The sequence below is a fragment of the Onychomys torridus genome, chromosome 16, assembly GCF_903995425.1.
Source record: "Onychomys torridus chromosome 16, mOncTor1.1, whole genome shotgun sequence".
NCBI lineage: Eukaryota > Metazoa > Chordata > Mammalia > Rodentia > Cricetidae > Onychomys > Onychomys torridus.
Genome location: NC_050458.1, coordinates 34,979,129 through 35,123,307, shown reverse-complemented (window position 1 = coordinate 35,123,307; position 144,179 = coordinate 34,979,129). Strand labels below are relative to the sequence as shown.

General features: G+C 39.0%; 1 pseudogene; it reads right to left on the bottom strand.

Annotated features, from left to right (window-relative positions):
* Positions 1-50,845: 50,845 nt before the first annotated feature.
* On the bottom strand, positions 50,846-51,583 carry LOC118596667 (annotated as a pseudogene).
* Positions 51,584-144,179: the final 92,596 nt, after the last annotated feature.

The following is a 144,179-nucleotide window of genomic DNA, read 5'->3' as shown; positions in this document are numbered from 1 at the left end:
GGAGGAGGTGGAGAATGGGGAGGAGGAGGAGAAGGGGAAGAGGTAGAGAAGGGGGAGGAGGTGGAGAAAGAGGAAAAGATGGCAGTGGTGGTGGTGGAGGAAGAAGAGGAGAAGGAGGAGGAGGGGGAGGTGGTGGTGAAGGGGAATGCAAACAGAATATAGTTAGCTGCTAAGTGAAACTGCCTCACACAGTGTTCCTCAAACACCCAGCTTCTCTTCTCTTTCTTACTTTGAGTTCTTGGTAAACTGCTTGAAAGATCTGCTGCCCTCACTTTCTTACTCCTTAAGTCCTGATCACACCTGTGCATTTCCATTCAGGTCCACAGTACCAACATCTTATTAGGAAATCCCTGTCAATAGCAGTAATGACTTGTGCTTGCAAGATCCAGTGGCTGTGTCTTTATTTCTTTTGATATGGCAGACCAACAGATCTAGACATAACTGGTTCCTCTGTTCTTTGGAACATTTTCAGCCCTGATTTTTGGTACAGCAAAATCTCTGGTTGTCTGCTGACTTCTGTGTGCACTCATTTTTTTTAAAGTACCATTTTCCTCTTCCTGACCTCCAAATATTGCAGAGCTCCAGAGCATATCTTTAGACCTATTATCTCTCCTGGCATTCACTCTCTGCATGACCATCTGAATCATGTGCCCTGAAATATACACCAGCTGAAGGTCAGCTCTTCTCTAATTTACTACTCTCCCATATCCCCATCTCTGCATGGGGTGATCTTTCATCCAGGCATTCAAGGGTAAAGGAAAAAAGCTTAAGAACTATCTTTTGTTCTACTTATTAACATCCTCTGCACAGTCTTTCATGTTATACCTTGAAATTTCTAGCAAAGAAAAAACCCACAAACAAACAAACAAACAAACAAAACCAGAAAAGCCTCTCATCAGTTTCTCTGGCTCAACCTGTTACCACCATCACCTGCGTCAATTCCAGGTACTGAACTCAATCCTTTCTGGCACTCCTGCCTTCACATTGCCAAGTTCAAAGTGTTCTTTGATGTGGTTAATCCATCCCTGTCATTTTCTACTCAAAACACTTATCAAATAGAAATAAAGTCTTTCTCAAGTGTTACATGGCTTCTGACACTCCACATTATCATGCTCAACTCTCCTTTTCCTGTTCACCCCTACTGTCCTACCTTGCAGTGACTACCCTTCAGCCATATTCATCTTCTAAAACCATGCCAAGTGTGTCTGTAGCAGAGCTTTCTTCTTGTTATTCATCTTTCTTTTGTATGGGTAGCCCTTTCCATTCACAGATTTCTAGGCAACTCTTTGCTCTTACTGATGCCCACACTAGACACTGTATCTGCTTCCTACTCTGATTTTCCTGCTTCTTCAAATGAGCTTCCTCCAAGCTGATGTTTGGCTTTTCTTAGATTCATCTTTATTTTGCTATCTGAAATTACTGATTTGTTTAGCTGTGGATTATTGATTTTGAGGATTGATCTAGAGTCATACATGCTAGAAAACTGATAAAGCTCATTAAAGTTCATTAAGTTCTCCAGGCTGGAATTACACATCTCTCATAGCCAAGGCAGGCCTTTAACAAAAGATCTCTAGTCTTAGCTTCCGGAGTTGCTGGAATTAAAAGCATGTGCCATCAAGTGTGGATGTTATTATTTATTGATCAACTAGTATAATACTTTATGACAGTTTGTTTATTATCATCATGCACACAATAACATATGTTCCAAGAATGCAGGGGCTTTTGCTTTGCTTGTTTTTATTCTACATTATCATATCTTCATTTCTTATAACAGTTTGGGTGAAGTATATAGGATAGATAGATAGATAGATAGATAGATAGATAGATGATAGATAGATAGATAGATACTGTATTTAAATTAAGGATCCATGTTCACATTAAGTTAATAAATAACTGAGTAACAATAGAACATATATAAACAGCATGTATACGTGCCCAGTAGAGCTATATCCTATGGCTGCCTTCCCTGGCCAGTTCAGGTAATTGGAACAGCTCCAGAATGCCAATCAAGAACTCTCTGGACTGCGGCTAACAAGAAGTAGACCTCTAACCAACAACAAGACCTTTTGGAATCAGGTCTCAGTGGGCCTTTCGGAAATAACACAGACACAGTACAGTAAAAACAGCCTGCAGAAATGGTGTTTATAACTCTCTTTACAACTGAAGTCTATCACAGGAAATGCCGAGCAAACACATATAAATAAAAATGAATTCTCAGATTTATCTGCTGAGACTGTAACAACCTAATAAGTTTTCCCTAGCAAAAGCATGGCAGGGATAAAAATACTCTCAATTTCCTCTCTTTCATTCACAAAGAGAGGCAATTTCTCTTTGTTTCTAGCTAAGCCTTCTCCAGCCACATCTCACTGGTTCTATTGTTTGACTGGAGGTTGGAGGGAAAAGCCACATCCTTACACTGTTCAGTTGTGCATTCTACATTGTCACCAGGTCCACTGAGTCCCCAGGCTTTATAATCTGTTCAGGTAAATGGTATTTGGATATCAAAAGTAAAACAAAATTGTGAGTATAGACAAACACACACATGGACACTGCTTTGAAAGGAGCACACGCCTTTAACCCAGCACTTGGGAGGCAGAAGCAGTTTGAAACCAGCAGGTCTACAGAGCAAGCTCAAGGACAGTCAAGGCTACACAGAGGAACTCTGTCTTGGCAAAACAAAACAAAGCAAAAATAACAGAAAAAAAATCAAATAAATTTTAATACTTATGGTTGGGAGCTGAGACGATACCTTGGCAAATGAATGTGTGAACTGTTCTTGCAGAAGACTCGAGATCAGTTCCCAACTCTCATATAGGGCAGCTCAAAACCTCCTGTAACTTTATCTTCAAAGGGCCTGATGTTTGCTTCTAGACTATGGTGGTGCTGCACTCACATACACAAACCTATACACAGCAACACTGACAGAAATTAAAAACAAAATCTTTTAAAAATAAAACATATCTTGTCCCTCAGTTCTCAAACAATTTTCTATTACAGGAGTCTTAACTTTGAGTCTTAATGGTTAATAACTAGACTGTAGCCTCCTTGTCTGTATTCATGCCCTCAAATCCCCACTGCCTCCAAAATATAAATAATGCCTCATTCTCAGAATTTGTATCATAGAAGATGTCGTTACCAGGAGCCACTATCTGGACTCACATTTTGCTTTTATATTACTATCCTATTTGGCATAGAAGCCACACACCTGCTAACTCTAGAATCTAGTTCCTTTGATTCATACAAGTACCAGGTGTGGGATCACAACACCACAAAACATAACATTGCAAATTTATCAAACCTGGGGCTGTTCTAAAAAACAACAAAAGTTAGAGAACATAAAAAAAATCCAAAAAAGCTTCAAAGATGGGAGTGCAGCAGAAGGTGGAATTTTTAAAATTATCTTTCAGGAAAAATGACAAAAATTAATTAAAAATGCAATATCCCTTGGGAAATCTTCCCAAGACTATCTGAGTTGGAGAAGTGGCAGTGGGTGACTAAAGATATCAAAAAGTCAGGGAAATATGAATGAAACTAAAGGGATGAATGTCCATGAGTTGAGCTGCAAGTGTTTCTGGTGACCTATGTCATGTGGAGGAGAGAGCTAGGATCCTGTGATGTAACAAGACCTTAGCAATCACAAGATAAAATGGACTTGAGGCACCAACTCATCACAAACTTACAATTTTAATATCTGCATCCACATCAAAGCTTGTTCTTTATGATAGTGCTTAGGCATTCCGTTCAGCTCCAAGATCAAAATATTCCCTCTCCAAGATCAAAAAATAAAATGATAATCAAACACACAGAAGGCAAAACTCCACCAAATTGTATTACTTTTCCATATATAAAGTAAATCCAATAAAAGATAAAGAACAAGCACAATGGAAACAAACTGATAAAAACTAGAGAATTATGGGGATTTGGAACCAAATATGAAATTCTGTGCCTGATGGATGGCTCTTCATTATTAGTTTGGGGAGTACAGGTCATGGCACTTTTGGACAATAGAGCATAAATGTCTGACAAAAGCATAAATGTCTGAGCTTTATGTGAATGGAGGAACCAAAGCTCCATCCACTGACCTGAGAGAATAACAAGGAAGTTGGCATTCATGTCTGATGTGACAGAAACCCAGGCCTGTCCTATGGCAGTATGGGAGACATAAATCCAGATTGTTATATGTTAAATAATCTGTGCACCCAGACGTTAATATTTAAACACTCTATGCTAGGATTAGTGAAATCCACACTTTCTGGATCCCATCAAAGTAAGAACAAGCACTTATCACCCTAAATAGGTGCCACACAAAGGAAGGTAAGGCCATTCACCAAGATGCTTCCTATCCTTGAAGTTGGGCTCACCATTGCAAAATATACAAGTACCAGGAAGGACTGTTAGCTTGAGCTGCAGACAGAAACGTATGCACCCAAGCATTAGAGACAGCACAGTAAACATGTTAACAACTATATGCAACTAAATGTCAACTATACATGCAACTATAAATCAACTCCCCATCAATCACTACTTAATGTATGGAGTATGGCAGTATACCTGGCAGACAAAAATCCCTGCTTCGTGCAATTTATATTGCCATCCTCTGAAATATCCTGGAAGATAAGAATCTCACTCACATGTGAACTTAGAGCTAATGAATTATCTGTAAATGATATTACCCTTCCAAAACACCCATTCTCCTTCAACTGAAAAATCTTCAAATGTACCAATTCTTCAGCATCTTTATTCTATTTGGAATGTGAAAAACATTCAGAATAATAAAATGCATCACTCAATTGAGGTTCAGTTCTGATTAAGTAGCCCAGCCACTCTGATTTACTTCGTTTCTCTGCTTCCTTAAGCAAACATCTCTTGTTGTAGGGCAAAATAATACACACAGGAATTATGTACAAACTAGAGAGGAAGACAATACAGATTTAGAACTTGATTTTTCACTTAAATAGGTGCATTATTCTCACAGGTTAAAATGAGGAGTTGCTAGGATGCTACTCCTGTAGTTCCTATGATATGCTGTGTGGTACAGTGATTTAACCTATATAAGATGCTTGTCCTATAGTAAGTAGAGATCAATAACTACTAAACATTACTATCAATCCATGTTAAAGTTAAAATTAATTCATTAAAGTATGGCTGCATCCTGGACTACTCTGCAAAGGATGAGACATTTGTAAACGTAAGCAAGGGTTGACATTTTTCAAGATCTAAACCTTTACCTCTCTAGTCAAAGGAGCCTCTCCCCTTCAGAGACAACCTACAAAGACAGGGATGCATTCATTAAACATATGAGGACTGGCGAGGATTATTCTCAAACCAGAGTAAGTAAAAAGCATTCAATAAATTCTGACCAACAAGTTAGCTGCAGGAGGGAAGAAAATTGTTCAGACACCCAATCTGGAATGATTTAGGGATAAAGCGCCTTTGAAATGCACATCCATTCTGTCCTCTAATACCTACCGAAGGTTGATTAACTCACTAAGCTGGGTTTTATGAGAAATCCCCTGTGATATCTGTGGGTGAAGTCATGCTGAAAATGACAGAGTGTGGCATTCAGGGTAGTTAATCTTTCCTGGGGCTGTTTGATGTCAGTAGAATCTGATATGCTAAGATGTGTTACCAGTGGCAGCGAAGTCATCAGAGGCAAGCAAGCACACATGCCTGTCCCACAGAGACGAAGATACCATCCTTTTTTATACTGTGATCACCAAGACAGTTATTCTCCTGACAAGGGAAGTGTCTGTTTCCATTCCTGGGTATCAGGATGGCTTAATTAATGGATGTTCATACTCTAATTTTATCTATAAAATATTTTAAATGTAATTGACATTGCCTTTTGTTTGCAACGTGAGAAATGAAGACTTGTATAGTTCAGTTAACAACTAACAATGGTAAAATCAGCATTTCTTCTAGATTCTGCAGTTTCTAGTTTCACTGTGGAACCTGCTGCAGTTTCTACAGGAAAATTTGAAAATGGATTCTCCCCATGTCATTCTTCTTATGCTGAAAAATGGGAAGGTCTTCAGTGATATAGCCACTGATTGGTTACCTTTCCATCAGTAATAACATCCCACCCAGGGTCAGGAAAGAAACTATTCACTCTATGGGCCAAATAGAAAGAAGACATAAACCTTTTGACTTCTGAATTTTGAGCTCTTTGTAAATAAATCTGTCACACAATAAAAACCCATATTACGAATAGTTGGACCAGTTTGCAATCCCATCAACACTGAATGAGGGTCCCCTTTTCTCCATATCCTCTTCAGCATTTCTTGTCCTCCATTTTATGGATTCTGAATGGGTAAGATGAAATCTTAAAGTTGTTTTGATTTGCACTTCCCTGGTTGTTATGTATGATGAACATTTTTTTTACGTATTTTCTAGTCACTTTTCTTCAGAGAACTCTCTGTCATTTCCCAGACTCATTATTTGAATGAGTTGTTCTTGGTGTTTGTTAGTTAGTTACCTTATTTGTTTATTTTGATCATCTGTTTGTTTTGACTCTTTGTTTTGGAGTTCTTTATATAGTCTGGATATTAATTCTCTGTCAGATATATAGCTGGAAAACATTCACCCCCCCCCCCATTCTGTCTGCTTCCTCTTTGTTTCTTTAGCTTTGCAAAAGTTTAGTAGTTTTATGAACTCCACTTATCAACTGTTGGCCTTAAGTTTGAATCAGGAAGTCCTTTCCTATACCTATATCACGGCAAGTACTGCTTCTTCCAGCTATTTCAGTGATTCTGGTCTTGGCTCCACTTGAAGTTAGTGCTTATGCAAGGTAATAAATACACATGAGTCTAATTCCATCCTTCTGCGTGTGGGCATGCAGTATTCTCATCATCATTTAATGAAGATGCTTTCTATTTCTCCAGCAATAAAAATAAAGATCTGTGAAACCCAGTTCCAACCAACACACTGTCAATACAACTCCTTCACCTAAGATGCTCAGGGATCATTACACAATACTGGGGGAGAAAGATTTTAAGAGCTAGAGGAACAGAGTGTTTTTCATGAGACTGTTCACTAGAAATGCCACAACTTATATCCATGAAATCTCACCAATATGACTACCTAAACATGAGCTGTATAAGTAGACATGGGTATATGAATAAAGAAAAGTTCATGAGGCTTCAACTATAGACAAAGAACTACAGAAAATTCAGAAATGCTGAGAGTGGGAGAAATAATCTTCCCCAGGGTAGAAGGACTTAGCAGGTTGTATTTGTGTATGTAGGTACACACATGTGTGTAACAATTGAAGAAAAAGATTTCTTGTATTTGAATTAGAGAGGGTTGTGGGGTACAAGAGAGGGTTCAGAGGTAGGAAAGGGAATGAGGGAAATGATGTAACTATATTATAGTATCAGAAAACAAAGGAATATTTAAAATAATACTAAGAGAAAAATATCTCAGCTCTCCAATTGTGTTGGCCATTTATTTGGACATTTGACAGTGACATTTAATTCTGGAGAACATGTGGGGATTGTAGTTCATAGATCCTAGCAGGCTGTCTCTCCCCATTGCTGCTATGTGTTTCCTTATTATGTGGAAAGATACCAAGGGGAAGAAATAATGTGGCTCCATCCCATCTAGATGCTCTCAGACAAAATGGAGTCTCTGTATGTCAGAGCGATGTGAAAAGCATGGGCTAGTTTAGTTCAACTACATCTTTTTTCAAGTTAATAAATTGCATCTAAGAGACAGTGCATTCTACTCAAGACCACCTTAGAAGTCATGGTAGGCAACAACATGTTACAGGGTAAAGTAACCTCATGTTTCACCTCTTTGTGTGTGGGGTGTGCATGTGCATGTATGTGTGTGCAGTTGCACTTGTGTGGAACTCTGGAGCTTACATCAATTATCATCCCTTTGGCACAATTTGTATTCTTTTTATTTTAAATGATTGTCATCTGTGTGTGCAAAACATGTTAAAAAAATTTATGTGAGAGGCAAGTGGTTTAGAAGCAAAAATAATGAACTCGAGATTCAAGTGATTTGATCAAGACATTCACAAATTCTTAATTTTAGAATTTTTTTTTAATTTTTTGACGATTTCCTCCATGTGTATAAGGTATCTTGATCATATCAATCCAAATCCCCCCCCCCATATTTTCCCCAGACTTCCCTATACTTCCCCTCCCACAACCTTCATTTCCTACTAAATTTTTTGGGGAAACCACTGAGATCAATGCTGTCTACCTTCACTAGAAATGAGTGCTTACCAGGAACTATACTACCAAAGAAAAATGACAGCCCCTCTCTCAGCAGTCATATACTGTCAATAGATCATCGTCAGCTAGAGGTGAAGTATTAGGAACTCCTCCCAAATTCATGCTGGGATACTGAGTCACAAATGTGTAATAGCTTGATTTTGTGCCATTCTTGTGCATGTAACCACAGCTGCTATGCATTTGTGGGCCCAATGGCCACACGTTGCATCTAGATGACAACATTTCATAATATTTCTCCCTATCTTCTGGTTCTTACATTTCCCCTACACTCATCCACAATGTTCTCTATACCTCTTTGAGACTGAGCACCTTTCCCATTTTGAGCAGTTATAAATCTCTGCACTGATTGTTGCCCACTGCTGGAAAATATTTCTCTGAGCAAGGTTGAGAGCAACAATGATAAATGATTAGAAGTTTAAATTTTCACAAGGTAGTTTGATAACATTTCTACTTACTGAAACAACAGAAGTAGGTTCCACTCTAGGTTCTATATGACCTCTCAAGTCATGGACTTTTGACCAGGTTTACAGCACAAGGCATGAGTTTTCTTCCTCTAAGCAGGCCTATTAAAGTAATTACTCATCCCTATGAAAATCAGTCTATTAAATGTCACAAGATCCTATTTCTTGATTATTGGTCTTATTTCCCTACTCTAAAAAATTCTTACTTATGCCTATATCTTGAAGGTGGTCTCTACAGTTTTGAATTTTCACATTTTTGTTTGAGATCATTGATCCATTAGAGTTAGTTGAGTTTTGTGTAGGGTGACAGACAGATAAAACCACTGTTTCCAGCTTCAATATGTAGATATCCAATTTTCTGAGCACCATTTCTTGAGTGGCTATCTTTTTCTTCAATGTGTTTTATGGCATCCTTGTTAATAACCAGCTGGTCTTATAGTATAGGTTCATATCTAGGCTCTCTATTCTGTTCTGTTGATCTATGTGTCTGTTTTTTTGCCAGTACCACACTGTTTATATTACTATGTCTCTGTATTATAACTTCAAATCAGGCATAGAAATACCCTGAGCAGTGATCTTATTGTTCATTGAAGGCACATTCAAAATCCATTATACATAAATGTAGACAGGCTTTTCTTTTTGGGCTACCAGCTCACACACAAAAAAGAAGACATAGAGATTTACTATAAATTTAAAAGCTTGGCCTTAGCTTAAACTTGTTTTTTTAACTATCTCTTATAACTTAAATTAACCCATATTTTTTCATCTATGTTCTTCTATGTGCTTGTTACCTCATCTCCATTATGCCCATCCTGTTTATTCCACATTTTGCTGGCTACTCTCCCTTTATTTAGAGCTTTCTGTATGCACAAGTCCTACCTATACCTCTTGCCTAGCTATTGGCCACTTAGCTTTTATTAAACCAATCACAGTAACATATCTTCATACAGTGTAAAAGAATATTTCAAAGCATGTAATTCTCACAGGAATCAAGCAACTTACATACTCTAACCCATTTTAACAATAAGCAATGAGAGATGCATTACTCATGGCTGACTACAGCAAGGTTTAGAGAACCAGAATTTGCCAGTGGTCCAAGAAGTAGCTGCATTGTCACTCATGGCCTAAGGAGCAGAGTCAGAAAGAAGATTTCAAGTAAGTGTTCAGAACTTCAGGCAAACCATTTTCTGTGGGACCTTAGATAGAAGTACATAAATGCTACTCAAATTCTGGGCCCATCTGTTAGAGATGGGACAGTTAGAGTAAATGTGATGGCATCTGTCTTTCACATCAGCCTTTAACTGATACCTCTTACCCACAACCAGAAACCAGAAAGGCAAGTGAAGAAGTGTACAGAGACGAGCCTCTGCGTGTGCCAAACATGTTAAAAAATTGATTGAGAGGCAAGTGGTTTAGAAGCAAAAATAATGAACTTGAGATTCAAGTGATTTGATCAAGATCATAAAACTAGTCAGAACTACACCCCAGCGTTTCACAACAGAAGATCTCTGAGGTGTGCTCCTCCCTGGCAGGAGCTCATTAACTCTAATCACTCACTTGGCAGGCATAGAATCTAAGAGGAAAGATGTTGATGATCAGATCCAAGAATCACAGGACTAAGCTGAGGTCCAGGCTTTCTCAGGCCCAGTGCTTACCCTTAGCATGCAACCTCATTTAATCACCATTATACTCCATCTATTGCAAATGACCATTAATGATCTAATCAATGTGTGGTCTACAAACAAGATGCAACAGCTTCACTAGGGGTTTTAGAAATACAGCCTCTGGTTCCACATCTCAATCAAAATTAGCCAAGATCCTCCCACAGTGGAATATTGTTCAGCCACAAAAAGAAAGGAATCCCTGTGACACATGACAACAGGGACAGATCTAGAGGTTGTTATGTTAAGTGAAATGGTCCAGAAACAGAAATATATGATGTTTATGAGTTCATCATTATGTCTAATCTAACATTATCCCATAGAAGCAAGATAGAATGGTGGTTCTCAATGGCTGGGAAGAAAAGCAAGGTGTGAGGGATGGGGAAAATTAGAGTAATGGTTTCTAATTTATAGATACATGGAAGTTCTGTTGCACTACTGCACAGTGGTGTAACAATAGATGATAAGACAAAATTTCAGAAAGCTGGAAGAAGGAATTTGAATGTCTCAAATTTAAGGAGTGAAGTGCTTCAGAAGTTATATTGCACAAAATATACTTACTTACATCAAAGTATCACATGACTTCCCGTAAATCTGTGTAGACCTTCTCTGCTGTGTATCATTTGAAATAAGTTCAGATCTCATAAAGATGTATTGTATGCAAATATAAAATGTTTCATAACACTGCCCTAACTTCAGACTTGCACTCACTCCAAGACTGAGAATTTATGTGTGATATAATACAATCCTTAACTTTGATAACTGAGCATGCATAAAAATTGCTCTTAATTTTTTCAGAGCTTTTTTTACTTTTTTATTAATCAATTTTGTTTGATGATTTTACACTTGTTTATAAAGTATTTTGAATTCTCTGTCCCTACACAATCTCTTACCTCCTTATCATCCCACCCAATCTCTACCTGTTCCTTCCCCAAGTTCATGAATGGTTATGACTTGTGATGCATTTAATTTAAACAGTGCCTATTTGGGCCTACTAGTGTCATTGGTGGGTTCACAGATAGAGAAAATGATCTCCCTGCTCCCTAAGTATATCACAAGCTAATAATTCAATAGTGAAGGACAGAGGCCCCCAAGTCCTTCTTCCATCCACATGTTGAGGAACCCATTCTTTTATAGACCCATGGCAGGTATCTCTATCTTCATCAGATTACCCAAGAGATATTTGATGGCCTTTCTCTTCTGTAATATCCCTTAACCCTCAGAGGGGATGGTATAGCTATCTTATTCAGAGCTGAGTACACACCAGTCACTTAATCCCAGCACTTTGGGAAGCCACAAGTCTCTGCATTCCCTATTGTTCACTAGAAGGAGAGGCTTCTGTGATTAAAGCTAAGATTATTTGTCTGTGCGTATAAACTGGATCTTTAGAGGCCAATTTGACATTGCCTTGAATCTGCTAATGCAGAAATTCTCATTGCATGGCCAGTTTCCTTTAGTTTATGGGAGTCGGGTGCTTCTGGCCATCATGGATGCAAAAATGTCAGGGTGCAGAAATGTCATGGGGAACATAGATGCATGAGCAACAAGCAAAGATGGTTATTCCTTCTGGGTGATGGGTCATGCAGAGTAGTTATTAGGATGTAAACTATACAAAGCTAGAGCTATTTTGGGGTCTTTCCTAAATTTAACAAAAAAAATGTGAACATGAAAAAGAGGTGTGAAAGCAAGAACATTGATGATGTTTTTCAACTCTAGAACCTGGTTGCCTCTTAAAGACCTCATTTGTAACAGACAACAAACAATAAAAAGAAAGAGAGAGAGAGAAGCAAACAAACAAAAACAAATAAAGAAACAAAAAGTACCTTAAGCTTATCTTTTCTTGTATTTTCGTCTAGCAGCTAAGTAACATCCAACAAATTCTCCTTGGTAGTCTATATTTATATTCACTCTTGGACAGCAGTTAAGTCCAAGTCACTTTCTCTAAACAAACTTTCATGGTATAACTCATTGTAACATGGATTGATAAATGGTCTTATTAATTAAAAAAAAAAAAAAACAGAGCCAGATATTGGGGTTAAAGTTGAAAGATCAGAGAAACAGAACAAGTCACAGCCAACCTCACCTTACCAACTCCTCAGCCGCTAGAGCATGAGTTCCTGTTTCCTCATGCCTTATATACCTTTCTGTGTCCTGCCGTATTACTTCCTAGGATTAAAGGGGTATGTCTTTTCCAAGTAAAGACATAAGATCTCAAGTGTTAGGATTAAAGGTGTGTGCCACCCTTCCTGGCTCTGTTCCCAGTATGGCCTTGAACTCCCAGAGATCCAGACAGATCTCTGCCTCCCGAGTGATAGGATTAAAGGTGTGTATGCCACCATTGTCTGTTTAATTTAGTGGCAGGCTCTGTTCTCTGATCCCCCAATAAGTTTATTAGGGTACACAATATATTGGGGTATACAATATATCCAAGCAAACAACTCATCCAAGCAAAGACAAATGTCTCAGATTATAGACAACATGATATGAGTTTCTCTGGAAGGGCACTGAGCACACCACAGTGTCACATGGATTTCCCATGGTACTTTCCCACCCCACAATAAGTCAAGGTCCACAGGGAGAAGCAAAACTGAAATAGCAGAATGCCATGAGTCTCTAGTATCCATAGACAGCATTTTGACAAAAATATATCAAAGATTGCTCCCCCAGGTGGGGAGGGATAGTGGAGTGGATAAAGGGCTTACTGTGAAAGCATGAGGACATGAGTATGGATCCCGGTATCCATGTAAAACTTGAGTGTGGCATTGAGCATTACTTGCATTGAACAGGTGGATCCTCAGGACTCAAAAATGATCCATTCTAGCTGCAAAAGTGAGCTTCTGCTGCAGTGACACACTTCAAAAAATACAGGCACACACACACACACACACACACACACACACCCCACAGAAAGGAAGAAAGGAAGAAAGGAAGAGAGAGAAAGGGAGGGAAGAAGGAAGGAAGGGAGAGAGGGAGAGAGACAGAGAGAAAGGAAGGAAGGAAGAAAAGGAGAAAGAAAGAAAGAAAGAAAGAAAGAAAGAGAGAGAGAGAGAGAAAGAAAGAAAGAAAGAAAGAAAGAAAGAAAGAAAGAAAGAAAGAAAGAAAGAAAGAAAAAGAAAATGGGGGAGGAAGGAAAAGAAACAGCCATCTCAAATCCTGCACATACACGGAACATGTTCTAAAGCCTTGCGAAAATGTCAAATTAGTAGTATTTCAGCAGAATTGGACCAATTCTCTTGGGCCTGTCCAATAAAAACAAAGGAACAATATAATCACCCACTCTTTTCAGCTTCATTAAGTAGAGAATTGGAGGTAAAACCAGAAGCCAGATAGCACTTGGGAATTTGATACATGTCTTTTAAAGGACTTTAAAAGAACAATTATGAAGACAGGGTTCTGCAGTTAAAATGAATCTTAATTGAATCAGTCTGGAAAGAGAAGCTTGAATTCGATTTAAAGGGAAAGTTTAAGGGATTCTTCATAATCAACTGAGTTAATTCAAAACATTCACAGTCTAATGGTTTCGTCCACTCCAGGGGCTGAATTGAGAAGACATCAGTAAGATGTCCCTCTGTTACAGAACCTGTGCCACATAGTCAGCTCTTCTTTCCTGGATGGGCAGCAGTCAGGAAGAAAAGGAAACGTGGGAATGAGTCTGAAAATCGAAACATGTAAAATCAGTGAATTCCACATAGGTTGTCCAATCCCATGCAGTCAGCTTTGGACACATGCACATGAGCATATGAACAAAGCTAAATGGATTCAGTAGGCTACATGTGTGTGCCTGCACATACACACAACAGTAATTAAAGAAGACATATCATGAATTTGGGAGGAGTTGGAGAGAGGGAAAGAGGGGAGGGAGAGAGGGGAGAGAGTGATATAGCTGCAGTGATAGTGTGTGGAATTTTCAAAACATATGAAACTATTTAAAAAAAAAACAACAACAAATTAACAAATAGTTGCATTCCCAAACACAGACTAAAGCATTCATAGTTATGTTCACAAGCCTAATTAGAACTGTAATGATGACGCAAATGTAAGGGCCTCTCCTGGAGGACATCAGGCAGTACGTTTCATTCATTCCTAGGTATCCTGTGAAGAAGTGCATGCTAGGATTAGAGAATCGGAGCTCTAGGCCAAGTGAAGAACTGAGCATTAATGAGGAGCGTCTATAAGGATTCCACGGAGTAGAAACCATCTTGGCTATTACCATGTTTACAACATTCAACAGCAACAAAAATGGCTACAGGGCTAATTGTAAGCACTATTTTGTTAGACCATAGCAAATTAGTCAGAAGTGTTGGTTTAATCCCTACCATTGCACAAGGAGGTTCTACTCTCTACCACTATATGAATTACTTTCTTGTTTCTGTAGCTAGATACCTGACAAGTAGTGACTGAATGGAAGATGGGTTAATTTTGGCTCACAGTGTGACATAGTACAATTTGAGGTGAATAACCATGGCAGACAAGGCACAGTGGGAAGAGAAGGAAGCAGCCACTTATATTGTGTGCACAGTCAGAAAGCAGGGAGCAGTGAATGAGGTTTTCTGCTCAGTTACTTCCTCAGATTTGGTCCAGTACTCCAGCCCATTGGAAGATACTATTTTCATTGAGAGTGAGTAGTTCCTCTATAGTTAAACCTTTCTGGAAACCTTCATAGACATACCCAAAGGTGTGTTTCTATGGCGATTCTAAATCCAGTCAAGTTTACAATGGAGATTAGCCTTCACAACCTCCAAGATAACTGAAATAAGTTAGGTGGTAACTGAATGATGAGAGATTTTGACTACACTGTCAGGAGGGGAAACTGTCTCTCAATTGTGGATGTACACACGTATATAGGAAATAAAACCCATTAGGAACAAATGAGAAGTCTGTACAAAGTCAAGGCTGTAAAAAAAAAAAAAAAAAAAAAAAAAAAAACAATTCTAATCTCAGAGTTTAGTAAGTAGTTGAGTGGATCACTTCATGCATCGATAGACCCACTATTTAAAATCCAACATTTCCCAGGAAGCAAAATGGGTATACCTCTGTACAAAGGAACTATCACAAAACTACTGAGTGTACATGTTTAGACATTTCAGGAGTCAGTATACTTCTAGGTCATGTATTTGAGAAAGGGTGCTAAGGGTAGAAACAAAGGCCAAGTGCCAGGCAAATGTTCTACCACTGAGATGGATTTCCTCTGAGCATCATATTTGACTCATTCACTGAAAAAGCCTCTGCCTGACACAACACAAAATACTGTCAGTTAATTTATCTTATGTTATCATCTTTAAATCCAAAGAAATACAAACATAATAGGGTTCTATCGCCCATCGACAAGAAATAATTTGAAGTTTAGGTCAATGAGTCAAAAATGGCATGGCCAAAACTGAAAGTTTTCCAAATCCTGATACCTTCTACTCTCCTACACAGTAGCCATGTCTGACAATAATGAAGGGAAGATTACAAGAAAAAATGAACTGCGTCCTTAAACACTGGTGACTTGTGTTTAAAGAGTCTAGAAGCCAGAGGACAAATGCTCAATAGCTGCTTTCTCATTACAGCTTTGCTATTTAGAACCAGGACATAGGCATGAGACCTGTTGCAGTTTTGTTTCTGAGGAAATAATGTGGATTCACCACCATTTGTTTTACAAATATTTCAAATATTTGTTGTTTCACACACCAGTCTCTAGAGGAGGCTGTAGGAATTCTCTGCTCTTGCACTCTCTTCCTTTGCATGACAACAGGGGGTCTTGGGAAATGCTCTTGTGGGATTGCAGAGGCACCACAGCAATTTTGTGTTTACAACCTGCTTAAAGTCCCCACTTGGACTGTAACTGGGATTAGTGATTTATTTGATTGTGCTCTAAAAAGGCTTCACCCTCCATCCTACATACTTATCACCGAGGCAGATCTCACTCTCTAGGGAAAATTGGGGAGAACTCAGATGCCAAGGTGTGGGAATCCCAAGAAACAGTCCATGTGGTCAGGAGCCAAACTCTACAAGTAGCCTCAGAGGTGAATGAACTTGGAAGCACATGTTCTCTTTCAGCACAGGGCTTCAATGAAACTGCTCTCCTACTTGACAGGTTGAATAAGCCTCAAGAGAGACTTTGAACCACAAGCAATTAACCCATGACCACAGCTTTTACTCACTCTTAATGTGAGAAAATAAATGTTTTTCATTTGAAGCTGAACTGTTTTAGAACAACTTGTTGCACAGTGTTAGATAACTAACACAATTTGAAATACTGAAAAGGTCTTCAGGAATATAGTCAATACTGGAATTTTTAATGGCTACTATTTTTGTTTGATTGATGGTTTTGTGAAAAAAAAAACTTGAAATTTGTTGGTTGAACAAAAATGCTGTATTCACAGACCATGATAAATGAAGACCACATGAGAACAGGAATAGGCAGAGTGCTGGAGAGGTCCCTTAAATCCACAATAATACATCCTCTGTAGACTGCTGGCAATGGTCGAGAGAAAGCCTGATCTGACCTAGTCTGGTGATCAGATGGCCAAACACCCTACCAGTCGAGCTGGAACTCTCATCTAATAACTGATGGAAGGGGATGCAGAGATCCTCAGCCAGGCCCCAGGTGGAGCTCCAGGTGTCCAATTGTCGAGAAAGAGGAGGGACTGTAAGAGTGTGAATTGTTGAGACCAAGATTGGAAAAGCACAGGGACAAATAGCCAAACGAATGGAAGCACATGGATTACGAACCAAAGGCTGTGGAGCCCCCAGCTGGATCATGCCCTCTGGATAAGTGAGACAATTGAATAGCTTGAACTGTTTGGGAGGCATCCAGGCTGTGGGACTGGGACCTGTCCTTAGTGCATGAGCTGGCTGTTTGGAACCTTGCGCTTACACAGGAACACTTTGCTCAGCCTGGAAGGAGAGGACTGGACCTACCTGTACTGAATCCACCAGGTTTAAATGAATCCCCAGGGGAGTCTTGGCCCTGGAGGAGATGGGAATAGAGGTGAGGGGATGGGGGGGGAAGGTGGGGGCAGGGGCAGGAGCAGGGAGGACAGGGGAACCCATGGCTGATGTGTAAAATTAAAACACAAATATAATAATAATAATAATAATGATGATGATGATGATGATGTATTCATGACAGTGAGAAGCCAAAATCTGGGGCAGCTTCCTTACAGGTATGAGGAAATCCTGTTCTCAAGCTGCATGAACCTGGTTCCCCAAATGAGTAGGTGGAAAGGCAGGGAGGGAGGATTCTGCCACACTCTCAAAGTTAGTGGAAGTCTGGTTGAGAAGATAGAAGTTGAAGAACAGGTACACGGCATCATCTCAAATCTCTTCTTCCCCTGCCTGGCTGAGTTTTCCTCCCTCCCCAAGTACAAACTACACTAATAGGTTACCAGAACAAAAAGCCTGGAGGGATATGAACTTACATTTTCTCCCTCAAGAAGTACAAAAAGCTAGACTCATTTTTCTTTCTTTTAGATCAAGAATGGTGTAGTTGGAAAAAGAAAGTTGTTTTAAAAGTCAGAATGGCCACCTAGAACCTCATACCATCTCAGAGAGAGTGCTGTCACAGTGGGAGAGCACTTCCTTTTCAGCTGGAGAGATGTACACAAAAAAATTTATACATATTTGTGTATATGAACAAATACGCACATTATGAACATGTTCTCATATCTATATGTACACACACACACACACAGACACACACACAGACACACACACACACACACACACACACACACACCTCCCTTCTTTCCAAACCAGAGAATAAAGGGTTGCACTGCCTAAGCCTGTGTTCTTTTCCCTTTAAGCACACAGAAGCCACCCGCCCAGTGAGCTGTCCGCCTGCATTTATCACCCTGGAAGCAGGGCACCAACAGGTTCTAACAGACGCTGTGGAATTATAGGCAAACAAAGACATATGTCACCCAATAGCAAGTACACACATTGCACAATGCACTCACAGGAAAAAGGCTTTGTCCTTGTATCTCACGCTTGGCAGCCCCTGCTTCCCCCTCAGCTCTCAGGGACTCTTCCTGACAGCACACTGCCCTAACTTGTCCAAACCTCTTCCAGGGTTTTCTTCTCCCTTGTTACTGCTAATGAATTCTACTCAGATGCCATGTGACCTTTGGTTTTCCTCCACTTGGGGGCATGCAAGTAACAACAGTGACTATTAAAGAACAAAGATGCCAGCCTGCTTGAAAGGGCAAGAACTTGGCTAAATCCCAAGCCCGCTTTTGAACCAGCTGGAGGACTTGTCTAGATTCTTACCTGGCCTCTAATTCCTACTCCTGAACTTCAAAGAGACTCCATATTCATGAAGTTATGCAGATGACTAAGACCATATATAAAACAGTGGATGTGGTAGGAAATGTTTAAATATTAAGTTTTAGTATTTCTTAGGCAAGAGCATTGCACTTTATTTTTGCAGGTAAATTGAAATGCGTGATCCTGAGTTACTGAGTTAAATAGACAAACAAGGCAGCCTATATAATGTACCTCCAAGAGGACAGACATGCTGTAGTTACTCAATACAAATTATACCAATTTACTTACCCTCTCTTTCCTTTTCTTCAGAAAATGTCAACAAACTATAAGGTTCTTCCCTTACTACAAAAAGATGTGCTAGCTGGGTGGTGGTGGTGCACGCCTTAAATTCCAGCTCTTGGGAGGCAGAGACAGGTGGATCTCTGTGAGTTTGAGGCCAGCCTGGTCTACAGAGCGAGATCCAGGAAAGGCACAAAGTGACACAGAGAAACCCTGTCTGAAAAAAACCAAAAAAAATAAAAAAAATTAAAAATAAATAAATAGATAGATAGATAGATAGATAAATAAATAAATAAATAAATAAATAGATAAATAAATAAATAAATAAATAAAAAAGATGTGCTAGTCCAAAGAGCCATTATAGGACTCCTTCATATCATACATCCCACAAATACTCATGGCCACTCTGTCTTCCTTAAGATAGTCTTCAAAAGAATCCAGATTATTTATTTTCTAGGAATTCTATTGACTCTAGATTCAAGAATATTATCTGACTCTTTCCTATAAGAATTGTAAGAAAAGATAAAAAATTCAAACAAAATTAAAAATGAAATGAAATATGAAATAAGAAATCATAACACTTTGACCTTAATTGGAACAGAGTTTGATGAGATTATGCATTCATTCAACAAATCTTTCTGTGACAAAGGCCAATAATTGTCTACAAAGGAACATTTTCATTTTGCGATGAAGATTACTATTGAGATTCAAGTGTTTGGACAAGGACCCAACCCCTACTGTGTGTGTAGATATATTTGTATCTGAATTCTGGGCAATAGAAGAATACTGTGGGTGACTTCTGGCTTGACCCCACTCAATTCTTTCTTGAATTATATTTTACTTTTCCATGCCCCCCATCTGCCTACCAGGTGGATGTCACTACCAAAGCCATCTTAAGAATCAAATTTCTAAAAGGGTAAACCCCACAAAAGCTTCAGTTTTGAAATAAGTGCATAGTACAAGGTACCTTTAGCATTATTGCAATTAAGATTCATGTGAGAAAGACATAAAAGTCTTTTTCCTAGAATATCAAATTCTGTATGCAAGTCTCATACGGAGCTGGTGTTCATAACTAGTCAACTGACTATTGATAATTTTTCAGTAGGTTTCCAGACACTGGCTATAAGTTACTTATAGGACAGCATAAAAGTCATAGTGGATATAATGGAAGGGGAGACACAACTATTAGACCCACTGGGTACAGTAAAATTGGCAGATACTGAGTAGGGAGCAAGCATTGCCTAGAAGAGAAAACCAGAATGTAAGCAAGCCCGGATTCTGCAGGTTCTACCATCTAACTGTACAATGTAACACTGATCTCAACAGCATCTGAACATCTGTACAGTCTTTGGCCATTTACAACACTTTCTGCTTCAGGATTCCTTACTTCATGAGGTCTTCCCAAGACCAGACATAGCCTCTCAATAGGATTTGGTCCCCAGCCCATTACTGAAGTCAGTGCTCATGACATATCCCTTGGACTTTGCTGAAGATGTTAGGAAAGAAGGATTTTCATTGTTTTAAGTTTTCTCAACTGTAGTATATAGATCAAGATCAGCTTATTCCTATCTTTCTAATACATCCAGCCAGCTTGTCTAGGAAGAAAGGCAGTGCATAGGAAACCAGAGCTGAGACAGAGAGATGGAATTTTCAGTCCCTTTCTAGATGAAGTTTTCAGGCATGAAAAACATTTTTCTTTTAGAGAAGCTTGTGCTATTTCTGAGGTATACAACATAGAGAATCCTCAGGAATGTAATTTTATGCATTATATTTATTCACTTATCCTTAAAATGAAATTTATTTTCTTGAAACATGTCAGAGTTATGACATAGTAAAGGAAAGACCAGGTATTTTTATTTTTTGCTTTATCATTTAATAGTCATATGTTCATTGACAAGTTGCCTAATGTGGCTGAGGCCAGCCATCCCATGATGAATGTAATGATAAAAATATAATTTTATACATCGTTGCTTGGATAAACAAATGATATTCTGGATCCAAGTTTTGAAACAGGATGGAGTGTGTTAGTGTCACAAGACATATATCCCTCTAAGAAGTAATGCATAAAATAAACTTTAAACATGTACGTGAGCACAAAACCCAGTTGAGAAAGAAGAACAAGCCTAGTGCTGGCAACTGGCACTATAATAAAGGGCTTTGGAAGTACTAGGATGAAAGATCCACAGCTTGGAACTACTACTGTCCCCATCAAAGACACTCTAATGAAAGATGTGGAAATAATATGATCAAAATACAATGTACAAAAAATAAAAATAAAAAATATTAATGAGAAAGAAAGAGTGACACTTGTGACCCACCCTTTGTCTATGAAACTTTAAAAAATAAGTGCCCCCCCCATTATTTCATGTCATATTGCAGGAAGAAATGTCATATTGAGGGAAGAGGAAAGCTAACAGCCTCATGTCATCTAGACAGGGAACTTTTCCCCCCCAAAGATTTCACAGTTTTAACACTTGTCTGGCCACTGTGCAGGTGACACTGGACCCAAGACAAATGACGGGCAGGCAATGAACCAGACCACACCTTGACCAAGAATGTTTAGTTATGCATACCCCTTGACCTCTTTTTAAACCTAAACTTGATGTCAGTTGCCCACAAATGGACTAAGGGGTCACTGGTCTCTTTATTTGTGCCTCTCCCAAGCAATATTACCAGATTAAATAATTGTTCCCTATTTTGTGTTACTACTTAACTCTAAATGATACATTGGGAGAAGGTAGCCAAGTTTGGCTTGTTAAATCTACTCATACCAAGGATTTGATCTTAAAAGCTCAGGTAACAATCCCTGAATATTGGGATGCATACCCTCATAGGAATAGAAGGATTTCTGATTGCCTAGGGTGCCCATGGCTTACCTCCATTAAACTGTGGCCTGAGAAGAGCTGTACCCAAGTGAAGAATGAAAGAGAGCAAGTATTTGCTAGCTTAGCAAAGAGTGAGTAAAATGTGAATCTGGGGAAATATCCCAGGGGAAGAGGAGTCATTCTTCAGAACTATCAAAACCCAAAGAAACGTAGCATGTTTGCATGGGATTCAAGTTATTCTGTATGATTATTTAATAACCTCTATGATCATATTAACAAATTAATTTCTCTTAGTGCTGAAGGATCTCTGGGGCACATGGGAAGTAAACTGAAATGTTTTCTGAGATAACATTTCAAAAGCAGAAGATACCCCAACCAATACCTACAATGAATATATACTTTGTGATAATATTTATTTAGGTATTAATATTTGCACTCCAGCACCTTTTTAAAATAGGCAAGACAGATATTAATGAAGAGAATGAAGAGAGCATTAAAATGAATATGGTTGACCCCTACAGATTATAAAATAAATAATTCACCAAAATGATAATATAATCCTGGACCGATATATATTTTAAAATGCAACTTCTACAAGTCAAAGCAAAAGTGACAATTTAATTAATGGATATTAAAGAGGAGATGTCAACACACATTTAGCAGAAATAAACCAAGGATACAAAATATAGGTTGGTACATTTTTCTGTAAGATGTCAGACAGTAGATGTTTTAGGATTTCCAGATGGTATGCTAGTCTATAATATTCACTTTCTCTATCCATTGTACATAATATATTGTACCATTGTTATTTGATTATATGGATACGGGTTGTTACATATTACTTGTAATTAACATAGAGTTAAAGCTAATACATGAAGGTCCTTAAATATGTAAAAATCAATTGTTTTATATATCTCGGATAGTTTAATATTTATCTATATATATTTTGGTTTTTCAAGACAAGGTTTCCCTGTGTAGCTTTGCACCTTTCCTGGAACTCACTTGGTAGCCCAGGTTGGCCTCGAACTCAGAGATATGCCTCTGCCTCCCAAGTGCTGGGATTATAGGCGTGCACCACCACCGCCCGGCTTATTTGTCTATGTTTTAAACATACACACACCACATTGTGACACACCTGTCGCTCATGATGAAACTCGTCTTCTCAGGAACACAAAGTCCTCCTGCTTTTATGCCTGCATTTTTGTTTGTTTTGTTGTTGCTCTTGTTGTTTGATGGTGCACTGAGTTTAATCAGGTTTGTGGTGGGGTTGGGGGCGGATTGTTTACTGGAGCTTGGAAGGCTATCCAGGGGCTCTACCAGTGAACTAAGTGACACCCAGTAGGCATTGATTTAAGCCACCCTTGTTTTGAGTTGAAAAACAATATTTTCATACAATATATTTTGAACATGATTTTTCCTCCCCCACCTTCCTGCCAACAAAATTTTAAGCCCCCTTATCTCTCTCTCTCTCTCTCTCTCTCTCTCTCTCTCTCTCTCTCTCTCTCTCTCTCACACACACACACACACACACACACACACACACACACACACACACCAAAAAAAAAAAAATCAGAAATTAAACAACAAGCAAACTTCCAATAAGACAAAATACCCAAATGAATAAAAATGGTTTACAAAATGCCATTGAGTTGGTTTTGTGTTGACCAACTATTCCTTGGCATGGGGCCTGCCCTGGAGTGTGGTTGCCCAGTGAGACTCTGGTAGAGAAAACTGGTTTTCCCTTTACCAGTGTGCATCAGTTTGCAGATAGCATGCATTGGAATGGAAGTAATATTAAAATGAAGAAAACAATTAATCATACTAATAATAGACCATTAAGGATGTTAAAAGTTTTTTTCTCTAATGTCTGGAAAATAGTGGACCAAGCCCATTCTGACCCTCCTTCCTTGGTAGGAGGTTTAACTTCTTGAACAAGTGAGAGACAGATAATTCTTAGCTATGGTTCAGATGATAGTGAGCCTCTCCAACAGTTAGGATGAAATTCAAACAAGTGCACAGATCACTTATTTCCTAATGGGATACCTTGCAGATTATAAGGACACTAAGTAGTGGCTTTTTGATATTATACAAATGCCAGAGCAAACTGATGAAACAACTTTGGATATTGTGTCTAAAAAACTGAATACTGTACAATAACCAATAAATTTTAGGAAAATAGACAAGAAAGGAAATAGACTTTAAAATATATATATATAAACTTGGTAACAGTCCCAAACTGGCCTATACAAGCACCAAGTAAAAGACAGAAAATGCATATTAATAAACCTTGATGTATTTAAGCAGCCCCTGGAACAGGAACCTGGTTATAATATCATTGACATACATAATATCATTCATATAATGTGCAATTGTGGAAATCAGTATGATGCTGTGCTGAAATTATATTCATTTATGGCTATAAAAGAAATAATGAGGGTGGTGTGAATATAAATATGTATGTAATATTTAAAATATGTTGTGAATATTTTGCTAAATATAGTAATAGTAGCATTTGATCTCTCTCTTTCTGCATAATTAAAGTGTTTAGAATAAATATTATTTCTAGGTTTCCAACATAATGTTCTATTCAAGGTGATTATGATAGTGTCTACTAACTATGTGGTTTGTAACAAGCACAAATGCAGCCTTCTATGGTACTTAACCCATGTCTATAGTAAACATACTATACATATGGTATTATAACAATGGTATAAATATATTACTACTATTATTTTTTTTAATGATGTATAGAGAGTTTAAGTAGTTGTCCATGGTTGGTATTTCTACTTCCATAAGCTTTATGCAAAAAGGCAGGTTTGCTCATTCTCAGATATCCTTCATTTCTCGTTAGAGTATTATAAGAGGCATTAACAGCAAGTAATAGCTGAATCATACTTTAGAATCTAAAATGGTGTTTCCAGTTATCTCAGAAACTTGGTGAAACCAGGAGAAAAGAATGACATTTCTCATCTGCAGAGAAACAACTGACACTAAGAAGTCAAATCACTAATCTAAGGTCACAGAGCTGGGCAATGTTGAACACTGAACTGAGAACACCTCTTCTTCTAGGCTTAGAAAGAGGCCTCTCTCAAGTTGAAATTGACAAACTTACCTAGAGAACTTTGATATTGAATTTATAGTCTTAAGAGCCTTTGGAACTTGTTTGAACAGCTTGTGAGGAGACTATACACCCTCTGTCCTACTGATTCTCCCTGATGCAAGGGACATCTAAAGATAACTATGCCATGCCATGGTGATGATGGAAGAGGGAACTTAGCCTGAGCTCAGACAGAAGCAGAGACTCTGCAACATAACAGAAGCAGGATGAGCAATGACTCATCAAGCACCAAATGAGCCTCTGAGGCTCAAATGTTACTTGCTTAGTGTAAGGAATTCAGGTCATCACAGGAGTCCAGAATGTGGAGCCTGATAACCCCATGGGATGCCAGATGTCCCCACATTATACTTTGTACCAAAATACCACAAATTGTTGGCCTCAAGATTAGAGTGGATGAGTTGACAAAGATAGGAACAAAGAATGTAAAAGCATAAGTATATGTAGTGGCTGACCTGGGCTCAGTGGCCACAGAAATGTGAAATAGAAAATTGGGAATCAACATACTCTAGGTGGTAGCAGAAGAGGCTTAGAACAAGTTAGAGAGAAGAAGATACAACTGAGCAAGAAACAATAAAAGTTAATGTCAGCAAAGAATCGGAAGGGGAATAGTGAAGGTGTAGAAGGGAAGGGATCTATGTGAGACAAAGACAGATGATGCCTGATGTCTTTAGTCCACATCATATGTCAAACATTTGAAGTATACAGACAACACAATAGCATTTAGGATAATGCCATTAGTATCATTAACACCACTGATGCACAGAGATAATGAAGCATTAACTGTAAGTCACATGCAGTAGAGAACCAGGTATTAAAGATAGAGGTCTTCAAGTTAGTACCCAGAATCTCTCACATTCTCTAGAAGAAATTTAGAAAATGTTATGGCCCCAGACCAGGATGCAATTGTCAGGGTAAACGACTTCAAAGATGGTAACACAAATGTACTATTGAATTACAGGGAATGAAAATGTCAGAAACTAATGTTATCCTTAGAGAGACAAAGGATACAGGAGTATTGGACCCTTCAGATCTCATACTTAGCATAGCAGTATAGCTCCTGAGGAAATAAGGTATCTCCTGGAGGTGACTATAAGCCAATGAGAGATTAGCCATATAAAAGTCTTGACAGTAGCCACCATATCAAGCATGCTTTGCTTGTAACATCTGGTTAATACAACCTCAGGTGTATGATATAGGCACATTGCTCTGACTAATGTGTTATTTTTACTACCAATCAGAAGGGGAATTACCTAGTTTGTATTCATATGAAATATACAACCTAATATGTTAGCAACATTTTCCTATGATCTAGGTTAATAATCTTGAACCCTGTGAAAAATAAGTTCAAAAAGACATGACCCATAGAAAAGGCTTACAAAACACTGCTTTGACCTATTATAATAATAGTCTTATGTTCATTGAAAAAGGTGAGGAAAAACTGGTGTCCACACTGGAGATGCTATTGGAATTTATATGTCCCAATAGTGAGGTATGGATCGTCTTTCAGGTTGCTGCATCCAAAAATTCTAGGACCCTAGTGTACAAGAGTATTGGCCTGCCATTTCTAGCTTTATCTCTCTGCTTTGTTTCAAGATGTGAACAGACTGCTATTCCAGACCTCATGCCTGCTACATGCCCACTGCTACTCTGCAACACACTCTTACTGCTCTGGAACAATAAGCCAATATAAACTCTTCTATAATTTTTCCAGGCCATGGTGTTTTATCACTGACAGAAAAGTAACTAATACAATGACCAACAAGTGAGAACTGGCATGCTAAAGACAGTGACTCAGGTTCAGTCTTTTTGGAGCATGAGTACCATCCTTTGGGACCTAGTCTGTGCTGTGAATAAAATGTCTGTGGCACTGTGTCCCCAGTGGGGAGAACACATTCTTCAATGATAGAGGGGTCAACATAGCACTCATAGTGACTCATAGAAAAAGTTGGTGCTTCCCAACTCTGCAACTATGGGCTCTGCAGGGTCAGCTGTCCTAACCTGCAAATACATGTGAGAAAATATATCAAAGCAGATAAGAAGTGAACGTTGTGGACAGGGATATGTGATAACTTAATATTTTCGAAACAGAGTTTGCTGTTCATCTATAGGGAACATACTATGCAGCTAAATACCTCAGTATGCAACAATGCATACTTATTGTTACAATGTAATCTATATAATTTCTGCATGATTAACTTATTTAACAGCATTTTATTTCACAAGATAGTACATTCATTTCCAAAAGTGATTAAATATTCTACAATATAATTGTATCTGTATTACTTTCTAGAATCTAACACCATTATATGATAATAGTATAATATATGTTCCAAATTTTGATGTGTGTTTTATTTTCTATGTTGAGTGGTTAGCGCTCCCTCAATAAGACAGAGTGTAGAAATTCCCAGGATATAGTTTGAGAAGACTCATCAGTTGAAAATTCCATAAGCATCAAAGTCATTGGGTATTAATAAAACTTAAGGATATAGCTAATAGAGTAAATTTCTTATAGTTAATTATTAATAGCATTCAGAAAATCTATAATTTGATATTTTAAATGTCATCTGATACTCTTGAGTCTATCTTTCTTAACCTCAAGAGAGTCTCTCTCCAGTTCAGAATGATAGGAAAAGATGGGGCCTTTTCAGACCCGATCTTGGATGGCCAGTTTAATTATTGAGTCTTAATTATTGAGTATGGAAACAATTGCATGATATTAAAAAATAATAAAATTTATGTAATTCTACTCCTAATTTGTGACTGAAATACATTACACTGGTTCCTAATGGTCTACACTGAGCATCAAACTGTAATGGGAGAAGAATCACAATGGATTTCTAACACAGAACTGCAATTCTTAGAGTATTAAGGAGACTGACCATGACAACATCCGGAATGGCATGTTGCACATTATCAAGGAATAGCTGATAGGATATCATTTTTCAAAAGTGCAATCTGTGACTTTTCATCCTTGCATTTCTATTCATGTTTGCCTTTGCATCTCTGACCCCAAACACGTAAATACTATGTCAGGTCAGTGACCTTGAACACAGCATGACTAATTCTCTGGCCATCTTCAAAGAACACAGACAGCCTCTTTCAATAGGGCAATAAGATAGTAGGGAAGCACACTTCTTTTGAAAGCTGACGAGCCTGTTTCAATCCTTTAGTGACAGTCTCTGAGAGAGAATGAACATGTAGATGCCCTACCTAGGGAGAAGGTAAAGGTTGAAATTACGGCCAACCTTATGGCAGAGCGTTTGTTCTGGTTCCTTCATGCTGCTATAATGAGTCACAGTCTGGCGGGTTATGAAACAAATTTATTTTTTCACAATTCTGAAGGTTAGAAGTTCAATGTTAATGTGTTGTCAGCTTGTGAATCTGATGAATGTCTGCTTTCTGTCTCACAGAGGTCACCTTGCTGTGTGTCCTCAGATGGTGGAAAAGATGAGGGTTCTCTCTCAGGCCGTTTTATTGGGGCACTAACATCATCATAAGGACTCCTCCCTCATGACATAATCGATTTGGAAAGGCCATACCTCCTCACGCCATTATTTTGGGAGTCCGGATTTCAAAGACAAATTTTGAAGAAAAATAAAATATTGAGACCACAAGTGTTCTAAACACTCCATGATGTGAAAATATTAGAGAAATCCATTGATGATCACAATAGATTTGAATAAGTAATAATTAGCTTTCTTTTGCATGTTGAAAAAAAACCACATGTCTTTCAGGATAGCAGTGATGGTTACATGATAAGTTATAGAACTTGCTTGTGTACATGACACTTTTAGTATTAACTTTATGAAGAGGTTTAAATTAGTAAGTCTGTCATGCAATGAGAACCAGATAAAGCCCTTGAAAGCATTTCCTACTTCTTGAATGCATAATTTAAAGTGCAGAGAAGACTTGTGACTTGTTCAGTATTATGCAATAGCAAAGTGACTGAAATTTGTGCTTGCCTTCTAAGACAAGTCTAGACTTTGTACCTGTGTTCCTCCAAGAACAGCCTGGAGTAAGGCTGAATCATGCTCTTCCATAACCTAATGAACAGCCTAGAGATGCCAGATGCCAGCTGCCTCTTCCTTTGGTTATTTCTTAATTTTTTAAGTGGGCTTGGGGAGATAGTACAATCACTACAGTCCTTGCTGCATGAACAGAAGAGCCTGTGTTCAATCCCCCAAACACATGCTAAAAATGAAAAACAATGAAAGTAGCTCACATTTGTAACTCCAGTGCTGGTAAGGCAGAGGCAAGCAGATCCCTGGGGCTCACTGGCCAGTCAGCTTAACCTAACCTGTCAAACTGCAAGTCAATGAGAGATCTTATCCAAAAAAAAAAAAAAAAAAAATTGAATGAAGCAATAAAGGCAGATGGTAACTGAGGAACAAATATCTAAGGTTATCTGGCTTCCATGTATACACACATAAAAAAATGCACAAACATATATTCCTGAAATACATGAGACAATTAAAAATTCAAAATTCAAGGAAAGAGCCTGAACAAGTTGCTTGGTATAGAACATTTATGCAGCATTCATAAAGCCTCGGGTTTAACAACAAAAACTTATAAATGTAAAAATCAAGCTTAGTCAATAATGAACTCTATTCTGTTCAATAAAATACCAACACACTTGTGATTTATTGATATCTTCCACCAGTATTTATTAAGCCGCTTCCACATGCCACTTAAGCATGTATTAAGAAGAAGTCTCATCTTTATAGTTTCACAGAACATTTTCATGTCCTGTTTATCTGTACAGGATTCATTTTGATTTTAGCACAAATCCGTTACACAGATAATGGACAGAACAGTGTAAGCCCTGGCTCTCACCTACTTGTCCATTTTTCCTCACTATGACCATCATTTCACCATTTGAGTGCTGGAGGCAAATCTGTACAATTCCAACACTGATACTGTATTTATTTGTGTTGCATATTGGTTGTTTGTAGCTTTCAAAAAATGCTAGCTAGCATGCATGTGAATTTTCTCCAACATAACCAGATGAAAGAAAAATAATAGGAGATACTATGTATCAATGACTCAGAACTTGGAAACGGTCTGCCTAACATTTTAATTATGTTTTTCATTGGTAAATTGTTTTACACACCCATAGGAAACGACAGGCATCCAGCAAGCACGGCTCTCCTTGACTGCAGGAGCATTGCAGTGACCTCTGTGAAGTGCTGTCTGGTGGTGGTGGGAGGAGTTTAATTTCCCTTGCTGGGTTTTCAAGGAAAAATGTCATTTTCCTGGCTGACTATTGCCGAGAGGTTCACCCCATAACTAATGTACCTTTTCATTTGGTTGATTTCCTATCTGCTGCCTTCAAATATTTTTCCTCCTCCTACCTCATCTTCTGCCTCCAGCCTTCCCATCCTGCCCAGCCCAGCTACCACAGATAGAATATAAAGTCACACAGAATCACAAAATGAGTTCTTCCTTGGCTCCTGCTTTTTATTCAACCCATGGCTTCTCCATGGGAATTAAATTGAAAACATAGGAAATTGAAATTACACTGTACAATTTTCCTTTATTTTTTAAAGTAGATGTACATCTTTTATAAATATTCAGATGTGTGAGTGAATAGGAGTAATCTCTAAATTGTACACTAAATATGGGTTTATGTGTGAAATACTGATGGAATTACTTACTTATTACAGAGAGAAATGCCTTTCATGGATAATATAGAAAAATTTGCATTGAAAATAGAACAGAAACATTATATGTATATGTATGTACAGATACATACATTATTTCATTTAATAGAGAGACTGCTTCTATCATAGGCAGGAGCTAAGCACTGGAATGCAGAGGTGAATTACACAGTCTTTCTCCTAGGGAACTCACTGCCTGAAGGGAAATTGAAATGTAGATGCCACTTCAAAAGTTATCTCATAACTCCAGAAAACACGGCCAAACACGGGTAGGGACTTCTCCTTGTTCAGGCCCCACATTTTATTTTTTTAAACTTTATTTTATTTTATTAACTTTTAAAATTTATTTTATATAAAGACCACAGTTTCCCCTCCCTGCTCTCCTCTCCTCCCATTCTGTCCTCCATTCCTTACATTTTCTAAGTCAGTTTAAGCACATTACCAAGTCCTCTCACCACATGGGTCATTAGTTTATTCTTGAGCTAAATATGAGTGGCCTCATATGATAGGCTCTCTAGATTTGAGAGGCTCCTGTAACATGTTCTAATGTGCAAACCATTTCAAGAAGTTTTTACAATCACAGAACAAAAGAAAGATCAAGTAGCTTTCCAAATATATTGGTGGAAATGCCATATATAGAGGTTAAACAAAGTGTGGGGGAGGGTCATCTGAGAACATCCTTAGTGTTTCTGGTTTATATTTTTTTTGGGGGGGGTGGGGTTTCGAGACAGGGTTTCTCTGTGTAGCTTTGCACCTTTCCTGGAACTCGCTTTGGAGACCAGGCTGGCCTCGAACTCACAGAGATCCGCCTGGCTCTGCCTCCCCCGAGTGCTGGGATTAAAGGTGTGCACCACCATTGCCCAGCAGTGTTTCTGTTGTTGGAAGCTAGTTGTCTGTTAGTACATCTCAACAGGCTTTATCTGATGGTCACCAGATTGTTAGGAAAGACAATGGTAGGCAATTAAGGCTTTTTAAGAGTAAAGGTAGTCCAATATACAATGGTTCTGCAGCTTTCCAGCTCTCCATAATTACAAATTTTACTCAGTCCCTCTCATAGAGTCTTTAATACAGGTGTGACATTTTCCTGGGGACCATAATTCACAATTGGTGGAACCGTCATCATGTTATAGGCAGACACTGGAGTGCAGTGGACACTCTCTGGGATTTCAAAGTTCTTATGATCCTAAATATTCGTTTTGATAGCAATGTGATGATAATAATCGATGAAGAGGTAGATTACTCAGGTTGAAACATACTTCTGGAGGTAGAAGTGACCAGGGATGGAAAAGAGTCAAAGGCTGAATGTTACCTGCATGTAGTATGCAGGTCTCAGAGCTGATCTCTATGTGTCCCCTCAGTGGGAGGGGTGGGAAGGGTTTCCAGTCTGCTTTCTTTTGGATGATTTTTACCTCACTCTTGTGCTACTATAGCCAAAACAATTACAAAAAAGAAGGTCAAAACAAAAATCCCTTCTTAAGAGAGATAATTTGAAAGATGCTTGAGAGATTTTCACAATAAAAAAAAGTCTAAAAGAATCAGATAACAGCCATTCTTTAAAGGACAGATGAAGAGCTCTGACACACTAGCTCAGAAGAAGGCAATGTTTTGAAACCACTTTTCTGTTTATAAATAGTTTAGGCAAATAAGAAGAAAAGACAAATACATATTGCTTTTCCAAACATTCTGTTTTAGAGTTTTTTCTTTCACACTTACAAACATACAGGCATGCACTGTTTTCACTTTACACACTGAGTTAGATGTAGGAAGCCTTTAGCAGAATGTAGTTTTATGTTATACTGGATAAAAGTCTTCATGTATTGGGAGAAGGGGAAAATACATGAAATTTTGGGAGAAATGCAAGCAAATTGAGGTGCTCGTCTGGGAGATGTCATGTGCTTGTCAGCAGCTTATGTAGGGTTGTTCTATAAAGAGAAAATCTTTACTGGATTGGAGCTAATCCCTTAATCCCTTCCATTTGTACATCAATTTACAGTTCTCCAAGCACTTTCCAACCATTATCACGTTTAATCTTCACAAATGCCAGCAAAGAACACAGGACAGGGATTAATCGTTTTAATGTATAAAGGAGAGGCTATGATTCAGCCAAGGTCACAAAGACAAGAAAGAGCAGAACTGTGAAGCACTGAGTAGTTCTCTTTCTATGTTAGTCATTTCTTATATTAAGCTCGGAGGTAAATATTCATTTGAGCCATAAACATAAGCAATAAATGATAGTATTGCTTTTGGCCAGGCTGTTATGCCAAGTGAAAACTGCCCCTGAGACTCTTCCTGCTCTCCTAGGCTCAGCCACAGGACTTTAGTCTGAGATCTAAGGACATCTATTAGTGACGATGACATGTTCCCACTCTGCAAAGGGATAATAGTCTCACACAGTAATGCAATCAATAGCCACAAACATCAGCATACTCCTCATTTCAAGAGACATTTTTCAGTTTGTCAATCATGACAGCAGATCATCAACTTGCATGTTGGACAAACATCTCTCCTGCTATAGCCCTAAAAGATGCTGGAATGCAAGCTCCTTGAATACCAGCACTTTCAACTACATAAAATAATGAAACTCAACTAATGGGCCACCCCCTGCAGGATTTCAAAGTGGCTCCTATCCATGGAAACCATTTGAATATCAATGAAAAACTGAAATAGGCTGTGTCCAGTACTAACTTTGTACAACTTGCTCATCACCTGGCCCTCTCTGTTGGAATAAAGACCCATTTACTCAGTTAAGATCATTTCTACATCTGTTTGTCTGTTCTAGAGTATCATGGGGTCTTCAGATATTCAACAAAGCATTGTTAGAATTTGATGATAGTGGTTATGGTAGAATTACCAGAGAAATCTAAAAAGACGGAGGAGGAACACTGAAGGCACACTTTGGGAAGATTGCCACACTGGAAATGATAGTCACATTAAGGTCAACAAGTATATAAATCTCACCATGTAGCAAGAAGGAAGGGACTATCCCACAGAAAAGATAGCATGGGAAAAATAGCAGCAGATAGAGAACATGTACTCAGAGAACCAGAGATTCTTTGGGGACTGTGGTGATTTGAAGAAGAATAGGCCCCATAGGCTCATATATTTGAATGCTTGGTCATCAGAAAGTTACTATTTGAGAAGGATTAAAAGGATTAGGAGGTGTGGACTTGTTAGAACAGGTGTGGACTTGAAGGAGGAAGTGTGTTGCTTAGAGATGGGCTTTGAAGCTCTCTCTCTCTCTCTCTCTCTCTCTCTCTCTCTCTCTCTCTCTTTCTCCCTCCCTCCCTCTCTCCCTCTTTCCCTCTCTTTCCCTCTCTTTCTGCCTATGGATCAGAATGTAGCTCTCAGTTACTGTTCCAGCACCTGCCTGCATCCTGCCATACTCCCCACCGTGATGATAATGGACTAAACGCTGAACATGTAAGTAGACCTCCCATGAAATGTTTCCTCTTGTAAGAATTGACATGGTAGTGGTGTCTCTTCACAACACTACAACAGTGTCAGTGAGAAACAGAACAAGTAGAAGGACTCAGCACTGAAGATGGACACTAGATCACATATGACTTTAAGTGACAAGCTAAGAGGTTCATTTTGTGTCCCAGAGGATCCTATAACCATAGAAGGCTTTTGCAGAGGTTTAAAGTCATAAAGAAAGAAAAGGAAAAAACAATGACTGTAAGTCTTACTAAAGTTTTCTATAGGAGACAAAGATATTAGTTAGCAATATTTTGAGGGGACCCAGACCAGACTGACCACAATAAGGAGTAAAAACTGGATTTTTGTTTGTTTATTTTTTAATTGAGCTCTTCTTCTATAAACTAAGCTAAGTCAAACTTAAGGCAAACCTCCTGCCTCTGCCAGCTTCCATGACCCACTGAATCTGGAATGTTTAAAAAGTTGAACTTGATACAAAAATAGAGGTAGGCTATTGGGTAGAAGAGGGGGTATCCAAGATTAAAGGGGATTGGGCTGCCCTAAGTCAAGAACCCATTGCCATATCCCCACCTGTACACTGAACTGCTTAACAGATGAAGTTTTTGTATTGTAGGTACCTGCGTGCAACTTAGCCTTTGCTCTCTGTCCTGCATTGTTTGGATTTTGCACGGTGAAACCTGTTTGCCCAGGACTGGACCTAAGAATCCTCTGGCTCCCAAGTTAGATCTCATATATTTCAACTTATCTTCTCTCAGACCTGGTAGTGGCTTTCTTCTAATGATTCCTGCTACTTTAATTGCATGTTGTTTCAATGACCTTAGGTGAGATAACCATCCATGCTGAACTTGGGGGAAAGAGCTTTTGAGGTGCCTAGCCCACCTAATAGGAAGAATTCTACTGTTCCAGAACTCAGCCTCTCAGTCAGCATCCAGTCTTATGGAACAATTTCAGTATTCCTACTGGCTATGTGTTTGCCATATGTTCCCTGAAGGCAGCAGAGTAGCCTTTTCTCATTGAGGCTACACATATCTCAGAAGAAAGACTACAGGACTAATTTTTTGGCTGTCCCTTGTAAAGTCTGGAATCCACTGCTGTGCTGGCCATGTTTATGTTTCCCAGGTACTCATGGGGCAAAGAAGGACAACCACTCGTATTGAACATCTCAAAAAAGTTGGGTAACTCTTAAGAAGGAATTCTGTTCAATTGACTCCTGGTTTGCAATATAATGGATTATATGTGTTTTTGTTTTCATAAGAAGCAGATGTTTATTAATTCTTCACTAAGAGCCATATATAGTTTAATGATTTAGAGATATTCCAAAAAGAAGAAAGAAAGAAAGAGAGAGAGAGAGAGAAAGGGGAGAGAGAAACAGTTAGAAAGAAAGAAAGAAAGAAAGAAAGAAAGAAAGAAAGAAAGAAAGAAAGAAAGAAAGAAGAAGCTTTTGTGATGAGCACAATCATTAGTGGAGGGGAGTTGGGTATGAACAAAAAGACTCAGTTCTTGGAAAGTTTGATGAACAAATTTAAAATAAGACAAAACAGACATAAGGTAGTGGCAGTGAAAACATTGCTTAGGAAAAGGATTGCTGAGCACTGTGCATTTGAGCTGGGAAACACCATAAGCAGCATTCAGCCTGCTTCCCAAGAAGCCTGTAGGGAAAACCTGTAAGCAGAGGGTTCAGCTGGTGCAGGCATTCAAGGAGGGACAAGCTTGTCTGAACACAAGGACCCCTTAGCAAGCCAAGCATGGAGGTCCATGCCTATAATACCAGAACTTGGGATGGAGGACAAAGTATAAGGACTGTATGAGTCTCAGCTACTGAATTAATTAAACTTTATCTGAAGCAGAGAAACAAAACTCCCATGGAAAATCCAACCAGACATCCCCATAGAAAATAAATTTTACTTGCAAAATTCTGTTCTTGAATAACTAGGGCAGACAAGAGAAACACACACACACACATACACACACACACACACACACACACACACACACACACACACACACATACTGTCTAAATCTCACCAAACTGCAACTTGTGAAAAGCAAGAGGCAGAGAATTTTTTAACCTAATATTCTTTTGAGTTAAATCTTTCAAACCTAGGATTTTTTTCAAAATATTATTGCTGGGCCACCACTGCCAGGCTGTATTCATCTATTCTTGCATCTCTAAATCTTCAGGTCCTTGATGACCAGTAAATGGGCTCTGAATGAATATACTAAACAAAGGGTCTCTGTATGAGTCATAGAATTATTCACAGTAATAATTCAGTCTAGAGAAACAAATAGTACCCAAAATTAGATGGATTAAAATGAATGGAGAGAGTTCATCAAATAGACATGCTTCCAGATGAGTATCTCAGGCTGATCAGTGTTGAGTGTGGGCCCAAGGATATACCAGGTATCAGTGAAGTCAAATAAAAATACCATGCTTCTACATGGAGAGGGTGCCCATGCTTGGCTATGAAATGAAGATGATGGTTGTCCTCATATTCCTGGGCTCTTTGTGAAATTTTAATGAGTTAGAACACAGGAAACATTTTTTTTCTAAACTAAAATGTGCTTTTCAAGTGTGCATTGTTGTGGAGTCTCCTGCTCAGGGAGTTCATTAAATTGGAAAATACAACTTTGAATGTGAGCAATGAGCAAAACGAGGCTTCCACACAGGGATCAAAAGATTACCTGAGTCCTATTACATTTTATCTATTGAAGCAAGACATCATGTAGCATTTATGAGTATTGCCTGAGAGAAATAAGAAAAATGCACTAATTGAATAAAAGCTGGGCATTTGTTATTGCAAAATGCCACTCAAAGGACTTCACAAACACGCTCATCTAATTAGCTATTATGGTCGGGTATCTATGGAAACAGCCATAAATCAGTACTCAAAATACATAATCATTTAACCCCTTAACATATAAGAAGAGTGCAAAGAACAGACCTAGTTTGGAGATTTCCTACATATAGAAATACATAGAAAATTAAAAATATAAAAAAATATCCAGGTGAGGATAAATGATTGGAATGGAAAAGTGAGGCTGTTCTGCACTTTCAAAGACTATGCTTGCTTTACTCACATTCATAGTGGATTTGCTAAAATAATATGGTGCGTCGCTGTTGAATGCATGCTACTGGTAATACAAAAAGGCATTCAGATTTCCTCCCATTGTTGAATGCTGTTTCTGAGACATAATAACAAAAAGAATCCAATCTGTGCCCTTGAGAAATTCATAATGTAGAGATCAGGAGAAAAGCTTACAGGAAAAAGACACATGCCAGGCATTCTGGGAACACAGAAAATGGCATAATGAATTAAGTGTTGGGGAGGGAATCTGTGAGAACCTCCAGGAGAAATAACACAGTTAAAGATCTCTTTAGGTAGGATGGTGAACAGTGGTACAAACAAGGTGTCCTGACACTGATTTGCACAACACGCCGGGAGCAGCTACAGCGGTGGATTCTCACAGTCTTTGGAGACGATGAACACACTGCAAGTATACCCTCATGTAAGCCACAACTCATTCTGTGTTGGGTACCATTATCATCATCCAAATTTTAAAATGCAGTAGTAATAGGCTCTCAGAAACATTAAATAACTTTACCAAGATTGCCCTGAAAGTCCAGGGTTTGAAATGAATTTTGAAATGGTTGCACATTTGCTGATTCTGGATCTGCATCCAGTTACAGATGATCCTTGCTTCAGAGTAAGAGTCCTGGAGACCCAGAGTAGTCAAAGTGAAGCAATTTATTTTACAGCCTTACAAAACCAGGTGTCAGCTGAGAGAAATGAACAGCTATCTGCATCCCTCCCCCCAATTTTCTGCAAAACAGTTATTTTTCAATTATTATTAGCCTTTTCCTATTCCCTGAATTTTGCATTGACTGAGTTCTTCAGGGAGATATATTCTTTTCTACTTGACTTAAGAGGACTCAATGGGCTCAGTTACACAGCAGACTGCCTCTAACTTTGGAACCTAAGAAACTAAAAAAGACCTAGACAAGCAAGTGGAAGCTGTTAGCTAGGGAGTACAGGGTCCAGTCATCAGGGACCTCTAAATGCACCTCACTCTGAAAACGGAGCAACAGATATTTATTTCTTACAAGGATTTCAAATGCCTGCCTGCTTGCTGAACCTAGGGTCTATATCCAGTTTCCTACTCTGTGTCTCTCCTTTTCGTGGATTCCTTGTGGTTCTGTTTTATTCCTACCTCTGATTTGAGTTCTTAGATTCAAGTCTTCCCAGGATACGTTCAAATGAGCACAGTCACTGAGGAAGGTGGAACATCTTTGCTAAGTCAGGCTGTCACTAAAGCCACAACAAACGAGATTCTCATTCACCCATGTGACAACACCTATACATGCATTCACATTTGGAGGCACTGCAAGAAGAACCATAGGGTGAACACTCAAATTTATGATCAAACAGCTATCAGCAAGACCTGGGCTATAGAGGTGCCAGTGGACACAGAGGGTGCTCAAAAGTTCCTGAGTGTCTTCACAGTACAAATCTATAAAAGAGACTTGAGCCCCTTCACACCTACATACCTATGATCATAGTGTCCTCATCTATTCAGCTGAGGACGCTGTTCAATGAGAAATGCCCTTTCCAACACTCCTGGCTTGTGCTGCAATATCACACTGGGAATTGAATCTTTGGAGATTCAGAAGAATTACACAGTTAAAAGTTAGAGAAGGAGAAGGGGTTATTTTCCTTCAGTGGTGTAGCCACTTGTATATTGCCCCACTCAAGCAAATATCCCCATCCGAACGCATGCATGCAACCTGATAAAATAGGATGAATCTGGAGGGGAAATAAGGCATGAGAGTAGCAGAAACATTTTGGACAGGATTAGATCGGAGGGGGAAAGGCAATAAGAGAGAATGAGAGGACTTTGATCAAAGAATATTATGTATGTGTATAAAATGGTACAAATATAAAAAGTGTTAATGGCTGATATGTTGAACCCCTGACAAATTCCTTCCAGGCTAGTGCTATTGAGTGGGTATTTTTGAGGCCACCTCTTAGCTCCAAACTTTACTAAGATCTTAAATTTTCTACATATGTGACCATCCTGACAGTAACATTGCTATCTGGTGAGTAATCCTTGGTAATGGAGAAGTCACAAGTAAATATCTTTCTAGATTGTAAGTACTCAGTGTATTTATATTGGGTAATTATGATATGAACAATTCTACAGGGCTAACACACATATATCTGTAAGTATACAGAACCTTTATTCATTGACATATATTTTTACAACATTCCAACATCCATTTAAAGTGTGTATGTGTGGAGATTTGAATTTCTATATAACATATATGATCAAAAAGAAGCTGTCACAGAAATAAGCTTGTTTAAACTTGAAATGGACTGAGAACTTGAAAGTAAAAAACAAACTACTTGCCATTCATTAAGCACTTGTGAACAGTAGTCTTCCAGTTAGGAGAAAAGGTAGCTGCATCCCCTACCTATGATACTAATCCTAGGTACACATAAAGAGAACATAAACTGATTTGGAATTCCTTCTACTTAACTCGGTTTTTCTACTCCACAGCATGTCTTAGAGTTTCCTAACCATTTTAGACCACAGTTTCCTTAGCTACAAAGGAAATATAGTTCCAGCAGGGTGGCATTTACCTTTAAGTCCAGCACTTGGGAGGCAGAGGCAGTCAGATCACTATAAGTCAGGCTGGCTTGGTCTACAAATCAAGCACCAAGATAGTCAGGGTTGTGTAGTGAGACCTTGTTTCAGTCAGGGTTGTGTAGTGAGACCTTGTTTCAGCAAAACAAAACAACATATGATGATCTTGGATTTTTACTGAGTGAGTATTATTTGTAGGTTGTTTCCTATGTGGCTCACATACATGCATTTAGAGTTTTAAGTCCTTCAGAGTCTTAAGGTAGATTTCAGCTACATTTCACATAGAGAGACTCAAGCATAGAGATGCTAAATGGTTACCCTCAGGGAGCAGCATGAATTAGTATAGGAAACAGGATTGCTGATAAAGGCTGAAGATATGTTCCTCTGTGGCAAGAATGCTGAATCTAGACTTTGAAATGTCAGTGAGTCCATCACAGATCTGTGACTCTTGTATGTTCTTGCTCGAAAAGCAGAGTCAATCAGGGAACTCAGACTATAACAAAGGAGGAAGTACATATGCCTTGTGACCTACTAACTCTATTCCTGATTGTCCATTCAAGAAATATAGAGTTTTGTTTACCAATTACAGACATATGAACATAAACAGAGGTACTATTCAAATAACTTGAAAACTATAAATTTCCTACATTTACTGAAAGTGAATGTAAACGTTCATATCTTTATCCTATAGAATACTACTCAGTAAACTGAATTAAAAGAAGAAAATTCCTTCATGTCATTCAATATCACAGAAGATGTGAGTGACAGTTGCCATATCCTAAGGAGTATGTGGTATAGACACTTTATACAGTTGAACAAACTTATAAACTGTAGCATGGTGCAATGAGTCAGGCTAGCAGTGAGTTCTGAAGAGAAGGCTAATTTGAAGAGAACAGAAATGTGTTCTGTATATCTGACAATGTTTTGTGCCTTTATTTAGTTATTGGTTTCATGAATATGTCTAACCTACAAAAATATCCATCTTAATTATTTGTATAATTTCATGACGTTTCCTAAACTTAGGTAACATCGCCCAATGACAGAGAAATGGATGAGACCTACATGAACAACCTGGACGACAGTGGGCGTAATGAAGGGCAAGATTCAGGGGAAAGAGAGCTTAGGGGAACAGGAGATCCCAGCTGGATCATGAACAGAAAGGGAGAACAAGGAATAACAGACCATGATAAATGGAGACCACATGAGAACAGGAAGAAGCAAAGTTCTAGAGAGGTCCCCCAAAACCCACAATGATACATCCACTGTAGACTACTGGCAATGGTCAAGAGAAAGCCTGATCTGACCTAGTTTGGTGATCAAATGGCCAAACACCCTAACGGTCGTGCTAGAGCTCTCATCCAATAACTGATGGAAGTGGATGCAGAGATCATCAGCCAGGCCCCAGGTGGAGCTCCAGGAGTCCAATTGTCCAGAAAGAGGAGGGACTGTAAGAGTGTGAATTGTTGAGACCAAGACTGGAAAAGCACAGAGACAAATAGCCAAACTAATGGAAACACATGAATTATGAACCAAAGGCTGTGGAGCTCCCAACTGGATCAGGCCCTCTGGATAAGTGAGACAATTGAATAGCTTGAACTGTTTGGGAGGCACCCAGGCGGTGGGACCCGGACCTGTCCTTAGTGCATGTGCTGGCTGTTTAGAACCTTAGGCTTACACAAGGACACTTTGCTCAGCCTGGAAGGAGGGGACTGGACCTGCCTGTATTGAATCCACCAGGTTGAATTGAATCCCCAGGGGAGTCTTGGCCCTGGAGGAGATGGAAATGGAGGGTAAGGGATGGGGGGAAGGTGGGGGCGGGGGCAGGAGGGAGGAGGACAGGGGAACCCATGGCTGATGTGTAAAATTAAAACACAAATATAATAAATAAAAAAGAAGAAAAAATAATAATGAAAAAAATAAATAAATAAAAATCAAATGCATTGTTTTAAAAGAATGTTTTTTAGAAGTACAAAGTCTTTATAAATCTGTATTTTCCACAGAGAAATAAAGCATCATCTGTATCAGTCTTAGGTCTTTTCTCAAAGCATATGCAATGAGTAAAAACTATTAGCAAGGTCTTTAAATCCTTTTTCTGATAGCTTAGTAACTAGTTAACAAAATAAAAAGAAGTAAACATGCATCCTGTCTATTAGGTAATAAGCAGCAGTGTGATAATTTTAAATAATTTTTTGAGATTGTAATGCAATAGCATCATTTTCCTCTTCCCTTCTCTTCCTTCAAACCCTCTCATGCACATGCACCACCCAACCTACTCCTTTTAAATGCCATGGCCTCTTTTCTTTTCATTTTTATACACACACACACACACACACACACACACACACACACACACACATACAACCTGCTCAGCCTGTATCTGTTACTAGTATGCTTTCTGTGTTGACCATTTGGTATTGGATAATCAATTGATCTTCTCTTCCCTTGGGAATACTTGGTTCCAATTGCAGCATTCCTTCATCACTTATAGCACTTTGTGTAGAGTTAAGGACTCATGAGTGCTCCCCCATACATGTTAGCATGTCTATTGTTTGTGTCCTTGTTGTTTAGGCAGTCATGTTAGTAAGACTGTATGGGTATGGCTTTTGACATTTCTAAGAGCACAATCTTACAGCAAACTCCCTTACAAGCTTTCCACCTTTTCTTCCTCAATGATCCCTGGGTCTTGGAGGCAGGAATAGTGTGGTAGAAGTGTTTAGACATATTTTAAAATACAATTTATAGCCACAACTTTTCTGGAGTTCAGCATTCCATGGAGGTGTTCTGCACACATTCTCTCACACATGAACACTTGTGTCTCCAAATAAGTAAACACAGACATAAACATAGACATAGACACTCCAGTGCACAAACATGCACTTACATTCATTTACAAATTCATCTAGGGTTTCTCCCCTGTGTTAGGAGCTAACTTTCATCCTAGCCTTTATTGTATGTCCCCACACTCACCTGCCAAGATTTTCCTACTTAGAAATTTTGTGTCTATTTTCTTTTTACTCCTTAATATGGCCCCCACTTTAGACACACACACACACACACACACACACACACACACACACACACATACACACACACATATACACTAAATTATTACTCACAAGCTGAAATGTATTTTGGCTTAAGGCTGTGACTTACAGAAATCTCAACACTAGAAATTAGGCTACATGGTTCATCCAGATGACATGAAAGACTAAGTTATTGCCTTTCCATCATTTAAAAGAAAAATATAAAAGTGGAGCCACTCCATGTTGGAGAAAGAAGGCTGTTGTATCTTAGCAGCAGGTGCCTTTCCTCCACACCTTATGTGAATATCTCTCAGGAAGTCCATTTGAGTCCCAATGGATTGACAGAAGGATTCAAGAAGGATCCTCTCATTGAAAAAGGTGACAAGATGCTACAGGATGAAGAAAGAAGAGAAAATAGAGTAATAAAGAGGTCTTCAAAGGGGAAGCATGCAACTAAGAGTTACTTACAAATACTAATGTAGGACAAGCAATAATCTGTGACTCTGAGTAGTGTTGCTGGAGACCACATTTTATTTAAGCCCATAAATCATCTAGAGATGTAATCATGGCCAAGCCTACATTTAGAAGATTTTTGTATTCAGTGATAAATCATGCTGGCTCTTTGATGTGCTCCTGAGCTCAGTACAAAGCACAAAATAATGTAATTTACTTACAATACCCTGCCCCAACCGCAACCCCATCATGTTCAATGTTATGGCATAAGAGTCTCTTATTGATGTCACCAAACACCAGATTAGTAATAAACTCAAGGCATCAAGGGATAATTAGGCAAAGATTTTTTTGCCAACTTTTTATACCTCTCATCCATTGCTGGAGATCCTGGAAGATATTTCACACAGACTTTTGGTTTTAGGTATCTGCTGAGACCCTGGTCAGAACAAATGAGAGAAGGAGGTGGGACTCATTCCTCTTTCCTGACACTTTGACTGCACCGTTTGTCCCTTCATGCCATTCTTGCCCCAAGACTGGGATTGGCTCCCTGTTCTCAGATCTTCAGAATTACACTGAATCATGCTACTGCCTCCTGGTTCATTAGCTTACCCATGGGGGATGGGTTTTTTTCAGATTTCCTCGTTCACATGACTGAACACATGTATGCATATACATATGTGATTTAATTTCTCGGAAGAAAATTGAGAGAACAGCTCCAATAGTTTATATCATGGCTATTCTTAGTAGCCTCTATGCAAGGCTGACTCTTGTGTCAAAGGCCCTCTGTGAAGCTTTACTGAGAAAACTACCTTTCTCTAAGCATGATACTATATAATCTAGTTAATTTTTTTCTTTGTGGCAATATCCCATTAGTTCTTCAGGCTCTACTTGAAATAATATTTTCAGGGTGTCATTTCCCATCCTTGAATTTGTTTTGGGAATCTCAAGTTTAAGTCCCATAAGACCACCTGTGTCTCTTGATAGGTACTCACTATAAATATTGTATTTTAAGGAGGGAAATGTCTGCCTCATTCATTGTTACATATCCAGTGCCCTGTTTCCATTTTAGTGTTTTAGAATGTACATACTGCATAAGGTATATAAGACAAAAGTTATGAAATTTGGTGCACATAGAATTTCTCTATGAGTTGGTCAAAGATGTATATTTTGCAGATTCATTGGGTTAATCAGGGAGGCTACAACATTACTATAGAGAAAAAAATAACATTTTCAAATTTTGACATAAGCAGATATTTAGCAGAAAGTGACTGAATGTTTTAAACTATGAAAAGACAGACGTCTAATAATAAGCAAACATATAAATCAGTAATTTCATAGATAAATAAATGCATGCCTAGCTGAGGTTAGATTTGAGAGTCTATGCAATCCTCTGGGATTCTGTTCTTGCCTGCATCCAGCCTGAAGAGACAGCATGTCTTCCTTCTGACATCTCTTTAAACACAAGTGCTCTAGGATGAAATAGTTCTCTGATCATCATCATTATATTTTATACGCCCCAACGACACAACAAATGAAGCCTTTGTACTAGATCTTTATAGAAACAAACAACTGGGAACAGGGCAACATGGTAATTGACTTGAAAGTAAACACTAGGTTGCCATTTAAATAACTATCCTCTCCCCAAACGTGAGCACCACAGACCAACGCTGCATAAATGCAGAGAACACATCCATTAACTGAAAATGAATAAAACAGTATTTATAAAATGAGCAATTTAGATTTGATTAATGTTTATAAATGTGTTTACATATGAATTGAATATTAACCTATAGCTTGAAAGGCTTAATTAGGCTTGGAATATTGTTTTGGAGCACAATAAAAAGTACCCAACTCACAAAGGGGAAGGCAGAGGATATCTGCAAGCAAAAATGAGGTCAATTAATTAGGCAATTTGCATACATTTGAATGGTTATTTTCAGGGCATTTTTTTTTTCTTGATGGTTGGCTCTTCCTATTCCCATACTGTATTTCCAGCATTTTATTTATACAACATGTCAATCACCCAGCTAACTTGAGTACATAATAATCAGCTCAGGAGCAACACTGATGCCCATAGCCTTCCTGAGCAATAAACTCAGCAAAGAAGACATAATAACCTGGCTAAGTGAGCCCCAGAATGACACATGGTAGGGCATTAAATTCATATGGAACCAATAAGTTTGATATAGGCCCATGAAATATTGACATGCAGCCATCAGAGCAGAATAGAAAAAATGGCATTTAGTTTTTTAATGAGTAAATTAATGAAGGAGAGCTGTCATGAATTTTTCAAGGTCATTGAATGAAAAGCTTCTAAAGACTATTTTTATGTAGCATCTCTTCAGTCTTTATAACCCAAACCTCATCAATAATTTTGTCCTCTGTATTTACACTTACTCAACTCTTTGTGATAGTTCATGAACATTAACCACTATTCTGACTGTTTTATAAAATTATGAATAGACACATATGGAAATACATCTCCAGAATTCCACAATTTAGTAATTTTGAGGCTTCAGGTTAGATAAATTGCCATGAAGAATCCTTACTTTCTTCAATAATGAGTCAGTATTACTTATAGTACCATTAAAAACATAAACATGTATTTATTCACATATGTTGTCTCAATTAGGTATAACCTCATCTGCTTCCCAACAAAGGTACAAGAAGACCATTGCTGATTAGATGCCAGGAACAATGCAAATGGTACATAGGGTATAATAATATCATTAGAAACAAACAGGTTATTCCTTCGAGGATCACCCTATATCCAGCTGTGCAAGACATTGTTACTTGATTTATGTGGTATCTATTTGTAAAACAAGCAAGAAATATGTTGAGGTTTGCATTTGAAATCAGAGAAGCCATGCTCCTCTCAGCAGCCTGGTGTATCTAAAACATTGTCAATGATAAACCAAATTCTTAAGGATTTCTCAGCCGCAGGCTGACACATGCAGAGAGTACACACAGGGAGGAAATCCATTTGCTCAATGTAAAGATAGCATCCCCTGGATACTGTTATTATAAAGGCACTTGAGAGCCTTTACCCATCTCCTACACAATTTTCTTAACTTTTGAAAGGCATCTTCAAATGTTGAACAGCCCAGAGTCATTGTTGCCACAGCAATAGTCAAGAACGAAAATGATGTGACAGCCACCATTGTTTAAGCCAGCAACCCAAATTGAGTTCTGCAGAACTAATAATAAAAACTGGCCTACCTGTATTTTCAGTTAGATGTAAGTTCAGAAAGAGCCTAATAGAAGGAGATTTGTCAATGGTTTAATGGTTAATGAATTAGTTAGAACTGGTGCTTTCAAATGAAAAACTACTTCATAAAAACTGTTTTTGCTAATTTAAATAAGCCCCTTTCTGCTCTCCTGCTTTTCAGGATTTGGAACAAAATGAGATTTCTGTCAACTCCATCTGCAAAGTACATGGCTATGTGGCCTCTGAGTGTTGTACATGGTTCTCGGAAAGGTATATGCACCTACTATGAAGGATGCTGACGTTCACGTTATTTTGCTGGACAAATGAGGAAATGAATATATGCAGAACCCTAACATTGCCCATTGGTAGTCATTATCTATAGACTCTTCTCACAGAAGTTCTTTAAAGAAGAAATAACTTCCATTTATTTATTCTGTAACCAAGGCTCACGGAATATTTGGATATGTCTGATACTTCTAAAATAGCAACATGGACAAAGACGCTGGAGAGCAAATTTGCATGATCTCAAATCCACACTTCTGAATTTTGATTATATTGGTTAGTAACCGTGGAACTATCTCTAACATTTCCACTTGGTTCCATCCAGTCTGTTAGATATAGTGCCTGTCCCATGCTTTTTTCCTTCTGAGTCTCCAAAGAGAGCATGAGGTAGCAAAGCATTGCCTAGGTCTCAGAATCAGAAAGAAGTGTGTTCCTGTGGTGATATTTTGTTTGTGATCTAACAGATAAAGCTTGCCTGAAGATCAGAGTGTGGAGCTAAGCCACTAGCTAGCCACAGAGGCCAGGCAGTGATGGCACACACCTTTAATCCCAGCACTCAGGAAGCAGAGGTACACAGATCTCTGTGAGTTCAAGGCTACCCTGGGCTTCCAAAGATTGACCCAGTCTGAAAGAGAAACAAAGACAGGCAGTGGTGCCACACATCTTTGATCCTAGCACTTGGGATCTCACACACATTTAATTCAATTCTAGCACTAGGGAGGTGGAGCCAGGAAGTGGTATGGCTGGACAGAGGGTGGAATGTAAGGTGGGAGGAGACAGAAGCTCATTCTCTTTTCAGTCCAAGTGTTCCTAGAGGTAAGTAGTCTTTCTAGTGGCTAGCTGCTCTGCTTCTCTGATCTTTTAGCATTTACTTCAATATCTGACTTGGAGTTTTTATTTTTAAGACCAATTATGAATCATGTTACAGGTTCCCGTCATGCAGAAAGACTCATTGTCAGATTTTATTTAATAATCTCAGCTTCATGTTCCTCATTCATTACACAGGAAAAAGAATTGTTGCAATTATACCACACCTTTTTTGTATAAAGTTAGTATTTCTTTCTCTGTCTTTTGAGCTTTAGTTCAATGTAGCAAATATCCACTAAGGGGTTGCTATGGCATATAAGGACAAGAGTGGGGGCTTGATTATTTTTTTAGCTTTAAGGAAACACCAATTTAAGCTATCTGCTGTTAGTTAGATGGGAAATGTCTCCCATAGTTCACATGTTCAAAACCTTGGCTCCTAGATGTTGGTGCTATTTTGGAAGTTATGGAACCATGAAGATATGGACTTGTGAAGGCTGTCCTTTAATTGTAAAATGTGCTTTCAGTCCCAACATAAGCTGTCTGCTTCCTAATCTTCCACAGTGGCATAGCTTCCTGAGGCTGAAAACTGGTCCTTCTGATGTATAGTCTCTGCCATGATGGATTGATAACCTCTGAATCCTTGAGCCCACATAACTCATTTCTCACTTAAGCTGCTTCTGTTGGTTATTTTTGTCTCAGCAATAAGAAAAGTAACTAATACTCCCATCAAACTCAATCCAAAGGAGTCTTGTTGGAAGATAAAATGAGGTCATTGTCAAAGTAGGGGGTTAAGGGATCAGTAGCAGGGAGAATAGCAAGGTACAAGTGATCTGATGTGGAAAATGTGAGTCTAATTAATGAGGAGTAGGGGAGCTAAATACAGAAGAAGAGGATAAAATAATAGTAAGGATGGCTGAAAATGTTACAAGGAATCATGTTACTAACTATCTACCTTAAGAAAAGCAATGCAAATAATTCTGTGTATAAACAACATATAGTTTAAATAAAAGTTTGTCATTTGGGCTGCCAATATTCCCTCCAAGAGTCAAAGACCACCTAAAGAAGATCCAATACCAGGCATGGGAAGCTCTCTTTTGAATTGTTGGTCAGGGATGTCCAAGAGGATCCCAAAACATTATAGACTATTGCTATGATCTTAGTTGCTCCCCAGAGTTAGAAGGTTAAGTTCAGGTTGCTGTCAATACCATGCACTTCAGACACAGGGCCAGGAGGAACTGACTTGAATGCCTCTTCCTTAAATTATTTCTTAACAAAGAAACTAATTCAAAAATTCAATTCAGGAAAAAAAAAAGCCCTATTGTTTACCCCAGGGTTCATTCACTCCCACAATCAGGCTCTCATTGCTTCCTATTTTCTACCTCCCACAGACCACCAGCAACCAAAAGGCACTATGTGATCTTCTAAAGGAGAGAATCAACCGGCAGTCCTACCCAGCAATGATGCCAATGAAGCACAACAATGACCAGCATGGCATGAATACCCTAAGGGTACAGTAGTAACAGACATACCTTGACAGTAACCAACAGCTCTCTAATTGGACTTAAGACCCACTCAACAAGAGGGAAATCATGTCTGGTAATGGAATCCTAGCCAACTACCAAGGGCTAGTGAAGTCATGAGATCTTGTAGGAGAATCTACTTTAGCTAAACAAGTGTGATACCTAACTACATTCTAAACATCTGTACATATACATACAGATAAGTGTAGTCCTTACCCCTCACCAAGAAAACTTCTTTTTGCAGCAGATGGAGACTATTACACAAAACCATAACCAATCAGAATGCAGAGGTATAGAGCCCAGTCTAAATGGATACATCTATGAAACAAGGCCCACATCTAAGTCTCAGGTATCGTTACATAAGGGGGTCAGTAAGGTTGTAAGATCCAGAGAATCATGGGATTTTTTTTTCTCTAAGACTGTGTCTTCTAGTAATGTCAAAAGCTACACCTGGATTCTAGAAGCCTGTGTAGATAATTTCTTAATAAAGAAAAATGAAGAAAAAAAAGCTACACCCATTAAGTCCCACCTAAACTTGAACTAAACAAAAACAAGAAGAGGTATGCCGAGATGGACAGGGAAAGGAACATGAAACTTCAACCCTACCCAAAGAACTATAGGCAACTAGAAAATGCTGAGAGTGAGAAAAACTGTTTTTCCTAGGGAAAAGCACACCAATTAGTTATCCAATACCAAACGGTCAGCTCTGAAAATGCACATACAAGCAACATTATACAGATTTAGAAGGTTATATTTAAGAATATATGTTTTTATATACATACACGTATATACATGTAACAACAAATAATGAAAAAAAAAGACCTTGAATATGGAAGAGGTCAAGAAGGGGTATGTGGGAGAGTTTGAAGGGAGAAGAGAGAAGGAAGAAATAATGTAATTATAATCTGAAAAATAAAGAAATGGTTCTGCTCTGGGATGGTCATTCTGTATGCTGTGAATTTGGGGTTTTTTTTTGGCTTTTGTTTATTTGTTTGTTTGGGGTTTTTTGTTTGTTTGTTTGTTTTGTTTTTGTTTTTTGTTTTTTGCAGATCATTCTTTTATTATACTGATATACTGATCTGGAAAGAGATTTAGTAGTTACACCCAAACAAGTTCTGAACCCACATGATAGGGTCAAGCAGCTAGAACATGATTCACACAGTGAAAGACAAAAACATGGACATGATCAAGGGGCACTTCACCTCTACAAGACAAGGCAGAGGAATCCTAACGCAGCAAAAGGCTCTCCTGCCCCTTGAGACAAGGAATTTATCCCATTTGCTATTAGGAATGGCTTATTTTCTGGTGACCACATAGAACTATTTCAATCACCACTAGGGATCTCAGAGGGGCTTTTGTGTGCTGACAAATACATATGTACTTTTTTTTCTTTTCTTTTCTTTTTTTTTCTTTTTTCTTTCATAAAAGTGAATGTAACACACAGACTTGACAGGATTGATCCCAACCTTCTGGGGCCAGCAGCTCCTTTAGTCAGAGAGGAAGGTAGTACCTTTGAAATCACCATGCAAGTTACTTTCACCCTCCACTGGAATGACCAAAGCCCCCAGTTACCTAACAAGAGTGCAGGGCAGGCTCCAGGGACAAAATTGGGCTGCAGCTTCTCATTGGTCATACTACAGCATGGTTTCTCCCAGACCTCTTCCTAAAGCAGACCCTTAGTAAACAAAGGACTAAGAAAAACTGTAATTACTACCTCTCAACTCTCCTGGTAAGGGAAGCTGTTCCTGTATGTGGACCAGGAACCTGCACCCAGAGGTGTTATTTTGACTAGATTCTATGAAGGGAGTAAGTGCAGGGGATAAAATATTTAAATGGAAATGGGAGCTGCAGGTTCTCATCTGCAGCTACAACCTAAACGCAAGATCCTACAGATGTAGTCAGCATGACAGGTGTTGTGGAAGGGGGCCAGAGGCATAAACAGTCAGGGAGGATGGCACTGGAGTAGAGTCGGCCTGCTTGCCTTCACTTCTTGACCTTGCCCTGAGCGGCCACAGCTTCCATAGCTTTCTGCATGGTCTCTTCATCTCCTGGGAACTGCATGGGTCTGACAGGCTTCAAGTTCTTGTCCAATTCATAGACAAAAGGGATGCCAGTTGGCAGATGCAGCTCCATGATGACCTCTTCTGAGAGACCCTCCAGATGCTTGACAATGCCCCAAAGGCTGTTGCCATGGGCCGCAATCAGGACTCTTTTTCCCCTCCTTGATTGGGGGAAAATTTCTTCATTCCAGAAGGGCAGTGCCCTGGCAATAATGTCCTTCAAGCTTTCACAGGAGGGCAGCTGGTCCTCAGTAAGGTCTGCATACCTGCAATCCTTGCTGATGTTGCTGTAGAAGGGATGATCAGGTTCCATCAGAGGTGGTGGGACATCATCAGATAGCCTTCAGATCTTTACCTGAGCCTCACCATGCTTAGGAGCAGTTTCTGCTTTATTAGGACCAGTCAGACCACCATAGTGTCGCTCATTGAGGCGCCAAGTCCTGACTACTGACAGCCACATCTGGTCAATGGCATTCAGCACTGTCCAGAGGGTCCGGATGGCTCTCTTCTGCACAGAGGTGAAGCAGATGTCAAATTCATAGCCAGCATCTCACAACACCTGGCCTGGCTCAGGTCACCGGTCATACCAGCCGCTGAAATGGTTCTCCAAGTTCAAGGCGCTCTTGCCATATGGGATCAGCACTAGCTTGTAGGTGACCATGGCAACAAGAAGGGACTCTGAATTTGTGTTACTCTGTTTGGTTGATAAATAAAGTTGCAGTGGCCTATGGCAAGGCAGCTTAGAGGCAGGTGGAAAATCCAAACAGATATACAGAGTGAAGAAACCAGAGGCAGAGAGAGACACCAGCTGCTGCCAGGGAAAAGCAGCAAGATGCCAGCAAAGACACGAGCAGACCGGTAATACCATGGCCACATGGCAACATATAAATTAATAGGAATGGATTAATTTAAGATGAAAGAGCTAGCTAGCAAGGAGCTGAAAACATAGGCCATACAGTTATAATTAATATAAGCCTCTGAGTAATTAATTTTATAAGCAACTGTGTAGGACCCACAGGTGGGAGAGATTCGTCCAGACTGCTGGGCAAGGCAGGACCACAGAAATTTCCAGCTACATAATTTAGAAAAAAAGTTCCTGTTGTTTACTTCAGGGTACATTCCTTCCCACAATCAGGCTCTCATTGATGCTATTTCTCCCCATTTCCTATCTCACAGAACACCAGAAACGTAAGGCTACTAATTGCCCTCAGGTGACATTTTCTTGGCTTCACTTTCTTTTCGTGTCTATAACTATGTTGGTGTCTGTGACCGTGCTATTATTTAATCATCAAGGATATGAGCTAGACTTTCCTCTACCACATCTCAGAAAAGGGCAGTCTGGTCCTCACTCACTGAAAACACACTTACTGAATTCTCCTAAATAAAGTGGCCCCAGAATGGGGCTAAACTCTGGAAATGTTGAAGAATCAAACAGATTCCTGTTTTCTACAAAGAAAGTGATTTTAAATGTACATTCATTTCCTCTCCTATAGGTTCCTATTGCACAAAGTTTTCTCAGGAAAAAAAAGATGCAAATATGAGTAAAAATATCAAAGTTCATGGCTGTCTGGGATTTCCTCCTTGCTCATCTGCTAGACATAAGCTCACAGAAAATTGATGTACAAACACTGTACTTGAAGTTACTAACCTATTTGGGTAGTGCTTCGTCTTTGTGCCTGCCTATTTTTTCTTTATTTCTTCTTTCTTAAGAGGACAAGAGTAGGTAGACAGAAAACCAATATCTGCAAATCCCTTCACCATTCTTCATTTTTGAGACAGCTGCCAGGTTCCAGAGAATCCTCCTTCTAAAAGCTTCAAAATCATCCAATTGCTTTTATCACACTGAGGACTCAGCAGGACTGAAAACACCGGGCCTTGAAAATTAACTTTGTAGTGAAGTTGTACAACTACCTTCCCAAAACAAACAGCCTGGAGATTTGACTGAATCATTTTAACTCAGGTTTGGCCATTTGAAGCTGAAGTATATGTTTGCATTTTAATCAATCACTGATAAAGTTTATTAGAATGATTGGGTTTATTAAATTTTCATAGAAATTGAGTTGTTTAATAATTAAGCTAAAAGGTTATCTAAAATTAAGTATACTCAGAACTCAGGAGGAAATAATAATAAATAAGCTGTGAGAATTATTAAAGATGTAACCAAGTGAAACTTGATTAGTCTGAGGTATCTTTGTCCTGTGGAGGTTGTTGAGACAGGAACACACTGTCGCTGAGCTCAAAGAATTCCTGTGAAATGGGGAAAACTCTCCTTGTGTCAGACAGTGGCCCTAGAGACATAACCATGGGGTTTCACAAGCATCTTTGTTAGTTTATCCACAGACTAAAGTATAGCTTCAGAAAAGTTCAGATATATTGGGTGTGATGACAACATGCTCATGAGAACAGCTGCAAGGAAATAGTTATAGAAATGGGGAGGAAATGGAAACAGAAAAGAGAGTCATCAAGGGATCCCAAGGTCCCAGAGTATAGCCAGTGTATATGATGACATTTTCACCAGAGAACAGTTGTGTGTGAGGTCACAAAGACAAAGCTGACAAGCTTAGAAGTCTAAATCCATGGTTCTTTGTTTTCCTCATATTTTGAAAATATATTTTAAAATGTGTAGTGGTCATCTTATTGCCCAAAGAGTAGTGATATTAGATGTTGATAGTAGATGACACCCCCCATTCCCTCTTACAAGAAGGTAAGGCCTCCCCATGGGAGTCAGTAGAACCTGGTATATTCAGTGGAGGCAGATCCAAGCCCCACCCCCTCGCTCCTCCCACTTCCCACCTCCCCACCCCCACCTCAAGGCTGTGCAGGGTGTTCCACCACAGGTAGTGAACTCCAGAAAGTCTGTTCACACACCAGGAATGTATATTGATCTTACTGCTAGGGGGCCCCTTGAGCAGATCAAGCTATGCAACTGTTTCACTTATGTAGAGGGCCCAGTCCAGTCCTGTGGAGGCTCCACAGGAAAGATTCAAAGTAAACAAAACACCATACAGGATCCAGAAATCCTATGTATTTCCCACCCTTACATGGCCTATCCTTTTTATATTTCTTTAAAGACCTTTATTATTTAAAACTATTTATTGTTTCAATGACTGTCTATATCCATTTTTTAAATCCCACTGATACTGGACTATAATCGCTGTTTGCCTTTCTGTGGAAGCTGAGTTTCATGCCCACTGAACCTAACTGCCCAAGCTCTGGAAAGTTGCTGATCTCACTTTCCAGAGTCCCCCAGAGCAGTAGATGACTATTGTGATTGCTCATGGAGAGGCCCATGCGTGGACTGAGGCAGCACCAGCTGGCATGTCTTCTCTGTCCATGTGATCATGTCATGCATTGGAGCACTAAATGTAGTGATTATAATGATAAGAGACTTCTTATTAATTATGAAACTTTGACCTTTAACTTAGACTTATTCCCAACTATCTCTTATGACTTAAATTAACCTGCTTCTATTAATCTACTTTCTGCCATGTGGCTAGTTATCTATCCTTTGTATTGCATGTCTGACTTCCTCAATGTCTTGCTGGCATCTTCTCTGAATCTCCAATTCTGCTTCAGTTCTTCTCTCTCCCCAGAAGTCCCACCTATTCTCTCCTCCCTGGCTATTGGCCTTTCAGCTTTTTATTCAACCAATCAAAGGAGCTTTTCACACAGTGTGATCAAATATTCTAGAACAGGCAAATGAACTAAATAAATAGATAATTCTCCAAAGAAGAAATTCAAATGGCAAACAGATCATTGAAAACATACTTAACATTACCATCAGAGAAACTGAAAATGAGACTGCAATGTAGTAATTTCTTCTGTATATATTAGGATAGAACTGCAAAAAAAAAAAAAAAAAAGTGGGACTGATAAAAATGTTGTGGCTCTGGAAGCCCTGTGCAGTTTGGAGGAATGTGAGATGTTTTGTAAGTGATGTAACATAGTATGGAGGCTCCTCTAAATTAGAAATAGAGCTAGCACATGATCCAGGCATCCTCTTTATGGAAATGCTGCTAAAAGAACTGAAAGGAGAATGTAAGAGAGATAGCCGTGGTCCCATATTACAGCATCTTTCACAATCTCCAACATATAGAAAGAGCCAAAGTCTTGCTAAAGACAGTATGGAGCATGTGTACAAGGGAACTTATGAAAGAAGAAAATACTGACTCAGAAAAACAAAAATACACCTGTCATGGGACAAATTAATGATTGCTTATATGAAGTATCTTTAATGGCCTGGAGGGAACACAGCAGTGATTGACAAGTACTAGACAATGGTATACTCCCATTACACTAGGAGAGTAAACTTAAGATTTCTACTATACCACACAGTTCCCATGGTTAACAATATAATTATACAATGAAATGTTTCTTTAAATGTAGATCTAACATTAAAAGTTCTTCCTCAAGAACAAAGACTATAAACAAAAACAAAACATAAGAAGACTTTGGGATACATTGAGTAGGTCTAGTATATAGATTATGGTAGTGAAGTTATGAGTGTTTGCACATGTCCACACACATTAAATTAGGATGTGCAGGTATTAGAATGTACATTATACATAAAGGAGATTTGACTTTAAAGAAACAAATACACTGTACATTAAAACTGATTCTCTCTAATTTTCTTTGCTTGGAAATGGCCAGCCTGTACTGATAGAAATATCCATGCTCTTATTGTCTAAGAATAACTGTACATCTGGTGAGTCTCATAATCCACTACACAGCTATTCCTTGGGGAATAAGACCCAAATGGTACCATCCTTCTCCATTCTTTCATTCAGAGTTATACCTCAGCCAACAGAGTACACACACTGCTGTGGGAATAACTGATAAATCCTTAGTTGATAAGAAATTTGTCCCTGTCATACCACATCTTACAGGTCTCAAAACATCAATAGGATGAAGATGACTGTGGATATAGCTCAGTGGTAAAGCAAGGCATTGAATGTTCAAAGTTCTAGGCTCTATTCCCAGCATGGAAAAGTAAATAGACAATTGAGCAAAACCCAAACATGTTCCTAGTACATTTATCTAGGTGTGAGGGAACACACTTATCAACCACAGTATTCAGCAAGCTGAGACAAGAGATCACTGAAGGTATGAGGTCGGCACTTAAAAAAAAAAAAATGAAGAAAACAAAACATTCTAATGACTAGCTACACTAAATAGAAAAAAAAAACTCATCTTAAAAAATAACTGTACTTACTTCTAAAATGAATAGTAGTAGATAGCTATAGATAGACTATTAGTTTTCATAAATTAGCCACATGAACAAAATACCTAAGGTCTTATAATTCAACCGTGCCCTGTGTTTTGACTTCTTTAGCTTTCGTATTTAAAAAATTTTTCAACTGTGGTCAATTTCCCCATTCACAAACATTTCAACTACTCACGGGAGTAGAAGGAGACAGACAGTCTGGAACATTTGAATCGTTTACACTGCTTACCTTGAGCCAGGCTCTGAGCTAAATACCTTTTTAAGGATCTCACATCATTAAGGGAACATCTAGCACATTAGATATGGTCAGGCCTCTGATGCAGATAAGAAAGCAAATGCCTCAGCAGTTTCCCAGGTCACCAAAGCAGGATGAAATAGGGGATGTGCCTACATCCAGCATCAATGTCTCCTGCCTGACAAACAGCCCTGCAAGGCCACTAGCATATTCTTTCCACCAATTAGTATGTCGACCTGACTCCATGCTTTGCCTGACTTATTTTATCTAAGTGTGGCTTTTATAAGCCTAAGGAGATTCTATGTATCTAAAAAGCAGCTGATCTTTCTTGAATACACAAAATCAGGATGTGATGAGCAGTAATGAAAGAAGTGTAATATGGAGGAGAGAGACTGAACCAGTAACTGACTCAAGGAGAGGCTTTCCAGCATTGGAAAGCAAGACCCATATATGTCAGAATCTGAAGCTCAGCCCAACTGTAGTTAATGAAAACTGACAGAGAATGAACCTTGCTTCCACTTAACCTTTCTGGCATGGTATCAGACAACATGTGTCCTGGGACAAAGAAATAGCTTGGCAACTAAAGGGCCTGCTACCAAGCCTGAAGACCTGAGTTTGATTTCCAGGATCGAGGGTGAAAAGAGGGAGCTAAAGTCTGTAAGTTGTACTATGGCCTATGCATGCAAGTCATGGAGCAGGCACACACACACACACACACACACACACGCACACGCACACGCACACGCACGCACGCATGCACGCACATGCACACACTCATGCATGCGTGTTAATAAATAAATGTTAAAATTCATTAAAAATCACCTGAGTCTCATTCAAAAATGTTTTTTCCATATGGCCATCTTTTCTGGGCACAGGGCAGTGGCCCCTCATTTCAATCAATCTGATAATATGTGTTATATCATGTATTATTATACATTTATATAACCCAAATCCATAATGTTAACCAGTGAAGCACTTTCATATTTATAAAACCATTTTGCATGGAAAAATTTATTTGCTATAGCTCATTTGAATATCCATATTCTGACTCAATTAGATAGGACAATTACTTACATTTTGAAAGTCATGGTTTTCCTCAAGAACAAATGCCTGGATTCACTTTCTTAATTCAATTCAATATGAGTATGAGGTCTGTAACCTTGGCTCTCTTAAGTCTCTTAAGTCTCATTTTTTTTTTTAATCTCTAACATAGAAGTAATGATCTGTCTTTTTCAGAGGTTTGTTAAGCTAAAAAAAATATGGAATCTTTTGACATAAACATTTAACACATTGGGTTTATCAATAAATCGCACCTCAATCTAAGGCAAACTCTTGGTGGCAAATAAATCTTAAAGGTAAGAATTCCTGGTCATTTTAACACTTGCTTAAATGTTTATGCTGTGTACCTATTTATTCTGAATTGAAACATTCACCCCTGAAAGAGGAAGAAACCTCCTAAAACTCAAAAAGCTAAGGAAATTTACAAGCCTCTGGAGTTACAAAATTATACTATGCACAGGACTCCTTCCCAGGGTTCCATAAATAGCAAGCAATTGCTGCAGAACCATTGGAGAAGAGACTTTCTAAATGTGTGCACTGCATGTTGTATAGGATGTTCTGTGGGTACCACTTTTGTGAGCTGTCATACATGATGGGGTAGGTTTTTAGATAATACAGCTTCCACTGTAAGCAAGCCCAATCAACTCATTAGTCACAAAATCTAACTAACCTTGGATGGAACGATTTCCCTGTGCATTGTCAGGGCCTGATCCAGAGTGAATGGACATTTTTCAAGTCTCACTGGCAAAAGTCACACAATAGCTTACCACGCTGGTTTTTGGTGTTGTTGTTGTTGTTGTTGTTTGTTTGTTTGTTTTGTCAATGTTCGGTCCAGAAGAATTAAACTTCAGTTCAGATTTACTACAGAGTTGCTGAACCCTCACAGTCTACAATATTACATGTGCACACATACAACTATGCCACATATTACATTAACATTTATTTGGCTCCTTTTATGTACTAAGGTATTCAGGGAATAAAACTATAAACCACATACGTGTCTGGTTGCCATGCACTGAAAGTCAAGTAATAGAGATAAGATAAGAGGCAAAAACTCTCCAGGAAACAATATTGAAAAATAAATAAATAAATAAATAAATAAATAAATAATAAACAAACAAATAAATAATAAATGGATGAATAAATAAATAAATAAATAAATAAATGAATGAATAAATAAATAAATAAATAAATAAATAAATGAAACATAGCTGCAATTTATTGGGAGATCTACCCATATGGGAATTTCTGTTTAGTATTTTGATTTCAAAAGTCAGATTTTATTTGTTGTAAGGAACATTTTTCTCCTCTCCCTATATTCCAACCTTGGGCAGTAAAAGAGAAATTTTCCCCAATTCTCATATACTCTCAAAAGTAATTGGAGACAGGCCTTTGTGCATACTAAACAAGCACTCTACCAACTGATCCACATCCCCAGATCCATAAAAGCTATTTTCATTCTACTTCAGTTCTTGTTTCCTGCATATTCTGTATATTAAATAATAAAGGTTTGGGTTTTAATTTAGTTTAATAAAGGTTTAATTTTAAAAATTAAAAATAAAAGTTAAAAAAATAAAATGCAGAGATTCTGAAACACTGCAAAGAAATTTTGAGCTTCTGAGCGTGAATACTGAAGTATTGGACAGAACACACTGAGGAACTTGAAGATCTTTTAATTGAAAAGATGCCATTGTGGGAATGTGCTAAAGCCCTGGGAAGAATATTCAGTACTTGGAATGATTGTAAAGCACTGGGAAAGAAGGGTGATGAAGCACTAGAGAGGTCACTGATTCACTGAGTAACCTGAAATTCACTGAAAAACTGGGGGAAATGCTAAACCCTGAGGAGGATGCTAGAGCGATGGGAAAGATGTTGAAGTCATGAATGGAATCACTGGAAAGGATGCAGAGGCAATGGGAATGATGACGAGACATTAAGAAGGATACTGAAACACTGGAAAGAGTGATGAGTACAGGAAGATGCCGAAGTCATGAACGGAAACACTGAGAAGGATGCTGAAAATACTAAGAAATATTTTGAGAAACCATTGGGAAAAATGTTGAAGGAAAAAATATTACTGTAGTAATGGGTGTAGAGGTACTAGGGAAGGTGATGACATGTGAGACAGGGTTTTGGAGGCCTAATAAGAGTACTAACACTTGGAGGACTGTGATGAAACACTGGAAAAAATGAGAATGTCTCTTAGGGAGAAGACTAAAGTATTGGGGTTAAGGCATATAATTCCATTTTCTACTTAGGTCTCTACCTGACTAGGAGATCTAATCATTGGTCTGATATAGTTGGGTACTTTGAAAATAAAATTCAGTTTCCCATTTAGGTATTGTCATGGTTAATATCGAGGTCCAACTTGACTGGATTTGGAATTGCCATGGAAACAAAGCTCTGGATATGTCATCGAAGAAATTTCTAGAAACATTTAACTGAGCTGAGAAGATCTACCCATATGCGGCCAGTGTTACCTCATAGGCTAGAATCTTGGACTGGTTACATTCAGAAACTGAGATCTGCAACCAGAATTCATGCTCTCTGCTTCTGCCTGCAGATATAATGTGAGAAGCCTCCTCATGTTCCTTCTCTCATGGAGTCTCCACCATGATAGACTGCATCCTCAAACTGTGAGCCACAGTAAATCTTCTCTTGAGTAACTTCTGTTAGGTATGTTGCCACATCAGTGTAAAGGTGACCAGCTCTAGCTCTATTCTGCTTTGCCTTGTGAATGCATAAGAGCATGGTGTCCCCCCTTCCCTATGTGTGATTCCACATGGGACAGACTCAGAACTTGCCTTCCCCTGAACTCTTCCGATCATTTCCTCTCTGGAACTCTGTTTCAGCCTCTAAGTATTACCTTTGCCAGTAAAATCAGACAGATATTTCTGTGCACCAATAATATGTGGTCTGTGTCCTGCCTTATGATTGTGGACAGCAATCTAAGGTAGAAAGGTGAATTAAAAGTCTTGGTCACTTCCTTTGTTCTTCTATTCAATGTTTACAAAGTAACAGGAGTTTTCTGCACACATAGTATCTCTTAGCCTGTACACTTCTCTGAGCTGAAAGGCTCAATTCTCATGGAATTTATTGAAAGTATCCAAGGGAATGAGATTCATGAATATGTGGAAAGATATTGGTTAGAAGGGCATGTAAGGAAAGATGAAGAAGGGTGAAATTTTCAATTCTCATTTTATTAAATCATCCTATGAAGTAAATCATCATCAAGAAACTTCTTTGTTTCAATACAGAACCATGATGAATGTTTCCATGAAGGGACTGACTATGTTACATTTCAAGCATTTTCTGAACACCTCCATAATTTTTGACAAAGCCTTCCATATGGTCTAGGCAAACATCAACAGAAAGCATCCTTATATGAGTCTTGTCAACAACAAACACTTTGGAGACTGACTTGGACAGTTTGTGTCTTATTTCCAACATTGCATTCTACAGATACATCACTTTGAAAGAATTTCTATTTCTTGATCTTGCTTTCATCTGTTCAAGGAAGTCAGAACAGCTACAAAAGCTTGTTGTGCATGTTGTTTTGAATGATCAGAAATAATATACACACAGGAGGACAAGACTTAGTGGTCAGTAAACAATAGCAAGGAAGATAATCTCCTATAACAGGATGCAGCTGAACATTCTTCCTCTCTTGTTTAGGATTCTTGAAAGTCAGTTGATTTGAAATTCTGGATACAAATATTCAAAGTAAAAAAGGAAGTAGAAATGAACTAATAACAACTCAGTTTTGAGTAACCCTCTACATTTCACTAAACTGTCCTGGACTTAGTAATTTGATCCTCCTTACGATTTGATTAAACCTACAAAATAGAGAATATATTTAAAATTGTTATTCTTAGAGACTCAAAGAGCTGAAGGGCATTTCCCAAGGTCACAGTATTATAATAGCAAAACCAGAATTTAAATTGTATTTTCAATCTCGTCATTTCCAACCAAAAAGTCATTCCATTCAAGTCAAATAGAGTTTACAATTTTATTATTTAGATGCCCAGAAAAGTTGTAAACAAAAGCTACTTGGAGGAAAGCATGGAGGATTTCTACAAGTTATATTGTAAGGCTTATAGGGTACCATGAATCTTCCTTAGTGGACTTTGTACAGTCAGCTGCTTAGGCATAGGATCAAGGTCTATGCAGGCAACAGGACAGGATATGGCCAACAGTACTAACTCTAGACAGGAGCAATCAGGCACCTTTTCAGAGCCCAGCCATTCTTCTCTTTCATGCTGGGTGTGACTCAGCCTGTGCCCTTGAAGAGAAGATGCTGTTCATCACACAGACCGAAAAAAAAAAAAAAATCTGCCTCCTCATGCTTGCACTCTGCTTGTTTCTATTTGGTGTTTGAAATCTCACCCTAGATCATTAGCACTTATGTCACTGGTATATAAAAGCTCTCTTGTATCTTGACAAATGTTCTTTGAAAGACTTTTAGACAAAATATGGCCTCTTGGGTTTTGAGTAGAGAGCTGGTATTAGTTATCTGTGATATTAGGTTCCTTTCCTCCTTCTTTTTCTTCCTGGTGTGTGTGTGTGTGTGTGTGTGTGTGTGTGTGTGTGTGTGTGTGTGTGTGTGTTTATATAGTGAATACTAACTTTTCCATATATCCTGCCGTGTTCTGCAATAAGAAGATAAGGAATATGCACCCCCTCACCTTTGAGATCTTGTTAGCCAACTGAGAAGGACAATACCATCAAAATGATTGTATAAGCTGAATAGTATGTTTTCCAACAAGATATATGAAAGCTCAGAAGAGGGAGGCTTCAGGCTTATAGGTAGAGACTAGAATGGTATTTAGTGTAAGAGTGGAGATACAGTGTCAAGAGCGGAGGAAGGGCAGAGGAAAGCAAAGGGCACACAGGTGGCCTTGTTCAGATAAAAGAGCTTGTGTGTGAAACAAGGAAGATACCAGGCATATGCTGGAAGAAAGGGCATTGGTGTACTTGTAAAAACGACCTGGAGTATAGATAAGGCAGGTAGCCTGGTGGATATTAATATGGTTGGGAATAGCCCTGATTTATTTCCTAAGAGTCCCAGTACCTTAAAAGTTAAGTTATATTATGTTCCTATGCTGTTAAAAATAATTCAAAATATAGTATTAATACACAGAATGGAAAAGTTATACATACGGTAAAATTAAAAATACCTTTCTAGACTTCTAGACTCTTTTCTTATGTGTAAATTTCCATAGAATCTTATTGAATACTAACTTTTATCATTTTTTTTTTCTGAGTCCCTGCTTACAGATACCCCAAATCAGCTACTGAATTTCTGTGATGAAAAGGAAGTCTATGCAGGAAACTCCAGGAAAAAAAAAAACGCATCTCCAGTATTAGTATCACAATTCTTTCCTCAGCCTTGAATGTTGGGCCACCCAGATATGCATGCAGACTTACACAGTGACATCTACCTGAAAATGGGAGTTTAATGAGCTGGCATAGCTGTGCTGTGAGTCTAGAATGAGAGCTTAGCTCACACTGAAAGAAGTTCCTGTGACTTCCATGCATGAGTGTGAAGCATGGGAGGGAACCATCTGAGTACCACTTGCCTCTCTAAGTTCTGACTTAGTCTTTTCTCCTGAGATGATTCCTTCTGCTTCATAGAGTTCTTGGAAAATCTAGACAGAAAAAAAACAAGGGGGGGGGGTGATATAGGTGGCTCAGCAGGCCACAAGGCACAAAAGAAAGGAGAGGAGGAGAGAGCCAGATCATTGTCTAGGAAAGGCACAATAAGCAGACTCTCACCTCTCTGTGTGGTTAATTCCCACCTTGCAGTACAGGCCATATTGCACAAGGTCATTGGCAGGGACATCACTATAAATCAAGACCCAGGTAGACCCAGGTGCTCATTCTTTGCACTGTCCAGGAATTCCCCCAACAGAATCAATGGGGCTTTGTCCAGAAGCTCAGAGTCTCTAAATTAGAATTTCTTGGTTTTTCTGGCTCTTGTGAGAAGACTCAGGAATCTCTCATTCTTTTGTTCTTGATATGATGCTGCCGTACAAATATATATGCCTAACCTGCTCATCAGCATTCCCATTTCCATCCTGTACAGAGAAGAACTAAAATCACATGGGTGTCTCTTCTACCTCCTGCTCTGTGACTTTATGAAGTTACTTGCCACATTTGACTCTACAGCTTCAAATCTTTTCACAAGACAATATCCATGATGGGAAGCAGGTCTAAGACCAAACTAGACCTTTGTTTCTGCATTTTGAACCCAGAACAGGGTGATTCTGTGTTATTCCCCCCCCACACACACACACATGCTTCTTTCCTATCTCATCTCCTCCTCTGTCTTCTAAGTGTACTTTCTACTCACATTTTGCATTTCTATAAATGAGTCATATTCTTTCCTGTCTCCTTGGTAATGAATTGGCCATCTTTCCATAGATAACGGCTATTATTTAAATCCCAAATATCACCTCTTCCATGGAGCCCTCTCTGAACTTTCCAGAGCTGGATGAGTTGCTCTTGCATTGAATCTTGATAACCCTATAATTGTGTCTATTGATAAATTAATGAAATTCTATTTTTTCCCTATTTCTGTTTTTCTCAAGATGACACAAGCTGCTTGCTGGAGGCATAGCTTGGTTTTAATACACTTGATGGCAATACAAGGTTCAATGATGACCTCTTATTCACTTAAAAAAGTATACTATGTGAAACATGGGCATTGATGATAAATAGCATTCTAATTTTATGGCTTTAAGTGCTAATGTGGAAGCCTGGCAGTGGTGGCATATGCTTTTAATACCAGCACTTGGGAAGCAGAGACAAGCAAATCTGTGAGTTTGAGGCCAGCCTGGTCATATACAGAGTGAATTCTGTACAGCCAGGACTACACAGAGAAACCTTATCTTAGAAAAAGAAGAAGAAGTAGAAGAAGAAGAAAAAGAAGAAGGAGAAGGAGAAGAAGAAAGAGTTAATGTGGAGTTTTTCCATGGAGAAAATATGAGTTGTTTACTGCATTCTATTCTTAACCTCTTGACATGAGCAGGAATACCAGAGGACATTCACACTCAACGAATTCCCATGGGCAGCTTCTTCTTTTTTTCATCCCCCAGGAAACTCAATATGCTCTGTCTTCTCAGTGGGAAACAAGTCTAAATGAATCACTCCTAGTGGGAGGCGGTTATAAGCTTTTCCCATCTCTTGTTTGTGTGATTATAAAAGCAGACCTGGAAGTGGGAGGATTATAAGCAATCAGAAGATGAGTTTTTGCTTCCATATAGACAGCTGGTATAGAACTCCCATGGAAACAGAAAATTAGCATCATGGGTTCTTCGGGTCATATTCAGACCATCAGCCTTGGCCACCAGTATCCTTACCCACTGAGTCATCTCTCAGGCCCTAGATTTCTTCTTATTGTTGCCACTTTTCTTGATGCTGCTATTGTTCATAGTACTCCCTGGTCAATGTCATTGTTGACTAAGCTTTACACTTTGAAAAGGGCTAGGCACAAAGGAAGCTTGCTTTATGAAAAAGAAAGCATTTTAGACACTTGAACATCAATGCATATGATTCTAGATGATGTCTTCTCTGTGGGTAGTAAAAGGGTCTGAGTTACCAGAAAGAAGCTTATTCACATCCATACATATGCAGCTTGCTGAATGATAGAATCTAGATTCTGAGCAATCTCTTTTGAGGAGATCCACATTGATTTCTAGTTTGTCTGTATGCAAGAGGAGGCTCTATAAAACCATAGTTGTCCAGAACGAATTTCAGCATCTAGATCTTCCTGCCTGTCTCAGGAATGAGCACCCTAGTTAGGAGTAAAGCTTCCAGATTAACATGCTTTGACCACTGAGCAAGAGGAGTGCAGCTCCATTTCTCCTGTGAGTGTTTCATGTCCCTCTATGCCCAACAACCCACCTTCCTAGTCATAGGCCTTAAACCTGAACAATAATTCTTCAAGTAGTTCCAAAGGAAGTGTGTCTGCTATAGAGTGTTGCGACTATGTCACCCAGAGGATATAACCAGAGGAGAAAATTCATCTGGCATGACCTCAGTATGACCTTTAGGCATTCCAGGAGCCCAAATCTATATCAACAGCATGGGCCATGTCCAACATTGTAGGAATAGCTTCTCAGAGCCCCAGAGACTTTTTCTTTATTCCCTCATGGCTTTGGTTTGAAATAATAATAAACAATTAACAAATATTTGTCACCCAGAGTCTGTACTAGGCCCTTAGTTACCATCACAACACTTCAAAACAATGCAGGCATTCTTATAAATCTAATGAAGTTTTAAGCCCAAGAGAAAAGAGATATAAACAACATAATCTAAGCAACATGGAGGTCACAGCCTAAGTATATTGGAGAGGTTAAGAGTTTAAAATGAAGGATTTGAGTCAGCCATTCTTGAGCAAAGCCCAGGCCAATCTCTGATGAGTTGTTTCATCCAGACAATTTGAGCTTGAATGCCTTGTATGTAAAATGGAGATAGTGTAACTATCTAAAGGCATGATGTTGCTGTGAAAGGAAAGCCATATAACTCATGTGAACTGCCTACAAATTATTATCCCACAACAATCCCTTGGAAAACAACACCTATTAATTGAATTATTGTTACCAAATAGTTTAAGGTCTTAACCAGTGATGTGTAATCTAAATCTTTCCAAAGCAGTGATATTTAACTATAGGGTTAGAATATGGGTTAAGGTAGAGGGAAAGGAGATTATGATGCTTTCAAAGCAGCCAGGAAAAAAGACCAGCCTGAGTAAAGATCACAACACCAATAATGCTGATGAAAATAAATGTGTATCCAGGTTGCCTGGAAAATAACTTACTTAGTAAAGTGCTTGCTACATAAACATGAAAACCTGTGTTTGGAGCCATAACACCCATGTAAAGCTGAATATAGTAGTTAATGCCTGTAATTTCAGTATTTCTACAGTAAAATGGGAAACAGAGACAGGAAAACACTCTGAAGCTTATGAACCATGTAGCCTGACAAATAAAAGAGCAAAAAAGCAAAGAGACTCTCTCTCAAACACCACACATTTTCCCTGGCACATACACATTAGCATTCATATACAAGAATGAGAACTAAAACAGCATACACACAGAGGGAAAGATGCACACACACACACACACACACACACACAAGACAAGACTAGACTACAAAGAAACAATAGTGTAAAGAATGTAAAGAGGATTTGAGGTTCAGTTATGGACCTTGAGATTCATTCTAAGTACTAGGAATGTCTGTCTCTGCAGCCCTATGCCCCAGTTTCAATAATTCTTATTTCTCCATGACCAAGGGCCCTGGGCTGCATCTTCTTTGCCTGATTTCAGCAACGGCCTCCTTAGCTGCTATTTCTGTTCCCCTTACTCACCCCCTCCCAACAATTTAATATCCCACACTCAGAGACCAGAGTAATCTCTCTAAAGCATAATCAGATTATGTTATCTGCTGCTTAAGGCTCTAAGCAGTTTCCTTTTCACTTAAAAACAATCTGAATTTTGATGTATACAACATTACATAACTAGATTGTTCTATCTTAATCATTCTGACACAGTTCAAAAATTCTACTTTCCAGACTTTCTGGCATCTCCAGATCTAAACAGAACGCACACCACTGCTCTCCACACTGGGATGCACTATAATTTTAAGATGTTGTGTCACACCCTAAACACATCTCCTGTATTGAATTGACACTTTAATGGCTATTATCTCCCTCCCTAGAAGACACTTTCCATCAGGCAGCAGAATTCTGTCTGCTAAGTTCATCTCTGTTCCCTAAGCAAATGAAAGAATGTAGCATGCTTGGAAGAGAAGATGTTTGGTTTGGTAGCCAGCATAAGGGAACATTTTTTTTTCTTTCAGTTTGATTCCACCAACGTATCAGTCCCTAAGTTGATGTGTGTCCATTCTAATGATACTTTTAAGTTCCCATGATTTGCCACTGACACTACATTTATTCAAAGTCCCAGTCATCTGGGGGTGGGGGGCAGGGTGTCTGAATTTCTTTAGCCTATTACTACTAGTTCTAGCCACCACCATCATCAACTTTCTCAATCTTTATTATCACATTCATGATACCATCCCATGAGAATAGCTGTCTCCTTCATATACATCACCTATGGCCTACATACTTCTCTTTCCTTATGGAAGCCTCAGAATAAGCACAAGTTGACACTATTTTCTTTGCATTTGAGATGGAGAAATGATGGCTTAGCACTCAGAAAATTTAAATAGCCTGCTAAAAATCACACATCTACTACTTCAAGGCTGGAATTGCTTGATTTGAAAAGCTTGATTTTCCAGGGAAAATTTGCTTCTCCCATTCAATTCCAAGTCCTCTTGACTCTCACACATTGTCTGTGTCTCTAAGGTTCCAGTACATGCCATTTGTTAAATTCTTTTTTAACTCAATTCATTCTATACCTTCTTCTTGCAACAACCTTGGCCTGGCACTGACTTTTTGAATCAGCTGACATTGGTCAGTCCATACAGATCCAGTACAATCTTGAGGTTTTATGGATGTAGGTTCTGAAATTACTAGAAGACCCAGTCTCAAAGCAAACTCCTGGTCCTCTGGCTCTTACCGTCTTTCCACACCCTCTTCTGTAATGTTCCCTGAGCCTTAAGTGTCAAAACTGTATTATTGATACATCTGTTAGAAATGGGCTCCACAACTCTGCATTTTGATTTTTGTAGTTTCCCAGGATTGTCTCTTGCCATTGCAAAGAGAAGTTTCCTTACAAGGTACTAAACAAAAGGACACTTCACCTCAGGCCTCCTCCCAACTGGAGAAATATGAGAATGTAAGCCCAGATTAGTAAACTGAGGCTAATAAACTCACTTGAAGGGTACTTCCATCATCCCCATGTGATTTCTGTTGTCTGTAGTAAGAAACTTCTGTCTTAATTTTAACATAAAATATTTAAAGCTTAGAGAACCTTAAGGGGTGGACGCACTTCTTATAGTTCATATCTTGGCTTGCCAACTCCTTTGCAAAGCAATAGAAACTAAAAGACTTCCTCAAGATGAGTATGTTGATTGGGTACTTTGTGTTTGCATAATGTGAGCCACATCAGGGCCCAGGGCACTAACCCCTGCTTCTGAAACTCACTGCTAATAAGACAAAGAGTGACAGATCCAAGTTAAATCTCTGGCATCTCAAGGGGGAAAAAAAAGTCAGAAAAACATGCCTCACATTCTCTTCCCCTTGTCAGACAAATTGGTATTCTGCTGATCCTGTTTCTGAAATATCTTGCAATTCAAGCCATTAGAGGGAGAAAACACTTATTTGTCATGACTTCCCTAGGATGAGGAGATGTGCTCTGTCAAAGATGATTTTTCAGACGTAATCCATCCAAGTGCAGATTGCTATTTGTGTTAATTACTATGTGACAACTCAGATTTCTCCAGAGAGCCCCCTAATTTTCATGGCTTATTTAAAGCAAAAGAGGAACATGTCTACCCAGCAGTAAGTGGGATATGGGTCAAACATTTCTTTTGTTGGACCTCTGCCCTAAGTGGTTTGTAAGATGTTTATCTCAGACTGACCAAGTGTTGTTTGGTGTGGTCCAGCTTCTTCCTTGTAGCTTTTCTAAGCTGTCTTTTCTCTATATTGTAAAACCAAAATTGCTTTGAAAAGTGAACTCTTTCATCAGCATTTTTGAGGAGAAAAATGCCTGAACTGCCAAGTCTCTACTTAACCCTTTAGAGTGAAAGTTTCCATTATTTGCCTCAGTATTTATGCACTTCCTATCCCTTGTCAACAGAGTACTAAATTTTTCAATTAAAAACACATATAGAGAGAAAAGTATCAAAAGCATGTGACAACCAAAAATGTCTAGTATCTCATTAGAGAACTGAATTTCTATGCTGACAGTGTTGGGTAGCCTTCATATAGTTTCATGTCCAGTTTTAGGAATGACCATTTGGAGTTGGATAAACAGTTGGTCTTTTCTTCCATCTGAAGGAAAGATTATTTCTTCTACTCTCAGGAACTTATCATTCCTTGGTTGACTATACTTATGTATTTAGAATTGAGGCTTCCTACCACCTCTCCTCAACCCACCTCCCCTCCAACCCACATCCATTTGGACATTACTATTGTTTGTCTTTGTTCAGCTCAGGTTTAGGCAGTCATGCTGTTGAGATTTTATGGATGTAGGTTCTGAAATTACTAGAAGACCCAGTCTCAAAGCAAACTCCTGGTCCTCTGGCTCTTACCGTCTTTCCACACCCTCTTCTGTAATGCTCCCTGAGCCTTAAGTGTCAAAACTGTATTATTGATACATCTGTTAGAAATGGGCTCCACAACTCTGCATTTTGATTTTTGTAGTTTCCCAGGATTGTCTCTTGCCATTGCAAAGAGAAGTTTCCTTGATGAAAGGTAAGGACTACATTTACCTTCTTTCTGCAGTTGCTTTATCCATGTCTCCAAACAAGTAGTGGATTCAAGCTCTTACTCCCTCTCCTACTTATTATGAGAATCCATCAAGGAGTGATCCAAGTATGGTGAGAAACAAACATTCACACTGATTTTCTTCTTCCTTTGATTATTTGAGGGTGGGGGACAGAAGTTAAGAATAGGTACTAAATATCTAACATTTTTTTTTTCTGTTTTTCAGAAGAAAAAAGAACTGAAAATCAGGGTTAAGAAAACTCACACAATTAGTCTAAGAACATGCAGTTTGTAAATTATAGACTTAGAGTTTTAACTTGGGTCCCTCTGACCCAAGAGTCCTTATACCACAAATGCTGTAGTATCTGGGGAACACATTGTCCTCTTCACTTTGTCTCACTCTGTGAATCATTATCAAAGTGGTTTTCAAATAGATAATTAGATATTGTTCCTTTTTACCAATGAATTACTCAGAGAACACAGACATCACCTGCCTACTGCTTTGCAGAGCCAAGGAATCCTGAGTTGATCTAAGTGTTCGATACACTGTCTTTTCGGTATGGTACATTTGCTAATTTTATGTGTGTTCAAAAGATAGGTGCCTTGATCCTGGAGGACATAGGGATGGAGTGGAGGGGCTGGGGGGAAGGTGGGGCTGGGGGTGGGAGGGGGGAGGACAGGGGAACCCATGGCTGATGTATAAAATTTAAAACACATAATAATAAAGAAAAAAATTATTTATTAAAAAAAAGATATTGTCGCAAACTCATGCCACTTACACAGGAATGTGACTCAATTTTACTTTGAAGTCCAGTTTAGTGACTTACTCTCAGGGTGGTGAGCTAATAGGGAGGACTCAGACCTCCTCAGTCAGTTGCTTGAATTTTCCTATCATTTCTGTCTCTGGCTAAGTGGTCATGGCGGATCTGCCATGAGACATCAGGCTTCCAAGAAAGAAAAGGCTGAGTCCCATAGGGAACACTGAGAAGCAAACTGTTCGCCTATAATTCCTGAGCATGAAATATGAACTTTAGTGTTCCCAGAGTTCTCCTGTGGCTTATGTTTTTATTCTATCATATGCAATTAACTCACCTCTATTGATGTCTATTGTATTGATGTACAGTCTCTTGCTTTAGGGAAGCTCGAAGTGAAAATATACCACAATTAACCCAATGGAATGCCAGCAGAAATTGAGCTGTCAGTGTTCTACTGTTTCCTCATTCATTCATCCATTCACTTTGTCTACAAATGGATCTGGAAGCATATCCAGTACCAAGCTCTGTGGTAGTCAACTAAGAAAAAGCAATAAACAAATGCTATTGTGTCTCCACATGATTTAAAGTCCAAAGTAAAGAAGGAAATATGTTCAAATGCAGATGCTTTTTAGCGAGATTACAGCTTGTTTTATCACTCATATACTAAAAATACTATAAGCTGAAAATGAATTCTGTCTACCTGTCCTACCCTTAGCAATCACAGCATTTTATAAGTAGTTCACAGTCATGAACGGGTTGGGGATGTGCTGGCTGAAAGCTGAAGCACACTGTTACTGTAATACATTGCAAGAGAGGATCATAAACCACATCTCTGTCTTGAAAAAGATAAACATTCAACCTTCCATCTATAGTTTCTAGTAAGTGCATGTGACTTTCACACCACCAAAAAGTCTAAAGTAGAACAGAGGTAAGTCTAATTATCTTCCATATACGGTACACTACATGGAAAGAAAAAGCACACCAGGATAAAGTAGAAATGAAGAGTGGGAGAGAGCAATTATTTTAACCAGCACAGTGGGAGAAATCTTCATTAGGCTAGTTACTATCAGCTGGTGCTCCCTGAAGAAATACCAGCCCCAAATGAACAGAAATGTCTTTAGTGAGCAGGCCTTTAGAACTTTCAAGAAACAGCAACTAAACCATGGTGCCAGAACCAAAGGTACCATACAGAGTGACTCACCATGTGGAATGATGTACCATATGGAATGATGTAAGAAATGTTGTAAGACAGAGTAGATGAGGAGCTTTGCTTAAACTGGAAATAGGCTGGAGAATTTTCAGGAAGATTTGATCAAAGACTGGCATAATGGATGTCAATTAATACTTAATAGAATCACTGTGTCAGCCTTGTTGAGTTTAGCCAATAAAGGAGCCAGGGCTGAGTCAAGGATCATGCTTTAGAGGAACTATGGAAATCAAGTTCAGAAATGGCTATTAGTTTGACAAAGACAACAAGAAGGAATTATATGGATATTATCAAGTTGAGTCATGAGTGAGGTCAAGCCTTCATATCTCCTCCCTCCCTGCATCCACACTAAAACTGATGTTAGTCTTTGTGGATAACGTTTTTGGCAGTGGCCAGGAGTTGGAAGACTCAGTATGTGTTTTGTGTTCTTGATACAGGTCAACATGCCTGAATTAGCCGGCCTGAAGGGCATAAGAACATTGAGAGTTGTGTTATCTATGACACTGAAGGCAGCTAACCAGGAAGCATGAAGGCAGGAAGGACCCCCAGTGAGAGGAGAGCCAAGCTGGGCCCTAGAACCAAAGCAGCTCCACTATGCTCTAGATACCTGCAAAACGATGAAGTAGTTTGAAGTAATTTGTTCTATAGCATTTGCTAGCTGCTGTACATACTATAGAAGCCAAGTGAGCAGGTTAGCTACATGTGCATTTCAGAATTAAAAAAAGAAAAATCTGTTCTTCAAATTTTGCTTATTGCAGAACCAGACAATAAAGTCAATGACTGACTATGTGACTAACAATGAAGGCCAGAGAGGAGGTACCAGAATTTGAAGGAGTGGGGAAAGAAAACCCAACCATACAAAGTAAACCTGGGAGGACAGGAAGGAAAAGGCTAAGGAGGATTCAGTCCTGTCATTTATTGATAGAAAGTCCCAGATGTTACAGGTGCTTAAAAGTGTGAGAGGAGACAAGATGAGTGGTGAGTGGATGCATTTTTCTTCATGAATGTCTGACTCTATGAGACAAGGAAAGCCAGGCCAGAGGCTTTGCTGGGTACAGTAGTGCACAGCTTTAATCCCAGCACAGAGAGACACATGGGTTTTCATTTTTGAAAGAAGAAGAGATGGTATGAGGGTGACACAGTAAATATTTGAGGCTTCTTAAGGTAAAAAATATTTTTGTGGCTAAGGAAATCTATCATTACAGCAAAAAAAAAAAAAAAGTAAGCCAAAGGTAGGGTCTAAATGATGGAGGGTGGTTCTATTTTCCAGTAAAATTTTATAAAACAAGTATCCTGCACCAGGTTGGGAAGGGGGCTAAGGAAGTGGTTATGACAGATCTTGTAATCAAATTTGGGTAAAGAACCAAATAAAGGCATGGAGAATTAATACCCTGTTGCTTATATCAATTTGGTCATGTATATGTCTACCTGTGTATATATGTGTCTCTATGTCTATGTGTGGTGTGTAGTGATATATGTCTGTTTATGCTTATTTGTTGTGAGGGGTATATGTGTGTCTGTGCATGTCTGTGTTATATATATATATATATATGTGTGTGTGTGTGTGTGTGTGTGTGTGTGTGTGTTAGAGGCTGCAAGTATGTGTATATGTTGTAGTAGGTGTCTATATGTGTCTCTGTGTGTTGTGTGGTATGTGTGTGTCTGTGAGTGTCTATGTATTTCTGTATATTTGTGTGGCCTATATATGTGTGTATTGTAATGTGTATCAACATGTGTCTGTGTATGTCAGTGTTTGTTGCACAGTATGTGTGTGTCTCTGAGTATCTGTGTATCTCTGCATCTTATGTTTGTCTGCATGTGTTATGTGCACCTCCATATGCCTGTGTTTATCTGTTTGTCTGTCCATATTAAAACACCATATATTTCTTCAGTGTCACTAGCCAATGCTGGCACTTGTCCCTACTGCTTAACACCATTTCATTTTTCCAATATAGTAAGAACAAGCTATCCCATATTTTTAACTATAATTAGTAATCAATTTTTTGTTAGTGTGAAAATCATAAAAAGCATCTTATGGTCATGCCGACACAATATATTTTTTCTATATAATTTTTCCCACATCCTGGATTCTGCCACTGTGTTCATAGCTACCATATCTCTGGAAAGATGGAACTGTACAGAAGCCACGGGCACATGTCCTTGGAAGTCAGCCTTGCATGAGATGTAGATGTATGATGAACCTGGTACACTAGCTAGCCTTATGTGAAAATAAGATATGTGAGCTTGGTGTACATGCGTGGTCTATTCCTAGCTGTTATGCTGCCCCCGAGTAAGGCAGGTATGTCTTTGTGGTCTGAAACTAATTGTTTCATAGGGAAGGTTCTTAGAACACAAATGTAATAAGTATCAGAATATCTCAGGGCCATATTAAGACCTACTGTAATCTATTTATATCTGTGCGTATAGGGAGTGAATTCTTTAAAATGCATGGGTCCTGGTACTAATAAAAATATAAAACCACACAGTGGCTTGGATATTCCTTGTATAGCACTAGTTTGCAGACAGGCTTAAGGAAAGAGTGTCTGTGCCAACATGTTGCAGGAACAGAGGCTATTGAGTGTCTCATCTTGCCTCTAAAACCAAAAATGTGAATGTGAGCACTTGAAAAGAATTTTAAGAATTTCAAACAATAATAATATATTTATGTTAACAGTTACATTCTTATTAAAATTATGTACTTCATTTTTCAAAATCTTAAATTAAAAAAAACTGACAATAAGAAAATCATTTTACACTGATCCATATTATATAGGGGTTTTTTTGTTTTTTGTTTTGTTTTGTTTTTCTGAGACAGGGTCTCTCTGTATAGCTTTGCGCCTTTCCTGGAACTCACTCTCTAGACCAGGCTGGCCTCGAACTCACAGAGATCCATCAGCCTCTGCCTCCCGAGTGCTGGGACTAAAGGCGTGCGCCACCACTGCCCGGCATATTATATAGTTTTGTGATTATCTGATTTTGATGTTTGTGCCCACACACACATGTACACACACACACACACACACACACACACACACACACACACACACACACACACGCATACACACACACCATTCCCTATGGGCATTCTCAAAGACTGATATTTCTGTACTTTCCAAAAGGAACATCTGTAGCAAACAGCTCTAGAACAACGTGCTTAAAACCTCGGTGCTCCCTGACTTGATCTTCATTAGGTAGACTCTTCCCCAACAGTCATTGTTTCACCATATCTATAATAACTCATAAAGTATGCATGTGTCTGAGATGGCCCATTGTGGATTCCTGCACTTCTCCTGTATCAGTGACCTAGTTTATGGAGATAAAAAGAAAAAACTTACATGGTTGAGATATTCTGATTACATGCTAAGTTCTAAATTTTTTTCTAAGAACCTTCCTCAAACAAGGCAATGAAAAAAACAAAACAAAACGTTTTATCCGTTTTATAGATGAACGCGCTGAGGCACTCCAACTCCCAGCATATTCATTAGTAAACCAAAGTTGTATCCACCCCATAGTAAAAATAGGCACAATTCAATAACAGTCCAATTCAATAACAGTCCAAACACCAACTACTGTACCTGGCCCATGATGCATACTCGGGAAACATTTACTCCTTTTCTCTCTTCTCATGAGCTAACAGGTTTATCTCAACTAACACTTCAATTATGTTTACAATCTCCCAATTAAAAAAAAAAAGTCACCACTACTTTGGTGAGTTCTCCTATCTTCAGTGAGGAAATGAGGGAATATCTCCTGTACACCATCGATTAAGAGCTGTCTCCAGGAGAGATTTCCCCCAGTGTTCTGCCTGTCTCTGCCCTACCTGTGGGTGCATCATACTCTGGGGAGCAAGACCTCAGAGGTAGATCCCTAAGTCTTTTCAGAAGTAGTCCTGGTTGGAAAAAATTATGAGTGATGAAGGGATTGAAACAGTGAAGGAATTGCTGCACTAAGAGGAAATGAGAAGGCACCCAGGGTTACGTCTGCAGATATAACAAGCAATAATATAGCAAGCATCAGACCTTCACTGAATTGCATTCTAAGTATAATAACAATGTACACATTAAAAACCTCCACACATGCAGGAGAAAAATAATATAAAACTGAGGGACCTGTTACTCACAAGATAGGTACTGAGGTCTGGAGAAAGGGCTCAGCTATTAGAACATTTGCTGCTCTTCAGAAGACGGAGTCCAGCTCTAAGCACCCACATTGGCTGGCTCAGAACCACCTGAAATTCTAGCTCCAGAAGATCTGATGCCCCTTTCTAGTCTCTGCAGGTACACACACACACACACACACACACACACACACACACACACATAAATACTTGTTTTAAAAGAGCATGTACTAAGTTCTTGTTCTTGTAAACAGAGTTTTAGATTTGATACAGGAGAATGGGAGGGCATCCAGCCAGGGCCTCACACATGCCAGGGAGCTCTCTACCTCTTAGCTACACCACAACCCCTCTTGAAATGTTTTCTAAGCAATAAATACAATGTGTTTTTTTAATGGGATTATAATAAATTGCCACTATTTTCCCATGTAAAGAGATTCCAGAATGTTTATTGAACTAAGAGAAATATGTTTTGTTTACATATAGAAGGTAAAGTATGTATATATCAAAGTCTCTCCTTTTTATTTATTGTGTTTGTTTCTAGTATAATGAATTTGTATGTGAGTTTGTAAGACATGATGATTGATAATGATTTTTAACAGTGCAGTTCCCAACATATGGCTCTTCTAATTTCAAATCCTTAACAAAACTCCATAGCATAAGAAGGAACAAAGCATAAGAGGATCTGAGAAGGGTCTTTGTAGACCCAAGAAGCAGAAAATCATGATACTTACACAGGAGAGTGCTGCCTTGATGAAAGAATGGATGTAAGAACCTTGTGTCTACAGAACATTGAAAAGGAATTCTATTACCAGCTAAGAAGAGGAGACAGACAAGCCCATAAGTTCATGGCTTTTTGTTTGTTTGTTATTTTTTTGTTTTTAGAGACAGGATTTCTCTGTGTAGCTTTGCGGCTTTCCTGGATCTCACTCAGTAGACCAGGCTGGCCTCAAACTCACCAAGATCTGCCTGCCTCTGCCTCTGCCTTCCAAGTGCTGGGATTACAGGTGTGTGCCACCACTGCCAGGCTAGTTCATGGCTTTTGACAGGTTGACTTTGCCTATTAACTTTTTAATGTATAGCATGGAATTTACCATCTTAACTATTTCTCACACTCATCTATCTCTTGTCTTTTTTTTTGGATTGTGGAGAAATTACTCTTTTAAAATTAGTTTTGACAATTAGATACGTGCATAGAATGTGTTTTGCTTACATTCATTCCCACTGCTCTGTCTTATCCCTCACCCAACTCTTGCTGACTCAGCCTCTTATCTCCACATCTTTTTATGTTTGTGTAGGTAGCCACAGATTCTGTGTGTTCATGATTTTAACAGCCAGGCCATACTGAAAAGACATTTCGGAGGACTTTTTTTCCACCTTCCAGCTCTGACTATCCAGTTCAATTAGGGACAGGTGGTAGGGTTGGGGCTTTGATCAAGGTTATCTAGGACCAGAAACCATGATTCCTCTTCCCATGATATCTGTATAATTTTGTGGAACATTTACTGTTTCCAGACACCATAGATGATTTTTAGGCTAGAGAAACAAATAGAACAAATATAATCCACACTTTTGTGATATTAACATCCTAGTGACAATCAGTGAACCGATAACCAATAATACAAGTTTTGTAAAGCTCTGTGAACATGAAAAGACAGAAAATAGGGAATAACTGGTGGGTAAGGTATGTTTGGCAAGTTCTCCCAAGGGCATGCATGGTCCTTGAAGTCATCCACAGCACAAAGAAGAACTAGGCATGAGAGTATCAGAGAAGGATCCTTCCTGATGAAAGTAGCAAGTCATACTCCCAAGACTGGAGAGAGCTGGTTTGATGAGTGCACACAAGAGTCATATGCCTACAAATATTGAGTAATAATGGGAGTAATAGGGGCAGATGAAGAGGTAGATAGTGCTAGGTAATGCAGGTACCCCACCCTACTTTAGTTTAAGAAATCCAGGAAAAGTGTTAAAGATTCTAAGCAAAAAAGTGCTGTTACACATTTCATGTTTGTCACTTGGACTCTACCACACTGCTAATAATAATGATCATCAATCACTCTGTGTTTCAGACATAGTTTCTTATTCACTTATTGTTGATTCACTAATTCATGTTTTACAAGAGAAGTCCAAAGTTCGCCATCAAGTCACCCTAACCTTCAATAACAGTTGAGGTTGAAGCCCAGTTCCATCCTCCATGCAAAGACATTGAATGAATGATGGCATGAACAAGTAGACTTATCAAATCTTGGCTTATCAGAGACCCACCAGTACCCATATGCTCATAACCATGAAGCCTAATACCCCAAGGGTTTCTAAGAGACAAGACTCTTCCCTCTTAATGCAAGAATTTTTCAGCAAGATGGAGATGGAACTAAAATAAGACATGTACTTATTTCTAAGTGGCCCATCAAAAATCCAACATAGTTACAAATACCACCAGTCATTTATCACATTTGCCATCAATAATTAAATCTGGATAAGCTGGACATTTGCAGTTCTGTGAACCACTGTGTGTTCTGTAGTTGGTGCTTGGTCCCACTGTGGTCACAAAGAGGCAATTACTCTCTTTTCAGGCAGGAATAGATAGTCTGAACAAGGAATAACATTTTCTTTCCTAAAAGACAGAAGTAAAAATAAACACTCCCAATAGCAGATGACATCAGAACACACAGTAGCATTATGCAAATGTAAGAAGGTAGAAGCAAATGTCAAATGCTCAGAGGGAAGATTGTTTTACTGATGTGGAAAACCATGTTGCCCCAATGTCTAATAAGCTACTAAGCACTTGAATGTATGAAGAAGATCATAGCCTTAGGAAGATGATGTCTGGCTTTCCCTATTGACTTTGTTGTTCCTTTGTTCTTTTTTTTTTTTTTTGAGCTGAGGATCGAACCCAGGGCCTTGTGCTTGCTAGGCAAGTGTTGTTCTTTTTAAGAAGAAGAGATGTGCAACCAATTCCATTTTCTTATAAAACTGATCATTGGACATTGATTAAAAAAATAGCTGTTTATGAAAAGTGGATGTCTGATGTTATCAGATTACATTTTCTAAGTTTATTTTTTTTTTCAAAAAAAGGGTTTCTCTTTGTAGTTTTGGTGCCTGTCCTGGATCTCACTCTGTAGACCAAGCTGGCCTTGAACTCACAGAGATCCACCTGCCTCTGCCTCCCAAGTGCTGGGGTTAAAGGCATGTGCCACTAGTGCCCGGCTGAACATTTTCTAAGTTTTATTGAGAAGATAATGTGAAAAGCAAGATAAAGATTACAATTATATTCTATTTTGTGAATAATTAAAAAAGAATAGTGGCTTTTTTTTAACCCAATCATTTTCTTTCAACACTGATTATATAATGACACTTCCTACCTCATAACTATTATTGTCACCATGCTGGACACATAGTTCAATGGTCATCTTTTAACAGAATACTGTGCATGGACATAGTATACTTCCAAGAAGTCTCTCTTCAATTTAGTCAGATAGACTAATGATCCACAATACCTTTCCCAAGAATGAAATGCTTCTATTGGTTAGCTGCCCAAAGCATACTATCTAGTGAGCTCTGTGGTATCATGGGATAAACAGTCTTCATGACTTGTCTGTCATATTTCCAAGCATGTAAATCTGTCATCTTTCTTTCCATTCCCAAGCATCCCTGATACTAAAACCCCATCTAAACATTGGGTCTTATTTGGGCCCTGAAATAGTTGTATTTTATTCAACTTGTGTCAGTGACAGCTATTTTCTGAGGTTCACTGGGTCATAAATCTCTATTTGTCTCTCCTCTATTTTTCTTCTTCCTTTCCCTTTTTCTCCTCCTCCTCTCTTTCTGTCCCTCTGTTTATCTCTCCCTCTCACTGCACAATAGTCTGAGGATGGTTTCAAGAGTGAGTGTCTACAGAAATCATTTTGCTTGATGTGGCCCTTAAAGTTTCGTAGTGTCATATTCTGTTTATCATCAAAGTTATGTAAGCTTCCTAGATTCAAAGCAATAGGACTCATATGCTTTCTCCTGGTGCAGGCAGTGGGAATCAAAGTAGGGAATGTTTCAAAGTTACCACCTAGGATGACCTATTTACAAAATGCTTCCTTTTTTAAAATGTGCTATGGCATTAATTTTCCATTTCAGAATTATTTAAGAAAATAAAATCTTGAAAATACAGTTGGACAGGCAGTAGTGGTGCACACATTTAATCCCAGTACTCTGGAGGCAGAGGCACATGGATCTCTGAGTCATATGTCAGCATGGGCTGCAGAGTGAGTTCAAGAATGGTCAGGTATACACAGAGAAATGCTGTCTCAAAAAAAAAAAAGATAGAGAGAGAGGGGGGGTTAGAAAGAAAGAGAAAGAGAAGGAAGGAAGGAAGGAAGGAAGGAAGGAAGGAAGGAAGGAAGGAAGGAGGGAAGGAAGGAAGGGAGGAGAAATACATCTGGCCCTGTCTTCCCACCAATATAAGTTATAATTTCTTTGAAGTTTTTCTTACCTTTTTCTATTTATATATCTTTACATGGACAATGGATATGATTGCTTTGTATGTTTTTCACGAAAATGTCATCATGTTGTCTAAAACTTGTAATTCACATTAGTTTATATTTTAGAGCTCTCTCTATATCTGGGTATGGACTCACTCCCTCTAGCTTGCTATAGAGATCAAATGTATCCAGTTCCTAAATGCTGAGACCATTGGTTGACTGCCACATGCACTTACATTCATGAGAGTGTGCGAGATTTAAACTCAGGCCCTCACAGTTTTGCTGTGAGTACTTCACCCACTCATGCCCTCCTCTGTAATATTCTTATGATGACTTTGATCATGCTGGTACATGCCAGACAAGCATTGTATCACTGAACCACATCCCCAGACTACTCTGACTCTTTCATAAGGAATGAAACTGATTCATTAGAGCAGAGAAATTCAAGGTCTTACCTAATTATCACCTAAAGGCTCCACCCATAACCACCAAAACTTATATGGAAGTAAGTTTCAAGGTAAGTTTTGAAGAAACTCAAACATTCAACCCATTAGCATCTATGAATACAAGTAGATGCATTTTTATTAGACTTACTTGTTTGTGTGTAGTTGAATTTCTAAACTATCTAAATAGTGATAGCCACCAACCTTACCTTTCCAGCCCTGCAGCTACCAAAACTGAGCTACTTCTTGTCTTACTCAGGCCTTTATTGCCTTACTGTTCTGCCCTCTCATTGGCTCTTAGCCCAGCTACCTCACTTCCTTGTCACTACCTGTCTGTACAGACCTCCAGGGCTTGTGTCACCATGCTTGGCTGTTGCCTAGTGTGTCCTTGAACACACAGAGACCCTGCCTGCCACATGATTGGATTAAGGGCGAGTGCTGCCACTACCTGACTTCTATGTTTGCTTAAAAATGGCTGGCCTTTCCCCCCTTGATCTCCAGGCATGCTTTATTTATTAACATACAAATAAAATATCACCACATTTGTGTATGCATGGTTGCACAGATGTCATGGCTTGCACGTAAAAGTCAGAAAACAACTTGTGGGATATGAGTCAGCCATTGCATACCAGCAGTGCTGAAGAGCTGGGGAGCAGGGTCTTGGGAGGTTGGGAGTATGACCTGGCCTATGAATGACCTTGGAGATTGAAAGAGGACAGTTTGTTTATTGAAATGGCAGGGCAGGGGGAGGGGAGGAAAGAAGTCAAAGGAGGAAGTGGTTTAGCTGGGACTGGGACTCTCCATGCCTATCAGTCAGATTAGAAGACTGCTGGTCAGGTGATTTCTGAGAAGCCAGTTCTCTTGGGGGAACAGAAGCTTAACTGACTTTATCATGATATGGCCTTTGTCACTGTGGAAGTGAATAGGCCCAACCCTGATTCAGGAAGGGTGCAGCCCCACTCCTGCTGTGCTCTCTGAGAGAAGTACCATCCCTCATCTGGCTTGGGAATCCACAGTGGGAATCAGTCTTCTCCTTCCATTATGTGAGTCCCACTTAAACTCATGTTTTCAGGCATAGCAGCAAGCATCTTTACCCACCGAACCATCTCACTAGCCTTCAAATGTTTTCAGTATCTTGATACTGTACCATACTCTATAATTACCTCTTCATTTGTACAAGTGCACATGTGTGTGGTGTGCATGAATGTGTGTTTATATATATTCACATGTGTTTGCAGATGCTCTTGAATGTGTGTGCAAGTGTCTGTGAAGGATGGAGGTTATAGTGTAAACATCAAGTATATTCTTCAATCACTTGTTCCCTTAAGATTGAGCCAAGCAAGGTCTTTTTTTTTTTTTTTTTTTTTTTTGCTGCTGCTGTTGAATTTATTACAGGAAGTTGATTGCCAAGTTCTGTATGATACTTCCAATGTTACTAGGTGGTGCTGCAGGCGAAGTCAAGGGTTGGGGACCATTCAGGGTTTCTGCAGACAAGGTTCAAAGAGCCTCTGATGCCCTCCCTGAGATGTGGCCAGAACATCAGGTCTCTGGGCAGATGACATTCCTCACCCACAGGCTCTGGGCACCAGCTTCACAGCCAAGCGCACACAGGTGGGGCTGACTAAGCAGACCGATGCTGTGTATACAGGACGTGGCCTCGTCCCATCCAAAAGATTTATTTATTTATTTATTTATTTATTTATCATGTATACAGTGCTCTGTCTGCATGTGTCCCTGCAGGCCAGAAGAGGGCACCATATCTACATTACAGATGGTTGTGAGCCACCATGGGGTTGCTGGGAATTGAACTCAGGACCTCTGGAAGAGCCAGCAGTGCTCTTAACCTCTGAGCCATCTCTCCAGCCGCAAGGTCTATCATTAAATCAAGAGCTCTTCAATTTGACTTGTCTAGCAAGCCAGCTTGCTCTAGAGACCATCTGTCTCCACTTCCCAAATGCTGTGACTATGGGTGGCCTGCCACATCCAACTGAATTTATAAGAGTGTGGGAAATTCAAACTCAGGTCCTCACATCTTTGCAGCAAGTACTTCATCCACTGAACTGTCTCTCCTTTTATATTGATAACTGATCACTGGAGCAATTACATTATATAGGCTGTTTTCACTGCTTTAGATTAAAATGTGAGCTTTGGGTTGGTTAGATAACTGGCGAAAGGGAAAAGATCCAACACTCACAGTCAGACCCATTATGGTATGCTTAGATCCATCTGGGCATATTAAGGATGTCAATGAGGGACTGACTGAATGAAAATTAGATTTTAAATACTTTGTTCTTAAGCTGTCAATATTCTCCAGTGCAACTTCCATATCACACATTCTTCTGGGATAGAGACTGTTTTTATGTTTCTGAATGTTGGCAGGATCCTTTGTTCTATCTGTTCATTCATCTAAGCATACCTACAACATGATTTTATTTCTGATATACCATGGTCTAGACAATTTCCCAGATGCTAAAAATAAGCAGTAGATGAGCCCAAGCAGTCCTTGTAATCAGAGAGTTTACAGCATTTGAAAACAGAATTGTGGTGCTGGAGGGATGGTTAAGTGGTTAAAGAACTTGTTCTTACAAAGGACCCCCATGCTCAGTACCCAAATGGTGGCTCACAACCATCTATACTCCAGTTCCAGGAGATCCAATGCCCTCTCCTAGCTGCCATAGGCATGTACATACCTTCAGGCAAAACACACACACACACACACACACACACACACACACACACACACACACACATATATAATCTAAAAAGAGTTATAATTGCCAGTATACTACTGATCCCCCATAAGTAACCTATGGGTTATGAACCAAAATACATTACAGGAAGAATCTCTATTGCAGGTAATGACTGTGTTGGCCCTAGATGGTCTGAGTGGATCACTGTTTTTCATGCTACCAAAGTTCATTCATCTGAGGATAGACAGATTCTTTGTCATTGGGGTTTGAAGTATTCCACATAAGTGTTTTCTTATTGGTCAATTCATAATCATAATATACAGGTTAATCAATCCAAGTGATCATTGTCCCAAGCATGGTTTCTCAACCTGGATGTTAGTGACATGAGGTAGAAAAAATTATTAATGAGGACTATCCTGTGCCTTGGTCAAAACTGCTCCCAACTCAGACAATAGAGCTAGAGGCAAACAGATACAGGGACAAATAAAGGACTTCTCTGTTTTGACTGTGAGACCTTGAACAAGATGCTTAACAGCATCTATTATTATATCATGATACGCACAGCAAGTTGGTCACAGGATTTTACAAGAGTTTTGATAACTTTAGCCACTCAGTGAATCCTTATTATAATCTAGGTATTTTTTAAATGTTGTTCATGAACTCATGGAATAATCATAGAAATCTTATGAAGCAACTGTGATTATTTAGCTCCAACTCAGATATGGGAAACAAATAATGCAAATAACACACCAATGCAACAACAGTACTAAGCCAAAAATTTCAAAACTGAAGTCATAGAGTCTGACTCAATCTCTCATTACACACCACCATTTTTCTGATGGGAAAAGCGCTCTGCTGAAAGAACAGCCAATTTCAATCCTCTGAGTGGACCAGCAGCAGCTCATTGCCATGGGTGACCCCTCGATTCATAGGCAAAACCTTTAAGAAATATGGAAACACATTTAGGGCATTATTAAGAGTAACTAAGCAGGGTGGTAACCCCAGCACTTGTGAAACAGAGGCAGGTGGATCTCGGTGAGTTTGAGGTCAGCCTGTTCTACAAAGTGAGTTCCAGGACAGCCAGGGCTTTTACATAGAGAAACCCTGTCTCAAAAAATGAAAAATAAATAATAATAATAATAATAATAATAATAATAATAAGAAGAAGAAGAAGAAGAAGAAGAAGAAGAAGTAACTAAAGAATGTTTGGGGTTTGATGATAAACTTTGTAAACACAGAGATGAATCTAATCTGAGATCTGTGCTCCAGAGGCCAAAAATACAATCTGTGTTGCATGTCCTAAAGCTTTGTGGGTAGAGGGAATCACAGAGCACAGGGGATGACATGAGGACTGTGCAGTCTGGTAATAGAACCTGGAAAAAAGATCAAGTGCTCCAGAAACTGAGAGGAGACAGGAGGGCTGTGCACAGTGACAATGAATAGCAGAGCATCCTGCAGGCTGGTGGTGGAGGAAGAATGTTTGCTTGTCTCAGTCTCCTTATCACAGAATGGTGATACGGTAGTAGTCACATATCTAGACTCCATAAGAATTGAAGCAAATACATCAGAGAGCACTGGTAACAGGGCAGTGATCAATTATTCCATTCCCTGCAGCCTGTATCACTCTTGCTATAAAACTCTAAGTAGAGTGGGTCTGAAAACCATGAGCTCTTTTTTTTTTTTCTTAATGCCACTCTCCAATGTTTCCTTCTCCCACTACAGCCCTGAGAATAATGTTATTGCAAACACTGACCTCATAAAAATGCACAGAAAACCCTTTTCGTACACTGAAGCAATGCAAGGCAAAACAAAAATCCAAAAACGGCAAAACAATTCTCTTTCATGTTTCTCAAGTTCCACTGGGATTTCCCTTCCAAACGAAGATGTTCTATTTCTGTTTGGGGAAATAAAGATATTGAAAATAAGCAAGTTTCCCCTTAAGGTTCACTATTCAGTACCTCAGCAGTTTCTCCATTTTATTTTCTCATTTTCCCATCTATCATCTGACTTACACTCACTCTCCTCTATTCTCTTGCCAAGAATATGTTGAATACATTTACAGGGGAAAAAATAGCCTCTCAAGCCACAGCATTAAAACCAAAGAAAGATTGTTTGTCTCTTCGATTCTTTCATTCTGCCAATAATCACTGTATGCCTACTCGGTGCTTGCCTCCCTGTAGGCACCGAGCAGGCTTTGTTTTGTTTCATTTTGTTTCTTGTTAAATCTCTACTCTCATAAAGCTTCTAGTCTAGGAGTGGTGAAGATCAGAAAGATGAAATTAATAATAAATCAACAAATAAGTAACCAATTTCAAATGATAGCAAAGGCCATTAAGAGTTTCTTTTAGACAATTACAATCAAGAATGTAGGAATGGTGGAGTATTAAGAAATTTAATTCAACATTTTAAAGAATACAGGAGACAATATTATCAATCAATGAAGAAAGAGCAGCCACTATAAACGTTAATTTTTATTTCGACTTAAAAATATATGTGAATGGAATAAACTTACGTTTTGCTTATATTGTATTAAAATTTATTCACTTCACACAAAGATCTGTAAAGCTTTTATTACTGTTTAAATTTTAATTTTGTAGACGAGTTTTTTTTTTTTAAAAAAGAGTGTCTTTTAAAGAGCTCGACGGGAAGGGGGAGCTTCCTATGACTGGGGCAGGGCATGTAAGTCCTCTCGGCGGCAGAGATGGAATGGAAAGTAAGACTTAATGACAAACCATGGCAAGCAGAGGAACAGCACGTGACAGTTCTGAGGAAGAAGCTGCTGGAGTCCAGCTGGACAATTCTAGAGAAGGGAGAGCAAGGGTAATAGAGATAGAAAGAGCGGAGAAGTTCAGAAAGCAAATCACATGGCACCTCTTGAACCAACATAAAGACTTTGAATTCCATTTTTGCATAGATGTTTCCCTTGACACTTCCATATCCATATATGATACATTCTGGTTAGTGTCCCTCAGTCTCACCCCTGCAGCTTTTCTTCTTCCTTACAAACCTAGTTCCCACATTTACTAGTTTATTTTTTGTTTAGTGTCACTCAGAGTTTAACTAAGGGTATCTGTGTTACCTAGCAGTTAGAACTAACCATCAGATACCAATGGGGTCACCAATGGTTATAAAACTGAAAATTATGTCTCTCCCTCTCCCACAACCTGGTAGTTACCAAATGTTTACCAATTTTAAAATTAAATTAGTAGAAGATTGCAAAGGAACCCTAAAAGATGATAAAGGGATAGGCTTGGTCAGGTTTATATTTGAAGTTATTAGACGAACTCAAGTTCCTAATAAACAGCTGTCATAGACAGAACATGTTTGAGACTAGCATGTTTGAAGATTGTGCCAGAGTTGAAAGAGCCTGTGCTGAAGTGATCATAGATCATTAGGAAGACATGCTCAGATTTCAAATGACTTAGATTTGGTGGCACAGTCAAAGGATTTACATGGCAGAGAGCACGCAGATTGTGACAGTCATGGGACATAAAGAACATGAAATACTTCTGCCTGAGCAGTCACATGCATGAGTGCCATATTCTGAGATATGGAGAATACCAAAGAAGCAAGTTTCCAAGTTATGTGCAGAACATCTTCAGGTTGGATGGGAAGCCTGTGCATGCCCTATAGAGATGGTGACTACTCCTTGGGCTGCATCACCTGTGTTCACTGAGATGCTCTCTTAGCTTCTTCTCCTGTTGCCATGATAAAATAGTCTCACAGAAGCAACTTCAGGAAAATGGAGTTTATTGTGATTCACAGTCTACTGTTCCAGACTGTCAGTCACAGTGAGGAAGTCAAGGTAGCAGGGGTTGGAAGCAGCTGGTTACCTTGTAGTGAATTCTGCTGCTCAGTTTCCTTTCTTCTTTTCATATGAGCCAGAATAACAACCCAAGAAGTGGTTCTGCCTATAGCGGGCAGGTACTCCCACCTCTGTTAATACAAGAAAACTAATCCCCTACATGCATACGCAAGCAACCATCTTCTAGTAATTCTAGATCTCATTTCGACAAGTGGGATTAACCTCCAAAGATGTGCAAGATCCCCCTCTGTTATTCATGGACCCATGGGCACTTATGGCCATTAAGCACCATATATTCAGCTAGCATAGTGCTCAGTGAAAGTAAATGAGAAGCATCCCTATAGAAAACATAGTCACTCATAAGATAAGCATAACTAAATGAATTCTTAAAGTAGTAGAGGCATCTGTGTCACATGGAAAAACACCAAAGGAAGAGGCAAAGGGATCAATTTATAGGACGTTGAGAGATGTGGAGAAAACCAAGTTGGGTCTGAAGTAATGAATATTGGGTTTGTTGATGTGAAAAGAAGAGGGAAGAGATTATTCCAAAGCCAAGAATGGGGGACTAGTTTGGGAGATTTTAGGTTGCCCTGTGTGGGTAGTAGAAAAGACTAAGAGTTGGTTTAGTTTAGGAGGCCCCCAAGCAGTAGGACTGGGACCTGTCCTTGGTGCATGAGCTGGCTTTTCGAGACCTAGGGCCTATGCTGAGACACTTTGCTCAGCCTTGATGCAGGGGGGGTGGGGACTGGACTTGCCTCAGCTGGGCTGAATCCCCAGAGGAAACCTTGCCTTGGAGGAGGTAGGAATGGAGGGGGAGTTGAGGGGGAGGGCTGGGGGGTTGGAGGAGGGAGGAAAGGGGAATCCGTGACTGATATGTCAAATTAAATTAATTATAAAATAAAATTTCTTAAAGGAGTAAAAGTTAAAGCAAGAAAAAAAAAGAGTTGGTTTAGTAGTGGACAGTAGAAAAGACTAAGGCAGGGTTTAAAGAGTCCCAGGGACCTTAATCTGTGAAACATGAGGAAGAAGCCCTTAATGGTCAGAGCTATCCAAGGATATATTATTAATCTTATCCATCAGGAAGGCTGAAAAATCTAAATTCTGTATTGTGGGCCATCAAACTTGAGACTTGGGAGCACCACAGAGTAAAGGAAGCCAGAAGACTGACAGATGCAGAAGTCACTCACGCCTCACTGGGGATGCCTATGTCTTTTATTTAATTCACACTTTTAACAAATAAAATGAGGCCTATTGCACATCATGAAGAGTATCTGTTTTACTTGGAGTTTGTTGATTTAAACACCAATCTCCTCCAATGATATTCTTCAAATTGAGCCACAAGATTCATCATCACAGAGCCTAGCATAGGATTTGAAAAAACAAAATAGTATTTAAATTTTAATCTTACTAGACTAGTTTAGTGAACCTGGAAAACAATAACAATACTACTCACTTGCTATATGGTTAATCCTAGGAATTATTCATGTTATTATGGCCCATGCAATTCTCATAACAACCCATTCCACAAAGACATGGTGAACTTTACCTTCCCAAGAGCACATAAATTAGAACTGGAGACTGGACAGAATTTACTCCAAATTTCATGTTTTGAAATGAAACTAAGCTGTGACTATTTTCCATTTTTTCTATTCATTTTCTCTATCTATAATAACAGGCATGCCAAAATCTAGTATAGATAGATAGGTGCGCAAAAGTAAGCTAGCAATATGATTGTGGTGATATGAATGAGAATGTCCCCAAACACTACAGTACTTGCACACACACACACACACACACACACACACACACACACACACAGAGAGAGAGAGAGAGAGAGAGAGAGAGAGAGAGAGAGAGAGAGAGAGTTAGTGATACTATTTGAAGAGGTGGAACCATCTTGAGGGAGTAAGTATATCTATCACTGTGGGCAGCTTTGAGTACCCATAGCCTTGCCTCACTTCTGGTTCACTCTATCTGCTTTCTACTTGTTCCTCAGAATGTGCACTCTCAACTTCCTGTTCCTGACACTCGCTGCCATGTCTTCCTATGTAATGCATTCTCCTCCTCTGAAATCATAAACCAAAATAAACTCTTTTTTCCATCAGTTGTTAATTCAGTGACAAAAATGTTTGTATGGTAAATAAACAAACCATAAGTTCTTCCAAGCACAAGCCCAGGTGACTTTTTCATGCATGTATTCAAACTTCCATACATCTAATCAACACTTACTTGTCCTGATTTCATTAATAGCTAAGATTCCTTCACAGAGTGAAGCTCTGACTTTTGCCCCCTTTCATCCCATTGCCTGGATCATGACAAACAATCCAAACATCTCCATTTGACATAAAACGCTTTTAGACATGATCGCATATAGTCAACTCTCCCTTGCCTTGTTCTGCACAATTCTTGACATGAGCAGGGACAAAACAGAACTACCTGCCAATCAGCCAGTGAGCATGTGACTGTCCCACAGGTATTTCAGACCCATACCACTCATCTGATTTTCCCACAATCTTCATTGCTGCCTTCTCTGACAGTTGCAGGAACTGTACTATAGTTACAGCAGCAGCTACTATTCTTATTGCTATGGGAGTCACTGCTACAGTTGTAATCGTAGCTATCTTTCATTCATTTAAACACATTTATTGAGCAACTCTTGCTCTTAGTAAGCGAGGGAGCTATGAAGTACTTTGAGAAAAGGGGCGATATTATCTAACTTATATTTCAGAACTAGAATTCTTATAGTTATGCTGTGAACAGGGCAATAAAAAGACAAATCTGAAAGCAGAGGGACCAGTTAGGAGGTTATTGAAATGACCCAGATGGGACAGGATGGGGTCTCAGACCACTTTGGTACAGTGTAGGTGGCAGGAAGTGGTCAAATCAGCATCTGCTGTGAAGAGGGGGGCCATGTAAAAGGTCACTGGAACCACTGGAAAAAGAAATATAAAAGCTGAGGGTGACTGAAATCTTTGGTCTGAGAAAGCTGCACTTATGCCTAGCTAAATTAGGAGGTATATGAAAAGTAGCCCTTAGCCATCCATATATGTATCATCAGCTAGACAATAAAATGCACTAGATATTGGACTGAGTATTGGGAAAACACAGCTACAGAAGGCATCCTGTCTTCAGATCCTACCAACAAAGAAGTTGACGTGATTCTGTTATATATGTACCCAGGTAGGTGTCCAGGACACAGAAAAAGAACATCTGCAAAGAGAAGAACTCATAAGGGAGCAGTAGCTTCAAAGAATCTTGAAATTCATTGCAAGCCCTTGTAGTCGATAAAAATAGGGCTGCTGAGGTTGGTTAATTAATCAAAAGATTCAGTTAAAGAGAGGTTCATAAAAATGATGCATCTACACTTTAAACATTTTATATTAACTTAAAATTTTAAAATGTGTCTTCATTTGCTGAGGTTGAGATGTGCAGGCAAGGCCTGGGTTTGAGGATGAGCTCAGATTGATTACAGTTCCCCCTAGTCCTTTTTGCATAAATCACGCTCATAATGTATGGCTTCTGATTTTCTATATGAGTTTCTTGAAAGTAGGGTAAAAATGTAAAGACATTTGCAAAGCAACAGGAATATAGCCTTCTGGATATAATTTTTTATCTAATAATCTCTTTTTACTGATTATCATATTTTTTAAACCACCCACCTTCATCATGGCTTCTTGAAGCACTGACATTTGTTTTCATAGAAACATACCTCATTGTCCTCACATTTACATTTCATCATTTGCATAGTAATTAATAACATATAAAAATACCAAAAGAACTGTCACAAACAGAAGTAAATGTTTTGCAGGAAGCCTCAACTTTCCTCTTGGGAGCAGAGCTATGCAGTGTCATGAGAACAACCTAAGAACTCAGAACTGTCAAACATATTCCAGACAGTATCAGAATGTTTTATTATGAGTAGCTGGGTTTGTTTATCTGGAGCATGATTGGAAACAATTCATTTCAGAGACAACCTTGGAAATAAATATGACACTAGAAGGTTCTATACAGCCTCTTCTGCCCTCCCCCATCCATCCAGCTACCTATGCACCTTATGTAGATTCTAGAGCATGTTCACTGGGTATTATTTGTTTCAACATAAAAAGCACTCATAACAGACCTTTTTCAAGCCATCATCTGGGTATCAACTTACACAGAGAAAGCAGCATGAACTGGATCCTATTGCTATCTTCATTGGCTTATTTGCTATTTTTCTATCCTGTAAAAAGCTACCATGACCAAGACAACTTATAGAAGAAAGAGAATATCTAAGGCTTATGGTTTCAAAGGGCTAGAAACCATGATCATTACAGCAGATATGGCAGAGAGCATGGCAGCAGACAGGCAGTTGTGGCACTGGAGCACTGGTGCTGAGTGCTCACATCTTGACCAAGAGTAGGAAAGGGGAGGGGGATGGCACAAATCTTTTATAACCTCAAAACCCATACCCAGCGACATGCATCCTCCAACAAGTCCATACTCCTGATCCTTCCCAAGCAGTTCTATTCACTGGTGACCAAGTATTCAAACACATGAGCCTATGGAGACCATTCTTACTCAAGCTCTCACATTCCACTCCCTTGCCCCCTTAGGTTCATAGCCACATCATAATGAAAAATGCATTCTATTCCATTTCTAAAGTCCCTTATAGTCTTTCACAGTCTTAAAACAGTTTAGAATGTCCAAGTTTCTTCTGACATTGCTTCAAAGCAATCTCTTAGTTACATCCTTCTATAAAAAAAGAAAGCAGATTGCATACATCCAACATACAATGACACAGAATGTGCATTACCATTCCAAAGGGAGAAGTGGAGGCATAGTGTGGATGTACTGGAATGAAGGGAGGCTGAAATCCAGCAGAGCAATTTCTTAATCCTGCAATTGCATGTCTGATGTCAAAGGATTCAGCTTTACCAGCTGCAACATATTTCTCTCTCCTGGGCTGGTTCCAGTGCCAGCATGCAGCTCTCATTGGAAGATGTTTCAGGGCTCTGGCATCTTCAACATTTGGGTCTCCAGTGAAATCCAGATTTCACATTCCCAGCTTCCTGCCATGGCTTCATAGGGCCCCTACACAAGGACTTCCCCAGCACACACCTGCCTGTCGTTCTCTGTGGAACAAGATTCTAGAACTCCTTTACTTGTATAACCTTCATAACTCTAAATCCATAAATATTTGACAGCATTGCCAGGTCCAAGTGCCTGCTTGGATTGGAGCTTGCTCTCTCCCTGCTCCCCATCCCACCCCCATGAGAATCATCACATTTGCAAGAGCTTTCCTCTGTTGCTGTTGTTTAGGAACAAAAAAATTCCTCAAACTGTTCCCTTTTACAAGTTGGAAACTTAGCTGGGTGGGGTCCTGAGGGTACTCCTCACTCTGATTCCATTCTGAATCAGGCCTTTCTTTTATCTTTGTATCCCTTTCAGCCCAAACTTTGGCCCCAACATTATATATCCTGGTGCTCCTTTTCTCCTCACACTGTAGATTTTGCATTTTGTTTTGTTTCACTTGTTCTTTCTCATTGTAGACCTGCATAAGAATAATTACAAATAACCATACAACAGAGGCAATAGTAATCTGTTTTGAAGTCTTTTCATCTAAGGAATTAGTCCAATACTTTTCAATTCAGCCTCAGGCAGAGTCTTAGGACAAGGCCAGAAAGCAGCCACTTTCTTCGTCAAAATATCATGAGTTGTCTCCATCCCGATCACAGTTTCTCTGTGACACCCCTTGAGCTGAGTGGGTCTCTAGAGTCCCCCATTGCTCTCAGCACTACTGTCTTCAAAACTCATAATAGGATGGTTCGATAAGCTCTACCTCATTCAACCACTTTCCTACTCCCAAGTCTCAAATTCTTCTACATTCCTCCAAAGTTGGAACATGCCCTGCAATGGCAATAGCCACACTTCCTGGTATTAAATTCTGTCTTAGTTACTTTTCTGTTTCTTTGATAAGTCACCATAAAATTATAGAAACAAGTTACAAAAGAAAGGGTTTACTGATAGGTATCAGTTTCAGAGGCAGTGAGTTTACAACATGGCAGCACATCTGCAGGCATGCGCTAGATGAGTGCTCACATTTTGATCTACAAGTAGGAGGCAGAGAGAGAAAGAGACAGAGAGAGAAAGAGAGAGAGAGAGAGAGAGAGAGAGAGAGAGAGAGAGAGAGAGAGAGAGAGAAGCACTAGATATGGCATGATTCTTTTTAAAACTCAAAGTCTGTGATGTACCACTTTCTACCAGTTGGATACCAAGTATTCAATCATACAAACCTATGCAGGCCATTCTATTTCAACCCACCACAATTGGTCATAATAGTAATGTTCCAAATCTTTCCTTCCAGTTTCCTTTATTAATTCTTTATCTGCATAGACCAAGCATTCCAGGCCAGGGGTTCTCTCTGCTTTTCTGTACTGGGACAAATAACAAACTGCTTCAGATTTGTGTGGCCCATACAGTTTCTGCTGTAGCTTCCCAGCTCTGCTACTGTGTTACAAAAACAGCCATAGGTCGGGTATAAATAAATGAGCATGGTTCAGTAAAACTTTACTCAGAAAAATTGGTGATGGACCAAATGTATATCAGGTAACACAGTTGGAGATTCTTGTTTTAAATAAAAGAAATACCCATAGTCTCTTAATGCTTATTGTCTTACATTATATTAAGACAGACCCTAAAATTCTGTGGCTCCTAAAATGTAATTCTGTTTCTTACATGATGCCCAGAGTGGTTGCTCTGGAAAGGGGCAATGCTCTTCTCATCATTGGTTCAGTGAGTGATTTGGCCTTTTTCTCATCTTTTGGTTCATATCACCCCTACTAGGCAGATTCCAAAGTCATTCAGAAACCAACAAACATGAGAAATTACATAGCAAAGCTAAAGATGTGAAGAGCATCACAGCTTATTAAATACTGTTGTCTAATATGCACCATACAAACTAGATAGAATTTTAATAAAAGATGTAAGTAGGGGATATTAAAAAATTTAGTGATGAGTGAAAAACAAATGTGGATCTGAATAAGAGGAAGATGTCTAGAGTAGAATACAGAAAATAAACAGTGACTAGTAGGACATTGGCACATTTGTGCAAGCCTGTAGAAAACAAGAGAATGCTGAAGACTGGATATATTTTGAATAGTCAACAATGGACAAATAACAACAAACATTTCACATTGGTATAGGGGTCACTAGTTTCCCTGGGACAACTACAGTATTTGATGGAATTAAGATAGTAGTTAGTTGTTTCCCAGAGTCAGGATGCTCCTGTGATTCTGTGGGCTGGAATCCCGTTATTTACCTCTTCTTCCTTTGTGAGTGTACAAATAACTCAATCTCACTTTAAAATAAATGCTATCTTTATTTTTGACTGCCAAAAAAATAAAATAAAACACAGGTGTAGATATAACTGCCTTGTTAAATAAGAAACACAGAGCCAAATACAGAGTTTATAACCAAGAGGTCAGAGCAATAGCTGAGAGCTGAAAACCTTACCCTTCACTGCTGCTCTGTCTTTTCTCTCCACAAGAGAGCTACTTCCTGTGTCCTGTCTTTTTTATAGACTTTCTGTTCTGCTTTCTCATTGGTTGTAAAGCCAGCCACATGACCTCCTTGTCACTGCCTGTCGATACAGACCTCCACGTCTTCTATGGTTGGTATTGAGAAAGTCATGTGTCTGTCATGCTGGCTGTGTCCTTGAACACACAGAGATCTACCTGCTCTGCCTCTGAAGTGCTGGCATTAAAGGTGTGCACCACCACCGCCCAGCTTCTGCTATGGCTTGCTCTGACCCCAAGGCAACTTTATTAACATACAAATAAAATCACATTTCAATACTAATAAATATCACTATACACAGGCATCCATATGAAAAGAAGAACATGGAAAGGAGAGGGGAAGCCATAAGGATCTCATGTCACAGGTAAGCAGAGTTTGCAAACAAAGATATGATAGAGGAGAAAGAGCATTGAACTTGGAGTCTAAAGCCTAAATGTAAGTCTTGACTCCACAATAAAAAACTGTCAGTTGGTGTCAATCACTTCTCGCTTAGATCCAGACTCCTGGTTCTTCACAAATAGGAGTGAAGAAGTTAGGAGATTCTTCTTGCAGCTCTACTTCTCAAGTGATTGGAAAACATTAAAAAACAACAGGAATCCATTTTAAATCTCTGCCACCTGCAATCTTGGAAAGGGTCTACTTACAATGCAGGAAGGCTCAAGTGGTAACTGGGGGCTAAAATGAGAAATCAGTACATGTTCTACCTGCACATGCCCTGCTGTATCCTGGAAGTAAGAATAAGTATGCTCCTGTAAATGCACCAGAGGGAACCTCCATTTCCACTGATAATAATGTTCATTAATTTATTCAACTTGCTTGCTCTATTTTTTTCTATTGTCCAGAATCCATCAAATTATTCTGCCTTCCCACAAGAATTGCTGATAGCCACTGATCGATTACTTTGTTTACAAAGGCTTGCAGTGCCCTGGTTTTAAGCTAAAATTAAAATGGGAGGAAAAAGAAGCCTAAAGTTACCCTGCAGCAATCAGGAAATTAATCGTTGGCTTCCAAAGCGTTCTTGAGGCTGAGATTAAAAAGTCTCAGCCCCCAAAGGATCACAGCATATAAGGGTCTCCATTCACCGCTAGAAAAATTATTTCAAGGCTTCAAATAAAAGCAAAGCAAACACTTTTCCTGGCAACCGCTCTCAAACAGTCTGCAGTGCACTCAGGCAGGACTCTGATGAGCACCTTAGATGGTGCTTACACAAAACAGAGCTGTTTGGAAGCCATTTTGATAAATGGCACTTTCCTCCAAGCCATGGCTGAACACGCAGGTGATGTCACTTCTAAGTGTATCTAAATTGCCCATCACAATTAAGGTGTCACTTAAGCTCCAGGAATGCTCTGTCTGATTCTGAAAGAGGGAGCTGCTTTAAAAAAAAAAAAAAAAAAAAGTAGGTCTTGTGCAGACATGTAATAGAAGTAAGAGGACATTTCTAGTCACACTTAAATACTTGACTCTACCTCTCTATCTATCACACATATACCTCCTGAATTGTATCAACCATTAGAGAAATTGTAAGTATAGAACAAGTCAGAGGAGTCCACCCAGATTTTCTGAGATTTGGGGGTTTATTCAGGTTTTCTGGATTTGGAATTCTGGGGGTCTTGTATCTGAAAGACAATGTGAATTAGATTTTTTACTACATCAAAAAAATATATAATCAGGAGTGACAGCTTTGTTGAAGGCCAGGAAGCTAAGATATCCAAAGAAAAGAGGACAAAATCGATGTTCCTGAATTGTAGGGCATAGCAGATTTGCTGTAACTCTGTGTTAGTCTTGAATCCCAGCTCAGCCAGCTTCTAGCTTTGTAATCTAAGAAAAGCCCCCTCAACGGACCTCTGAATCCTTGACTCTGTACTGGTGATGAGAATGGCATGTCTGCTGTGAGTCTTACAGGGTCTATCTGTGTCTGGGACACTATAGAAGCTCTGTGTATTCAAATCCTTAGCAGCTAGCTATTCTTCTGGCCAACAAACCTCTGGAGAGTCTGGTTCCTGGGTATCCTCTCTTAGTCTCTGCATTTTCTCCATAGACGCATATAAGTCGTACTAATTACCATGCACTGGGATCAAGCCTGTGAACTTGCTTGATTTCTGATGTTTACAGAAATCACTTCAGGTGTTGATGCAAGCTCTTCCCTCACAGTCAGCACAGGACCCTGGTCTTGGAGTTAAGAGCATTAATAAGTTATAAAAAGCTAAATAGCAACAAGGTTCCAGGGAACATTGGAGGTAAGCTCAGTCCAACCTCGGGGAATCTTCATCAAGGGAGGTATCCTAGTAGTTAAACAATGCCTAACACAGCTTAATACGTAACTAAAACTTATGAGCAAAACAAGAAAACCAAAAACTTATATACTGTTTCCAGAGAGTGACACAAGGTGCATGGCTCTATATGGAGTAAAGGATTGGCTATTTATAAAATTTGAGAGGAATGTAGATAGAAATATGGAGGAGAATATGTGTTTGACATGAATATTAGGGAAACAGATTACCAGAAGGAGTAAGGCTGATGATCATGAAGTGAGGGGTAGAATATTAAATTAGAAAATAAAGTGCCATATTAATGTATATTTTTATTAGCATTATTATTCTTTATTTTTGGTTAGCATAGAGGAAACAGGGTTCACTATGGCATTTTCACACTTAGCTATCATCAAAGTACCACTTTGGAAAGCAAATTCAACATATCTAATGTTTTCCTCTGATAAAGATTTTAAAAGTGAAGCTAATAGAATTTTTATGACTGGTGAGGGGATATAGGATATGATATTGATGGTGAGTCATACTTCTGTGTGCTTACTGTGTGGTACCAGTTTCAAGATCTTTGTAAATATGATGAAGTTTATAGGAAACAACAGGTTTAGAAATAGTGAAAAACCTATACTTTGGGTATACTGAAATTCTGTGGAAGATGTTTTAAAGAGCTTGCATCAACACCCCAAGTGAATTCTGTAAACATCAGAAATCAAGCAAGTTAGGAGAAGCACTGAACAATCTCCCTGGTCATGAGACTGCAGACATTGTCTTGTCAATCATCACAATTTCCAGATCCTCAGAGAGTTGAATAGAAAGTGTCGGTATAAAAAGTACTACATGAGGCCAAACCAGGAGGGTATGGTGATATATTAGAAAAGAAGCATATAGAAGAAACTGGGAACAACAAAGGAGGAAGTACAGCTAGCTGATAAGATGGCCATGTAGATAGGAGAGCCTAGAATAAGGCTACCTGAGGAGAAGGAAGGATAAAGAGCTTTAGCTTAATGTAGAATCATTTACACACCTTAAGCTTTTGCTGCTAATGGTAAATTTGGCAACCAAGTGCAAATCTATGCAGAAGTCATATGTAGTCACATAACAACCATCCACTGGGTTATATCCTTGCAGACTGGACAGCTCTCCTGGGTTTGACAACTAGCCTTGGTATTAGAGCTTTCAGCCTGATTGTGTTGTCAGCCTTGACTCACAGTGCTGTCAAAGGACCAGGAAGCTTAGAGCTCAATGTGGGACTCTTCCATGCACACTGGTGATATTTTCTATTGCTTTCAACCACAAATTCTAAATTTATATGGCTCCTTTGGACTTTTCTCTCCTGTCTTTCTTCTTATAGCCTATGTGGGCTTTATTGCAAGACTTGAAGGTTTACACTAATTAAGAGTGAATTAGAAATAGTCAAGCCTAGGACAGGAACATGTTTGGATGTAGGCTACAGTTCAAATTATAATATGGGCATCAAGTACAGTATGCAACATGTGATCAAAAATAAGAAAGTAGAAGGAATGATTGGGCTCTCTTATTTCTTTATTCCAGTTCTCTTTCCAGATTTTCTGACCCTGACTTCTGTCTTCATCCTCCATCATGTTCTGTACACTTCTCCAAACCCAATATAACTCATTTTTTTTTAAGCTCTGGCATCATTTTCCCAAGGCCAATTGCACTTCCCATTCATCTATTGTATTTCACCAATGACCTCTGAAAATACATACCTCACTCATTCAATTCCAGTCTTGAAGATGATGTTGTAAATGCTGGTTGCCATGGTCGGAATTTCTATCTAATCCCCTTTAGCACCATAAGCCAAATTCAAAGGGTGTTCCAAAGGACCTGACAAACATGTGGTCAATTCAGGATGTTCCCCACAGCCAACACGTAGATCAACAGGTGGTATTTGATTCATGAGAGGAGTACTAGCTATATTATCCATGTCAAATATGAGACCTTCTATCTTGGATGACAAAACCAACAAATCAGCATGAGCAGGAGTGTGACAAACAGCTCACACAGATCTAATTCCAGCTAACTGGTTTTCAGTGCTGCAAGTGGAGCAGGACAAAGGCAAAAACATAGAGCATTTATCTTAAATTCAGACTTATTTAGCATCTCAGGAAGTGGGAAATGCCCCTGATCATGGGAGGGTGAGGAACCTTAGAATCATGAAGAGCGAGAAAGCAGACCCTAGTCCTTACTCTACTGGCTTGTGTCTATGAGAAAATTCCTTAAATTCTCTACATTATCAGCTCCTCATTCCAGAAACAGAGAAGGAAATGCTTCTCATTGCTACTGTTATCTCTTATGGGGAGCCTCGGCTCCAGCCATAGTGCTTCTCAAATGTCCATTTGTTTTTAGTCACTGTGATATTAAAGGAAGAAGTGTCCTGAAAATTAAAATTTTATGTAATGGAGATGTTTTCTGTAATAAGGAAGATTTACTGCACTTCAAGCAGCTAACTGGACTGGAACTCGGGATATCTAATATTAATATCAATTTTAATATTAATAATTATAATAGCAGATATGAATTGAATGCTGAACTTTGAAGTTACTCATATAGTTTAATAAGTGATTAACTTTATTCAAAATCAGAGAAAGAAGGCAGAGGGCAATGCTTCAGTCCCCAACTATGCTTTATATATAAAAACGTGCAGTAATTCTTTGCATATGGTTGCAAGCTTCTTACTTTCAACCTACACTGGTAATGGCAGGTGCTTCCAGAAAGCTAAAAGAAAGAAAAGACTTGCTCTCCTCCACCCCTTTCTCTCCACAAGCCATCCTAATTAACTTAGTTTCTTTGGTGTCCTTTTGGAATCCCTACATCAAGAATAAAACAATTGCTAAAATCGCATTGTTTTTTTCTTCATTTTTATATAAAAGACATCATGCCATGTGACCTATTTATGAAGACTTTACATTCTACAAATAACTCCACGTGATATCTGAATAATGATTACCTGAGTATGGAAGATAGTTGTATAGCTGGGTCTGTTTGAGGGGCCCTGGTAGTGTGTTCAGGATCTATCCCTGGTGCATGGGATGACTTTCTGGAACCCATTACCTGTGGTCAGACACTCTTCTCACCCCTGATAAAGTGGGGAAGGGCTTGGTCCTGCCCCAACTGAATGTACCAGGCTTAGCTGTCCTCCCGTGGGAGAACTTACTCTGTTGGAGGAGGAGAGCAGGAAGGGGGAAGCAGGAGGAGGGATGAGAGGGGAATCTGTGATTGGTATGTAACATGAATAAAAAAAATTTAAAAAGAAAGTCACATAATTCATTAAATTGTGTCCTATCAATGGACATTTAAGTAGTTTATCAACTCAAGTTACCAAAAAGGGCAACCATGAATAATTAGGTATATAGTCATATACATATGCTCATTTACATGATCAGTTTTCTCTCTCAGATAAATTTCCAGAGGTAGAATTTCTGGACAAAAAGTCATGAAAGCTTAGCATTTTGATCAATGATGGCACTCATATGTCATTCCAATGTACATGCTCACATGCTCTCTCTGAAAGGATTGCTCTCACCACTGAAATTTCATTTTCATTTTCTTTAAGACTACACAAATTACAGTTTGTTGTTATCAAGACAATAGGTATAAAATGTCTTCCATGTGAGTGGTGTTTTCCTAGGTTGAAGAACCTTTTAAAGTCCTTATTAGTGAGGACTTGTGCATTAGGATTCTTCTTGCTCTACAAATGGACTGAAAGGTAGTCCCCTTAATTCTAATTTCTACTTAGTAATGGAAAGAATTTAATTTTTATTAATTTTTTTCTAGATTTCTAGCAATAAAGGTTCTAAGGTAGTTCTTGCACTTTGAGACTTACATTTGGAGGATGGTAAGTGAATGGGGGGCTGAGGCTGGTGGGGAGTAGGAGGAGGGATGGGAGGGGAATTTGTGGTTGGTATGTAAAATGAAAAAAAAATTCTCAAATTAAAAAAAAGACTTATATCTGGTCTTTTATCAGCCTGGAGTCTGCCATATACCTCCTCAAGTGGCCTGAAGTTTCACAACTGAGTAGGGTGTTCATCTAAACACTACCTTCTTTTATCTGTCTATGAGGGTATTATTTTTTCTAATTTAACTTTTAATTTAATTTCACTTTGTGTATTTTACATGATGCATCTCTATCATCCTCATCTCCCCATTCCTTCCCATCCACCTTCTTCCCCTGCAACCTTCCTCTGAAGATAAAATAAATAAAATTTAAAAGAAAAGTAAAGAAAAATCTCACTGTGCAAGCTGTAGTGCGACACAGTGAGTCACACAGGACACCCTTTAGTCCATGTATCTTCACTTGCAAGTATTCATTGCAATGAGTCACCAGCTTTGTTCAAGATCTCTGGTTTCTGCTACACTATTGATACTGGGCCCTCACTGAAACTCCTCTTGGATATCTTTTTGTTGTACTATGTCATGGAGATCTTGAAACTTTGGATCTGCAGGACCAACTCCTTCACATGTTCCAGCAGATCACAGATGGGGTGGATATTGGGCTGAGCCCACTCATAGCCCTGGTTCTGGGCCTGGGAGGCTGCTGGGTTGGTCAGCCTACTAGCTCTCCTTCATCTTCAACACCAGAATGAGCTCTCCAACACCACTCAGGCTAGTTCAGGCTATGCAGTATGCAGCAAGGGGTGGGGCTGGTTCTCCTGCTCTCATGCCCTCTGGCAGCTCACCCATATCTATACCAGTAGGGCCAACTCTATTGTGTTGTCCAGGTAAGGAGCAGGGTTAGCTTTCTTGCCTGCCACATGTGGTGAGGTGTTCAGGTAAGGAGGGCATCTTACCTTTGCCACCACGTGGCAGACAAGGGGTGCTGTGCTAGCTCTCCCACTCTCCTGACCTCAGTTCAGGCTCACACATGCCCCCACCATCAGGGTCAGTGCTACTATGCTGCCCAGGGCAGGTGCAGAGTCTGCTCTCTCAAGTACAGCAGCTAGATAGAGGCAGGGCCAGCTCACCAGTTCTCATGACCTCAGTTCTAGCTCTCCTAGATAGCCACAGATAGTGAGGGGCAGGGGAGAGGGCATTCCCCTCCTTGCTCACACCAGCTATCTCATGGCAGATGAGGGGCTGGGTCAGATCTCCCATGCTCACATTCTCAGGGCTGGATGACCTGTACCCCTTTAGCTCTATTGTACTCCCCAGGCAAGGTGCAGAGCCTGCTCTCCCTGGTGCTGTGGCTGGTGAGGGGCTAAGTCAGCTCTCCAGCTTGCAGCAGGTGGCTAGGAACAAGGTGGGTAGGGCATATTTTCCCTTGCCCATGCCACCCCTTGGCAGATGAGGTGGGCAGGACCAATTCTGCCACTCTCACGCCCGCAGGGCCAGCTTGCCCACACCCCTGCCAACAGGGTCAACTGTGTCATGCTGTTCAGACAAGTGCAGGATCTTCTCTCCAGAGTGCTACAGCAGGTGATGGACAGAATCAGTTCGCCCTAGTGTTGCAGCCAGTGAGGGATGGGCCCAACTCTGTACAGCCCTGTCCTCTGCCCTTGGTGGTAACAGAAGCCATGGACATCAACACAGACCACAGTTGTGGCAGGGCCGTGGACCCAGACACTGCTTTGGGCAGCAGCTAAGGCCCTGACACCATTGCCCAGGGTGGCAGGCCACCTACCTCAGCTCACTCACTGCTCACTGCCTTCACCTCTTTGGATCTGCCTCTGTCCACAGGACATGAACCATTTCCTCTCTCTCTCTCTCTCTCTCTCTCTCTCTCTCTCTCTCTCTCTCTCTCTTTGTCTCTCTCTCTCTCCCATACCCCACCACACATCTGCTAACCATAATAGAGCCTGAACACAGGCACCTCAAGACAGGCTCCTGTACTGTATTCTCCTCCTGACCTGGGGATGGAGAGCCCTGGGCTGGCATGTGGATCTCTGTCTCCCACTTAGTCTTACTCATCATTATTATTTAAAGGTTAACCTATGAATGTGGAGATGGTACCAGCAGTTATGTGCTAGCCTCGAGAGCACAATGACCTGAGTTTTATCACTGGAACAGATGTGAAAATGTATGGCATGGTGGAGCCCACTTGCAAGAACAGCACTGAGGATATGGGGACAAGAGGATCACTGGAATAGAACTGGATCAGTCTGGCCTAATTGCCCATCTGGAGGCTAATGAACTAACCTGTCTTAAGAGAACACCATTTCTAAAGATTATACATGCAATTGTTTTCTGGCTACCACACACACATGCACACTCACACCCACACACATGTGTACTCACCACACAAACGCACCCATATATAAAAATTGCACATACATACAAGTATAAGATAAAGAAATAAAAATGAATTTGACCCCAAAGTACTCAATATTGTCTTTCTCTGTTTCACTTCCAACCACAGAAATCCCTCATCTACTTTATTTATTTGTATTTTATTAATTTTATAATACATGTATTTACTGATTATTTTCTGTCTTTCCTACTATACAATATTTGAAAAAAGTACAGCTGTTTTGTCTGATTCACAACTTTACTTCCAGTACTTATAAATACCTGACATATGGTAGGCATGCAGCAAACAATTGTTGAATGAATAATAAAATAATTCTAATACATTAATAGTTCTATTATTTCTATATTTAAATCTTTAATCTTTTATATTTAAAAAAAAGATTTATTTTACTCTTAATTGTGTGTGTGTGTGTGTGTGTGTGTGTGTGTGTGTGTGTGTGTGTGAGAGAGAGAGAGAGAGAGAGAAAGTATACATGAGTGTAGGTCACCAAAGAGGCCAAAAGTTTCCCTGGATTTACAGGGGTTCTGAGCCACCAAACATGGGAGCTGGGACATGAACTTGGGACCTCTGCAGGAGCAGTACATATTCTTAAATGCTGAGCCATTTTCAGCCCCTCTTCTAATTTTATAAGAGTCTGAAATAAGAATTGCTGATCCAATCTAGAATTCTAGATGTTATACTATACTAATTGTTCTAATGCTTCTAAATAGTCTGCATTTTCACAACTAATTTAAGAGTGACATCTTTGAACAAAATTGTATGTATTTCAGAACTCCATATATTCCTAATTTATTATAACTTAGTCCTCAGAAAAGTTTCAGTAAGTACTCTCATTCCAATTCTACAGATGGGAAGTCTGATTGACTCCCATGCCAGGAAGCAACAGAATCATGAGTAACTTACATACAGAATTTTAATCCGCCATCTAACCTCTGGCGCTGACATGGAAGCTGCTGTAACATGGTTAAGACAGGGTATGTCCCTTGTGTGTTGCCCTTTTTAGAAGCAAGCTATACACTGCCTCACATTGCAGATCAATAGAAATACAGAGACATGGAGGATGACCCAGTTACATGCCAGAGAGTCGCAGAAACTACCATTGTTTCTTCCTTAACAGAACAAAATAAGTTATGCCTGGTCCTTAGGGGCCAGAATAGCCCATCTGGAAACTAAATTTTATCTAAACATAATGGAAAGCCAAGCCTTTCAGGGATGAAACTCTACAAATTCAAATATTCTTGGTCAGATAATTTCAAGTAAAAGTTCTTTAGACTTTAAGGTTTTAGCCAAGAAGAAAAGGGCATCCTGTAATTACTGTTCATGTAATGAACACATTTCTTGGATGAATCGCTCACATCCATAACCATAATTACATTCACTGAGAAAAGGCAATGTAGCTCATGGGATTTACATGAAGTGTGATATTATATCCCACTTAAAAATACTAAAGATAGTGATTCCCCTGGAACATATGGAATCAAGACACAGCTGGGGTAGGAAAGTTGGTGTGATGACTAACTTGATATGCCTATTGAACTGGAACAAGTGATGATGATAGGGTTAATAAAATAAGATTTCTTAGTCTACAGACAGATGAGCATTGTGATAAGTGGATTTGGTAATGATTAATATCAGCCGTGTAGGTGAGCATCTGTGAAACCATTAAATCCTCAAATACAACAAAACTTGCAGAAATGGTGGATGTGCTTTCTCCTGTTGAACATTCCTCTTCTCCAATCCCAGGACTTTGGCCTTCAGACTCATTCTGGACTTACACTGTGGACTCCCCATGGCTTTAGTCCTTTATGTTCAGATTGTAGAAGTACAGATTTCTTTCTTGAACTTCCAACTTTCAAAGAACTAGTGGTGGAATGTGGCCTTCATAAGCCCTATGAGCCATTTCTTCCTTAAAAAATAAAATCCGCTCTGTATGCTCCCATATGACCTGCAAGTTCTGTTTCTCTAGAGAATGTTATCTAATACACATGCCCTATGTCCAGTGGCTCTAGAATTTGACACAGTTCTCAATTCAAATCAGAGAGGGGTCAACGCACTGTGTCTTTATCTATGCATCTATGTGGCTATCCTAGCTGGGGCATCAACACACTGCGTAGCCTGATAAATTTGGTACCTCATGACCTGTGTTTCACTTCATTATCCTATTTGCCTTACATTAGTAATCCATAGATGTAGTGTTGTCTTTGCTGTAGGTCATTTAAGACATTCTAGCCCATTCAAATTCATCTGAGCTTGCACTAAAGGCAGATGGTAAAAAATTGTTCACATAATTACTAATGTTCATTCTTCATCTCTAAGTCTCTTCTCACCACATCCACATCCACTTCTGAGAACTGATGTGGACACCCGGGTGGTTTCCCATATACCTGGACTTGGGACTCAGATTCTGAGAGATATTCCTATTATAAGTTATATTGTTTTAAAACAAAATGTTTCTCTAATAGTTTAATACATGCATACAATAAATATTGATTGTATTTACCCCACTAATTCCCTTAAATCCTCTAAGGTCCACCTCTCACATTCCAAAAACCCTTCCCAACTTTACGTGTTCTTTTGTAAAAACAACCCACTGATTCCAGTTTGTGTTGCCCACACACACATAGGAATAGAGCCTACCTCCCAGAGGACACACCCTTAAAGAAAACTGATTCTTTTTCTCTAGTGGCCATCAACTATCATTAATCTACTCAGCTACAAATGGGGGCCTATCATTCTCATTCCTTTCCATGCTGGAATGTTCCCTGACTTGATTTTGAACAGTAACCGCAGCTGTTGTGATTTCTTGAGTATCATAGTCCTGTCATGTCCAGTAGACACTGCTTTTCTCTAGTTCTCTGCAGGGCATTTTCCCACCAACCCTACAGCTCCCCAGAGTTTTCTTGAGTGTGAGCAGCAGGAAATATTAGACAGAAGAATTTAGATTGTAGAGAGAAACAGAGAGAAAATAAAGGATAGCCTCTTCCAACAGGCCCTGACTGTCTCTGCCCTAGGGTATTTATAGAAACACTAAGGGGTGGAGCAAAAGACCTCCCACCCCCACCCCTCTCCCCAACCACCTTCCCCTCACCCCCCTCCTCCACCCTGCACAGCCAAGTGCAGACCATCTCAGATAACTGCACTCAGGCCTGTGGTCCAATCATCCTCTCTATGCGGACCTGCTGGGTAAAGCCAGGAGGAACCTGAAAACGGACTCCCACGGATCTCCACAATATTTTTCCTAGCTGTTACAATCTTACCGTCCTGATTACAGTATTGTGATTACTTGCATGATATTCTCTGAGCTTTGGGAGTGGAGTGTGACAGAGCTATTCCATTCCTGGCTGAGCACGCCAAAGTCACTTATTCTCTGCATTTGGACCCATTGCACATTTCTTTATTAACTGCTACACAAAAAGACTTTTCTGATGAGGCATGAGAGCTGCAGAAATATATGGCTGAAGATGAATCTTTAGAGGAAAGTTTGGTACTGTTTCTTTTTAGCATAAACTATTAGTAGCAACTTCATCCTTGGGGCCTATGAACTCCCCAACCATGCCTTCTTGGTCCTATTTACAGTACCATGCAGGCATTTCCTCCTATGGATCAGGACTTCCATCCAGTCAGAAAAGTAGTGGATGGACATCATAACAGGCATGCCTCTCCTGTTCCCACAGGCCTGTCTTATGGAAAAGGGGAATAATGGGGTGGTGGTGTGGTAGGTTTAAGTGGGGAAGGGATTGGGAGGGTATATCATAAGAGGGTGTGAGAACAGAGCTAATTAACACTAAAGGTGTTTGAAAAAACCACATGGGAACTTACCACTTTATAAGGTACACACACACACACACACACACACGCACACACACACACTGAATTTCAATTTTGTTACCATAAACAGGGTATAATACCCCTCCCAGAAGTCACAGGTTGCCCAATAAAACTTGTGTCAGGTGTGGGACACCTCACATCGAGTAGTTAATCAAAGGTATTGCAGAGATTCCCAAAGGTATACGCTATTGCTATTGTTCTTGGCTGCCCACCAGAACTTGATGATAAAACCATTTTGCTAAAGATTCCAGACACTCTGGACAAGGGACATGGAGAAAGCAAACTAGTATTGTCCAAGAAGTTTTCTTCTTGTTGGCTAGATTTTATGGTACTGAAAAGGGCTTTGTAGGCTTCTGTGGGAGAAAAGTCATCAATTACTGAGTTTTGAACCCTGTGAGCTATAGTAAGTGATGTTTTAAGTTTGGTACTCCTCTAATCTCAAATGCTTTCTCAAGATACAGACTTTCAGCCAGTTCCCTCTGTGTCCTACTTATTAGAAGATAAGATCTAGAAGGAGGGCCTGAGTTAGAAAAACATTCTTTTTCTTTGCTAATTCTGATCTCATTCTCCTCTGATCTTTCTTAAGACAAGAAGCCTATTTCTACTGAATATCCTCTAATGACTCCTATTTTAGAATAGAGGCGTTTTGATCAGACCCTGCATTTCTATTCTATATTCTTTGTCCTTCAGTCTCAGGACCTTTCCTTCTCATTCTCTTCGGTCCCATTGGCTTTCTTCCAATGCCACACTATCACAAACTTCTCACTTATTATCTGCTCCATGATTCTTTCCAGTTTTCCGTGTACTTTGCTAAGAATAAATAATTAAAGATTGAAAGCCTTTAATCATTTTCATGCCCCTTTCCACTTTAATGTTTCATAACATTTCAATATCTGATGATGGAGACATTTACAGATGAAATTATTTTAATTATTTTCTTTACCTTTGCAATAGGCTATTAATTCTATAAAGGTATGAATTGTGTCCCCTATGCAATCTGTACCTCCAATGATACCTGGCACATGTTATATACTCAGTAGATAATTGCTGAATAAATGAATGACCAATATGATGGACAGGATAAGAAAACAAAATATAGCAGGATATCTTCTCAGATTTCATACATTGGATTGATACTGAACCAGCTAAATGAGGTTTTAGTGATAAGATTTTGAATTGTAATCGTGACATGTTTATATATATTGTTCTATAATGAATTGTATAAAAAATTTTCTACCTCATTTTGTTGATCAGAAAGTAGACATGACTCTCCATGTGTACTGCTTTTCTGATGCTAAGATAAAATATCATGATCATAGGCAGATTAAGGAAGAGTTTACCTCAGCTGACAGTTCTAAAGGAATAGAGTCAATAATTGCAGGAAAAGCATAGCATTGCATCAGGAGTAGAAAGTTGAGGGATGACATTTTATTTGCACACAGGAAGCAGAGAGCAAGCAGGAAGCTGGGCAAAGTTCAGCCTCCTAAAGTTTCTGAAAACTCCCTCTAGCAGTGCCACCAACTGGATACCAAGTATCCAGAAACATGTGCCTATGGGGGACATTTCACATTCAAAAGACCATATCTTTCTTGTCTTAAAAAAAAAAATGTGCTAGCCTAGAGGAAAAAAAACTCTAGAATTCGAGCCTCAGTAATGTGAATTAAGAGGCATGGTGCCGTAAGTGGCTTTGAAGTCACAGAGTCAAGATTTTAAATCTTACCTGGGCCTACTAGTTTGAGTATGAGGAAACTATTTACATTCTTTGATCCATAACAGTCTCATCAATAAAAGTACATCAGCAGCAGTTCACAAGGCCCAGGTGGAATGATGTGGGTTGATCTAAAGCATTCACCAATGCACAGGTACTGTCAGAAATGCTAATACAGTCCTAATGCTTCTGGCTCCATATAAGAAATACAAAATCTTCTGGAAATGCTAGCTAATGGGACAATTTAAACTGACCTATACCTCATTAAGCAACAACATATAATCCCTCCTGGCAGAAGGTACCTTATAATCTTTATTAATCATACTTGTAAATATTCATAAACTCTGTCAAGAATATCTCTTGATGGAGGAGTACTGCTCTAGGTATCTTAGAATCTTGTGTTACATGGCACAACCGTTCTCGAACTAAAAAAGAATGGTAAAGCAGAGTCAGTGCCAAGGATGTAAGATAAGTTATTTTGAGCCTTTATTTTTTTGTGACCCAGTACAGTTTTAGTTCTGAATGAAAAGCAGATTGTGAAGTTAAACTTTGTCGTGGCGACACATTATGCTTTAGTGGCAAGACTTTCCTACTTCTAAAATAAATGTAAGTGGTTGTTGCTTTTCCAGATTACCAAATGAGATGTGTAGCTTCCAGAGATCCAGCTTAAAGTATCTAAATGTGATCATGTGGAATTGAGTTAAGGGTTCAAGTTTAAGGGGTTTGTAACCTAATCAGGTTACCTGGGAAAATGAGACACAAATTTAGAGGATGTACTATCAGGCTTAAATAACAAAATCTGCATTTTCTGAGGGAAGCCAGTGATGCTATTGGAGTCTTTTTATGTGATCAGTGTGTACATGTGACAAATCTCTTTGTTCATTAGTGATTATATCATGCTTTCACATGCAGCACTAGATGTGGACTTCAAAAGTCAAAAATCTGGACAGCAGAGAGGGAGATGAAAACAGACTGATGTCAACTCTTATCTCTGTCCAACAACTCAGGAGGAGGCAAGTTCTATTATTCAGTAGATGGTCTGATAACTTAATTAACAATATAAAAGAAAATGACAGCCAGACTGGGTCACACTGGAAAGACAGCTCATGAAATACAAATCTTTGCATCAATCAGCTCAGAGAGTCTTCATTTTAATAGATACTGTTGAAAGTTACATGACCTAGAAATTTAGGAGTAGGGTTTTGGAGGGCAATGTGTAATCTTCACATAGGTATTAGTGGATCCCAGGATATCTCTTAAGCTTAAATTTTAATAGTGCAGCCATCTTTTTGGCCCATAATTCTTAATATAGGAAGATACCAGCCACCTGAGTCAATTATTTTGAAAACCGAGTTTGGGAGGACAGTCCGCCAAAAATACAAATATCTGGGTCCAGGATAACTTCAGTGCTGAAGATATGAGGATACCAGGTTGCTGTCAACAAGAGTTCAGTTATCAAGGAAGCTAGAAAATAAGGCCACAAAAAGAAAAATGGACCTTTTTTGTTAATTGTTTGTTTTTGTTTTTGTGAGGAGAGGGGAGAAATTCCTTAGTTAATCAGAATGTCCTAAGCAATAAGAATAAAACATTCCCCTGGGGAATCAGCTCAGCCTGGTAGATTCAGTGGAGGCAGGTTCAGCCCCCTCCTCCCTTCCTGCAGGCTGAGCTAAGTGTCCCTGCATAGGGCCCAGGCTCCACATAGCCAGCTCATACACTAAGGACAGGTCCTGGTCCCACTGCCTGGGAGCCACCCAAGCAGGGGAGTCCTTGCCCTGGAGGAGATGGGAGTGGGGGATGGGTTGGGAGAAGGGCAGAGAGGGGCAGGAGGAGGGAGGACAGGAGAATCTGTGGTTGATATGTAAAATTAAATTACATTATAAAATAAAAAATTAATACTCAAAGGAAAAAAAAAGAATAAAACATTCCCTTCCCTGCTCTTGGAAAGGTGTGAGGCAGGAGACACAGCATCACAAGCAGTCATCCTTTGAATTCCTTCCTCTTGGATTGTACTAGCAGGAAGTGAGCTCAACCTCTTCCTACTTGAGCTGGCCTCATTTTTACCTTCTGCCATCATCCCCTTTGCTGAAACTCTTTGGATTTCTGAGGCACACATTTACCCTCAATTTATGGGCCGTCCTCTTAGTACCTCACAGTGTGATCTACTGTTAATTAAGACTTCTATCCACATATTACTAGATTGCAGTATATATGTTTTTTGAGGTCAGGAGATAAGCAATAACATCATAGATCCAGCAACTCCATTTTGGAAAGAATAGGCTCCCCCAAATTCGGTGCTTTCCAAAGAATAGAGTACAGTCATTGTTGTAAGTGTAGCTCTATAGGTCTATTAAAGATGCTATTTAAGATGTATTTCAAGCATATAAATTCATCTGCTAATGAGTAACCATTTCAACATGAAAGCATTTGTTACTAAAATTTTGATGAATTCATGGTACTCTAGGCATGTATGTGCTCACTGTATACTTGAGAATAAGTTTAGAGTGTCAATATAGGCAGTTAATTTAATTAAATGTCTCTTTTTTTCCATTTTCTTTCTCCTCAAGAATGTGCTAACATACTGGAAGTTAGTTCTGCCTCTAAAATTATCCAAAGTACACAACAGATTTATTTGTCAGAAATACAGACCACCCTGGTCTGCAGTGTGTTATATAACAGGGCTGACTGGACAAACATGATATTCTACTGTTCTTTTTAAAATGAAATTCCTTTTGGTGCAGGCAGTCTTTTATTTTCAAGAATAAAAAAAAGTTAAATTATTCAAGTGTTTAGGAAACAAGAGCTTCTCTGCCCTTTAGCAAGTGTTGAGATGGTTGTCTCAGCAGAGCAAATAGTCTCCGTGATATTTACCTGGAGTGTATTGAGTGTTCCATCAACACTAATGGGGAAAAAAGCGGAAGGAGGAGAGAAAACATAGGATGGAGACTGAAGAGTACTCTCATGCATCCTATATCTTTTTTAGAAGATCTATTTTTATTAAATTGTGTGTAAATGTGTATGTTTGTAGGTATGTGCATATAAATGTGAGTGTCCATTGAAGCCAGAAAAAGATGTCATTTCCCATGGAGCTGGAGTTACTGATGGTTATGAGCCAGCAAACATGGGTACAGGGAACCAAACATAGGTACTCTGCAAAAGTAATAGTACATTCTTTTAACAACTCAGCCATCACTCTGGCCCCAATGCCTAGTATCTTATACTTTATTAAAAATTTCGTATTTCTTACTATATACTTTGAAGTTGGAAAAAAGTCTGAAAAACTGAGATATAAACATAGTATAACCTTTCCCAAGCCTACTGAATATCCCAGCAAATGATCAAAAGTATATGGTCATATTTAAAAAAATAGTTAATGTATTTGCAGTTGAATTTAAGCGATGCAAACTTGAATCAGTGAAAATGTTACTTTGGAGCTCAGAGTTTCTATATACCCCATGGGATTCATGTTACCTATTCTATGGATGGTGTGAGAAATAAGTTAGTTGGTATTTTTAATACACTAAGCACAGAGACCAGCAGAAAAGAAGTGTTCAACTTACAGCACTATTTTCTTTCACGGTATTGGATCTGTTTATGATGTTATTTTTAGGATTGTTGTTCTTATTGCAGCTGGCCAACTTAAATCCTTTTAGGACAGGTGCCAGGCATGAACCAAAAATGAATGATGCTCCAACATAAAACCTGGCAGGAGGAAGAATGACTAAGAAATGCTTATGGCACCTGTTCTCGTGGATAGAACACAGAGCTAAGCAGACTTCCGACAGCAATAAATCACTGCTTAAATGTATCCGACAGGGTGGGAACCATAATTGCTTCCTTTGTTGCTCACAATTGTTCATTACAGCTTGGAAAGGCCCCCAGATCATAGGAGAAACATCTGATGTAAAAATATTATTAGCCTCAATGCAGTTTTCGTTTAAGTACAAGACTGATACTCAAGGCGTAGAAAGTTACAAATTCTTCTTTCATATTATTTCTTCTCTTTAGTTTATTCTTCTTGTGGTGTTGAGAAAATGCTTGGCAATAAGTTTCTAGTGTCACAGCAGTTCTTCATAGCACCCTAAATGAGTGAATAGAAGACCTCTATTTTTTTTTTTTATTCTATACATTGATGGGACATCCACATCATGCTCCATCTTCTAGCAAGCTCTGTCTCCATATCCACTATCCCACCAGGAGACATGGTGACTATTCTGTCCATCTGGGCCTCTCACTAAGCCCCTGCCTTTCTCAGCTTGTGTCACTGATAGTTAAATGTTCCGTTATGACATTGCAAGTCTGGCAATCCATACTCTTACTTTGAGATAGATTAGGAAGTTAAGGTTCTTTCACATCCTAAGCTTTATACACCCAAAAGCCAATTTTGGAGTTGGGTTCACAAACCTGGAAGCTCAGGGATCTCCCCTCCCTCCCTTTGGCATGGTCTTCAGTATGCAATAACATGGGATATGTCTGTTCAAATGTCACAGCATCAATAATAGCAACATAAGGAAAACAATAAAAATAGTGAATACTAGGTATGTCACAGTCTGTGGAAGCATAACAAAAATAATACATACAGATCAAATAACTGAGTCACCAGAAGTTAAGACACTTTGATTTGGCTACACATCCAATCATATATAAGTCTAATCAGTGTTGGCCATATCCACATGGGTGTCGACACTTGGACATGGACAACTTATCATGGGGATTGACTCTCAAAGGAAAACAACAACAACAACAACAACAACAACAACAACAACTAATCGTCCCTCCCTTAGAAGCCATTCACTGGCTATAGCTCTTCAACTGGGAGTGGGACCTTGTAACTCCTTCTCCCATCCATGCTAGAATTTTGACTGGTATGATCTTCTGTGGGTAAGACACAGACTGCCAAGGCTATTGAGAGATCATGGGCACAACCGCTCGCATGTCCAGAGACTCTGTATTTTATAAAATTTATTCTTTGGGCTTAGACCTCTTGACTATTTCTCTTCCTAACTTGTCTGCATCTTGCAGTCACCATTCTCTTCTCTTTCAGCTCATTTCTGATAGCCCTTATGCTTTCGACAGAATAATCTCACATTATTCTCTAACACTACTACTGAGATTTTCATTATAACTGAAAATTACAATCTCTAAGAGTTCATTTCTAAGAGTTTTTATTTTTGTGTTTCTGATTATTATATTTATCTGGGAAGGGTTTTTTGTTTGTTTATGACATTGTTCCATCTCTGTGTTATTATTAGTAATATTTTCTAACTTGTATGATTCTTTTTCTTGATGTTATCTCTTGTGTGTTTCAGTTAATTTAGGATGTGTTTATTTGGTACTGATTTTTCTGTCTGATCCTGTGTTTATTTACAGGAAGAAATGGATCTATCTAAAAGTCATTAGACTCACTGAAGTAATTGGAGCATCTTGGCTCAGAGACTCATTATAGAGTGATATGGTGGTCCTGTTTCCCTAGTGTTACGATTTGGGTCTGAATCATCCCCCAACAGGCTTCTATTTTGACAGTTTATTACCTAGATATTGGAGTGGTTTTGAGAAATGATGGACTGAGAAGGAGAATATAGATCAGACCTTTGAATGCTATATCCAGTCTAGTTCCTTTCTCACCTTCTGCTCCCTACTTCAACAAGATGTGCAGTGTCAACTCCATATTCCAGATTCCATGAACTGATCAGATCCACTATGGCTTCCCTACTAAGATGGCTGCATGTGCTAAAATAAATCTTTCTGTCTGAACACATCAGATCTCAATAATGCATTTTGCCATCTACTGTCTGGAGAGTAATTCCTAGCTGCCAGAACTTTGAGAACCAAATACTGCATGATTACTCATGGCAACAGAGAGTACAAATGGTGGTTGTCAGAAGCTAAGAGAGAGACACACAGGGAGTTTCTGTCCAGTGACCATAAAGTTTAAGCTTCCCGGAGTGAATACTTTCATTGGTTTGCTATAGGATACCATACCTATAGGCAGCAGCAAGGCACTGTAATATGTGCTTAAATCATGTAAGAAGTATAGCTCCAATTTGAATGTTCTTATTGTATACCTGTGCACACACACATATTCACATATATTTTTACATACAATATATTCTTGATTTTGTGTTTGTATGTTTTCATATTTACAAAATATACACATATGGAGATTTTGCATGAATTATGTCCAATGAAAATATAAAAATCAAACATCATCACAAATAAAGGTGTGCTTAATTTTACCCAAATTTATAAACATGTGCTAGGATATGGAATACTGAGATTGTATGAAGCAGATATCTTTCTGAGGCCTTGAAGTATTTTAACCTACTAATATATCATGTATGAACCAAAAAAAAAGAGTCTAACCAATGAGACAATAAAAAAAATTTACTCAGACAAAAGTCAGTCTTATCATTTTCAACTCAGGGGGTATAAATTAGCAGATTCAGCACCAACTTAAGTGACAATGTGATGTTTTACCAAAACAAGAATATGGCAGTCACTAAATGCTTTGGCCTTATGTAATGGACTTGTATCTTTTGAAAATTCAATACAAGGAAGTTTATAAAATATGGGAACATGTGTATTTGATTCCCATGTGGAGTTAACTTTCCTAGACTTTCTGAAGCTCAGGTATAGAAACATGAGTTTGGATTGTCCAACCAGTTTTATCTACTTGAAAAGGAGTTTCTACTCATAAATCATCTTTGTGGTACTCAGCTCTATATTACTTTAATAAATACACCAGCGACATCAAGTTTTCATGGTAGAGATCTTTTATTTCTTGGTTAGGTTTATTTCCAGATATAGAGATATATAGATAGACACGTATAGATGAAGATATAGATATAGTGTGTGTGTATGTGTGTGTGTGTGTTGTGAGGGAAAGTCTGTTTTCCTGATTTCTTTTTCAATATTTTTGTCATTGTTATACAGCAAAATTATTGACTGTTTTATGTTTTGTTTCCTGATTCATTGATGAAAGTGTTTATCAGCACCAGGAGGTTTTAGGAGAAGTCATTGGGGTCTCTTATGTGTAAAATCATACCATCTGAAAATAGGAATATCTTGACTTTCATTTTCATATTTGTATCCCCCCTTTCTATTGTTTTACTTATATAGATAAGATGTCAAGCACAATATTGAATAGGACTGAGATGTGTGGACAACTTTATCTTGTGTTGATCTTAGTGGAAATGCTTTGAGATTTTTTTTTTCCATTTAGCATGGTATTGGCTATAGGTTATCAGATTACTGTGAGACTCAACCATGCATGGTCTTCATAAGCAATGAAATACTATGTGGGTGCTAAGGTATTATTTAAACCATTTGCAATGATATTCCATGGTCATTAGAAGGCCCCAGAAGAAACAGTTTGGGTTGTTCAAAGCACTGTTGCCAGGAAATAAACCAATAAATGAACTAATCAATCTTCTGATAAACAGAGGATCCCATGCCATCTGTAGCAGACTACAGAGGAGTTTTGTTTTTAAGAATGAAACTAAGGAGCCATGCTTAAAAACTTCATAATGCATCAAATGAGATCTGGCTTCTGTGTTTCCTCCTATAAAGAGGATCATTACCCAAAAACCTAGAAGTTTCTGTGACATGAAAAATAATGACCATGGGAGAACTCCAACCCAAGACTGCCAGGTTCTCCAGCTATGAAAAGTATTCAGTCCTCTGAGTTCCCTCCTGATTGCTAATTAATTCAAAGAGAGACCATGATGGATGCATTTCAGTTCCATGAGAGCTTGTCCAGCTGATTTATATCATACAGCAAAAATGGGCATTTGCTCTTCCTGATTTCTCTTAATTGCTATTGAAGGGATGGCATGTAACTGAGGAAATACAGGTAGCCATTCATCAGCTCATGTAGCTTGTGTTCAGAAGGATTGTCTTTTAATGAAATTCACATTTCTTGACATCACTGAGGAGAAACTTTTATGTTTCTACATTATCCATACCTTTTAAAGTCTGTCAGAGCATATGCTCAGGCAGATCACCAAAAAGAGAAATCTACCTCCCTACCCAAGCCACCTGGCCCAGCCAAGAAGCTTCCTTCTGATCTGCATTTGAGGAAGAATGATTCTCCATTGTGGGAACTGTTCTGGGCATTGTGGAATATTTGAAAATATATTTGTCCATTCAGGAAAATAGCAGTAGGTTCACCCCTTGGAACTATGAGCTCTCCCAGCATGTGTTCTTGGCTGTATTTACAGTACCAGACATGTATTTTGTCCTGTGGGACGGATTTAAATTCACTAAGAAAGCAATTGGTTTTCCCCATAATATTCATGTCACTATTGCACTCATGTGCATATCTTGTCATGCAAGTAATTATTATAGTTCACAGAATTTACAGCTGAATAACAGTGTTGATATTTTTTTCCAGCACCCTGTTTGGCACTTTCTGATACTATGAAAGCTAAAACATGGGGAGAAAGCTTTCTGGTAAGTAACAAATTGATTTCATGTTCGATGAACAAAATCTATGCTGTCTTCAGCAATTGGGTCTTACCATCAATTTCTTGTGGACAACAAATATCAATGATAATAGCCTGCATTATTTGGTAGTTTCTAAAACACCTTGACCAAAAACTCAAATGTAGATATCTCATACCTGACAGTGGGCCTTTTATTTAGTAATGAATGGCTTCTGGGAGGAACATTATCTCCTGTGTAGGGTAACTCCAATTAAACTATATATTATATATTTATAGATGGATAGGTGATAGATAGCTATATAGATAGATACATAGATATATACCTACATACATAGGTGATAGGTAGATTTGATAGATAGATATGATAGATAGATGATAAAGATAGATAGATAGATAGACAGTTCATTTAGCCACACTTAATATATGTGTGTATATGTGTATTAAAATAGTATTAAACTGCCCTCTAAATCTGTATCATTATACCCATATATTAGTGTACCTATCAGACATCATCAGAGACATTTTTTTTAATGTGGTAAGCAGTGGTTGATGTGGAAATTCAAGACATGTCAAAGTGCAGAAAATAAATTTCTGTGAAATGATTTGCCACAAATAGGACATCTGCACTACACACACATACACACACACACACACACACACACACACACACACACACACACAGCTAAGATAACATCTTGGAAGAGGTGTCAGAAAGCTTGTGAGGACCAGAGGGCAGGGAGGGACAGAGCAACACAGTTTTCTGACTATGACAGAATCTCTACATTCATGGACTCACAGCAACTTTGATGGCATGCTGGTGATCAAGCCACTCAAGTGATCAAGTCACTACTCCAGCATGAAGTGGAATAGGGTTTGACTATAGAGTGAAATGATCAAAATATATCATATGAATTATGAAATTCTCAAAGAATAACTATTATATTAAACAAGCAAAATGGCATCTATGGCATCTAGCCACCAAATGCCAGCAACAACCACCTTCTTCCCTACAAGTTTTCATAAGCAAAAATGAAATTCAGTGTAACTGGAGTTTTCCTGGTCCTGCCTGGCCCCATGGTTAGGACAATCTCTCTCACCAGCCAGTCCCACAGCTGCTTAGACCCAACCAAGTAAACACACAGAGACTTATATGGTTTATAAACTGCAGCAGGCTTTTTGTTATCTAGTTCTTATATCTTAAATTAACCCATTTCTATTAATCTATAAGTTGCTACATGGCTTGAGGCTTAACAGTATCTTTACATGTTGCTTGTCATGGTGGCGGCTAGCAGCAATTCCTGCCTCAGCCTTCCATTTCCCAGAATTCTCCTCTTTCCTTGTCCCTCCTATACTTCCTGCCTGGCTACTGGCCAATCAGTGTTTTATTTATTGACCAATCAGAACAACACATTTAACATACAGAACATCCCACAGTACTTCCCCTTTTCTTTTTTTCAAAAAGGAAGGTTTTAACTTTCACATAGTAAAATTACATAAAACACAACAATTATCAAGCAAGAATTACAGTTACAATAGCTAGTTTATTTATAATATCTAGTCTATTTGTATTTGGCAAAATTAAAGAAGATATCGTATCTATCCTATATTTGTGAGTCTAAGGTTTCATATCTAACTTATCTTTTATCCTAAGAAAGGAAAGTATAACTATTGAGTCTTCAACTACATCAAAGACCTCAGAAGGATATAATATTACCTGAGAAATGAGAGAAAGATGCAAGCAACTTTTGGGAGTCTTGCAAGAGTAGAGAGAGACAGCTGGCAGCCTGGACAGTTATCCAAAGTTTCTCTGTAAAGTTGGGGCATTTGTCTTCAGCCCACAGGTCTAGAGTCTCTCAGCCACTTCTCCCTGTCTCCTGTAGAATGTCCAGAAGTTTCCTCTGCAAAGCAGAAACCTAAAAAACCATTTTGCCAAGCAAAGTTTAGTGGTCACCTTCCTATGGGTCCTACATTTCCAGTCAATTAAGCAGTCCACGCACGAACAGTTTCTTGCCCAAATGACTTTTTTTGCCAAGAAGAAGATAAACTCGATATAGAGTGTCTTCGATGCCCATCCTCTTCAAAGACAACATAATCCAGATTCTCTGTGTGATATCCATCTTTACATGGATTATTTTTATATTAATTTTACAGTCTCTTTAAAGACTTCATTTTTTAAAACTCTGTATTTCTTTATATAACTGTATATATCACTTTTTTTGTCTCTTTCAAGCCTACGTATATTTTACACACATTGTAAACTATTCCATCTGAATCTGTCTCATTGTGAACCTATTGCTTTAAACTCCAGCATTCTAAGACTGAAATGGTGCTGTGGCTGCTGGCTCAGTGCACCTCAGCTTCCCAACATGGCAGTGGTACATTTACCTCCAGCTTGGGAGCCAACAACTCTCAGAAGCAGCGTCCAGAAACCTTTTTTTTTTTTTTTTTTTTTGACTAGCAAAGGCTAAATCCACCAAGCAGCTTGTAGACACCTCATTCCCACCATACTGCAGGTCAAGCGCAAATGCCAGGAACCCGCCATAGTAGCTCAAACCCAAAGGCTGCAGCTAACTTGAGAGAGAGGAAGCTGTTTTTAGCTCCATTTTAGAATCTTTTTTTCTTAGGTTTTAGGTGGAAACTCTTGCCAACCCTTTGGGCACCATTTGTAGCTGGAGTTTTTCTGCAGTTAAAAATCCCCCCCCCAAAAAAAACCAACCAAACAAACAAAAACTCAAGCTACACTCCAGCCATTTCCAATGTTGCTTGGGAGAAAATGCCCTGCACCCTGCACCAGGCTGAGAATCACTGGCATCCAGGGACTAAGAAACATGTAGTTATCTGCCTGACTGGGTCACTCACTCTAAAATGAAGTAACCTTTCTCAGAACTTTAGAGTCTGCATATTTAACCCATGTTACAAACATTGAAGAAAGTAATTCATTTGTGTATTTACTAAATTTCCCTACACAAAGGGGAGTAAGAATGGTCAAGACCACACATTGACAATTACTTCAATGTGAACTTTGTAATTGTAGGAGCTTCTACCAGCATAGGTCCTTTGGCAGGAAAGAAACTTCAGTCAGACATATACAAAAGCCTCAGATATCTTGGGCCAAACAAATAGATATTCAAATCCAGTCCATTCAAAGCCCCACTAGTCTGTCATTTCATAGTGTCAAAGGGCTCTTTCTTTGTATAACCAACCTTGCTCAGTGTGGGAGAGCAAGTATGCTTATGTATGCGGATTGTGACTGAGAAATGAGATAAGAAATATGTATCTGTATATTTGTATAATAAATAAAGTGAGGGTGGCTATATGGAATGTTTGCAGGGAAGGTGAAACACAAATGTGCAAGAGACATGTGGTGGAGAAGGAAGTTTGAGGAGCCATCTGTTGTAGTGGATAAATGTTTATCCATTGTGTTTTTGAATGCAGGCAAGTCCTGACTGCAGATAGTGTGAGTAGCACAGGCACATTTACATATAGTACAAGTGGATATATTGGTAGGATGTACTATGTACTACTCAATGCCAATTTGCTTGCATGTGTATTCATAGAGATTCCATCTTGTGTGTGCATTGGGATGTATACTGTCCTAGTTAGAGTTTCTAAGGCTGAAAAGAGACACTATGACCATGGCAACTCTTATTCAGGAAAACATTTAATTAGGTCTGGCTTACAGTTTCAGAGATTTACTCCATTATCTTCATGGTGTTTGTTTGTGTGTGTATATGTATGTATGTATGTATGCATTTGTGCACATCCATGTGTGCTTCTGTGTGCATACATACATGAGTTTCTCCATGTGTGAATGTGTGTATGTATGTGTGCATTTGTGCATATATGTGTATTGTATGTGTGTGTGGATATGTGTATCCATGTGTGGATACATATCCAAATGTATTATGTATATGTACAGGTGCATGTGTGTGTATACATATGTAGTGTGTTTGTGCATGTGTATGTGTGTATGCATGCATGCAAATGTGTGCATATGTGTATGTTTTTGTAAACCACCTCTATTTTGTTTCCAAATATCTTGCTTAAATTAATGACAAAAATGTTAACAAATAGTATCTGGAAACACCTGAAGCAAAGGCAATTTGTAAACACAAGGGATGATGTCACTGTTGTTTGGGGCTTGCACTTAACATTGGCTAACTCCAACTTTCCTGGAAAAGTATACAGAGAATAGACCTTTTTCTTTGATGTCTTTCTAAGTGTATCCTCTAACCATTGTGTACATGTATATAACACACAATTGTCACTCTCATCCGTCCACACTCTTTTATCTCCTCTACCCTGACAAACCCCCTCCAACCTTCTCTGACCAAGTTCACAGCACATAAGTCTTTTGCTTTCCCTTTTGTTTTGCATCCCACTGGTTTCAACAGGGCATCCTGTGGGACTCAATGAGAAGATATCCACTGAAGCATGAATGCACTAGTAGCTACATTACTAAAGACAATGACTTCCTCTCTTCACATCTTTGAACTGCCATTAGCTTCCCTAGGTGGGGTCTCATGAACTCCTCCCCCATCAGTGACTGAATGTTTACTGACTCTGTCTTGTTTAGGCCCCAAGCAGGCAACCACAACCATGGTTACTCTGAGTTCATGAGTGTCATTACCATAAGAGAGCTTCTTATGGCCCTCCTCCCCATCTATGGCCAAATGTTTATGGGCTCTTTCTTATGCTGGCCCTGCTGTGTTTTATTATAATTGCATGCTTCTGAGTGAATTAAAATATCCTCACCACATAACTTTCATTATGGACATATTTTTTGTTGCAACTTTTCTCCTCCTCCCACAGTTAGCAAATGTTAAAACAAACACACAAACAAAAACAAACAAAGAAGAACAACAACAACAACAAAAAACACTGTGAGGATAATTCTTCAAATGAGGAATGATGTCATTGCAAAATTCAAAAGGACCAGAAACTGGTTCTTAAGCTAAACAAAAATCCTGGATGCTCTGAATGCCATAGTTTTAAGAAGTAATGTGGCTGGTGTGGAGGGACCAGTTCTACCCCAGCCCCTTTGAGGAATCAGTAGGCTGCTCAGTAGAATTAGAATCCTTTGCTGCTCAAACTGCTGTAGAATCTTCCTTTGCATTCTGATTCCCTCTGTCATGGGCAGAGATGGGACATTCCATCCCTAAAACATCCCAGGAAATACCTAGGCTAGTGTTGGTGCGAACCCATGTGGAGAAGAATTGCTTTTTAGATTCTCAATCTCTCCAAGCCCCTGAAAATATAAATACTCTCAAATACATATATAAACTTAAAAGCAAAACATCTTACAATATAAGTACACCCCACTAAGGTAACCCAAGGTTACACAGCATGAGTTTAAAGAAGCTATGAAAACCTCCCTGGCAACCCTCCCATTCTCTCACCAGACAAAGGGAACAAGTTGCATTATTCCTTTTTAAAAATTGTCACTTTAGGTTTTGTTCACCTCCAATCACATTGTATCCCAATAGTAAAAGGAATTTGTATCTGAGAGAGTATTTGGAGAGCAGCATAGCATTGCAGAGAAGAAGAGCACCCAATGCATGTATCATTAACACATTTTGAAAATTAGTCAAATTATATTTACCTAGGTGGTTATTTCTGTCAAATTTTGCCACATATAATTATCACTTCCACTTTTTAATGTTTGCATTTTTCAAAGATAGTTGTACTCGAGATTAAACTAGCACTATTTTTCAATTATAAAGCTCTCAAATATTATGTACATAGAACTAATATATTAAAGAATCAAGAGTAATAAAGCAATTTCTTTTCTTTGAAAAGGAAATAGTAATATGTGGCTCAGTGGTGATAGTGCTCAGATGGCTTTTGGTAATTAAGCATCAGCATACAGTAGAAATATACAAGTGAAACATGTTGCAGAGAAGTCATCCTGGGTTTATTTGCAGTAACTACTGTCAGATTTCTAGGATAGAGTATTATGCTTATAAACTAATTTAGAAATTTACCTGGGAAATAGCTGTACTTTGGGAATATCTATAAAAATTTCAAATACTTGCAACATTCAACTCAAAAATTTTACATCATCAAATTTGTTGATAAGATGGATATTCTAAAATTGAAATTACAAAAATAGTGCCTGTGACCTTGTCTGTGAGAATATAAACTATATCTAACTAAAATGTTTTTCAATATCACTTTATCCATGGAATCAACTACCCAAGGCTCATAAAGACTCATAGAGACTGAAGTGGTAATTACAGAGCCTGTATGGGTCTTTGCTGGGTGCTCTGCATATATATCATGGTTATTTAGTTAGCGATTTTTGTGGGAATCCTAACAGTGGGATTGGGGGAGTGTCTCTGTCTCTTTTGCCTGCTTCTGGAACCCTTTTCCTCCTGCTGGATTGCCTCATCCAGCCTTGATATGAGGACATGTGCCTGGTCTTACTGCACCTTGTTATGCCACATTCAGTCGATATCCCTGGGAGACCTACTCTTTTCTGACAGGAAATGGAGAAACAGTGGATCTGGTAGAAGGTGTGTAAGGAGAGACTGGAAGAAGTGAAGTGAGGGGAAACAGCAGTCAGGATGTATTGTATAAGAGAAGAATAAATAAAAATAAAAATAATTAACTCGAGATCATTTGTACAGTAAAAATGCCTAGAAATCATGAAATTCATCCCCCACAGAATGCTATGGAACGATCTCTGAGATAAAGGGAGAGGGCAGACCTTGGGAAAGGAATTCAGTACACTACAGACTTCAAACAGAAGGAAAAGCATAGCAGTTACCATCTTATGACTGGTCTAGATGGTGTACAGGAGCAACTGAGGACAAGAAGGACTTACTTTGCTTGTAGTTTGGAGTGTATATGCACTCTATCATGATGAGGTAGACATGAGAGCCAGGGAACTCCATGGTGAAAGGAGCGCAAAGAGAAGCTTCTTACATCCTGATAGATCAAGAAAAACAAAAAGGACTGGGAACAGTTTCAGGCCACCAGCTCAAGGCCTAACCATAGAGGTCTATGTCTATCAGCTATGTCCAGTGTCCCAGAGGTTCTGTATCCTCCTCCAAATGACTAGCAGCTATTGGTGAAATTATTAAGGCCATTCCATGTAGTTAAAAGGGAGGTTTATTTTGTGGGGTAACTTACAAGTGAAAGGATAGGTTGTAGGGTCTGGCAAAGGTATTGCACAGTCTGGCGGTGTTCTCTGGAGAACTCTGCTCAGTCTACCTCCAGCGTCCAGGGTACTAGAACCAAGAGAAGCCTCTCCTCTTGATCCTGGGTCTTCAGCTTCCTTCCTCAACCCCACCTTGTGGGCGTGACCATTACTGAAGCCTCAATGGGGGTTGGAACTTCCAGGCCAAGGCTGGGATGGCTACCCACTACATCTCCCCCTTTTGTCTAAATAAGAAGGTTCTAACCTAATACAAGACTATATACAAAGAAATGGTTATCAAATATTGTCCAGGAGTAATGAGGGATAATGACATAGATAAGTTGGAATTACAATAAATGCAAACAGTATCAAGCAAAAAACACATAGTAAAATCCAGGGAAGTCTAGAGTGTGGATAGGTGGCATGTTACAAAGATCATTCCAAAAGGTGTCCTATCCTAAAGAACCTGAGTCTAATACTTAAGATATTCTATCTAAGATATAATAAGGGAGGAGGCTGAGGGAGGGAGCCACCCAGGCCTTTGGAATTTGCCCCACGTTGGGTGCCAGATATTAGTGAAATTATTAAGGTCACTCTATGTAGTTAAAAGGGAGGTTTATTTTGTGGGGTAACTCACAAATGAAGGGATAGGTTGTAGGGTCTGGCAAAGGTATGGCGCAGTCCAGAAGTGTTCTCTGGAGAATTCTGCTCAGTCTACCTCCAGCGTCCAGGGTCCCAAAACCAAGAGAAGCCTCTCCTCTTGATCCTGGGTTTTCAGCTTCCTCCCTAAGCCCCGCCTTGTGAACGTGACTATTACCAAAGCCTCAATGGGGGTTGGAACTTCCAGGCCAATGCTGGTATGACTACCCACTCCAAGCAGCTGAATATCAAGTATAGATACAGAAGCCTGTGGGGAACAATGGAATTCAAAACACAATAGAAAGTGTGCTGAAATATATCTACAGTATAACTACATCTAGATCCGGTCTAACTCTTTATCTACACTCCATGTCCATGTAAACTCACCACTGCACCTAAATCTTTGCCAAAATAAATACATATAATTACACATAAACCTACACCCACATCTATTTGGGCACCAAAGACCATGCTATGCCTCAACAAGTCCCCCTCTATCTTCACATGCACATACATTCACCTTAATGCCTGCATATGTCTTTCACAAGAATTTACTATGCTGTATATATCAAAATCTTATCCATGCTTACAACTGTGTTTGTTCCATGTCTGTCCTTATAATACTTATCATGATTGATCACCTATACCTATAGTTACACTTATATTGGAAAGTATGCCTACCTATATGTCTAATCATATCTACATATGTGCTCATATCTACATTACACATCAATGTCTGTTTTATCTACACTTGAATCTTCTTATGTACATCCCTACATCTCTAAAAATAGGTAAGTAATTGCTAACAGTATTGATCTCAATAAAATAGAGGGTCAACATGAGTATTATATTGGCTATTATATTTGAGGCATTAGGTAACCATGAGTCTTAATTTTTTATTATACAGATGCATGCATACACATATTTTCAAATCATTCTCAGATAACCACATGTAAGACCTGACATACTTTAAAATAGTATCTTTGACATTTCCTTTTGTTTCTGTCTGACAGCTCAAGACTGTGGTAATTTTGCACTCAGCATGTGTGTGTGTGTGTGTGTGTGTGTGTGTGTGTGTGTGTATTAGAATACTTACAGGTTTTTCAAGATTTTACCAATGATTGGCAAGTTTCAGTCTCAGGACAGGCCTGTTTTACTCATTTTTCTTTGTAGATATTCCATCAGTTCACAAGATCATTGGTTTCAATATGGTCAGCAAAGGAACCAATGTAACATGAAGTAGTGTAGAATAGGTATTAATAACTTCTCAAAAATAATACTGTATGTGAGAACTTGGGTCAGTCTGAGTCCTAACTCTGTGTTATTTCAAATGCCATTGTGTTTTCTGTTGCCATGTCTTTAGGTTTGTATTGAAATACACACCTCATCAAGACCCTAGAATTGGACGATTAGGGAAACCCAAAGGAAAACATTGCTTGCACTTTGTGTGTCTGTCCATCATTCTATTATTTCACAAACTTTCCATTGGTTCTTCCACCACTCACCCTGCCCAAAGTGTCTCTTTCTTCCCCCACCTCAGTTTTAGGAAAGATGAATCAAGAATGCTGAAGCTGCTTCTTCGGTTCCCCACGCTATTCAATAACACAGTTCATATTCAAGTCCAAAGCAGTTTAATTTCATAAATCTGATGGGTGTTTGTCTTATAGTAGCCCAGAATGGAAACTGAAGCTCCATGAAATAGAGGACAATGAATATAGATTTTAATTATGTTTGTGAACATGTTCTGAGTTGATACCTTTCCTGTCTCACGTCTTTCAAAGACTATCTGAACAGTTCTATAGAGTTTCTTGTACTTGAATATATTAATATGTTTAAATGACAATAAGCACCCCTGCATCAGTAGGTGATATCTGATACTAGGGTATTTCACTCTCTCTGGGCCACAGAATTCCAGCAACTTTGAGGGTTTGGCCCAGTTTGTGCTGTTTCAACATGCCAAAAAGACTTCACATCTGGCTGCCACATTTGGCTGCAGAACAACTCATGTCTCTCTCACTTGAGCCTGCCCTTCTGCATCTGTGAGTCTATCAGCATGCAGTCTGGACTCAGTCCTGTACAGACATTTCTTACCTACTCTACTACCTGTAAACTGGGGTACATGTGCCTCTAACCAAATGAAGAACACTCACTTTCTTTGTCCCCAGCCTGTTTCTCCTCCTGTCCTCTTAAACTTCTGATGAGACACAATATGGACCTGGTAATTAGGGAAAGGGGACTACTGTTTCTCCTGTTTTTTCTCTCTAGCCAGCCTAGGGATCTTTCCCATGACAACACCCACAGCATGAGACAGGAGCTTTGCTATCAAGAAACATCCAACAAAAGCACCCACTGTTGTCTAGGTCAGAATTAGGGCCCTGACATCATCTTAATGAGTCAGCTTGAATGAAGCTGAGAGATAAGAGCCAGTTACACAGGACTCAGAGCAGGCAAAGGCTGGACCAATAGTGCTAAGAGCTGTGTGCTCAATAATATGTAAACCCAAGAGCTGTCTTCTCATTGACCAAAACAAAATCTAGCCATTCTCAGTGGTAGTTAACAAGAACCACAAGGTAGCACAGACACAAAAATGTAAATCGCCTATGGGTCATCAGCATAATATTCTATTGGTATAAATGGGAAAACATTTAGTAGTCCAAGAGAGAATCAAGCCACTGAGTCTTGAGGTGGTATACAAGATGCTGGGCTTCCTTGTGACATTGGTTAGGTACTGAAAGCTGCTTCAGAAGAAAATGTTTGTACAACCATGGCATATTCCTGGTCCACAAAATTTTTCACAAGATTTTTAATTCTGTCAAGTTTCAGAAGAATATGAGATAGCATCAAGAAAGCTGGGGAAGTCCCCACCCAGCTTCCCACTAACACTGCCAAATATGGAAACACCAAAGGCTTTTAGGTAACCAATGAGAACGCCTGTGTTAAGGGACAGAGAAGCGACATAGTTGTAACCACTAAAGAACTTAATTCACCTATCCTCACTTGTCAAAATGGAGTACTGAGCAATGACTGTATTTTATACTTCAGTGGCCTGCATTCATGATCCTGTAGAACTCTATTTCTTTCTATAGAATTTATTTCCTTAGCATAAATCACTATTCATTCCCAATGTTGCTGATAATGCTACATGTTCTGAGACTCATCTCAGGTTGGGGATTGTATCCAAGGCACTACTCTTTCTGTAACCAAATACCCTACAGAAACAGTTTAGAGAAGGCAGGGTTTATGCTGGCTCCCAGTTCATCATGGTAGGATGTCTGTGGCAGTGGAAGCTGATGGCACAGCTTTCTCACATCATGGCAGATTAGGAAATGGAGCTTGGGATGAAAGTGGAGCTGGTTTATAATCCTTGCATCTGCTAGCTCTGCTCTATATCACCAGGATTCTGAAAGCAACCCAAACAGCAGCAACATGTGTGGACCAAACATTCAAGCACATGAGCCTGTGGGGAACACTTTACATTCCAAAGATAACAGGAAACAGTACATTACATTGGATTGAAAATGCATTCATCCCATTAAACTCTTTTTTTTAAACAGATATGGTGTTTGTCTAAAATAATTATGTACAAAGTAGAGAAATGTCTAATTATTTAATAACCTTTATATAACAGAAATTTTTAAGTAAAAATAAAACTGAATCTTATCCCTCATAGACTGAATATTTAACAAACTAATTAATGGAATGGTAACAATTCACACATTAATTAAAATATGTGTGTTTATAGAAAAATCAGTAATTCTTTATAATTGGCTTACTTTAACAGTCTGGGTTACACCCAAATTCAGACAATTTAATTGTGTGTCCTAATACACAAAACTCAAATCTACAGGGATCCAAGAAGACTTTTGAAGCAGAACTTTCAGAAGTTCATTGGGATAGATTGACAGTTCATGGACAAATCATTCCTGAAAGATGTGATAATTGCATTTATTTAAAGTTGACTGGCTCACAGAGTTTTGTTTTCTTTTTCATTTTTGTTTATTCTTCTCTTATATATTACATTCTGACTACAGACCACCTCCCTCCTCCCAGTCCCTTCCCCCACCTCCCTTTCTCTTCCAGATCCTCTTTCCTCCTTTCCCTTCAGAAAAGGGCAGGCCTCCTGGATATAGCAGCCAAACATCAAGATTAGGCACACTCTCTTATATTTAGGCTGGATGAGGCAACCTAATAGGAGGAAAGGTGGTCCCAAAAGCAAGCAAAAGAGTCAGAGACATTCCCTGCTCCCACTGTTAGTAGTCCCATGGGAGCACCAAGCTACATAAATTTAACATATATGCAGACCTAAGTCAGACCCATACAGCCTCCCTGGTTGTCATTTCAGTTTCTATGAGCCCTGGGTACCCAGGTTAGTTTATTCTGTGGGTTTTCTTGTGTTGCCCTTGACCCATCAGGCTCCTACAATCTTTTCTTGCCCTCCTTTGCAGGATCCTCCAAGGTCCACCTAATGTTTGACTGTGTGTCTCAGCATCTGTTTCCATCAGTTGCTAGATGAAGCTTCTCTGATAACAACTGGGCTAGGCACCTATCTATGAGTATAGCAGAATGTCATCAGGAATCATTACACTGATTTTTTTTTGATGGTCATGTTTGGTTCTATCCTAGGTCTCTGGGCTATCCAGCTTCTGGTTGCTGGCCCTCCAGGAAATGTCAGATGTGTTCTCTCTCTAGTAACATGGGTCTCAAAGTTGCATCAGTCACTGCTTGGCCACTTGCACAAATTCTGCACAACCTTTACCACAGCACATCTTGTAGGCAGAACAAATTGTAGGTCAACGATTTTGTGGCTGGGTGGGTATCTCAATCCCTCCACTGAAAGCCTTGCCTGGTTCAAAGATGGCTGGTTCAGGCTTCATATCCCCATTACTAGGAGTCTTTGTTTCCTGGGAGTTTCCATTTCATTAGGTTTCTACATCTCCCCAAAATGTCCCCGAATTCTAGTCATCGCTCCCAGTACCATCTTCCTCCACACCCTAACTGATCCTTCCTAATCCCATCCCCCCCACAAGCTCCAGTCTACCAGTGGAATCTATTCTTTTTCATCTTCCTAAGGAGATGCATTGCCCCCACCCCCAGCCCTCCTTGTTTCTTAGCCTCTCTGGGTCTGTGGATTGTATCATGATTATTCTTTACTTCACAGATAATGTTCACTTATAAGTGGGAACATACTATGTTTGTCTTTCTGGGTCTGGGTTACCTCACTCAGGACGACTTTTTTCCTAGTTCCATCAATTTGTGTGCAAATTTTATAATGTCGTTGTTTTAACAACTGAATAATATTCCGCTGTGTGAATGTATTACATTTTCTTTATCCATTCTTCAGTTGTGGGGCATCTAGATTGTTTCTAAGTTCTGGTTATTATGAATAAAGCTGCTATGAACATAGTTGAGCAAATGTCTTTTCAGTATGATTGAGCATCCTTTGAGTATATGCCCAAGAAGAATATAGCTGGATCTTAAGGTAGATAGATTCACAATTTTCTGAGAACTGCCATGATGATTCCCAAATGTAAATATATATAAGTTTGCATTCCAACCAGCAATGGAGGAGTGTGCCCCTTGCTCCATACCCTTGCCAGCATGAATTGTCATTTGTGGTTTTGATCTTAGCCATTCTGACAGTTGTAGGATGGAATCCCAGAGTTGTTTTGATTTTGATTTCCTTGAAGACTTAAGGATTTTGAACATTTCATTAAGTGTTTCTTGTCCATTTGAGGTTCATCTTTTGAGAATTCTCTGTTTAGATCTGTACCACATTTTTAACTAGATTATTTGGTTTCTTTATGTCTAGTTTCTTGAGTTCTTCATATATTTTGGATATTAGCCCATATCTATTAGATAAGGAGTTGGTAAAAAATCTTTTCCCATCTGTAGGCTACTGTTTTGTTCTCTTGACAGTGTCTTTTGCCTTACTTTTCAGTTAGTTTCATAGGGTCCCAAATATTAATTAATGACCTCTGTGCATGCTCTATTGGTGTTCAGGAAGTTATTTACTAATTATGTCCTATTTTCTTTAATTCACTTGTACTTGAGTTTCATGCAGGTTGATAGGTATGGGTCTATTTGCATTATTCTTTGTGATGACATCCAGTTATACCAGAACCATTTGTTGAAGAAGCTTTCCTTTTTCCACTGTATATTTCTGGCTTCTTTATCAAAAAACAGATGTCCACAGGTGTGTGGATTTATATCTGGGTCTTCAATTCCATTGCATTGATCCACCTTTCTGTTTTCATGCCAATACCAAGTGGTTTTTATTAGTATAGCTCTGTAGTACATCTTGAAATTGGGGATGGTGATACCTCTGGAAGTTCTTTTATTTGTACAAGATCATTTTAGCTATCCTGGGTTTTTTATTTTTCCATATGAAGTTGAGTACTGTTTTTTCAAGGTCTGTGAATAGTTGTGTTTGAATCTTGATGAGGATTGCATTGAGTCTGAGGGTTGCTTTTGGTAAGATGGGCATTCTTACTACATTAATCCTACCAATCCATGAGCATGGAAATCTAGGCCCTGCTTTCAGACCACCAACACTCACCCAACCACAGGGTTGTCTTCAATTTAATTTGCTAAGTGAAGCCTGTTTTTTGTTTTTAAAATGTTCTCACTGAGTATGGGTTAGCATCCTCCTTGTGTCCCTGTCTCAATTGCCATTATGCCACTTGCAAGGCTCTGTAAAAGGCTTTTGGTTTGTTTATTTTGTGGCTTCTGTTTTACCAACCCACCACCCACACAGTCTTAAAGTTTTTAAAAATTGAACAAATGCTTGTTTGTTTCCAATCCGTGACACCAGATTGCGCACATGGTGACTCGCCAAATATTACTGGAAAGGAAATCAGAGGACATGTGCTTGACATGGCATGAGCATGCATGCATGTTTGTGTGTGTGTTCTCCATAAACTAAGGATAAGGATGTCAAATCTGTCAATAGTAGTGACTAGAAGAGAGACATGCAAAGACACATAATCCAGACACAAGACTGAGATGTTCCTTTTTTCTAAACAGATTGTTATTTAAAATAACTAATGGAATGACAGCCTAGCCCTTCTGAGAGTGATTCAACAGAGAAGCAGCTGTAGCACCTGCTGAGTCCACCTGCTGAGCTACCCCAGCACTACTCAATTATGAGCCACTGAACAATAGAGCAGGGATATTAAAGGAAGCCAGGGTAGGAGGCTGTGATAAGTGATCTAATAAATTCAGAAACACTCTGAGAAGTCATGCTGTATCAAAAGGTAACATTATTTAAATTAGAATTCCATCTCATCTCTAAGTACATAGAGTCTGCAGTATATAGGAATCTATTACCATCTCCCCTAAATGGCTGCACACACAGAAAAGCATTGCTTTGAATGCTGGCAATCTGTTATCACTTTTTAGAACTGTTCTATCCTTTCTTCTCCATGAAAAGCTTGGCTTTATCTCACCCATGTGCTCAAAAACTGAAAATTACATCTAAGTCTTGACTCTCTAGAGGCCTGTATTGCTGTCCTTGAGTGACCCCTGACCTCGTTCTCTATCAAAAGTGGATGTTGGTGGTGTCTCTATACGATCATGTCTACTTCCAAAAGCTGCCACATTTCTTTCTTTACTTACTCACTTATTTACTTATTTTACGTTGTGTTACACACCTCTCAACCAGAGCTAATAAACCAAAACCAGTTCTTTTGTTTCTACTGACCACTTGGATGATAATAACTGTTTGGGGCTATAAGCACACCACCATTGCCTGCAAATAAAAGTAGCATTTTAATAAATTAAAGTGAGAACTTCATATTGGAGGCTTGTTGTTAATTAGGAGAAATGTAGACAGGCTGAGGGTATAGATAAACCTGCACTATTGTGAATTTACCTTTCATATAGTCTAAATATTTTTTTCTTAAGGCTAAGTCTATAGCTTTGGCCCTTTAAATATAGATCTTTAAATATGACTTCTACCCTGTAAAAACACAGAACAAGATTAAACATGCTAAGTTAGTTTATCAAACAGAATTAAATACATCTGGTATTAGCTGTGGACTATGTTATCTAATATTTATCTCATGCTGGACTGAACTCACCTCTCAAGAACAAACTTTGATTAATAAAAGATAACCTCATGATCTTGCTGAAAGGATATAGTGGTACTGAGCATGTTCAGCTCTAGGCACCGCATAGATCCCCACTATGTTATGTCTATTCTTTTTATTCTCTGGTACTAATCCCCCCAAAATGCAGGTGGAATGCAAATAATAGTGAATTGAGAAATGGGTAATCATTAACAAACATAATATTGCAAAGGAAACATAATAGCCATTTTGGGTCACACGTCCTCTGACCAAACCCAAAGGTAAGGCACTAAGAAGCAAGTAGCATGAATCTAGAATAGGTCAATAAGCACTGACATTGGCACTTAGGTCTTAACATGTCAGAGCCAACTTAAATTTCAATTAGCTAGTTTCTTAACCCTTTTTAATATTATCACTATCTTGTTTACCCTCTTCCTCTTCATCATCACTCTTAACAAACATGCACACACACACACACACACACACACACACACACACACACACCTTCTCTCATCTGGTTCTTACAAATCAAAGGATGTGTGCCATCGTTCATTCACAAAGTGAAAATATGAGACTCAAGAGGGTTGACAAACTTCCCAAAGTCACAGAGAAAACCGAGGAAAAATTCTGATTTTGTCACTGCTCTAAGATTTCCTGTCATCTCTTTGCCTCAGTGCTATACCACCCTCAAATCTGCAGTAACCTTTCTTGACCTTGAACTCCACTTTAAAAGACAGCCCCCCTGCGGAATCAACAACTGCGATTTATCACTTAACATTGTTTCCAGTTTTCTCTGCAACTTCTACTTTTATCCTTAACAGGGTTTCTACAAAGACCCTTTCAATTGCTAAGTAAATTTGCTTCTTAACTTGCTATTAATTACTTACAAGGACTTTGGCCTATTACAGAGAATCAACACAAGGCGTGGTTTCTGTTAATTTATTTCATTCCTTCATCCTGAATTCCAGCTGATGGGCCCTCTTGGCATTACAAATCCAGAGCAAGTAATTAACAACTACACTTTCAACCCAATTCTCTTTCTTTTCTTCTTTTCGAACTACTTGTGCCTTGTTTGATCTGGTTCATTTTCTTAATGAGTTTGTGTGCATGCCAGAGTTGTGTCTTTGGGTCTGAGTAGATTTAGAAGGTTTGAAAGTGTGGGAGAATGAAGCTGACAGCATGGTAAAGGAGACAAAGGATCACAACCCCCACCACATAACAGAACAGGCACCAAGGAAAAGCAATGCGCAGAATTACCCCAACAACACTGCTGACATTTCCTAAGCAAACCCCAGGCTTTAAGCGCACCACAGCCTTTACCCCCTCTCCTTGTCACCAGCCAAAGATGACAGTGTTGTGTCAGTACCACCCTCATTTCAGAGATGGGCCAATTATGCTCAGAGAAGGAAAGGGCTCTTTTAAAGTTGCTACTGATATGAAATAACTCCAAAACTGTTTCTGCCCTCATGAGTTGCATGATTAGAGGAATTCAAAGTCTTCCTTCCAGCTCAGACATCAGGGGATCTGAAGCTTCCAGGACGAGTGAAGGAAGGGGAAAAGGATGGAATATGACATTAGGAAATGGGATCTCAAATTTTCTACAGCTGTGCCTTCTGAGTTAAGTAGATAATAGTTTGTAAAGAACCTGGTGGAAAGTATGGAACTTGGCTCATACTGTGTGACCTTGCTGGCAAGAAGCATGAATTACACTCAGTGTGCAAGAGAGAGAGATAGAAGAGTAGGCACCTCTCCACACCCATGAATTCAAGTATCCCTACATCTTCCATAGCTTATCTCATACATTTGTATGTATTTCAGGGGTTGGAAGTGCAGAGACTTGACCAATATGCAGTAGGAGCAGTCTAGGAAATGACCTGGCTTGAAACTAACTAGGGTGAAATTCTCAGACCCAGCAGAAGGCTGGAGAAACTCAAGAATCTAACATAAGAGCCAGGCTGGCAGCTGAGATTCAAGAAATCCATCCAGATTTCCTCAGGTCGAGACCTAAAGAAAGATGGGTGGCCAAGTCTCCATGGCCCCAGGACATGACACGACAGAACTGTAGGACATTAGCCAAGACTTTGGCCAGAAATTTCTGCATCTAATCTTGATAGTGCTGCTGAATTCCTGTAATGCATTGTTGAGAAATTATCTAACATTCCTGAGTTATAGCTTTCAGATCTGTAAGCCTAAAATGAGATGACAAAATTAATTATGGAAAATGAACTATGACAAAACAAGTTAATGTCCTCAGAACACTCAGCATGTTGCTTTGTGTAGTCCACACCAGAATTCATTTAAAGATGAGGTGGCTCTGAACTTGAAAGTGGCAACTACCTTGTTTATTTGTTCATATATCCAGCAATTAAATAAATTCAGGTTGGGAAAAGACCAAAACTTGGTAGCTTGTCTCATTTCTTGTCTACTTCCCTCATAACCACTATCTAACTCAATGGCACTTAATATATACTTAATATATGATGCTTCTTGATTCACTCATCAACTCACCTTTCTGGCTCCCTTGAGTGTCTGAGAATATTATTTGCATAATAAAATGGATAGATTCACTTATAAAATTGTTTATAATTTCATCTGTCCACATATTGGGTTACTGTGCCCAACAAATTTTATCAGCCTAGACAATTGATGCCTGGCATAATTATTAACTGAGTTAGTAAATGAATGGCCTACCAAGAACAAATTCAAATACATTGGATCTCAGAATGGATTTTGCTCAAAGCAAAAAATAGGTTAATATTGAATTCATGAACAGGTTCATTCATTCATTCATAAGAAGTGTAATACTCTTTTATGCATAGAAATCAGGGCCAAACAGAGGATAGAGGGCATCATTTGTGAACAAAGCTAAATACTCAAATAACTCAATACAAAACCATTTTTTAATGGACAAAAATATCTTTTAAAAATTCTCAAAAGAACATTTACAACTTCCTAAGAGCTATATGAAAAGGTGTTTAATATTGATGGTTAAGAAATCATAAATGTTGTCTGGTTTAAACTTGTGCATGCTATCACAGTCTCTGTGAATTCAGAAACTGTGTATCAACCCTGTTGTGTCTGCAAAATGCTATTTCCTTCAAGTCATCCATTGCTTCTGGATCTTACAATCTTTCTGCCTTATCTTTTGCATAGATCCCTGATAAAGACATCCCAATTAGGGATGAGTACTCCAAAGTCTCTCACTCTGTACCCATTGTATAGTTCTGGGTATCTTTATTAATGAGTGATATCCTGATCTGTATGTATATCAATGAGTTATAAGGCATCATTTTATTGCTATGTTCCATTTGCAGAATAATAGTAATATGTTTTCCCCTAAGACCCATGACCTATCTAGTTTCAGATTCTTGATCACTTTATCAGTATCAGATACGGGCTCCATCTCATGAAGTTGGCCTTAAAACCATCCTTGAAAGTGATTGTTTATTATGGTAACATTTGTACTATTATTGTATCAGTATATCACATAGATAAGTTACTGTCATAGGTCACAGGGTTTGTAGCTAGGTGATACTAATGATTATTTTCCTCCTCCCACAGTGTACAAAGTACTGTTTAGCACCATGAACACTAGCAAGGAAGGATGACACTTCTAGTTGGGTACTATCTCCATTTCTCCATGTTCAATGACATAAACAAATTGTGTCTTCAGCAAGAAGGTCTTACCATCAGGTCATGGATAGTGACCAATACCTTTGACAATAGACTTTGATATTTAAAGGGAGATGGTCTATTGGACGCCATTAGCCAATGACACAACAAGATAAAAACCATTCCTGACACTGGAGCTTTTACTTAGTGGTGAAAGCTGTCTAGTTGGAGCATTGTCTCCAGCATGGAGAAGGGAAATTACTCATAACGTCTCACAACAAACCAAAAGATATATGTAATTCATAATGGCTTGGAAATGAAAAATCAGTTTTATCAAATGGGGTGTCACTGGGTGTATCAGCCAAACTCTAAGGTAAACCCCATGCCCAGGCATAGTTGACTAGCACAAAAATGACTCCAAGACTTTGTGTGTGTGCTTTTTGTTTTACTTTGTTTTAGTAATTTTTACGTTTTTGGTTTTTTTCCCTGTTTGGATTTTTGTTTTTCTGTTGTTATTGTTGTTGGCTGTTGGTTCGTTTGTTAGAGAAAGAGATAGATAAATAAATAGGTAGATAGATAGATAGATAGATAGATAGATAGATAGATAGATAGATAGACAGACATGTAGATAGATAGATAGATAGATAGATAGATAGATAGATAGATAGATAGGTAGATAGATAGATGAGAGATAAGGGCGGATAAAATCATGGTGAATATGGTCAAAGTATATTATATACATATATAAAAACAATAAAATTTATTATTTTGCACATGTTAATGTTAATGATAAAATAACTAGATTTTCAAGGAAACATAAATTTACAGCACAGTGACACCTGTTGGGATAATCAGTATCAAAAGGACAGAAGATGAATATAAATAAAATTATATTAAAAATGGAATACTTGCACACAGTTGATGGAAATGTAAATCAATCCAGAAATAACAGAAAATCTTTGAAAGTTAAACATAGGCTTCCACTGCTGTGGCCCATCATTTCTGTACATCCTCCCATCGTGATCTCAATGTCTCTGGCCTACAGAATCCCTCCCTCTCTTATCAGTTGGATTCCTGGAGCTCAGCCTGGTGCCTGGCCATGGATCTCTGCATCTGCCTCCATCAGTCACTGGACAAAGGCTCACTGGTGCATGGGCAGTCTTCTGGGAATCTGGTGTCTGTGGCATGACACCTTACATAGTCTTGGTGCAGTGGGAAGGGGCTTGCACCTGCCTAGGCTCAGTGTGCTGGGCTCTGCTGACTCCCCATGGGAGACCTTGATTTCAGGGATGTGGGGATGCAAGGTGGCTTGGGAGAGAGGGCTGGGGGTGGGGGGAGGGAGAGGTGAGATCTGTGAGTGTTATGTGGAATGAGTAGAAATTTTTTAATAAAGAAAAATAAAAAAGTAAGTTAAAAATAGAGGTATCATATGTTCTAGGTGTATATCTAAACAAATTAAAATCACAATCTCAAAGAGATGTTTATACTACTATATTCACTGTAGCATTAATCACCATACTACACATGAGGAAAAAAATATAAGCTCCCATCAATGGATGAACATATGAAGAAATTATAATACATTTCACAGAGAGTATAATGTTATATCCAGGCTTATGAAAAACAAGATATTAGTATTTACAACAATATTAATGAATCTGAAAGACATGGTGCTAAGTAAAATAAAACAGATAAAGGACTGAAATATATAAGATCTCACCTCCATGCAAAATGACAAAATTGTGAAAATTCAATAAATAGAAGCATGAGTAGAAGAGGGGTTACCAGTGGCAGGGAAATGGGAGAAAATGAGGGGATGCTAGAAATTACAAATGTGTGATTATGTAGGGTAGTTAAGTCTGGATATGTAATGTCATCCAGCAAGACCCATTTAATTAATAATCATTCATTGTAAACTAAAACTTTTCTACAAGTTTAGGGACTCTTACAACAAAATATAAAAATAACAATGAAAGATTATGTATACATTAATTGGCTTCTTAGAAGTCATCATTTTGCTGTGTATCTATGTACAAGGAACTGTGCTACTGACTATTATTTATTTATTGTCATTCTTACTTCTTTGACCAAGTAGGGGAAAACAGTACCATAAAGAAGGGTCCATCTGAGCTCACAATTTGAGAGTAGAGTCCATCATAGCGAAAAACGGCAACGTGAGAGTGAGAGCTGAGTCACGTTGTGCGACAGTGAGAGTCCTATTGGCCCCTTGTTAGATGAATGGTGCTCATGATTTATTCCGTATGGGACCCCATCCCATGAAGTCTTCCTACCCCAATAAAGCCCAGGAATTGGTGTCTTAGGTTGATCCTTAATGCTGTCAAGACTCATCATCACAGCTATACAATTTATTGAAATATATTCAATTTATTGAACTATATTCAGTAAATTTTAAATTTATTAAACATACATAGCTGGTCAATGAGGCTACAGCAGTGTTTAATGTTCTGTCAGAATATAAATCTCTCCTCTGTCTCTTTCTACAGTCTTACATGGGTGATATTTAAAAAATAATAGCTGGGATAGTATAGCAGTAATGGATTATTGGAAAACAGATTGGAAAGAGACAGTTAGTGAGAGAGAAGGAAGAGAGGCCAAGGTCTGGCATTCTTCATCTCCTGTGTGGAGTGTAGCTGGCTGGCCTGTGAGTAGTGGAACTGATGGAGCCAGGGCCCTTCTTCGGCATAAGATTTTCTGAACCATAATAGGACTGAATATCCATCCAGGTACTTCAGAAAGACCTATAGAATTTCACTTAGATGAACCTATGTCTTCTCAGGTCTGCTGAGATGTACGTAAATTTGTGGTCTTTTCTTTTTGTGTCCAAGCCATTCTCTGCCTCTGGATCCATAAAAACAAAGAGGTGGGCATCAACTCTCCCAGTCCTGCACCTTGCTGAATATTTCTACTCCTGGTGTACATAGTCCACAGTCTTCTACAGATGTAGATGGTAAGCACAGTAGAAATCACAAATGGAGACAGAGCCCCAGAACTCATTTGTTGGGTGTTATCAAATATGTAGTCAAATCTCAGCTGACCAGAGGGACTAGAAAGGCAAGGATATTGAGTTAGAAGTGCTCCATGGAGTGAGTATTGATTATGTCCTTAATGACACGGCAGAGTATTGACTGGGAATTCAATTAGAAGTAATTATGCCCTTTAAACTAATGTGTCCAATTGAAAAGGTTGGAACTTGCCAAGGACCCTAGAAATTCTTGAGTGATGATGGAATGCACCCAAACAGATGGCAAACACCAAACTTTTCTGGGGTTCACAAGTTCTTCAAGGCTGCTAGCAGAAGAATCACCAGGTTTTATTACAGATGTCAGAACTCAAATAGCCTTGTGATAATGGTAGCTAGCCAGGTTCACTAGAAAGGTTCCAACCATGGAAGCATCATTATCTCAATGATAACTATCATTTTATTAAGTATTTTTTATGTTTTCCAAGACATTGAACTATACGCATAACAGTTGCTTTAATTCTCAAGTCTAGATCATGGCAAACTAAGACCAGGGTTAAAACAATGACCAGGGTTAAATTCAATAAATAAATCTGCTTTTACAGGTAAAAATGGACAAAGTCTTTCATTGCATACATATATATTATCTACAAAGATTTTATCCTTATGGAAAGTTTTAATGTTTTTTTTTTTTAAGTTACTGAGTTTTAGAAACTCGATTTAAAGGACAATTCTATCTAGTACCTTCTCTGTCATCTTCCCAAACTTCCCCATTCCCATGTAGACTTCACTGGTAACTTCTCCAAGCAGGAATTTTCAGTATGCTGCAAGGCAAGTACTTTAATGATTATGGGGTTTGTTGTTGTTGTTGTTGTTTGAGACAGGGTTTCTGTGTAGTTTTGGTGCCTGTTCTAGATCTTGCTCTGTAGACCAGGCTGGCCTCAAACTCACAGAGATTCACCTGGCTCTGCCTCTTGAGTGCTGGGATTAAAGGCATGTACCACCATGGCCCAGCTCATGATTATGTTTCTTTTTACAAGAAAAATACTCTATCCAGTTTAAAATATTTATTGGAAATATTTTCTAAATATGTTAATTTCATGATATTTAAACTGTCCTCATAATTTGAGACAAATTTTTTTACGCATTTTCAATGAAGCAATACAATAAAATAAGATGTGTATTTGATGGAATAGTAAACAACAAATCAAGCGGATAGGATATAATGTTAAATGAATAGGAACAAACATAAAATTGTGTCTTTGCAGTTCAATTCAGTTATTAGGCAAGATTCAGTGATGGTTTATGTTCTACACCTATATAGTACTTAATAGACACACTCTCCACAATGGGAGCTTGTTATAATAGAGACACTCTTCAAATGAGAGCTTATCATCAGTGGGGAAGAAAGACCTGGAATATAATCACCCAAATGATATAATATAATTGGAAAACAGAAGAAGGAAACAACAGAATATTCACAAAGAGTTTTACTAGAAGGATCTGCACAGGAGTGAGGAAGTTCTGTGAAATGTTTAGGATGTGTTAGAACTCTGGAGCAATGGGTAACATAAAGTCTTCAAGACAAGAAGAAAATGGGGTAGAGACTGGTCCCTGGGTGAAAGCCCCATGGATATTTGAGAAATTATTAAGAGGAACTTAATATGAAAGGCAGACAATTCCAGGAGATTCAGGCATAAAGGAACAAGTTGATCCAAGCTAGACTGTGTTAGTAATGCCTATGAGTATTTGAAGCTTTCTACTGAGGTTCAGCAGAAGCAAGAAGAACATGGCCAAGCGGACATTTTAAGGTAAGTTTCTGATTAACTGAAAAGAATGGGTTATAAGCAAGCTAACCTAATTGCAGATATGGCCAATACCAACATTTCCTTTTTAAAACATAGAAATTCAAATTAGGAGAGGCCAAAACAAGAAATAGGGAGGAAGTTCATAAGGCCTTCATCCAGGCTAGGTAGTAAGCATCTCACACAGAATGAAGCTTCTGAGGCTACCTTTGCACTGCCTGTGATGCCTCAGGCCATACTCTTCACCCTGGGCTCATCTATGCTCTACATTGTACCTGAGGAAGAGCTTTTGTCATTGATCAAATGCTGCAGCTTGCTGGGAGCCATTAATCAATTTCACCAGCTGTTTATAGCTTTATTTACTACAAAGGAAGCAAGGTAATCCCTGTAAACTCAATAGATCTAAATTAACTGCATGTTCAGGAGCCAGCTTAGAAAGAATTATTGCTCCTTGGCTCAGGGGGACAGAGGAAAAGAATGAGCACAGGACCCTGAGACACGGGCTCTGACTTGTTTTCTGGGGTTCAGGATGGTTACACCACATAGGACACCTGCTCGATGGGGTCTCTATTAAAAGGTCTCTTGATGGAGAAGGGCACTGTTCTCCTTGTTTAGAATCACTCAGTGAAGCACCTGTCAGTCACTGCTGCCTCTCCTTCCACTCTTCTGCCTCACCTGCCTTTGCCTTCCCTTTCCTTCCCTACTAAAGAAGACATTCTTAAAAGGATAGACATTTTCTCCACATCATTTTTATTAGTGGTCATGACCATCTTGAATTTGTTAATCTTTGTTGAATTAAATTACATCAGCCCAATTTATAGTAGATATAATGTAAAACATAGATAGATGAGAGAGACAGGCAGATTGATATACAGATAAAATGTACGCACAGGCCACAGCACACGTGGGTGGTCATCAGACTTGGCAGCAAATGCCTTTACCTACAGAGCCATCTTGTTGAACCACCATTCCAAATAACAGGCACCATCTTGAAGCCATGTGCCAGAAATAATAGTGTTTTTTTTCATGCAAAAATTTCTTTTTAATTAACATGCAAAGTAACAGGTTTTCTTGACATTTCATAAATGTTTAGTTTTGACTGATCCCCACCCAACCCACCTCCACACACAGTCCTCTCTATATATTCCTGCCCTCAATCCTTGCTTTTACTCTTCCACACCCAGTAATGTCCCATCTACTTTCAGATTACATGTGGTAAACCCCCACCTTCCCATCTTCCTTAGTACCTTCTGGCCCTATGGGCCGTTTCCTAATTTCATGACCTCTACTCACACTCACTCTCATTACACATGCAGAAAAGTTAGGAGCTAAGATCTGCATAGGAAAAAAGACAAGGCATATCATTATAAGCCTGGGTTATCTCACTTAATATATGTTTCAAACCCGTATTTTTTTCCTGCAGATTTCATAATCTCATTGTTCCTTTAAAATTTTATTGAGAATTTCATACACAATTTTGATCAAATATACCACCCACTCCCTCCCCCACAACTCTTCTCATATCTCCTCCACCACTTTTCTCTCCCCACTTCTACTGGGGAATCTACTTACTATGTACATTTGCGTACTGCCCTCTACCAGAGCAGAAGAAGCGTTATCAGGAGTCATATCCTTGAAGAAAACTGATACTCTCCTTCCCCCTTCAATCAACAATTGTCAATAGCTGCTCAGATGGGGAGGGTTGTTATGAAACTCTCCCCATCTATGCTGGGATTTTGACTAGCTTGGTCTTGTACAGGTCTTCTGTACAGTAACAGCCACAGCCACTCAGTACTCAGCTCACTTCACAATGACCCAATTGGGTACAGAAAACACTTTCACAGCGGTCCTCTCTGGTTCTTAAATCCAGATGGCCCCTTCTCCACAATGATCTCTTTGCTTGGTGTTGGGGACAGGAAGTGGTATAGATTTCCCATTTAGTGCTGAACACTACACAATACTTCATTCTTTGCATGTTAATCAATAGAAAGTTTTTGTATTAATTACCATCTACTACAAATGAAGCTTTATGATGAGGACTGAGAAATATACTAACCTATAGGTATAAAGAAAGGGACATAGGAAATTATGTATTACTGTCTTCACTCAACAGAATAATAGTAGTTAACCCCTAAGGTCTATGCCATATGCAGTCATGGATTTGTTATCATGGATAAGTTATCAGTGCAAGCACAAGTTACACTTGTGAAGTGGGCCTTAAACACCACAGAAAGTTGTTGGTTACTCTCTCCCATGATATTTGTGCCAATATTGCAGCAATGGACGTTTCTTTCCAGGCAGTCATTATTATAGTTTTTAGCTTTCACATCTGGGTAAGACTGTGAATTGCTCTTCTCTTTCTGTAGTCTTCATAGTAGTATGAACTACAAACTATTCATAGTGTTCCAGCACTATGAATTCTATGCAGCAGGAACAAAACTTACCAGATTTATTTTTCTGTGTTCTATGACTTAAGTGTGTTCAGTGTTAAGCAACCAGAACTTACTGGCTGGTGTCTGGAGGGTCAATAATAAAAACGGCAATAGGCGATAATTCTTT